General features: G+C 51.2%; 12 protein-coding genes and 3 long non-coding RNA genes across 24 annotated transcripts; 11 read left to right on the top strand and 4 right to left on the bottom strand.

The window, feature by feature from the left end:
* The first annotated feature begins 4,211 nt into the window (after positions 1–4,211).
* Positions 4,212–8,905, top strand: HOXA13 (homeobox A13). The gene is made up of 2 exons (XM_072762726.1): positions 4,212–5,165; positions 5,900–8,905. The coding sequence occupies exons 1-2, from the start codon at positions 4,241–4,243 to the stop codon at positions 6,142–6,144; spliced, it is 1,170 nt and encodes a 389-aa protein (XP_072618827.1). The 5' UTR covers positions 4,212–4,240; the 3' UTR covers positions 6,145–8,905.
* A 10,509-nt stretch (positions 8,906–19,414) lies between these two features.
* Positions 19,415–23,138, top strand: HOXA11 (homeobox A11). Its single transcript, XM_025993331.2, has 2 exons — positions 19,415–20,213; positions 21,699–23,138. Exons 1-2 carry the CDS (start codon positions 19,457–19,459, stop codon positions 21,929–21,931), a joined length of 990 nt encoding a protein of 329 aa, XP_025849116.2. The 5' UTR covers positions 19,415–19,456; the 3' UTR covers positions 21,932–23,138.
* A 7,120-nt stretch (positions 23,139–30,258) lies between these two features.
* On the top strand, positions 30,259–34,324 carry HOXA10 (homeobox A10). Its single transcript, XM_025993334.2, has 2 exons — positions 30,259–31,481; positions 32,680–34,324. The coding sequence occupies exons 1-2, from the start codon at positions 30,515–30,517 to the stop codon at positions 32,952–32,954; spliced, it is 1,242 nt and encodes a 413-aa protein (XP_025849119.2). The 5' UTR covers positions 30,259–30,514; the 3' UTR covers positions 32,955–34,324.
* LOC140599741 (uncharacterized) lies at positions 33,248–36,458 on the bottom strand. The gene is made up of 5 exons (XR_012002729.1): positions 35,904–36,458; positions 35,181–35,621; positions 34,454–34,587; positions 33,776–34,089; positions 33,248–33,669 (listed from the first exon to the last, which is right to left on the bottom strand). It is a non-coding gene; the product is annotated as an uncharacterized lncRNA (long non-coding RNA).
* A 2,724-nt stretch (positions 36,459–39,182) lies between these two features.
* Positions 39,183–42,606, top strand: HOXA9 (homeobox A9). The gene is made up of 2 exons (XM_025993335.2): positions 39,183–40,115; positions 41,202–42,606. Exons 1-2 carry the CDS (start codon positions 39,536–39,538, stop codon positions 41,438–41,440), a joined length of 819 nt encoding a protein of 272 aa, XP_025849120.1. The 5' UTR covers positions 39,183–39,535; the 3' UTR covers positions 41,441–42,606.
* Positions 42,607–45,265: 2,659 nt separating this feature from the next.
* Positions 45,266–51,520, top strand: HOXA7 (homeobox A7). Its single transcript, XM_025993336.2, has 3 exons — positions 45,266–45,438; positions 48,390–48,977; positions 49,977–51,520. Exons 2-3 carry the CDS (start codon positions 48,599–48,601, stop codon positions 50,309–50,311), a joined length of 714 nt encoding a protein of 237 aa, XP_025849121.2. The 5' UTR covers positions 45,266–45,438; positions 48,390–48,598; the 3' UTR covers positions 50,312–51,520.
* On the bottom strand, positions 50,360–54,269 carry LOC140599742 (uncharacterized). The gene is made up of 2 exons (XR_012002730.1): positions 53,660–54,269; positions 50,360–53,002 (listed from the first exon to the last, which is right to left on the bottom strand). It is a non-coding gene; the product is annotated as an uncharacterized lncRNA (long non-coding RNA).
* HOXA6 (homeobox A6) lies at positions 52,618–60,851 on the top strand. 4 transcript variants are annotated; one of them, XM_072764612.1, is made up of 5 exons: positions 52,618–53,008; positions 53,360–53,430; positions 58,016–58,130; positions 59,556–59,807; positions 60,718–60,851. In XM_072764612.1, exons 1-5 carry the CDS (start codon positions 52,618–52,620, stop codon positions 60,741–60,743), a joined length of 855 nt encoding a protein of 284 aa, XP_072620713.1. In that variant the 3' UTR covers positions 60,744–60,851. The 4 variants fall into 4 exon arrangements, with proteins under 4 accessions (XP_072620713.1, XP_072620712.1, XP_072620714.1 ...); XM_072764611.1 differs by lacking the exon at positions 53,360–53,430 and having other exon boundaries at positions 52,655–53,008; positions 57,869–58,130; XM_072764613.1 differs by lacking the exons at positions 52,618–53,008; positions 53,360–53,430 and having other exon boundaries at positions 55,047–58,130.
* A 675-nt stretch (positions 60,852–61,526) lies between these two features.
* HOXA5 (homeobox A5) lies at positions 61,527–64,448 on the top strand. Its single transcript, XM_025993338.2, has 2 exons — positions 61,527–62,421; positions 63,411–64,448. Exons 1-2 carry the CDS (start codon positions 61,527–61,529, stop codon positions 63,659–63,661), a joined length of 1,146 nt encoding a protein of 381 aa, XP_025849123.2. The 3' UTR covers positions 63,662–64,448.
* An 850-nt stretch (positions 64,449–65,298) lies between these two features.
* On the top strand, positions 65,299–98,515 carry HOXA3 (homeobox A3). 6 transcript variants are annotated; one of them, XM_072764603.1, is made up of 5 exons: positions 65,299–65,432; positions 78,739–78,918; positions 83,198–83,280; positions 94,724–95,372; positions 96,771–98,515. In XM_072764603.1, the coding sequence occupies exons 4-5, from the start codon at positions 94,844–94,846 to the stop codon at positions 97,568–97,570; spliced, it is 1,329 nt and encodes a 442-aa protein (XP_072620704.1). In that variant the 5' UTR covers positions 65,299–65,432; positions 78,739–78,918; positions 83,198–83,280; positions 94,724–94,843; the 3' UTR covers positions 97,571–98,515. The 6 variants fall into 6 exon arrangements, with proteins under 6 accessions (XP_072620704.1, XP_072620706.1, XP_072620705.1 ...); XM_072764605.1 differs by lacking the exon at positions 78,739–78,918 and having other exon boundaries at positions 65,334–65,432; XM_072764604.1 differs by lacking the exons at positions 65,299–65,432; positions 78,739–78,918 and adding an exon at positions 82,584–82,970.
* On the top strand, positions 74,842–77,237 carry HOXA4 (homeobox A4). The gene is made up of 2 exons (XM_072764610.1): positions 74,842–75,623; positions 76,180–77,237. The coding sequence occupies exons 1-2, from the start codon at positions 74,999–75,001 to the stop codon at positions 76,524–76,526; spliced, it is 972 nt and encodes a 323-aa protein (XP_072620711.1). The 5' UTR covers positions 74,842–74,998; the 3' UTR covers positions 76,527–77,237.
* LOC140599740 (uncharacterized) lies at positions 82,957–91,652 on the bottom strand. The gene is made up of 2 exons (XR_012002728.1): positions 91,462–91,652; positions 82,957–83,929 (listed from the first exon to the last, which is right to left on the bottom strand). It is a non-coding gene; the product is annotated as an uncharacterized lncRNA (long non-coding RNA).
* Positions 98,516–101,044: 2,529 nt separating the features above from the next.
* Positions 101,045–106,227, top strand: HOXA2 (homeobox A2). The gene is made up of 2 exons (XM_025993340.2): positions 101,045–103,515; positions 104,163–106,227. The coding sequence occupies exons 1-2, from the start codon at positions 103,017–103,019 to the stop codon at positions 104,900–104,902; spliced, it is 1,239 nt and encodes a 412-aa protein (XP_025849125.2). The 5' UTR covers positions 101,045–103,016; the 3' UTR covers positions 104,903–106,227.
* Positions 105,731–108,612, bottom strand: LOC140599575 (uncharacterized). The gene is made up of 3 exons (XM_072762723.1): positions 108,426–108,612; positions 106,632–107,653; positions 105,731–105,865 (listed from the first exon to the last, which is right to left on the bottom strand). The coding sequence occupies exons 1-2, from the start codon at positions 108,610–108,612 to the stop codon at positions 106,695–106,697; spliced, it is 1,146 nt and encodes a 381-aa protein (XP_072618824.1). The 3' UTR covers positions 105,731–105,865; positions 106,632–106,694.
* On the top strand, positions 107,065–112,342 carry HOXA1 (homeobox A1). 2 transcript variants are annotated; one of them, XM_025993341.2, is made up of 4 exons: positions 107,065–107,162; positions 107,507–107,608; positions 109,624–110,325; positions 110,808–112,342. In XM_025993341.2, the coding sequence occupies exons 3-4, from the start codon at positions 109,680–109,682 to the stop codon at positions 111,161–111,163; spliced, it is 1,002 nt and encodes a 333-aa protein (XP_025849126.1). In that variant the 5' UTR covers positions 107,065–107,162; positions 107,507–107,608; positions 109,624–109,679; the 3' UTR covers positions 111,164–112,342. The 2 variants fall into 2 exon arrangements, with proteins under 2 accessions (XP_025849126.1, XP_072620709.1); XM_072764608.1 differs by having other exon boundaries at positions 109,620–110,325.
* Positions 112,343–135,946: the final 23,604 nt, after the last annotated feature.

Below are 135,946 nucleotides of genomic sequence, written 5' to 3'. Positions count from 1 at the left end.
CTGCTTAGGGTGATTTTGCTTTTTCCTCTTTCTCTTTCTCTCTTAGCTAGCCTCAGCTCCTCAGCCACTTTCCCCCCTTTGGATCTTTCTTCCTTTGCCATTATCTCTGTGCCCCCCACCCCTCCTGCGGTGGGAGAGAGAGGGTTAAGATGTTCTGCAAATGCAGCTCGTAAAGCTGCTGGGATACATTAGAAACACATGAATATCCTGAAATACAAAGTGTCTTTAAAACCCAGGGAGGAATGTTTATCCTAATGCTGGATGGATGCAGAGAAACAGTGCCAGGGAGTAGTGCTGACAGCCTCCTTCAAGGTAAAGTGAGAGCAGGTAAATTTCATTTGCTAGTGAAAATCAAACTCGATTAAAGCCTGGTTTCTTTTTGTCCTTTTCTCTTCCAATCCTGAAAGCCCAGGGCCCCATGACCCAGGCTGGAAGCAAATACCCACCCACCCACCCCCAAAACCCACACAAATCAGCCAACCTCTCTTTCTTCAGCAGGAGGTTCCAGGGCAGCCAAAGCCCTGCAGGGCACCCTGGCCTGTACTAGGAGGTAAGAAGCCATGCCTGCCAAGGATCTGGCAAGAGAAAGGGTCTGGCAGCTTCTGGAACAAAGGCCAAGCCACTAAGCTGCCGCCTCTGATTTTGCCCATGCTGCCCACTCAGGGCTCCTACAAGGAAACCAGGAAGCCCCCAGACAGACAGCCCTCTATCCCTGCCGCCCTCTTGCTCAAGAGCCACCGCTGCCCGCTGATCCCAGTGGGTACCTTGACTTCCCCAGCCTAGCCCACAAAGGGTGTCAGGATAAAACTGCCATGTCCAGGATTCAGGTGGATGGCACCTCCCTGCAATCCTATAGGAATCCCTGAGTATGACAGACAAAAAAACAGAGAGATGGCTCAGAGGGTCAAACTCAACTAGCTGGGTGGCAAATGAGTCTCGATCTTGCCTTTAGAAAAAGAGGAAGAACACTGGGAGAGTCTGTGCTTGCTTCCTAGGGCACACGCCAGTTCTTGAGCCCTCCAACCTTTCTTTTCCCACAGAAAACCAGTTTGGTTTAGCCTGAAAGGCTAAGAGGCTAAGAAATAGTATTAAGAACCACTAATGAATCTCTTATGTCCCTGGGCAAAGGACAAGAAGGGGGAGAGATTTTCTTGCTCAGAGTAGAAATTCTAGAAACTGAGACCCAAAATTATTCACAGAGCCCATTCAAATTCTAGAAACTATCCCCGCTGAATAAATATTGGCTACAACTCAATATCTAACAAGACCTGCAGATTTAAAACCAATGAAGGCACACCAAGACGCCAATGACTTGCCTGGTAAAAAAAAAAAAAAAAAAAGTCCTTTCAAATATATATTGAGATCCAAGACCAAAAAAAAAAAAAAAAAAAGGAACAAGTAAGCTGCCTCCCTCTAAGTATCCATTTCTTGACAGTGTTTATAAGTTGATAGAAAGATATGGGGAACTAAGAAAATATCCAAATTGCTTGATCACTAGAGATCCACCACAAAGCTCAATAAATAATTCAGGAGCCGCCAAGTTTCCAGAGCAAAACCTAATGCGAGATGCAACCCAAAGTCTTCCCCCAGCGCCTCCCTCCCAGACAAACCTGCTTGTGGCTTCTCTGCAGACAAGATGAAATCTTGTCTCACCATTTTTGGTGAGGAGGGACCCAGTCGACTTTGGCAGTCCGTGGAGCTGGGGCCCTTCCTCTGCATGCAGGGCTCCGTCTCCGGTGAAGTGGGGGAGAGGGAGGGAGGAATGTGGAGCTGGCCTTGGCCGCTGTGTGCACCAGCAGCTGCGCCATGGCCAGAGGTGAGCTGGCACAGGCGCCGGCTGGTGGGGGCTCCCCGAGCTGTGTTTTCGTTTTTCTGGGTCTGGCTGGAAAACAGAAGAGGCTCCAAGCCCGGGCCAAGAGAGCAGGGTGGAGGCAGAGAAGAAGAGTCTGTAAACACCGCCCCAAAATCTCCACGAAGGCAGGGGGGGGGGGAATGCTGGGTAACCAAACAGAGCAAGAAAGAGTAATTCCAAAGGAAAAAGGAGTCAAAAGTGAGAGAAGGGAGATGGGCAGTGGGCCTTGCGGCAGCTGCCTGACTCTCCTCTCCAGGCTTGCATGGCAGTTCTCACACTGGCTAGACTGCAACTTTCAACTTGACCTTGGCCTCTAGCGGTGTCTGACCCGTATGTAAAATAGCCCTCAAGTCCTCAGGAACTGGGGCCTCGAACCCTACCCTGTCTCTTTGTCACCGTGAGTTTTACAATGCCACTTGGAGGAAGGAAGGGGGGTGATGGGGCCGGAAAGTAACACAAAAATCAAGTCCCTACAGAGGCTGGGGCAAATGTCTGCAAATGGCCATTCAGGGAGGAGGTAACCTGGAGGCAGATCAATATTTACCCCCAGCGACTAAAAAGGCAGGAGGGAAAGGGCACACTTGGGTATGTGTATGTTGGGAGGGGAGTGTCATAGACGGTTTTATTGGGCAACACTTACTTTGGTCCCAACAAACCCAGGGATCAATGCAGATAAAAGCCGGAGCCCAGCCTCATTGGTCTGGACCCTGCAGGAAAACCAGGAGCCTTAGAGAGCAGACCAGAGCAGGGAATAGGCGCTGGGGATATTTGCAACGCCCTGAGCTTCTGGCTGACTCTGCAAGCTAGGGACAGTAGGGCAGGTCCAAGCTTGGATGCTCATCAATCCACCTGGGATGAAAGGGAGTCCAGCGCTCTCCCCAAACTTGATGTTCCTACAGAACATACCCACTTTCACTTTGAAATGTATGTTTCCCCTTCTGGGCATCTGACCAGCCCACAGCCTCCACGATAGATGGGAAATGGAACTATGTAACCCCAAAGCAGCGGGACCCCCAGAATCTCTCACCGAAACATAGTGGCTGCTTGGCTCTTCCAGCACCAACACACCCCACCCTGTTCTCAGGAAAGGGTCTGCATTTCCCAGATACAGAGGAAAGGCTTCTCCAGCTGGTTCTTGGACAGAGGAGGACTGGGCACCCTCTGCAGGTTGGAGACATGCTCTTCCCATTCCTACTTGGAGGGGAAGGCATGAAGTGGTCCCACAGAGCCCCTTTCTCATGTCCCAAGATGGAGTGAAATGAGGAGTGCCCGGGGAACTTGAAGAATGAGCTCCTGGCCGAGATCTATGACGCCTCATTAGGCCCCAGAAAGGGGGCTCAAGTCCCAACCAGCACCCGGCAGTTCCTTTTAAACTCCCAGGACAGGCGGACAGGGCTGGAGATGTAGGAGCACCGGGGAACAGTGCACACGGACTGCCCCAGTCTCTGGAGGAGGAAGAGCTGTTTTGGGGGCAGAGTGTGCAACAGTCTCTATACCCGAGTGTGAGTAGGTGATCAGAGTACGCTTGAATGTGTGTGTTTGTGTGTCAGTGTGGGTGTGGGGGGGTCGTTCTGACCCTGTGGGCCTAAGTGCCAGTGTATGAAACTGCCCGCCAACGCCGCAGACCGGAACGCCGTGAGAGCCCCTAAATACGCTCCAGGCTTTCCCGCGGAACGTCCTGGGACCCTAGAGCCAGGCGCATCCGCAAGTGCCCCGCCACGGTCCCCCTGGGAAGAGCCAAATCGTGACGCTGTCGACTCCACAGGCGCTAGTGTCCACGCTAGGGTCTCACTGCAGAAAGGCTCGCGGATACCTGGAAAGAAAACAGCCTCGGAGGCCCCAGGAAAAGGCTCGGCCTGGACTACGCCCTGTTTTCGCTGCTACCCGGTCCCCGCCCGCCCGCAGTTACCTGACCTACTCCCACTGCTTCAGGTCCCAACGCCACCGCGCGCCTCCGTCCCCTCCCCGCCTAACTCCGCTCTGGGCCCCGCCGGGATGGAGCAAGGGAAGGGGAGCCGCGGGGAGGCCGCCCTTTCCCCCTGCCCACCCGCCGGGTCCTCCTCCCCGCCCCCCCCGCCCGGGTCCCCCGCCTCTCCCCGGGGTGAATGGAGAGCGGCGGCGCGGCGGGCGCTGGCGCGGGCTCTGGGGACGGCGCGGGCGGCGGCGGGGACCGCGGGTGCACGGCGCGGAGCCCGGGCTGGAGCCGCCCGCTTTGCATACGCCGTGGGCGGAGCGGGGGGGGCGGGCCAATGGGCGGCCGCCTGGCGCGACCCCGCGGGGCGCGATCCGCCCCCCTCGCTCGGGCCCCGGCCCCGCGCCGCGCGCTCTTCACTTCTTGGGGGCTTTTTAAAACAGCGCCACTGGGGTCTTCTCCATGCGGCTCGGGCTATGACAGCCTCCGTGCTCCTCCACCCCCGCTGGATCGAGCCCACCGTCATGTTTCTCTACGACAACGGCGGTGGCCTGGTGGCCGACGAGCTCAACAAGAACATGGAAGGGGCGGCGGCGGCGGCGGCGGCGGCGGCAGCGGCGGCGGCGGCCGGGGCCGGGGGCGGGGGCTTCCCCCACCCGGCGGCCGCGGCCGCGGGGGGCAACTTCTCGGTGGCGGCGGCGGCCGCGGCGGCGGCGGCGGCCGCGGCCAACCAGTGCCGCAACCTGATGGCGCATCCGGCGCCCCTGGCGCCCGGCGCCGCGGCCGCCTACAACAGCGCGCCCGGGGAGGCGCCCCCGTCGGCCGCCGCCGCCGCCGCCGCCGCCGCCGCCGCCGCTGCAGCGGCCGCCGCCGCGTCGTCCTCGGGAGGGCCCGGCCCGGCGGGCCCGGCGGGCGCCGAGGCCGCCAAGCAGTGCAGCCCCTGCTCGGCCGCGGCGCAGAGCTCGTCGGGGCCCGCGGCGCTGCCCTACGGCTATTTCGGCAGCGGCTACTACCCGTGCGCCCGCATGGGCCCGCACCCCAACGCCATCAAGTCGTGCGCGCAGCCCGCCTCGGCCGCCGCGGCCGCCGCCGCCTTCGCGGACAAGTACATGGACACCGCCGGCCCCGCGGCCGAGGAGTTCAGCTCCCGCGCCAAGGAGTTCGCCTTCTACCACCAGGGCTACGCGCCCGGGCCCTACCACCACCATCAGCCCGTGCCTGGCTACCTGGATATGCCGGTGGTGCCCGGCCTCGGGGGCCCCGGCGAGTCGCGCCACGAGCCCCTGGGTCTTCCCATGGAAAGCTACCAGCCCTGGGCGCTGCCCAACGGCTGGAACGGCCAAATGTACTGCCCCAAAGAGCAGGCGCAGCCTCCCCACCTCTGGAAGTCCACTCTGCCCGGTAAATGGCGCCCCCTTCGCAACCCCGGCCCCCCGGCCCCCCGGCTCTGCTCCAGCTTCTCTGCCGCTCGCTCCCGGGTCACCCTCCCGCCCCCTCTGCCCTCTCCCTGGCCTGTGCTGGGAGGGCTGCGGCCCCGGGCGCCGACCCCGGCTGGCTGGCGCGGCCCCGCACTGCCCCCGAGGTGGGCCGGCTCCTGTGGCTCTCCCTGGGTGAGGGATGGCGGGGAAGACGCTTGGGGGGACCCTGGCTGGCTCCCTTCTCCCTCTGCGCCCCGCCCTCCCCAGCCCTTGACATCGACTTCAGGATGGAAAATTGACCTGGAAGCGGTTTCCCAAATTGCCCGCATTCGTTCTCTCAAAAACTGGCTTCAGTGTAGAAGCATCAAGTGTTGGGGCTCGGGTGTACAGAGAGGAGTCTGGCATAAAAGTGCTGTCCCCTGAGTCTGGCGCTAAGGCGTGGGCCGCTGGGCCAGGCGGTCCAGAGAACCCAGTGTGCTGTGCGGACAGGCTGGCCCGGTTGGGGTGGTCATTGGAGCCCCAGGCGATTCCATTTCAGGGCAGGACTACCCACCCTCCCCACCGGCCCTCCAGGCTCCAGCGGAAGGCTGCACTGTGCAATGCATGGCAAAGGGCAGTTGAGCGCTGCAAGGCGGGTGGCTCAGCTCGAGCTGTCGCCCGTGTCCTGGCCTGGGTGTCCTGGTCCTTGTGTAACTTGCCTTCTTCCCTATCTTCCAGACGTGGTCTCTCATCCCTCAGACGCCAGCTCCTACAGGCGAGGGAGGAAGAAGCGCGTCCCTTACACCAAGGTGCAATTAAAAGAACTCGAACGGGAATATGCTACAAACAAATTCATTACCAAGGACAAACGGAGGCGGATATCAGCCACGACGAATCTCTCTGAGCGGCAGGTTACAATCTGGTTCCAGAACAGGAGGGTCAAAGAGAAAAAAGTCATCAACAAACTGAAGACCACTAGTTAATGGATTAAAAGTGGAACACGAGGGCAACTTGAAGAAATGTTTCAGAACTCGCTGCTTTGCCCAGATAATGAACACAATGCTTAATAATAATAATTGAAGAATGGGAAAGAGAAAGAGAAAGACACTGGCATTTTGCTTTCCTAAGGGGGACCTCTTTCTCCTTGGTGGAATCTACAACTCTTTTAAAACTTTATTCTAAGAAAAGGTAAAGACTTCCAGTTCTCCCGCCAACCCCACCAGACCGTTAAATGACAAACTCTAGAGTCAAACGTCAACCCCCAAATACGCAATTTCAGATAAGTTACGCATTTACTGAAATCTTGTAAGTATTTATGTGACCATACTATTTCAGGATACTGTGTTATGTGGTAATAATCCAAAAGTTGGGTTACAAAAGCAAGAGGCTGTTGTAAACATCTGTTTGTCCTTGGGTCGCCATTGCCATCCCCTTTGCATGTTAAGTGACTGCTCAGGTAAATCTTAGTGAAATTCATACCATTGTTGTATATTCTGCAAAACGCCCTATGTATAGGTTTAGAGGGGGGAGAGAGAAGAAGGTACTGAAATAATGATCTTGGGCTATTTACAGTGAAGGAAGAAAGGGAGAGAAAGCTTTTCCGAGGATCATTGGTCTTGGTAGTAAATACAACCAGCTGAGCCTTTAAGGCTACAAGGGAACCCCAGGTTGGGAATGTCCTTCTGACAATAATTTTAAATTGCTTATAACGAGCATATTTTGTGGCATTTGGATTATATTTCCTGCTCAATATCATTTACTTTCCGAAGAATTTAATGACTTTAAAAAAAATAGTTAAAGCATCAGCTGTTTCATAGAATTCACTTTATCAGATCTCCTGAGAGGTCCACCCCGACATGGTGAACTTTGGTTTGAAAAGAATTCATGTTTCATTTAAATTGGTATTACCAAATATTTACCAAGCATTTTGCTGAAGAGTAATTTTGCTTTCTGATTTCTTAGAAGACTCAGAACAGAAATCCATTCCCCGAAACATTTAGATGTTTACATTCTATATTTTGATCTATTAAAGGATTAGTATTTTTTCCTTGTTTATTGTGTTATAAGATTACATTAGGAAGTTTAGGGATTCATCTTTACAGCACATTTTAATCAAGCAATTATTTCAACCAGCACATTCATTTTGTTCACATTCACTATAAAATGCTATCTTGTAAATAAAGACATTCAGCACACTGTGAAAATGTATTTGTGCACCTGCTTTTCAAACATTTCTACTAAAAATAATAATTAAAAAGAACCTTAGATCTGTAGATAGTGATATAGAAGTATTAATTATGATAATAAAATAGTCACTGCCATTGAAATCTGAAGGAAATACTCTTTATTTTCCTATGCTAAGTGTGCACTGTACAGAAAGAAAAGGAGCAGGTTTGTCCTATACAGACTGAGGATCATTCTTTTCTGTTATTCAACCTTTTTTTCACTACAATTTTTTTAAAGCGAAAGGAGAAATCCCTCATAACTAAAATGCTAAAAAATTTAGATAAGTGCTTCAAGAGAGTTAAAGTGTTAGGCATCCTGAAAAGGAGAAAGAAGAAAGGAGGAAGAGATAGTATAAATTCCCAGGCTCACTGCGGAAAATGAAAACCAGTTGTTTAGTATCAGTGATGCCCAGGCTGTTGTATTTTAAAATCTGCTCTTGGGTCTGCATGTGTCTGAAAAGGCAGGTTTTGATATTTGTTGAAATGACAGGACTAGGAAAGGCCTTAAACCTTGACCTTGACGAAAAAAGACAATTTGTGACCTTGACTTTTGACAGCTCATGAATTGGCCTCGGCTGGATTAGTAGATCAAGGGCGCCACCTCGCGTTGACAAGCTTCCTTGTAATTCTTCAGCTTCAAGGGAATCCAAAGGTCTTACCTCCTTGACTCCTTGTTTTAGAGATTTAGTACTCATTTCTTTGGCTCCAGATGGAACAAATTTGAATATATGTAAGTTATACATGTGCCTGTATATATGTGAATATATATTATATATGTGTATACATGTATACATTTGCATATCGGTGCTCGTGTGTGCTTGTATATATATTTGTAGAATCTGTACAGATAATAGTGTCACTAATTACTGATGACCCAGGATGTTGTAATTTAAGGTGATTTCTAGAGTTGAGGTACAAAATGTACTTTACATGATGAAGTTTTGCTCCTTTTCTTTAGTGGCCAAGTTTGATTTGTCTTCACAGTGCTTGCTCTGCCTCAGATTTCTGCAGATCTGCTTTAAAGCTGTACACTTTTGTTACAGTCTAAAAGGTGTTCTTAAATAACCACTTTCCTGGCCCTCACCCTCCAAGGTGGTCTACCATCCTAATTAGAGCTATAGGAGAGTCTATACGGCAAATAAAAAGTTTCAGATGCCTTGCTAACTCTAGAGTTCTAGAGTTACATTTCAGAAATTCGAAGAAACTCACCTCTTAAGAGGTCAGTATGGAGAGCTTAAAGATCTCATATCTACAAAATGACCATAATATGGATGCAGAAGGAGAGTTATTCTGGATAACTCAGAGCCGAGTGCTGCTCTTGGGTGGTGTGCAATCTTATACCGGAGCTTGTGAAGCTGCCATTTGATTTGTGGAAGAAATAGATACATTTAATATTAACAATCACCATCAAAACTATAATAAATATTATATCTACTACTTATTGACCCCCCAGCAACACATCAGGTGCTGTGTTTAGAGTCATAAATAATACATGTGTACGCTTTATATTTAATATACACTTAAGGTAATGTGTTTTTGTCAAACCCATGCTATACACACACATATATATAGTATATATATATATACTATATATATGTTGGTGGAACCAGGAGCCTTAGGATGCAGAACTTTGAAATGAGGTTAATTTTATCTTTATGGTAGAGAAAAGTAATCGTGAACCAAAAAACCATATTCATCATTTTGTGGGGAAAAAAATATTGGTTAGAAACCTGGCTGACGGAAACCTCCCCAACCCGAAGACTTAGAGCTTCTTTATAGATGGTGAATTATAGAGTCTCTAAAGCTATCTCAGGAACAGCATGGCCTTGAAAACATACCCATGGAATGGTCTTGTGAAGTGCAATCCAGTTTCGCTGTCCTGAAAGTGGATTTTCACTCCACTTGTGGAAACAAATGAAAATGATGCTTCAGATCAAGCTCCCTACATCGTGTGCCACAGCACTCCCTTTCTAAATGAGCTGCCATCAAGCCAAAGTAACAACTTTCTCCCTAAATGTTTAAAGTGGTGGAAAATCCCCTCAAAGCTGGATCATACTGTGTGTTTACGGAACAGCTCCAAAGGGGACTCTTCTGTTGACGGGGGATATTTTTCTTTAGATGTAAGAAATATTCTGAGCCTCAGGCCTAGGAAGGAGGCCAACAGCAGCTCTGCAGCCGGGATACCGCCCCTTCCACAACCCATCGCAGGAACTCTGGGTAAAGTAGTAGTTTTCTTTTTTTTCCTCTTTGGTTTTTGAAGCTAATGACAGAAGATATTGCAAGGGTTTTTTTACCCCCTCTGCTCTAAAATGGCTGTTGATGATGTCGATCTTATCTAACTCCCCCCCCCTTTTAAAAATTCCCATGGATCTACCAGATAACCTGAAGCAAGCAATGGATTATGATGGCTCCCTAATGCCCAAATAGCAATTAATCTAAACCTGTAGATAAAAAGACATCCAAGAGGATTCCGGCCACCATATAGGAATAACACTGGACACCAGGACAGTGTTGCTGAATAGCTGATTCAGATTTTTTTTTCCTAAAAGGGAAACTTTTTCTGAACAAGAAACTATAAATACGGAAACAGCTAGACATCATTTTCCTTTATTAAATTTGCAAAGATTTTTAATCCTGTAATGGCCTACCATTTAAAAAATTGTAAATGTGGGACTTTAAAAAAAATACACACACCACTTTTTCCATATGCTCTTAATTCTGTCAAATTTATTAAGGTATTTGAAGTGGATGATTGTAAAATGTCACTTTGCATTTAACTACTATTTATGCCTGATGCAGAACTGAAGCCATCCGTTTACATTGTTAAAAAAAAAAAAAACAGAAGCCATAATTTTTAAAGAAAGGGGGGAAATTATTCTTTTTTTAAAAAAAAAAACTCAACCTAATTGAAGTGTTTTCTTAAAAAAATCACGAGGCAGGGAAATTCAGCTGAGAGTGACACATATGCGTGCGGGTCGCTAATGACACAGATTTCACCGTATAATATGTGTGCAGATTACACCCCGCTGCGTGTGTTTGGAGGGTTCGGTGAAGATGCGGCGTCTCGCTTCCCCTCTACGAACTCCGGAGTTTCGGAGCGGAGACCAAGGCCGTCCGGGACTGCTAAGCCCCAGACCTGGTGCGTTCAGAGGCGCCCCTCCGGATTCGCGGACCTCTACGGGGGAGACGCGGGGGGCTTCCTGATTTATGCGCATTCCTTTAAAGTTGATCGAATGCGTGTCAGCAGCCCAAGACCTGGAGAATCAGAGAAATGTGCAGCAAGTAGCTCACATCCCATTTTTCATAAGCAATGATGTAGCGTTATCCAAGCGGTCTGGGGGAGATTTATGCCTCGATTTTAGGACCCGCACACAATCATTAAGTTTTCATCTGCTAGGCCGCCGGGTAAATAACAGCCGGCCTCGTTCTTTAGGAAAACACCCGCTTTCCGATCGGCCGCTGCAACCACCCTCGCACGTCTGCCTCGCGCCGCCCAACGCCTGAGAGGTGTTTGCTATTTTTAATCCGGTTTTAAAGGGAAGAAGAAAAGACGCTGGCACGGGGGGAAAAAAAGAAAGAAAAAATCCCTCCATGAAAGCAGCTAAGGCCTTGTCACAGCTGATTTCACTTGTGCCCGGCTCCGTCGCGCCGCTGGGGGCTGGATCCACCCCGCAGAAAGATGCTCGGGCCGCGGTGGGCGGCGGCGCGGGCGCGGGCGCGGGCGCGGGGCGCGGGGCGCGGGGGCGGCCGAGCCCGGGGCGCGCGGCTGCGGGAGGGGCGCAGCCTGAGGTCGCGCCCCCGGGCAGAGGCGAGGCTCGGAAGTCCTCCCTGCTTCCAAACGAACCGTCTGCACAAAATGGAGGCTCGAGCCCTAGCAGAGCCGGCCTGGCTCGCGAGGCCTGTGTGCGCGAGGAGGAGCGGCGCAGGAGGCCTGGCCGGGTCGAGGCCCGCGCCGGGCGGACCCGGGAGGGCCCAGCGGCCCCCCGCGCCGGGCAGTCGCCCCGCAGCTGCAGGCTGACGTCACGGTCGCCCCAGGGCGGCCCGAGCCGGCCTCCCCAGGCGTTATTTGATGAGGACAGGCCGATTCAAACGAACGTGCTGTGCGGGTGCCCGCTTGTCCGCCCCGCCCCGCCCTCCCCGAGAGGATAATCGGGTATTTAATCTCTCCCGGTCTTAATTCTTGGCAGCGTGGAAGGTGGTTTGCACGGGAAATAAAACTTGACAGGAGCATTTTCTCTAAAAGGGGTTCTGCGACGGGCTGAAAAGAAACCGTGTTTTTCTCCACCAAATACTTCCGCTTTCTGAGCCCCCCGGGCGGAGGGGTGGGGTGACATCCGAGGGAGCGAGAGCGAGCTGGGCACGCAGGACCGCGCCGTGGACCGCGCTGCGGACGCTCCGGGCAGCGCCGGTCTCCGCCCGGGCCTGGGGCTGGGCCTGGGCCTGGGCCTGGGCCTGGGCCTGGGCCTGGGCCTGGGCCGGGAAGCGGCCTCGGGCCTCGCCGCGTCCAGCGCCTCTGCCGCTCGGCTCGGCCGTAGCCCCGGCGCCGTCCGCAGCCGGGAGCCAGGACCCCGCTCGCCCGGGAAGCTGGCACCGGCAGGGGCCGGGTGGGCACCCACAGGAGCACCCTGGCATTGGCCAAGGGCGCGTGGGGTCAAGCGAGAGAAGAGGGCGCTGGGGAGGGCCCTGCACCGCTTGGCTTTGGCTCTGAGCCTTTTAGCCAAGGGGAGCTGGGGACCAGAGCTGGCCAAAGAGGTGGTGAGAGCGCTGCTGGGGGCTTTGTTTCGGCTGCGGGGCTGCAGATCCTGCACAAAACGGAGGGGGCACGGGGTGAGCGGCGCAGCATGCGTGGGTTGTCCGGGCTGCTATTGGGTGGGAGAAGCCGCAGACAGCGGAATCCCCTCCCGGCCGCTCAGAGAGCGCCCTCCCCTCGCGCCGCAAAGGTCAAGTCCTCGGCACCAGGGCCGCTCCACGGTCAGGGCCGCGCGGACGCGGGAAGGCGCCGCAGGACCCACACTTGGCCGCCTGCAAACGGGTTCCGATTGCCCGGGCTCTCGGACCGGAGGCAGGGGCTCCTGCCTGGCTTCCTACGCCGTCGCTCCCAGCCCTACTGAAAAGGAGTTCCCGCAGCCAGGGTTGGCCCCGGCTAAGTCCCCGTCGAATCCTAGAAGAGCGGGTCCAGGAGACTTCGGAGCCCGCGGAGGCCTAGCCCGGGCGAGAGGCAGCGCCCGCAAGCTCAGGAGAGACGGTGTGGCTGGATCGGAGTTCTGGGCTCCGGCAGAAGCAAGGGACCGGCAGGGCCAGAATAGGATAGGGGAGCAAGGATCCTGCTGGGAACCTCTCTTAAGGTACTTGGGTTCACATCTGCTCCTTCAAGTGCACGCTGATGCTTTGTGCACTTGGATGCTCTTCTTCTCCTGCCTAAAATCTAGGCCAAGAAATGAGGTGCACTCTGCCAAAGGTAAAAGTCCCTGACTCCCGGGTGGGGGGCCGGTGGAGGGGGGGGGAACAAACCCACTCACTGTGCCCTGGATGGGTGGGAGCCCCTGCCGTCTGCCCTAAGCCTGCCTGCAGCAGGTCACATATCAGGCCCAGTGGTAAACAAATAGCTTAAGCGGGGTCTGCCCTGAACGCCTTGCTCCAGGTGATTCAAAAAGGCCCTGCAAAGGAGTTCATCTTTTTTTTTTTTTTTTGCACGGAAGACAGAAAAGCTGAGCTTTATCCCTAGAACTGCATGGGTGGAGCAGGGCTTGAGGAGACACTAACTGGAGGAATTCTCCATGGATAGGTACCATCACAGAACTGCCTGGAAGGGCATGTAGGGGAGACTCCTAGGGCAGGGTTGCACTGGGCATGGGCTCTCTTTTTTCAAGTCTGAAATGTGAGCTATGGATTGCCACTGAGTAGAAATGGAGGAGCCTGGGGAACTGCCCTAGGAGGCAGCTGGAGCTTGGGGCATGGAGGCTTCCCGTGAGCCACAGCTGAGGGCTAGGGCTGGCCTTCTGGTTGGGCCGCCCTCTTTTGTCCTCTTTATTGCAGATACCCTTGGCTGCAGAAACCCGTCTGGGCCGAAGTTTCTGGGAGAATGGAAAGCAGACGCTGTGAACCAGGGCTTTGTCCTTCAAAGTTTCCCCTACTCCATTTGCTCCCATGTGATGGGGGGGAGGATTTTTTTTTTTTTTAATGAACCCACCGCAACATAAAAATAAAAATAGTTTTTCTCAAAGGAAGTAACTCTCTCCCATCAGTTTGGGACCCACTAAACTAAATATAACTAGATCGCTAGGGTGTCTGAGACTCTCAGTTACGCCCTATGCCCCACTCTTCTGTGGCCAAGGGAAGGATGCGGACTTCTTCAGATGTTTAGGGACCTTGGAAGATTGAATCTGTGAGTCAGATGAGAACCAACCATAAGATCAAGTTCAAGGCATTACCTGTTCCTGTGCTTTAGGGGAGGGTAGAGGAGCTTGTGGACAGGAGAGTGCCTGGCCAAGCCAAGGGGATAAGTTAGCCGCTGCCTCCACCTTGTAGTGAAGAGAGGGTGTCCTGATATTTCATTGAGCCTCAGTCCTGCCTCTGGACAGCGCCTGGAAATGTGATAGATTGGCCATGATCTGCTGATAGGCTTTCTTGAAAACAAATACTGGGAGGTGCTTTGGGCTCTCCCAGACAACCCATTACCCAGAATCACCATGGAAGACAGATGCACCTCCAGACACCTCCCACGTGGAAGGAGACAGCCCCTAAATAAAAGCCTGACCTGCAACTCCAGGGAAGAGTCCGTGGCTGTTTCTACCCTGGGCCACCAGTTGCCCTTTGCACCTGTGTGCATATGGTCACTGGGGTTGAAGTAGTCTTCTGTGGAGCTTTCCAGAAATAGGTGTGACATTTAGGGACAGAGGTAGCTAGGGGCTCAATCCAACAAGAAAAGGCAAAAAAAGTTGGTGCCCTAAGCCATCCCTAGATAAATGACTGTAGATCTTCGTGAGTGAGTTTTGGTTTGTCCGGTGGGCCTAACCCCTCCCAGGCTGGCTGCCATCCAGGAACCAGGTCCAAGAAGAGAAGGAGGGAGTATTGGTGAGAGAGAGAAAGAGAGAGAGAGAAAGGACACGGTGGAGCCTTGGAAAGAGTGTTCAGAAGAATGAGGTAAGAGCATCTAGTTCAGGTCCCTGGTGGAGGCCTAAACCTGGTGTGTGTTGGGGGGGTCAGTAGCCTAACAGCCCTCTTTCTCTGCGCTTGAGTGTTGGTGCCCTTCCAGTGGCACCTCAGGTCTTGCTCAGCGTAGGAGAGGCATCAGAAAAGGCAGAAGGCTGCAGAAGGGGAGACTCCACTGGCAAAAAAAAGGATGATGGGGAAACAGGCGAGCAGGAGCTGCAGGGAGACAGGCTCAGCTAAGGAGGGAATGTGGTGAGAGGGCAGCCTGGTATTGGCACTCACAGTATTGACAACATGCCGAGGAGTCAAGAAGCTGCAAGTGCTGGCATTGGGGATTCTAAGATTTGGAGCTCAATAAGCCAGTCCCAGTGCCTGGGCAAGCACCAAGAACTTAAAGAGGGCAGCCCAGCAGCAGTACCAGTGGGGTTGGGAACCCCAGAGTCTGGAGTTGCTCCCTGCCCACTGCTCTGTTCTCCCTCAGAGTGAGCAGGTGTTAAGCTGCCTATCAAGTGACAGTCCTTTCAGCTCATGCCCCTCAAATGATTGCGCTAGAAACGCCCCCAGGATGACAACCCCAGGTGAAAGAGCCTCGAATTGCCCTGGTCCACACTGCACCAAGGCTACCCTGCCTGGGCACTGCCAGCAGGCACCCTTCTGCTACAAAAAGAAGTGGAGGCGGCAGTGCTGGGCAGAGGCACCTGGACACAATTTATTCCAGTATCTTGCCCAGGAAGGTGGGTGGAGAGCAGGACGCAGGAGTCATCCCCACCAGAGCGCACTCAGCCCGAGCAAGGAGGATCCGGGAGGTGCTGCCGAACCCCTCATCCACCCCCCCACCCCCAATTTAGGGCCAAATCAAATGGAGCCTTGCAAAGGCTTGGTCTGCTTTGCTGAGCAAATCGCCTCGTTAGCCGTTTCCGCTTGACAAGGCAGGCGCGGGCGCCAGCCTTCTCCTCTCCGGGTGGCCATCTCCAAACGCTGCTTGGGGAGCGACAGGGCCCGGCCCTGCGAGGGCTGCTTAGACCTTGAAGTTTGGAAAAACAACAAGAAGAGATTGAAAAGGCTCCCTCCCTTCTCCGCAGACACACACGCACCGTCAGGCCGCCGCCACTTCCTGCCTTTGTTTTTCTTCCTCCAAAACATTTTTGGCCTTTTGCATTAGCTGCCGTGGGGCTCTAGGTGGAGGATAAAGGGAAATACATGCTGAAGACTGTTTTCTGGAGATGGCCCCCTCGCTGCGGAGCTCCTGAGAAAGAACAGTTCATGGGCAACCAGTCGCCAGGGCCAATGTCAGAGCCTTGCCGCTTGATCTCTTCAAGAAATGAGACCCGGACTTGGCTTTGCAGGGTGGCCTTAGCACCGGTCAGGTCTTCCCCTGAGCCGGGTGAGCTCAGTTCGGCGGTTGGGCCTCCTGCAAAGCGGAGGAGTCCGTTGGGCTTAGAGCAAAGTCAAAACCGAGGCGCTGCAGCTCTGCCTCTCCACCTTCCCAGATTTGGTCTGATCCTTAGATCTGAGACCATCCCCAACTACCCACCCCCCCACCCTCCACCCCCCGCTGCCACCGCCACCGCCACCGCCACCCAGAACATTCACTCTGCCAGTACATTCCAAGCAAGAGGGGCAGGAGCGGGCAAAGCTGGGAACGGTACTTAGCCTTGGGGACCTGAGCACCCCCTCCTGTCTCTGCTGGGGAAGTAAAAGCATTCACCACACCAGGCGTTTTCTGTTCTCCTGGCATCAAAAGCCTTTCCCTTCATCCATCTTCACTACAGCACCCCCACACACACCCTCTTCCAGCCTGCATGTCCCTCTTGGCACCCCGCACTGGTACAGCCTTCTGAACTGCCCTGCCGACTGCTTTGGGGGAGCCTTCCTCCACCCCAGCCTCTCCTCGGAAATTTGCCTTTGTCTCCTGCAGACACCCATGGGATCCAGACCTGCTGGCACCCTCCCGGCTTGGCTCTCAAGGACATGGGAGGCATCGATCATGCAGAACAGCATATATCCCATACTGACCTTTCAGCGGGGACCCCCTCTCCCTGGCACCTAGGGGAAAAGCCATCTAATTAGGAGAGGGGCTGTGTGCCGCTGGGGGAGGCGGCCTGGCGTCCCCCGCTGGTGGGCCACCGCAGCCGGTCTGCTCAGGCACAAGCTGAAGTTGACTGCCAAAACTGCTATAAAACCCCAGGTCTGTCTAGAACTGTTTTCGGTTCTTCTAGACGCCCCCGGGTTCAATTATAGTCTTAAAAGCCCTAATACAAGTGCAAGAATTTGTTTGCCTTCACCCAGGGGCGGGGCAAGCCCCGAAATGGTGGCGCCTTTGTTATGGCAAAGTCACTGAAACCCCTCAAGCATTCCTTTTGTTTGAGGGTCGGGGTGGCGGGGACTGGGTGGGCTGCTGGAAGATAGTTTGGGAGAGCCAAAATCAAGCTGGGGGACAGCTCAGATACTACTGTTCACAAACCTCTCTCCTCCTCCCTTTTATATTCTGTCTCCAAGAAAGATATGCTGTGGAGAAAAAAAATATTTTGCCTGGTTTGTCACTGCTGGAAATCGAAGTTTTTTCGCTGCAGGGCAATCCCGTAACTGTGATTCCCAGCTTTAGGAGGTCTCAGGCTGCCCTTCCCCAAATAACCTTCCTTCCCACCAGACCTTCTTACTCACACCGCTGCTGCCCTCTGCAGAAGCCACAGTGGACAAATATGTCAAGCTGAAGATGCACAAATAATTTCAAGTTCAACTCTCAGGGATTCAAGGGGTATGAAAGTTCTTGCAGCAAATCCTGAATAAAGAGTTCATTAAACCAATGTGTCCGAGCAGTTTGATTTGTGATAAGCAATGCTTGTAAAGGAAGGGGGTAGGAGCCACATAAACATTACTGCTAATAAATTAGTTTACTCCACTGCAGAGTAATTACTTGATATTATTGATATTTACAACGGGTATTCAAATGCAATGGTGGGCCATCATTTGCAGAAAATACATAATGAGAATAGTTCTTTTCCAGTGCAATACATGATTAGATTTGTTATTGAGTCAGTTACAGTCAGCTCAGCAATAAATAAATAAATCGATGTTGACACTTAAATACCAAAGATCTTAGAGTTTATACTCTAAATCTCCCCACAATATATAAATACCTTCGGCTATTTCCTGGATGGGGAAAGGGAAAAGGTTATCCTTTTTCATTTTTCGACTTTCCTTCAGCGACATCCAGCTTCTTCCAAGAAGATAGGTGCGGGAGGCCTCTGGGCCCCTCCCTACCCCCCCCCCCCAGTCCTGCCTGGCTGCTCTGTACCCTCTTCTTTCACTTCTCCCAAACGTTGATCATTCAATACTGCAGGATGGCAAGCGTTTTTCACCCACCTCATTTTTTTTCTTTCCTTTTCCCAAGAAAGCTAGACTCCTAGTAGCAGCTATGGCCCCTGTCTCTATCTTTGGCTCAAACCTAGCCTTTTCAAGGCGTTCTTGTCACCCACCGAGCGGGGAGTTTGGGAAGCACGGCTCTTTTCTTTAGCCTGGTGTCCCTTCCGTGGGATGAGTAGTAGAAAAGGCGCTGAGCCTACTGAGTTTCTCCCTGCACATCCCTGGCTCTCAACGCTTTGCAAGGAAGAAGAGGAGCCGTGTTGCCCCTTAGCCACAGCTCTCCGGCCCTAGCCACCTCCTCCTCACTGCCTCCCCTCTCCTGCAGCTCTGCAGCTCGGCTGGCAGCCTGGTGGGCCCGGGAAAGGTGCAGCATACCCAGGAAAAGGCTCCTCGGATGTCAGCGCCTCTAAGCAGCCCAAGGCTCGCCTCAACTGCATGGTTTCCCGAGTCCTCAGCTCCAGAAGACCCGGCGGGCGGGCGGACTCGTGCACAGCGGCGCAGCCCCCACGCCTCTGGCTGCGCGGCGGAGTGACTCCGAACCCCGGCAGGCAGCGAGGAGGAAGGGGTTTCTTCAAGGGCACGGGGGTGGAGTGAGGAGGCCGGCAGGGAGGATGAAGTGGAGGTGGATCCCGGGTAAGACGAAGCCCCTTCCGGGACCTGCAGATGCCTGACAAACCGCGGGGGAAGCCGCCGTGGTTGTTGGCGGTTTAGGGACGGAAGGCACTAAAGCGCTTCGGAAGTGACCATGAATGCGAGCGTGTAATCAAGTCACCGTGCAAATCAGGCAAGCCACGAGGCAGGCACATCCACGGCTGTGAACCCTGGCCCCGAAGGGGGTCCTGCCGGCCGGAGTCGGAGACAGAGGTGGTTCCCAGAGCAAGCTTGTTGGGGGGGGGGGGGGGGGGAGCGGGTAGAGAAGGAGGTGCGAGCGCGAGCCTCCAGGAGAACAGATTCCAGGACCGCGCACCGGCCACGCAGCGACGAGCTCCCACCCGGCCACCCTCAGCCCGGGGCATCCCTCACCCGGGGAGTGATGGGTGGCAGGAGTTGAGCTCTCTCACCGCCCTCGGCGCACTTGAGGGCCAGGACCGTGCAGCTGAGCACAGGCGAGCGGCATGGGGCGCACCCCAGCCTCGCCGCGCGCCGGGAGGCCCCCCAGCCAACATGAGTTACACCGGCGATTACGTGCTTTCGGTGAGAACACCGAGTGACGATCTGTTGCTTCCCCTGAGGTGGCTACAAAGAAAGGAAGCCGGGGAGGGAAGGAGGGAGGGAAGGAGGGAGGGGGGGAGGGAGGGAAGGAGGGAGGGGGGGGGGGAAGGAAAGGGGAAGGGAATAAAAAAATAAAAAAAAAAAAAAGGCCGGGACCAGCTCGCAGCTTGTCAATTTCAACATCAGGTCACATGACCAGCACCTCCCTGCTAAGGATGGGGATAGATTTCCACGTCAGCTTACGTCTCCAAATTTCTACTTCACGGATCCGCTTCAAAGAGGCAGCTGCAGTGGAGAATCATGTTAAGCTCGGCTACTGCGGAGAGCCCAAGGTAGCCCAATGATGGATTTTGATGAGCGTGGTCCCTGCTCTTCTAACATGTATTTGCCAAGTTGTACTTACTACGTCTCGGGTCCAGATTTCTCCAGCCTCCCTTCTTTTCTGCCCCAGACCCCGTCTTCGCGCCCAATGACATACTCCTACTCTTCCAACCTGCCCCAGGTCCAACCCGTACGCGAAGTGACCTTCAGGGAGTACGCCATTGAGCCCGCCACTAAATGGCACCCCCGCGGCAATCTGGCTCACTGCTACTCCGCGGAGGAGCTGGTGCACAGAGACTGCCTGCAGGCGCCCAGCGCGGCCGGCGTGCCTGGCGACGTGCTGGCCAAGAGCTCGGCCAACGTCTACCACCACCCCACCCCCGCCGTCTCGTCCAATTTCTATAGCACCGTGGGCAGGAACGGCGTCCTGCCGCAGGCTTTCGACCAGTTTTTCGAGACGGCCTACGGCACCCCGGAAAACCTCGCCTCCTCCGACTACCCCGGGGACAAGAGCGCGGACAAGGGGCCCCCGGCGGCCGCAGCGACCTCCGCGGCGGCGGCGGCGGCGGCGGCGGCGGCGGCGGCGGCGGCAGCGGCCACGGGCACGGGCACGGGCACGCCGGCAACTTCAAGTTCGGACGGCGGCGGCGGCGGCGGCGGCTGCCGGGAGGCGGCGGCGGCGGCGGCGGAGGAGAAGGAGCGGCGGCGGCGCCCCGAGAGCAGCAGCAGCCCCGAGTCGTCTTCCGGCCACACTGAGGACAAGGCCGGCGGCTCCAGTACGTATAAAGGCAGCGCGCCCTGCGCTTTATGAAAGGGGAGTTGGAAATGTAGCGCAGCACCGCTGTTAAATTTTTATATGCTGTTTTATAAGCATATAAGGTTTATGAAGGGCCTTTAGGTTTCCCCCAACAAAACTTTGTTATAAAAGGCGGGATCACGTGGCGAGTGCTGAAATTGGCCGTGAAATACCCACCGGCCAAGGCATGCCTGCAAAAAAAAAAAAAAAAAAAAAAAAAAAAAACCCAAAAAAAACCAAAAAAAAAAAAAAAAAAAAAAAACCACACACACAACTCCCTTTTACCCTTTTTCCCCCCCCTTCTCAGCCCCAAGCCCAGCAGCTCGACCCCGCTCGGGGCCAGCTCGGGCTGGGGAGCCGGAGGTGGGCGCCTGTAAATTCCCCCTGCAAGGGCTCCGGGAGCCTTTGATAGCGAGGTAATCCGGAGATTTTTATAAAAGCCATGTGTTGCGCCGGGACTCCAGTCCCGGCCGGGATTCAAAGGCATCGCTGTTTAACGATGGCGCTAGGAGCGTGTTTAACAGATAAAATAGCCCGCTTAGCTAGAGCAATATATTAAAAGAAACAAATTAAGCCAAAGTTGGCCTTTTTATCCAAAGGAAGCCCTGTTCCTCGGGCGCGGGGGCAATTACGTGCCGCCTCTGTCCGACTACAAGTTACTCACAATTGTTATTCAATCTGTCAAAAGCGGGTGCTTTTTTTTTCTCTCTCTCTCTCCCTCCTGTGAGGTTTTATTGAAAAGGGGAGCAAGTCGAGCCTGCGGGCCGCTTTAGGAAGCCCCCCTTCCCTCCACGCCGTCTAAAACAGCACCCCTGCCCTGCTGGGGACCAGGATGGCCCCGTGGCCCTGGTGGGGCTCAGGCAAGGTCCGTGGCTGGGGGCTTCCGCTGCCACCTCCTCACCTCGGGGAAGCCGGGAGGCTGGTCCAGGAGGCAGGAGCTGGTGGCCAGGACTCAGGCTGACAAAGGCCGGGCAGCTGCCTCAGATGCTCACGAGGCCCGAGTCCCGGCAGCAGCTTGGGCAGGACTGGGGTTGGGGTCGACTTTACTGCCTCAGGAACCCCCCGCCCAGGTGCTGGAAGGTGAAATGTCCGCACACCACTGTTTGTTTAGTCTGGAGGGGCCCGCAGGCAGCGGTCGACCCCCTCTCTGCGGCTTTGAAAGCCGCTTCTGCGGCATAAACTCTCCTGTTGCTGTAAGGAGCCCTCTTTTCTGCTCTGGGGGCAGCGTGAGCAGCTTCCCTGGGGGCCTATCTGGGGAGCTGGCTTTTATCTGGGGCTGAGTCTCCGCCTGCAGCTTGTCCCCAGCTGGCAGTAGGAGCCTGAAGGCAGGGGACTGAGGAGACCTTGATGGGGCTTGGACAGGGCCTCCAGTCCCATGGGCCAGCCCTTTACCTCCACTCGGGGCTCTGGGATGGATTGCAGCCCCCACACCTGGCTCATTCCCTGCATCTTTCTCCCTCCACAGGTGGCCAACGCACCAGAAAAAAGCGTTGCCCCTACACCAAGTACCAGATCCGGGAGCTGGAGCGGGAGTTCTTCTTCAGTGTGTACATCAACAAAGAGAAGCGCCTGCAGCTGTCTCGCATGCTCAACCTCACCGACCGTCAAGTCAAAATCTGGTTTCAGAACAGGAGAATGAAGGAAAAAAAAATTAACAGAGACCGTTTACAGTACTACTCAGCCAACCCGCTCCTCTAAGGCTCCAGCCAGCTGGAATTGGGTGGGGGGCTTCATACACGTGAGATTATATGCAGATTTTGCCCTTGACAAGGTCAAGGCACGTGGTGACTTTTGAAGAAAAGAGGTGTGCAAAGGAGGGGAGGCTACACGGAGACAGCCTCTGAGAAGGCGGCCCGGGATTCTCTTGGGCATCTGTGGTTAAGATTCCTAACAAAAATTGGATTTGGAGAGTTGTGCATCAACTAGAATGAATGGTTTGGGACCCCTGGTGGTTCATTCTTGGAGACTGTGGAGCTTTGGGCTGGGTGTGGTCTCCATCAAGACTGGGCCCCCTGCCAAGCGCCCTGGAGATCGACCTGGGCCCAGGACCCTCCACGTGGAGCCTGCTCATCCCCAGGACCCCTGCATCAAGAAGCTATTCAATCTTTAAACCCAGTTCAGCTTGGGGACAGGAGCAGGAGGAAAGAGCGAGGATTCCTAGATGTCTGGAGTGGGGCTGCTTTCCAAAGCCAATGTGAAAGACGGCTGGACTAAGAAGTGGCTGTGAGGTGGGAGAGGGCTGCTGATCCTTGAGGGGAAAAAAAAATCTAGTCCAGGTGGCATTAGCGGCTCTCCACCCCTCTTAGCCACTCACCGCACTATCCGAGGCCTGAGCTTCTAGCAGTTGCCTCCTGCAGCCCACCTAGTTTTTCCTACCGATGAGGGTCTTCTTCCTGGACTGCCACTCAGGCCTAAAGCCTGGTCACAGAGCAGACCTTCCCCGAGGTGGAAGACATCCCGAGCTGGCCCCAAGATCTCTGCAGGAAATGCCTGTGGAGTACGGCAGCCTGGCAAAGTCTCCACCACACTTAACCGAAGCTTGGATTTGCTCAGCGGAGCAGTGGGCCTGGCCAGCGGTCACTAGCTATGAGGGGCTTGAGTCCCCAAAACACCACTCTGGCGCCGCACTCTGCCCTTCGTGCCCCAGAACTGAGCTTGGAAGCTTCCGGCAACCTTCCAAGAGCTCAAGAGCGTTTGGAATTATTTTAAAAAATAAATATTATATTATATTATATATATTTCCCTGCAGGAACCAAAGCGAATTTTAAAAGATGCAACGTAGAGGGGGGAAAAGATGATGAAGAGAATATTTAAAGGCTCTATCTGTTTACAGTGTTCCATGGTTAAACTCACTCACTGCTAAAATATTTGAATGTACGCTTCATACAGGGATGGTGTTCAAAAGACTTGTAAATAAAAGAACCATAACCTATTTTGTTTGAATACTTTTTAAAATTTTGCCATTAGTTGGTTTCCTTGGGGTGTTGGAAGGGTGGGAAGGGTGTTAGGAATGATCTTTTTAATTTCTTGCAATGTTTCGAAAGCTTTAGGGGGATGCTCTGAAGTAGTTTGGCCCTCCAGGGTCTGGGGACCTCAGCTGAGAAAGCCAGGCACCTTCCCATCGCATCTCCTCTGCCTCCCTGTTTTAAGAAGTGTCTGGTGGCTCTGTTTGTAGCGGGAGTGTTGGCCTGTCCTCCGTTCTCACCCACCACATATGTCGCAGCATGTATACAGGCGACAGGCACAAGGAAAATAAAGACTGGAAACTTGAGTATTGGGTTCTGGTGTGACATTCCTCTTCCTGTTTGCCTTTTACTGCCAAATGTCTGCCCCCACCACCACCCCCCCCCAAGGGGCAAGTTACCAGGCCCCTGAGGGGGTGGGGAGGTAACTTGGGATTTAACTCCACTAGAAGCCAAGCTTGGGAAGCCACGGTGACTAGCCAGGTCCTTTGGAGGGGAAGTGGGGGGTCCCATGAATGGGGTATCTCAGGACCTGGAATTGGGGGTTTCATCCTTTCAGACTGGAGAGAGGCCTGGGAGAAAGCCCTAGGGCTTGCGGTAGTCATTGAGTTTGATCCCAGGCTGGGCTTGCTCTCCTCAGGATTAGGAGGCCTGAAGAGGAACCACTCTAGGGTGCCCTAGGAATCCCCTTAGAAAGACAGAGACCCGTCTGGGTACAAAGAACAGACTCCCAGGAGCCTCTAGGGACACTTTGTCCCAAGCTCCCAGCTGAGGCTGTCTTTTCCCTTTGGGGAAAGAAAGATGCTGGTTTACTCTTTGTTTCCTGCCTTTGAACTTCTGCCTTAAATTTGGACATCACCCATAACCTTGAGGGGCAGGGCGGAGAGGCCAGAGCCTTTTGTTGCCCACCCCCCACCTCTACCCCCACCCTCTCCCTAGCCACCCAGGCAGGGCCAGAGCTGCAGAGAAGATTGAATTTGGAGAGAGGCCCCAGACCCCAGACCCTGCTTTGTTTATTTGTTTGTGTGTTTGTCTAACTGGCGAGACTGGGGAAATCTAGCTCAAAGGGGGAATGGGACAGACCCCCTAGATGAATGTCTAGGTTGATGAACAGACACACAGAGGTGAACAACGACTCTCCTGGGGAGCAGGGAGTGGTGGGCAGGGAAGCCCAGGGTTTAAGGAAAGACTTCCTTTGGGACGGTTAAAGATTAACCAAAGTCTTGCAAGTTGCTAGAGAGAGTCTAGCCAGGAGGACTGTTCGCCGGCGGGCGGCGAGCGGGCGCGGGTTTGATTTCTGAGCCCTATAAAAGCCCATCCTCCGATGGCTGTGACAATGTGGTCGTAAACCCGTCCGGGGCTGGCCAATTTGCATATTTGGAATGCGCCGCTATAAACCCGGCTGGGGTTTTGCAGCAATTTCTTAGATGTAAAAATGAGATCTCTTTAGCAGCGGGCTGGGCACATTCTTTCCCTCTGTCTATGCCTAGAGCCTGCTTCCCTCTCCCGGCTTCGGGCTGAAGTTCGGGCCGGGCCTAGTCGCTCAGCCGCCACGAGATGGCGCACGTTCGATCAATGTCAAAGCCGCCGGGGAGCCGGGAACCCCAGCGCGATTCTTGGCCTTTGTTCGCTTCTGATCCTAAGAGCAGCACGTTACATTATTTCACTTGTCCCGCTCCCCTTAGTATCAAAATAAGGGGGGGCCTCACCTTCGAGAAGTAATTGGTGTTGTAATTTTAAGCAACGCGCCTTCTCTAGGCCTCGCAGGCGTCGCGCCCCGGAGAAGCCTGCTGTCCCTTGGCAGCGATTTCGGAAATGTGTCAAGGTAAGAGGCCACAGGTTTAGCAATTCCAATCCGACTGAGGCGGGAGTGGGGAGGTGGCCGATGTCAGAGCAGGACTGGGAAAAGTGGCTGTGTCTGTCCCCTCCGGGTGACGCTATAGGCGCTCAAGCCACCCCCCTTCCTTCCATCGCTCCCTAAGGTTGGAAAGCAGGGGGAGGCCTAAGTGGAAAAGTTGATGATGTTAGCTCCTTGCGCCAGCAATTCATCCAAGGTGATCTTTCAATTTTGTAGAAATTTTCAGGATGGGATGAGCCAGGGATGGGGGGGGGGGCATCCAAGCGAAAGGGTTCTGGCTGTACTGGAATGGGGGTTGTGTTGGCAACAAAAAGAGAGGGGGGGGTGAGAGAGAGAGAGAGAAACAGAGTGAGAGAGATGGCGGGACTGGGGAAAACAAAGTTTCTACTCTAAACAATGAGGTGGTCAGCAACCGTGGCCGCTGGGGCCTGCTTATTCCCTGGGGCAGATATCCGGGAGGTCTCTGGTTTCCTACTAGGTGGGGTCTCTAGGTCTCTGCCCAGCAGCCTGGGGAAAACCTTTGTTCTGAAAGAGGCCAATTCAAAAAAGTCGCAAATGATTTTTGAGGCTTCCAGAGAAGCCTGCATTTGCTTATTTGGAATGTACTGCTAGAAACCTGGCTGGGGTTTTGCAGTGATTTCTTAGATGTAAATACGAGGTCTTTTGAATATTTTGCAAATATGCAAAAACTATATTGGTGTCAACCTATACATTTTCAAAAGCTGGCATTGAGGATAAACTCTGACCACAATCTCACCGACAGGATTGTCACAAAACAAGTTTTAAGTATTCATTTCACTTTACATTTCAGAGGCTAGATTCAATTTTCCTCTTTTCTTATATTTAAGTTTTTATTCTGATATGTTTTTATTAGTTTCTTGAAATCGCTAATTTCACAAATATATAGTGCATGAGTGAGTGGGGGGCATCTCAGAGAAAATAGGTGCTGCATGTGTGCATAAATCTTGCCTATCAAAAGTCACTAGTCTTTGTTGAGCATGGGCTCCCAAATTCTGCCAAAATACGGCAACCACAGGAACCACACCAAGTGGGCACCCACACTGTGCTCTCTGCAGCCCAAGCTGTCCCTAAAATCCCAGAACCACCTCTGCTTTCAAGGCCAGAGGCCTTTTATTATGGACAAAATTAAGGATATTGTAATTTAGGGAGTGTGTGAAAAGGCCCCAACACTCCCCCATCAGGAGAGAAGGGCCAGTTTAGTGGTTGGATTTAGAGAAAAATTTAAAGTGGGTTGTTTAGGGATAGATTGCACCTGATTAATTCAAAACAGACACATCACATTTCCCTGGAAATGATGACATTTTTAAAGATGAACAAGAAAAGAATATCATGGATTACAAAAAAGAAAAACGTCTAACCATACAGTAAATGAGAGAATCAGAGAAGTCCAGAATTTTTGGTAACGTGGATGTGTGAAAGTAGCTTTTATTTTTCCTCTCTGGGGCTGCAGCCCAACTCCACAACCGGCCAGATAATTCTGAGCCTGGAAAGCACTGAGAAAGACTTTTAGATACAAATTGTTTCTTGGCTATCTCAATCTCAGTACCTAGTATTTTGAAAAAAAGAGGTGGGGGTTTGGGGTAGTAACAGTTTGTTATTTCTCATCCTTTGCGAGGGCCTACTCAGAAGGAGGCTTCCACTCTCCGGTGAAATGCATCGTGATCCTAGCCAAAGAGCTTACTCCGCTGGCCTGGCCTTTCCTTCGGCTCCAGAGCCACGGGGAGGAGGAGTGTTATTACCCAGGTAGAAATGGACGGTGTTTACTCCTAAATAAAACATGGGCCTTGGGGGCTGCCACAGAACCGCTACACAGGCCTGGTTGAAGGAAGCAGACACCGAGACTTTTAGGTCAAAGGCACCCTGAGGGTGAGAGAGAAATTCAGCAGCTGGGAGGGAGACCGAAAGGAAGAGAGGGAAAGAGGGCAAATGGGCTAAAGGAAAGTATCCTTGGGGCCGACCCCGTGCTGCAACTGGATCGCTGTTCTTAATCTCTCGGGATGGGGAACCTCGGCAAAGCGCTGGCGATCGATAAACGGAATATTCTATTGAGGAAGTTAACACCTCGGCGTTACAGTTTGGGGAGTGCGGAGCGTTGGGGGCGGTCGCGGATGCTGGGAGCTCCGAGACCAGTTGAAAGGGCAGCAGCATCTAACTTGAGCTTGCGCTGCGTAGATACCTTCTCCACCGAACCGGCGGCAGCAGGCCAGTCCGCGTCCCGGGCGCGTAGGCAGGCTGTCCGGTGCTTGCTGCTCGGCAAGCCCCGCTGGGGGTGGGGCGGCGGTCCACGGCCAGAGAGGAACTCTCACACGGGCTTACACACTCATCATCGTCATTTAAAAAAAAAAAAAAAAAGCAAGAAACAGCATAAACTCAACATCCCATTTGGTTTATTACAAGGGGAGAAAAGAGGCTGGAAAAAAAACATTCCACTTTCCCATAGGTCAGTGAAGACCCAAGTGCCAATGCCATGGTCTGCGAGGCTGCAGCGGGCCTTCCACCTCCCCTAAGTCCTTTAAGTTCTTAAAACAGATGCAGTACCAAACTGCCTTACAATGTAACCTTGGTTGGCACCTGCCTGCTCCTGGATCCCATCCAGCCTAGGAGCCCATTTGGTCACTCTACAGGGCCCTGACCAGACGGAGCCTGAGCTGCTTACTGCCGGGCACCCGGCTTGTCTTACCAGTCAAACTGGCAGGGCTGCTGAATTCCGGAGAGTCCTGGAACATTCTGGAGGGCCCAAGGAGAAGGATGTGAAGAGTCTGGGGACTCTTTGAAAATGATGGGTCAAATTGTGGGGATGCCAGATGTCTATTTTTCACAGGATAAGAATCAGAGTTTGGCCTTAGCTTTTCCAAAGGGTCCTTAACTTTCAAAAAGAAAGATGGGTTTCGATCATTGACTTTCACTTTATTTTCTTAGCTTCTACCATCCTAAGCATTCTCTCCTATGGCCACTGGCCCTTCCCTTCCCAACCTACAGCCTTGGGAAGTTGCTTTCTGCCTTTAGTGTGGAGAGGAACCAGACCCTGGCCCAACCAGCCAGCCAGGACCCATTCTTCTCAAGGAACCCCTCTCTCCTTCTTGGGACCTACTTCATCACTCTCTGTAGAGCTTTCTTGATTGGCATGGACAGTGCTATGGGGGTAAACCCCCTTCTCAGGCAGTCCTCAGCTTTGTGGCATTTCCCAGTAGCACTGCTAAGTGCAACAGTCCCAATACCTTCCATCTTCCTGGAGAGCTGGATATGGACCAAGCCCATCCGGAGATGGATCCTAGGTGTCCCTGTTCTGAAGCTTTTCCCTATTCAACTTTCTTGGCCTCTGGGCTTCACCAGGTTAGAATTTGCCTTGGTCTTGTTCGTGGGAAGGAGGTGGGGAGTGAAGGACAGTCCCTGATCTCTCCACACAGACTTGATTCGGCTCCGGCTGCTAGTGCAGCCTCAAGATCTTGTTGGATTGGAGAGAACTGGTTCTCAGACTCTCTCCCCTCTCTCCCCTTTCTTTTCTCTCCCTCTCTCCTTCTGTCTGTCTGTCTCTCTCTCTCTGCCTTTCTCTATCCCCCTCCTCTCTACCCCAGAGGCGGGTCCGCGGAGCCAGTCACCGTGAGGCACAGGCCGGTTGGGTGGAAGTGGCTGGAGCGCAGTGCAAGCAGTGGTGCGGCCGCCGGGCTGCGCGCCGAGCAGCCACAGCAGGCAGAGACCGCAACTGCTAGCATCTCAGAAGCCACCGTCAGGGTTCTTCCGCCAGCTCTCCCCGTGTACTCTCTGAGTCTTCTCAGGCTCGGCTTCCTTCTCGGACTAGGTTCACAATGGCAGGAACAAGGCCAAGTGCCTGGCAAAGCACCCGGGATGCAAAGGTCTTTCCCCGTTGTAGGCAGAGGCCTGAGCGGACTGCTTCCTGGGATCCCGGCGTTCAGCGGCCCGTCAAGGCCTCTGTAGGGGCTGGAGCTGGTGCGGCGGGCAGGCCTGGGGCATCCTGGAGAGCTGTGAGCCGAAGGCCTGGGGTAAGTCAGCGACCTCCTGGGCTCCACTGGATCCGGGCCGGAAAAGGTCGCATTTCCTGAGATACGTCTGAGGCCCACACGGGGGCTAGCGCCGTGGGCCAGCGGTTTCCAGTTGACTAAGAGCACATCCCTATGGCCAGGGAAGAAGGAGGCCCTGGTGTCTGCTGAGCAAAGGGCCTGGCCTCCGAACGCTGCTATAACTGGGCCACGAGCCCAGCCCGGCCTTGCCGGGAACGGATTTCCTCACCGCGGGCCTCGTTAAAATGCGCACACCGCGGGAGAGAGGGCTGCCCCAGCCGCGGGTTTGGAGGGGAGGGGGGAGAGGGGAGGGGACGGAGAGGCAGGAGTGTGGTGACACTGGTTCTTGTCATAACCTCCAAGAGCGTGCGAATGCCAAGGCTAAAGGGAGAGCTTGAGATAGAGATGTCCATCTGCCGCCCCCTCCTCCGAGTGTCCCCCTCCAGGTCTTCACCTCCAGCCCAACTGAAGACCCTGAAGAGCAATGTTTCTTTCACTTCTCTGAAACGGGGTATAAGCTTGAAAGCTACCCGGATGATGGGGCTGTGGGGTGCCTGGATCTGGCTCTGACCTCCGAATAGGGGTAGGAGTCTTTCAGCCAAGGTTACCAGTTGCTTTCACCACCTCCACCCCCACCCCCATCACCCCCCCAGCTCGGTTCAGCTCACCAGGGTCCACCGACAGGAGCTGCAGAGAAAGTAAGCCAGGTGAGCACACCAGAAGCAAAGATCCTAACGGGATCAACGACTGGCAGAGGAGAGTGTAGAGGGGCTGAGAAGCCAGGGCATTACATTTTGTGGGGAAATTCTGTGCGGGGTGCAAGGAAAAAGTGGCAATAGCCAGCTTCCAATGCGCGCTGGACCTCGGACACTCTAAGGGTCTTGGTGGCCTTAGGGCCAGGTCCTCCACTTTTGGGAGACAGCTCCAGGTCCCGAGCTGAATGGGAAGAGCCTGAGGCCCCGACAGGCCCCCTTAATGGTTAGAGTGCCTGGAGGGCTAGTGGCTGATTCCGAAACGAGAATGGGGAGCACCCAAGGCGGGCCAGGGTGCGCACCATAAACACCCCACTTGTTAACTGCGCGGGGGCCCAAGGGCCCTTCAAAGAGACCCCGCAGGAGAGCTCGCGTCCGAGCGTGGGCGGGGCTAGCCCAGGGGCCAGGCCCCCCACTAGCACGTTGGGGCAGCCCCCACAGCTCCTGGCCTTTGGGCTGAGGTATTGGGTGTGCGTCTCCCGGCCCATCAATACAGATTACATATTTATATCAATCGTGGGCTCAGAGGGCGCCCTCGGAGAGCGGCCCCGCGCCTACGAAACCAAACTGGGAGTGGTCGCGCGGAAACTCTGGCTCAGGATTGGCTGCGGGCACCCGCCGCGGTGCGGGGGGATTGCTAATCGTATTCAGCATGTTTTGCACAAGAAATGTCAGCCAGAAAGGGCTATCTGCTCCCTTCGCCAAATTATCCCACAACAATGTCATGCTCGGAGAGCCCCGCCGCGAACTCTTTTTTGGTCGACTCGCTCATCAGCTCGGGCAGAGGCGAGGCCGGCGGCGGTGGCAGCGGCGCGGGGGGCGGTGGCGGCGGCGGCTACTACGCCCACGGCGGGGTCTACCTGCCGCCGGCCGCCGACCTGCCCTACGGGCTGCAGAGCTGCGGGCTCTTCCCGGCTCTGGGAGGCAAGCGCAATGAGGCGGCGTCGCCGGGCGGCGGCGGCGGCGGCAGCGGGGGCCTGGGTCCCGGGGCGCACGGCTACGCGCCCGCGCCTATAGACCTGTGGCTGGACGCGCCCCGGTCGTGCCGGATGGAGCCGCCCGAGGGGCCGCCGCCGCCGCCGCCGCCCCAGCAGCAGCCACCGCCCCCGCCGCAACCACCCCAACCCCCGCCGCAGGCCACCTCGTGCTCTTTCGCGCAGAACATCAAAGAGGAGAGCTCCTACTGTCTCTACGACTCGGCGGACAAATGCCCCAAAGGCTCCACCGCCGCGGCCGAGCTGGCCCCCTTCCCGCGGGGCCCGCCGCCCGACGGCTGCGCCCTGAGCACCTCCAGCGGGGTGCCAGTGCCCGGCTACTTCCGCCTCTCCCAGGCCTATGGCACGGCCAAGGGTTACGGCAGCGGTGGCGGCGCGCAGCAGCTCGGGGCCGGCCCGTTCCCCGCTCAGCCCCCCGGGCGCGGCTTCGACCCGCCACCCGCACTCGCCTCCGGCTCAGCGGATGCAGCCCGGAAAGAGCGAGCCCTCGATTCACCGCCGCCCCCCACGCTGACTTGCGGTGGCGGCGGCGGGGGCTCCCAGGGCGACGAGGAGGCGCACGCGTCGTCCTCGGCCGCAGAGGAGCTCTCCCCAGCCCCTTCCGAGAGCAGCAAAGCCTCGCCCGAGAAGGACTCCCTGGGTAAGCAGGGCGCGCTGAAGGGCCGCAGGCAGGCGGGCAGACAGGCAGACCCAGAGAAGGGAAGGAGCGGAGAGCCAGGAGTCCGCGCGGCAGCCGGCGGGCCTTGGCCCAAGCTGCAGGCAGGCTGACCTTGTGAACTTGCTTTTTAATATTTGGGCGTGGGGACGCAGTAAAAATTCATGTCCTGCTTAGCGCCGCACACCGAGACGTCCTCCGCGCTGGCCTCAGCTCACCCCAGTTGGGGTCGAGGGCACGGACGAGCAGCCCCCCTCTTGTGCATGCCCTTCTCCGTGGCCCCGAGCACCCCAAACCGTGGTCTGGGCCCAGCCTCGAGGCGCGGCCCACGCGGGGGGAGGGGGAGGGAGGAAAGTGGCTCGCCCGCAGATAGCGCGGATGTTTGTAAGGCATCCAAAATAAGCAGCCGCCAGCACCAATAAATAAGCCCATTAACCGGCGAAGTTCGAGTTTACGATCCCCCATGCTTTTTTCAAAGTTGCTGGAGGGGCGGGAATCCTCCTTGCGGGGAGAAGAAAAGGCAAATCCGGCCCCGGACGCCGGGCCCCTGAGCTGAGAGGCAGAGAGGGGCCATTTCGCTTCCCCTGGAACTCGGAGTCGCCCAGACTGCATGTCTCTGGCTCCTGGAAAGACGTGAGGGACGGCCCTTGACCCCGAATCCGTTTTTCGTGCCTTCCCCGTGTCCCAACTACGTCCTAGCTCCTCTCCTCATTAGGCCTTAGGCAATCAGGGTACAGGAATGGGACCCAAGCCCCGCTCCTCACCTCCCTTCCAAGTAAGCACCCATGCCCCCAGACTGGGGGCTGCAGGAAATGCTTGTCTGCCTTGGGGCGAGAAGCAAAGAAAGGTGTTAAGTTCAAGATATACAGCCTGCCCTCCCAGGCCGTTCTTTCCGTAGGCTAGCTCCAGACAGCTTTGTGCTAAAGCAGGTGTTTGGAAAAAAGTGGAGGAAAATGTAAACTGGGCGAGTTGGTGTAGATTGGAGGCCCTCTCCATCTTTGCACAAGCCCTTTGAAGGAATTGCTCTTTCTGAGCAAGCTAAAGGAGGGTGGTGGTTGTGCAAAACTCTCTCTGTGTGACTTAGGGCATCCCTCTTATGGCAGAGAAGTCCCAGGTTCACCCCTACGCACAGCCTAGGGTGGCCCCTATTTAACCTTCCCTTCCTTATTCTCTTAAATGCTAGGCAATTCCAAAGGCGAAAACGCAGCCAACTGGCTCACTGCAAAGAGCGGCAGGAAGAAGCGCTGCCCTTACACCAAGCACCAGACGCTGGAGCTGGAGAAGGAGTTTCTGTTCAACATGTACCTTACTCGAGAGCGGCGCCTAGAGATCAGCCGCAGCGTCCACCTCACGGACAGACAAGTTAAAATCTGGTTTCAGAACCGCAGGATGAAACTGAAGAAAATGAACCGAGAAAATCGGATCCGGGAGCTCACAGCCAATTTTAATTTTTCCTGATGAAGCTCCAGGCAATGCCATTTTTGTTTTTGTTTTTTTGTTTTCGCTGCCAGAGAGCCGGTCTCCTCCCTCTGTCTTCGGCCTCTGCCGGGAACTCGCACCTGTGCTGGAGCCCCATCCCTCCCTCCCACACTCGCCATCTCGCTGGCCGTTACATCTGTGCAGGGCTGGTTTGTTCTGACTTTTTGTTTCTTTGTCTGTTTGCTTGGTGCTGGTTTACTTGTGTTCTGGGGGAAAAAGCCATATCGTGCTAAATTTCTATAGAGATAAATATTATCCTAAAGTGTTGAGTGGTGACTGGGCTGCTTTGCTATCTTGGGGTTCCTCTGCTGGAAATGGCTCCTGTCCTCCCGGTGGAGCTGGTTTCCTGCGGGGGCGGGCAAACCTAGCCCGGAAGGCCGAGGTCCCATTGTAGGCGCTGAGGTGTCTGGCCTGAGGTCAATGGTGCAAGGAGCCGCCACCGGACTCGCCTGCCTGGAGTGCTGGGCTGTGTTTAATCAGGGGACACAGGCCCCTGGCTTTCTTCTTTCTTTCTTTCCTTCTTTCTTTCTTCCTTCCTTCCTTCCTTCCTTCCTTCCTTCCTTCCTTCCTTCCTTCGCAAAGAGAAGGGCTTACAGGCATGGACATGCAGGCTGGCAAAAGGGCTTGGCTTTGGCTGATTAGAAAATTGAGAGTCAGAAAGATTAATCTTTCCTTTCTCTGTTAGATATCCCAGCTTTAAAAGAAAAAAAGAAAAAAAAAAAAAGAACGATCAGGAGAAGGAAACTTCTCTTCCAGTTTGTGTAAGGTCTTGCATTGTGGGACTAAATTATTTCACTTACCTCTGAATTTCCATACCCTTCTGGCTGTAGATAAATAATCTAATGTAGATTTGTTTATGCGTGTGGATTTAGTGGGGGCTTTTTGTTATTAAATAATTGTTACCACTGGTAACACGACAAGCACACCACAATTCTCCCTATCTTGTGGAGAGTTTTCTTTCTCATTTTCTTTTTTTCTTCTTCCTCTTTTATTTTTCCCTTTCCGAAATTCACAGAATCCGAGGAGGGCTGGGGCAAGCGGAATAGACTAGAGAAGGGAGACATTGTTTGGGTTTCCTTTATACTGTGAAGTTACATGCATAAAAGGGTCAAACCTGTAGGTGCAGAAAAAGAAAAATTATAAATACAAATCTGTATAAATGTCTATTATTATGAAAAATTGCCAATCTTGTTTTATGCAAATGCATTCTATCGTTATTATAAATGTTAGTTCTAGCTCTATTTACTTCTAATCTTAAATCAGAATAAATTAATATTGTAATGCTGCTGTGCGTGGAAAAAAAAGACGATGTTTATGTTCTTATAGAAGAATAAAAGCTGTGGAATGAAGCTTTTTAATTTTACCTCTTTTTTTGACTTCTTATCTTCACCTTCCACTTTATCCCGTCCACCACTTTTACAACAGGAGGACTAGCCCGCGCCCCCTGCAATTACTTTAGGCATCTATTTAAATATTACCTAGACGGTCGTAATTTGTCTGGGCCCTATAGCCCTGGTGCCGTAAGGTTTGTCGGCTTTTGTTCAGTTTTATGACTTGCTAGTATATCTGGATTGTGGCTGTCTTGGACCAGTGGTTTCAGTTGAGAGAGGAGCTGCATAGACAGAGGAAGCCAAACAGGATTTCTTTCGGGAGCCCCAGGGAGGCTCGCAGACGCCGGTTGTTTTGTGGGTCCCCTGGTCTTAGATGACCCCCAGCCTAGAAATCAGGGGAGCAGGCTGGGCCCAGGGCGCGTCACTAGCGTCCGCGGCAGCAGTTAGGTGGACTGCTGCCGGCTGCACGCCCCCTCCCCCAGCACGGCCTCCCCCACCTGGTCGCCCTCCGCGGGGCCACGCGTTTCCTGCTCGCGGGAGGTGGGGGGGGCGCGACGGCAGGGGGAGGGGGCGCGGGAGCGCGCGCCCCGGCTGGCTGGCTGGCTGGGAGGGAGAGAGGGGGAGAGCGAGCCGCGCGGGGAGCGAGCGCCGGAGGCCGCGACCAGACCGGGAGCCGGGCTCGGTGCCGTCCCAGGCGCTTTCGAGTCGCCCGGGGCTGCGGCCGCCTGGCGCCGGCTCGCCGAGGAGCAAGATTTGGGGAACCAGCACGCACACTGCTCGCTCTCCTTTCTTCTCGCTTTCCCCCTCTCCTTCCATTTTCCTCTCTCTCCTTTACCTTCCTTCCCTCCCCGCCCCCCTCCCAGATTTACCGTACCGGGGCCGGTGGCTTCTCCCTCCGCGACGCCTTAGCGGCAGCGCGGGACACACAGTGGCAGCGCGGGCGCAGGTTGGCAAGGGGCCGGGCCGGGCCGGGCGCGATCGCAGGGTTCTCCCTTGGCGGCGGCGGCGGTGGCGGTGGCGGCGGCGGCGGCGGGCGAGGCAGCCCCGCGCGGGCAGCACCAGAACTGGTCGGTGATTTAGGTAGTTTCCTGTTGTTGGGATCCACCTTTCTCTCGACAGCACGACACTGCCTTCATTACTTCAGTTGAAATCGTCTCCAGGTACCTGTGCGCGCGGGGGCCGGGCCGGGCGGGGCATCCGGGCCCTGGTCGTGCCAGGCCTGCGGTGGCAACCTCGGCTTTTCCCGCGTAGGAGCCTCGTCCCTGCCTGCTTCTCAGCGTTTTGCCAGGCTGTTGGCCGCATTCCCCATCCCCACCTGGCCCAGAGCAGGTACGGTCAGGTTAGCTGCTCCTAGGCGGACGCCAGGGGCGTGGTAGGGATTCTGGGCCCCGCGCCATTCAAGGTCAGGGGCGCCCGCTTCCATCCTGGGCCTCCCCCCCCCCCCCCCCCATCCAGGTCATTCTCCTGCAAGGCTGGGATCCAACCAGCTCCAATCCAGGGCAGGAGATCAGGAAAGATCCCTTTGAGAGAGACTCAGGCCAAACTAGGAAGGAGGGACAGGGCAGAAAGGGGCTGGGATCCTGGCCTTGTCACTTACCCTTCTCTGTGTAAGCTGCCCTCTGCTCCCAGGAGTCGCCTTTGACTCGTTTCTTCCGTCTTTTATTTCCTTCTTTCTTCCTCTTTTTTCTTTTTCTTTATCCTTTCCTTTACTTCTTCCTTCCTTCTTTCTTTCCCTTCATTTGCCTTTCATGTTCAGTCTCTGTGCACCCAGTTTTCTATCTCCACTTCCTGTCTGCCCATATCTTCCTTCTGGAGGGACCCAGACCAGGCTTGGGGAGAGCCTGGGGCGGTGGTCTTATTTTTTTCTGCGTGCTCAAGTTGGGGTTGTAATCATCTGCCAAGGAAGGGCTCGCGTGGGACAGCTGTCGAGGGCTGTGGATCTGGGCCTGGTGTGTCGCTGCACAGACAAGGCCTCGGTTACGATCACGACCGGATGGCGGCGGCCTTGCGTTCTTACTCGGCGGGTCGGCAACCACAGCCTAAGAGATCCGGATGAGGGGGGCATTCGCGGCGTTTTTGTGTGCCCACACCGAGGGCAAGGAGGCCTTCGCCAGCCTCACTGGGCACCTGAGGCTGGGACCTGGGCTGAGGCCACGCCAGGCTCCGTGGAGCCTGACTATGCGGGGAACTCCGCCTGGAAGCTTCCTCCGCTCTCCCAGGCCTGCCTGCGGGTCCCAGCCCTGGCTTTAACTGCGGTAGGGGAGCCCCGCTAGGGCAAAAATTGGTTGCTTGTTTGCCAGTAGCTTCTCCCAGGTTCAGACTCTGTTAGAAATGGCATCCTTGGTGCGGAACGGGTGCTGGAGAAAGGGACCCTTCCAGCTCCAGTCGGCTTCACATAATAGGGGAAAGGTGTCCTAAATGCTACAACCATTGGATTGCAAACTTGAGTCCTTGTTCCAAGTTGTAGTCCACCGTTGGAAGGCAGTCGAACCATTCTTGGTCTGGAACAGAAAATAACTTTCATCCCTCCCTGCTCCCCAAACGCACACTCATGGGGCCTTGAGACTCATGCCCACTGAGCTGTGTGTGCTTCCCTTCCCAGCTCTGGCTGCCGGCCCTGGAACTGTTTCCATTGCTCTGCCTGCGGTCCTCTTATCTGAAAGGCCAGCACACCGCTTTCCCCTCAACTCCTCTGTGCCATTTTCCGGACCAGAGTATTGGATTTGTTTAGAGGCCAAGGTTTTAGAACTCTCAGGCGAAAAGAGGCGGTTTGTAATTACATCCATTTATTATTTTTTTATATACACACACTCAGTCCCTTTCATTTCCAAAATAAAAGCTGACTCCAAAGCCTGAATATTTTCTCCCCAAGTCTCTGGACTGACGAAGAGGTAATATTAGTTTTTTTGGTGAGATTTCTTCCCTTTTAGGCTCCAGTAAGGACTGCTTAACACTCAGCGCCTGCTAATTACTTGGTAACTGCCCTATTCTGGGGACTAAGGCTCTTTAAACAGCCTTTCTATATATTTTTAAAAATACTACTAATAATTCGAGTCTTCTCTGGGCACAAAAAGTCAAAAAGCAATGAGGCGAGTCCAGCCTGCTTGCAGACAATTGCAATTAGGAGCGAGGTTTCCTCCAGGGTTAATGTTCCTTAATGAAAATCTCAGAGGCACCCGCGAACTGCCCAATATTTGGGATACACCGGGATGCGGTGGGGGTGGGGATCAGGCGGAGGAATTTACAGGGAAAGGAAAATATTAGGGGGGAGGAGGCTGAGGCGACCAGGACCAGCCACGTCGGAGTTCACTGTGTCGGCCACTTCCCTCTTCCGGCGAGAGCGGATAAAGGGGCACCCGGTTGGTCTCCGCCGGGCTCCGCAGCCTCGGTCTAGGGGAGAGCCTGGCGTTCGAGGGTCCCTGTCCCGGGTAGGGATGTATCAGGCTTTGGGGGAGGATTACTGGAACTGCTGGGGAGCATGAAGGCAGAAAAGGAGATGGAAGCGCCCTCGTCGCCCGCCCTCGCCGCTAGGGAAGTGGGCTAATGAGAAACACACTCTTGCAGGCACAGTGTTCACACGTGAATTTAATTACCCCGTTTTTTGGAGTCGAGGCTTTCCGTTCGGATTTGGGGTGGGGTTTTTTTTTTCTTCCAACTACCAGAGGCCTTTTAATTTAACCCTGCAAGACTCTGAGGGGTGAGAAATGCCCTCCTCAATGTGGCCAAGCTAAGGAATGGGATTAAAGTCAATGCCCCGTGCCCCTCCCCGCTTTAATATCTAGCCCTGGACTTGAGCCGCGGTCGCCCAGCTTCGGGCTGTCCGGCCTGGTGAAAACCGAGGCGGGGCCCGGGGCAGTGGCCAGAAAGGAAGGAAGGAAGGAGCCCTGAAGAACCCATCCTGGGCGGCGAGGCCACGCTCCCGTGCGGGCCTCGCAGTTCCCGGAGCCCCGCGGTCTGTGCGGCTGGGCTGGCTTCTCGCAAGCCGATCTCGGCCTCCACGGAGGCTGCCTCGTGCGGTTTTTTTTCCCCCCCGCAAGCTCGGGTTGGGGGAACGCGACAAACTTGCCGAGCTCAGCGTGAGGGCCTTTGGGGTCGGGGCACAGTTTTGGGTCTCCCGCTGCGTTCGCCTGGGTCTCCTCCTGATTCCCAGCAGAGGACTCGTCGGGCGCGAGGGCGCGCGGGGGCGCGCGGGGGCGCGGGGCCGGGACCGAACCCGCGGCACAACCAGGCCCTCCAACCCTTGGCTTCTGGGACAAGCTGGCCGCTCCTCGGTGGAGCGCTCGCTGGAGGCGCAGCGGGCCAAGCTAGGAGCTAGCTGCCCGGGTGTCCTGGGATCCCATGGGGGCAGGTTTCAGGGCCCCACTATAGGCAGTGCCCTCTCCAGGGCCTGTCGCTGCCCAGCGCACTCGGGCAGGGGTTGGTGGTGACTCAGTTTGGGACGGATACTGCGTTGAATTTGACTTTTCGCGGCCCGTCCGGGGTAAACTCGCATCTCCCGGGACTGCAGGGATTATTTACAGGGAGCTCGCCGACCAAGCACAACACTCTAATTTAACCTTTCCAAGTCCTCGTAAATTTTTACAGCTGGGAGCCACGGCGAAGCAAACGAATCTGTTGGTCGTTCCCAACTTTTCCACCAGCCTGCGTGGCTTCTGAAACAATAACTCCTTATGAAATATCATAAATATAGATTTAAATACAGTAGAGCGAGAATGCGATTTGGCTGCTTTTTTTATGGCTTCAATTATTGTCTAATTTTATGTGAGGGGCTCCACTGGCCGCACTCGCACGCGGGACCCGCGCCTTGCTGATGGCGTGATTAATTGTGATATAAAATAGTCCGCTTAAGAAGTGTGTGTCTGGTGGTGGCGGTGGGAGGGGAGGGAGCATGGAGGCAAGGCCAGATTTGATCTTTTAATCTTCGTTGGCCACAATTAAAACAAACCCGATCGTGGAGCGCCGCGATCCCTTTGCATAAAAACATATGGCTTTTGCTATAAAAATTATGACTGCAAAACACCAGGCCATTAATAGCGTGCGGAGTGATTTACGCGTTATTGTTCTGCCGGGCGGGCACGTGACGCGCGCGGCCAATGGGGGCGCGGGCGCCGGCAACTTATTAGGTGACTGTACTTCCCCCCCCCCCTGGTGCCACCAAGTTGTTACATGAAATCTGCAGTTTCATAATTTCCGCGGGTCGGGCCGACCGGCCAGGCGCGGGGCACAGCGATGGCCACCACCGGGGCCCTGGGCAACTACTACGTGGACTCGTTCCTGCTGGGCGCCGACGCTGCGGACGAGCTGGGCGCGGGCCGCTACGCGCCGGGGGCCCTGGGTCAGCCTCCCCGGCAGGCCGCCGCGCTGGCGGAACACCCCGACTTCAGCCCGTGCAGCTTCCAGTCCAAGGCGGCGGTGTTCGGCGCCTCGTGGAACCCGGTGCACGCGGCGGGCGCCAACGCGGTGCCCGCTGCCGTGTACCACCACCATCACCACCACCCCTACGTGCACCCCCAGGCGCCCGTGGCGGCGGCGGCGCCGGACGGCAGGTACATGCGCTCCTGGCTGGAGCCCACGCCCGGCGCGCTCTCCTTCGCGGGCTTGCCCTCCAGCCGGCCTTACGGCATTAAACCTGAACCACTGTCCGCCAGAAGGGGTGACTGTCCCACGCTTGACACTCACACTTTGTCCCTGACTGACTATGCTTGTGGTTCTCCTCCAGTTGATAGAGAAAAACAGCCCAGCGAAGGCGCCTTCTCCGAAAACAATGCTGAGAATGAGAGCGGCGGAGACAAGCCCCCCATCGACCCCAGTAAGTGTCTCCTCCCTTCAGACCGGCCGCCGCCTCCACGCCGGCCACCAGGATCTGCCAGCCCTTCGGCTTTCTCTTGACCCTGCCTTCGCCTGCGCCGCCGGGAGCCTCTTGAGCAGGGGCCGGGAACCAGAAGTTGCTGTTTAGGATGCCTCGGATGGGGCCCCAATTCCAGAGAGCAGTGACAAGCCGGCTACCGGGTTGAGGGGGGAGGGGAGGCGGCTGCTGCGGGGGCAGAGAGAGAGAGAGAGAGGGCGGGGCGGGCGCTGCCGGCCAAGCCAAGACCAGCCGCCCCTCTCCCTGGCTGCCCGGTACCGAGACAGCAATACTTTGGGCCGTTCTTCGAAAGCAGCTCGGCAGAGAATCTTTTGTGCGGCTGGATTGTCCTGGAGCGGCGGCAGCCACCGCAGCCTAGACCCCGGAGAAGACGGCCGATTCCCTCCACGTCTTGCCTTCAGCCAGTGGCGGCGTAAATCCTGCCCAGGATGAGGCTGTAGGCGACCGGGCCACCGTGGTCCCCTTGCCAGATTATTCAAATACACTGGAGAAGTGATCCGCGCCCTTGGGGCGCCTTGGGGCGCTCGGTGAGGGCTGCCGCGGCCTTTCAGGGAGGTCAAAGAAGGATTGGGGAGAGAAGGAAAGGAGGGGAAGGGAGGCTACACACAGAGACCGTGTGTATGCGTGTGAGATAGTGAGAGGGAGAAGAGAGTATGAGTGTTGCGGAACACAGGGCAGCGCGCTGTCCCTGTGCCTGGCCAGAAGAGGATCTATTTCCAAATTTCACTCCTTGCACAGTGTGCAGAGGGTGCAAAGAAGGAGAGGAAACGGACCACAGGACAGAGGAGGAGAAAGGAGGGTCTCGTGAGGGAGGGGGAGGCCGAGGTTTTACTGCGTGCAATTGTAAGTGACCGGTCCTCTGTCTGTCGGCCACAGTTCCATTGTGTACTGTTCCGCTGCCCTTCCCTAACCAATTCCGCAGCATCCTGCGCTTTGGCCGAAGACCCCAGGAGGCTCCCTGGCCCCCAGTGGAGGGGGGAGGTGGGTGCTTCTCCTCGTTCTGAACCCCCTTGTCTGTCTCCCTCGCAGGCAACCCTGCTGCCAATTGGCTCCATGCACGCTCCACGAGAAAGAAGCGCTGCCCCTACACCAAACACCAGACGCTGGAACTGGAGAAAGAGTTTCTGTTCAACATGTACCTTACCAGGGACCGCAGGTACGAGGTGGCCCGACTGCTCAACCTCACCGAGAGGCAGGTGAAGATCTGGTTTCAGAACCGCAGGATGAAAATGAAGAAAATCAACAAGGACCGGGCAAAAGACGAGTGATTCGAACGGAGTTCATTTAGAAAAGAGAGAGCGAGCGAGCTAGAGAGAACGAGAAAGAACTGCCTGATCCCTTCTCCCCCCCCCCCCCATTCCACCCCAGGCCTCCACCACCCCGCACAAAGCGGCTCTAAACTCCTGGCCTCCTCTCCCCCTGGCAAACCCTGCTCTGGCCGGCTCCTCCGCCTGCCGCTTTGATGGAGGAGGTATTGTAAGCTTTCCATTTTCTATAAGATGAAAAAAGGTGGGGGGACATTAGCGCTGATGGCTGTGTGTGCTGGCTTGTATATATTTTTTAAACAATCTACCTGTTCCTGACTTCAAACAAACAAACAAAAAAACTACCTTTTTATAATGCACAACTGTTGGCTGGCGGGCTGTATAGTTTTTAGTCTGTGTAGTTAATTTAATTTACTCTTTGTGTGGCAGAGCGATCTGCCCAGATACTTGAACACTGTGTTTTATTGTGGTAATTATGTTTTGTGACTCAAACTTCTGTGCTGGGTGATGCACCCGTTGTGATTGTGAAAGCTTAGAATTCAATTTCAACTCAGGTTGTTGATGAGGGAGAAAAACAGTTGCATAGAGTATAGCTCTGTAGTGGAATATGTCTTCTGTATGACTAGGCTGTTCACCTTTGACTGTAAACTAGCTGTAAGGATTTCTCAGTGAAATAAAATTTTAAAAGAAAGAAAGTGTTCTCCAGAATGCATAGATTCATGGTTTTTCTCTTCTTTCGAAATGTGGGCATTTTAGTCTCTACATGCTCTATAGACCTGTCTTGTCCATTGTATATATAATCCACATATTAAAGAAAAAGTAATCAGACAAGCTTGAATATTGTTTTTGCACCGGATGAACATTGAGGAAATTCGGAGCTATACATATGTGCAGAAGGTTACTACCTATGGTTTACATTTAATTTTAATTGGGGGGGGGGATGAATGCTTATTGTAATGGAGTTAATTTTATTGATAATAAATTATACACTATGAAACCGCCATTGGGCTACTGTAGATTTGTATCCTTGATGAATCCGGGGTTTCCATCGGGCTGAACATACACTGTATATTTTGCAATATTTACCTCAAGGCCTACTGACCAAATTGTTGTGTTGAGATGATATTTAACTTTTTGCCAAATAAAATATATTGATTCTTTTCTATTTATTTCGGGTCAGCTCTTTGCACCTTTTCCTCTGGGATTAGGGGAGCGTGGGTAGAGTCTCTGAATGGGGGCCGGGCTGGGCTGGGTTGGAGGAGGACAGAATCTGAATTTTACCTCCTGCGGACTTTTGCAGCGGGGACCTGCGGCAGCCAGCTGCGCTCCCACTCCCGCCGGCTGCCTGGGCCCGCAGCAAGGAGCAACGAAGGAAGGCTAGGAAACGAGGGGCAGCGAGGCCTAGCTCCCTCCCGGGGTTGACCTGTCCCGTTTGCGGGGAGGCCCAGAGGCCTCTGAGGAGCTGGGCTGAGATCTCGGGTATCCTTGGCCAAGAGTAGTAAAAGGCCACCCTTTCATCTTGGCGCCCCCAGAAATTTCCACAAGCCGGGTCCACTGAGTCTCCTCCGGGGCCTTCCTCTGGCTTGGGGTGGAATGGGGGGCGAGTGGAAGGGCTGGGCCGAGTGCTGAAGGGCCTGCCTCCTGAGGGGTCTCCACGGAGGGAAACAGGAACCCGACTGCCCCGACTCGGCCGCCAGGACAGATGTTTGGGGGCTCCCAGGGGGCCGAAGGCTTGCACCCCGCACTTCAGGGCCTTCAGTCAGGCTGGCCAACCTGGGGGGCTCTGGGTTCTGTACCACACTCCCCTCCGGAGCACAAGTCCTGGCAGAGGCAGGGCCTAGGCAGCCGGGGAGCCTGAAACGCCATAAAAGCAAATGAGGGCTGTTGCCGTTTATGGGGTGTAAAGGGCTGCGGGGGGAATGGCTACAACTTCGGAGGCCCCAGCGCCTTATAGATGTGGCCAGAGGGTTCACCTCATCTCCCACCCCCCTTTTCTTTTCTCGCTCTCCTCACCCTCCCCCCACCACCCCGAGACTTCTGGAAAGTTGTCTGAGTTCCGACGCTTTAAGGGGGAACCAGGACGCCCAAGGGATGGGTCTTCCCCTTACACCCCCACCCCCACCCCGCCGCCAGGTTGGGACGCCCTCTGTTGTTGCAGACAGAAGGAACTTCAAAGAATGGGCAGTAAGGGTGTGCCATAAAGGCCGGGTCTGCGAACTGTCTGGAATTCGGCCCTTAATGAGTTTACAACTGTCCAGCCCCAATTAAGATTTTCCACCAAAGCCCTTTCATTTGTTTGCTCTGTCTGCACCGATAAAGCGGCTGCGGAAACAGCTCTTTTATGGGCACCGCGCTCTCGGCAGCGTAGATTCCGGGCTCCACGCACACACACACCCCCCTCCGCCCCAGGGACCCGGCCCTCGCCCACCTTTGGGAGTGGGGCGCCCCGGCCCGCCTCGGCGGCCGACGAAGTTCAGGCCGGGCTGCCGGGGCTGCAGTGCAGAGATGCGGCCAGCAGATGGCAGTGTGGCTCCACGCAAGAGGCGCCCGCGCCGCCATCTCCCGCCGCCGCAACCCTGGGAAGTTCCTAAGATGTCGACTTGACGCCAGCCTTCCTCGAATGGGAGCCCCAGATTTGAATGCCCTGCGCTCGTATATTTTCTGTGCTGCTCAGGCCGGGCCGCAAACCTCGTTGGGAAACAGGCAAGCGGTGAGGCTCTCCAGACCCGCACCGCTCCGGGCCCCCTTTCCTCTCCCCGATTCCGGAGGCCTAAGCGCTGCGTGGCTGCAGCTGTGCGGCGGCTGCGGGGCTGCAGCCCCGGGCGCGGGGGCGGCTCTGAGGTCACCGTCCCCAGTCCGGGACGGGCCTTGGGCCAGCGCGACGCTCGGAGAACTCGACTGACCGGCGGACACACCGCAGGACTGAGGCCTCCAGCCCCGGGACTCGGTGACCTCCCGGAGGGTGTGCAGAGGGCGCCTACCTTGGCCAAGGGTTCTGCGGCGGCGGCGGGGGAGGCTCCCTCACGCTGCGCCCGGGTACCCGGCTCCGGGGAGCCAGCACCCTGGAGAGCCAGGACCCCAGGGCCCCAGGACCCGGCCGCCTCGAATAAGTGACAGTAAAATCAGGCGGCTGAAAATCGGGGGGTGGGGGGGGAGAGGCGTTCCTGCTGACTTTCTAGCGTGCGTTTGGCGGCTGAATTGCCCGAGACGGAGAATCCCTGGGAGCACAGCGGGGGCTGCTTTGATTGTTCTAAAAATAAATGCGATGCTTAAAATAATGATCATGAACATCCTCGCTCCGGGCTAGGAGTTCACTTCGTGGAAGCTGCCGGTGCTTCTCTCGCCACCCAATTTCCTTGGCAGTGGAGCGGCTCCGGAGGCGAGGAGGAGGGAGAGGACCCCAAGCTAGGCCCAGCCTATCCTGGACCGTGGGCGGGGAACACGCCCCGGAACCTTGCAGGAGGCGCCGCGAGCGCGGGTGCGAGGATCAGCCCGTGGTGCTCAATAGTTTCAGAGGGAAAACGCAAAGCAAACAGAGGAACCCCTCGAAGCACCCCGGAGCCCTGTGAACACGCCACGCGGTGTGTTTATTTGGGTTGTAATAGTCTCTGCCAAGCCCACAAAATGTTTACAACCTGCGTCTCCGCGCTGTACACGCTGTAAAACTGGGGACTGGATTTTGGCTGACATCTCCTGAGGGTTTCTCTCTCTCTCTCTCTCTCTTCTTCCTTCCCTCCCTCCCTCTTCTTCCCTCTCCTCCCTTCTCCGTTTATAGACACACGTTGGTATTGCAGCACACGTCCTCATTATATTTCCTTATATAACACACACTATTTGACAGCATCTGATTGTAAGAAGGGTTTTATATAGCTTCCCCGAGAGCCGACCGTGGCCATGTATCCAAGCTGCAGATAGAAAGCTCAATTTATGTAACTACAAATAAATGGTGAAGGAGCAGATCGGTGGCGACCGCTTCTCTCCACCAATGACGGAGGCTTCAGGTAGGTGCCGGCGGGTTGGGATCCCAGAGGCCTCACGGACTGCCACGCGCGGGGCCTCCCTTGCCCTTGGCCGGCTGGTTGGCTGGGAGGCGGCTCTCCTGGCCAGGCAGCCTGGGAAGCGCTTCCCTGGTTAGCTGCCAGCCTTCGCTCCTTTGCACTCGTCGTCGGGCATGGATTTGTCCCCGCGCCGGCACCGGGGACTGCTCAGTGGTGGAGGAACCGAGCGCAGCCCGCGCGAGGGGCAGGGGCGCGAGTGGAAACGTTAAGAGAAGCAAATCGCCAGCCGCCAGACTCCAGGCAGGCTCCCTGCGCTCCCCCCACCCAGAGCTGGGCTTGCATTCTTAGCTGGGCTGCAATATTGAGCAGTTTGGTAACAAGAAGCAAGGGAAACACACTCCGTGTGATAGGTAGGAACCCAGCTCTCCAGGAGAGCGGTGAGAAAAAAAAAAAAGTCTTTATGTAAAGACAGCTCGGCTGATGAGAAACCCGCCTGCACGTGCCTGCTCCATCCAGGCTGATCGTCAACGAGTATTTCTGTGAATATGATCACATATAACCCAGTGCATTTGTGTCTTTTCAGACAAATAAGTAGGAAAGCAATGGATCGAGAACACGAGATTAAGGAGGCCTTACTGAAAGCCTGACTCTGTCTGGCCTTTTCGTTTTAAAACCCTGCCACAGGAGGCAGGAGGAAAGAGAGAAGCCCAGAAACGAAAGAAAGGATTCGGCACCCGCGGGGCTCGGCCCAGTTGGCTGACTTGGGCCCGGAGAGGCTGAGGCCCTGACGGCAGTATCTGGATTTTCCTTGGCCCAAGCGGAGGGGCAGTGCGTCCTGCCAGGACCGTTTGGACCTGCGCCGGAAAAACCCAGGCAGGGATGAGCCTGTGGCGTGGGCTCCGAGCCCTCTTGGCTGGGATTGCGTTCCTTCTCCTGCTCCCCGAAATGTATCCCCACCGGGTCTGGGTCGTTTCACTTCAGGGCAAGGTTTTGCTTTAAACGCCATCGCTGTCGGCTGCTCCAGCCGGCCCGAGTCTAGACAGACGGCGGCGGCGGCGGGGCCGGGTCTTTCTCTTTGCATCTTGCTCTGTGTCACCCGGGGAACAATTTATTGGTCTAAAGCTGTCTAATTCCGTCTCTTTGATCTCCTAGCTTCCTTGCTTGCTTCGTCTTCCTTAAACTTTTTTAGGTTTTTATTTCCTGCCAGAAAATGATGCTATTTAGAATATTTAGTTTTTCTTCTCTTCCCATGTTACAGCCTCCATTCCCCAACTGAGACAGGCTATCATCCCGGTCCTCCATAAAGGGCATCCCCGGATATTGCCTCCCCACCAGCCCCAGTGCCCCCAGGGGAAACCAGCAGGCGCCCACCTGCCCGGACAGCCCCCACCTCTCCACCCACGCCCCTGGGCAGTCCACTAGGCAGGAACTAGGGCTCCGTTGCATCCGGGTCTGAACCCTCTTGCTGCCTTTTGTGCTCCTGGGACCCCCTGAGAGGGTGCAGTGAACAGGGGCGGCCTGGACTCTCTGAAAGTGATGGGAAGTGCTTTGTACACAAGGAACCAAACTCTATAATTTAGAGGAGAATTTCCGGAGCAATTCCATTGTGAGGTCGGGTTTATGGTGTGCAATCGAGCTGAGCAGTAAAAGGCATACTGACCTGGCGGCTGGGCTTCCAGCGCGGCCTGAGCAGTTTATGAGGCGTTTAGGGGAAGGGTTCGCCCCACCACACTCCACGGAGCGGTGGGCGGCAGGGGCTTCGGCTGGTCCAACCCTGCAAGGTTGGAGGCTTGGAAAGGTAAGCTCCATGCGTTGGGGGCCTGGATGGGGAGGAGGGAGACTATTATGTGTTCCCCTCTCTGTGAGTCAGTCTTGGAAATGTGAAGCCTCCAGAGCTGGGTGGTCTTTTGAGAAGTGTCCCCCTATTTTGTTTTGGGGGGTCTCTAAAAGAAATAGAGGTCCATAATGGGCTGAGGTACCCAGGCACCTGGGCCCCTCTTTCTCCTCTCCAAACTGGCTCTAAAGTGTGTATTGCTTGCTCCCAGGCACTCAAGACCAAGAGGAGCTGGCAGAGGCCCATGATTGGCCCTGAAGAAGCTTTCCAGACAAGTCCCAGCTCTAAGGGTACCTGGAAAGGTGTGGGGCCTGAGGTTCCTCCAGCCTTAGGGAAGGAGATTTGGTTCCCTTGGAGCCAGGGGGAACCAGAGGTTGCTGGGAGGACAAAAGAGGAACTAGCCAGTTCTTAGGCTGCCAGAGGCCAGCCAGGTGCCCAGCCGCGAATGCACGGAGCCTGCCAGGACAGCGGTGTCCAGGAGGAGGGAGGAGAACCCCACGTTAATAAATCTGTTGGCAAATGAGGCTCATTAATAGATAAATATTTCACTGCTTCCTTTAAGGCGGATAAACAGTGTGCCGCCGATTAAGGAAAGGAAGCTGGGAGACGTTGACTTTATTCGAACCACATGGTTCCAGTTTGTGGTGGCGTTCTCGCTGCAGCTGGAAGCGACGCTGCGCCGGCCCCATCTGGATCGCAGTCTAAATGGGCCTATTGCCCGGTGGACCTGGACGGGGGTGGGGGCCGTGGGGAGGGTGGGGGCTGGAGGGTGGAGGAAGATGAGGGCGAAGAACCGATTTGCCCAGAGCTGAGATTTGCCCACGGGCTGCCGTGGGGCGGGCGGGTGCGCAGAGGGTAGAGACCCTCGCTAGGCTGGGTCAGGAGACAGGACAGGGGGCGGGAGGGCCCGCAGGCTCGGTCCAGAGTTCGGTAACCGGCAAGAGGAGGCTGTCCCCGGCCGAGCCCGCGCAGCCTCCGCCGCCGGCCAGGCGTCCAGGTGGCGCTGGGCCGAGCGCTCGCGCGGAGCCTCGGGGCCCCTTCCCCGCGGGACGCGCCGGACCCGCGCGGCGCGGGCAGATTCGTGGGCCACATATTTGAGCCTCTTCCCCTTCCATTCTAGGCTGCCGCGGGCCCCGCGGAGCAAGACCACCTGTGAGGGCTGCCGAGATTGGCGGAGGCGGTCATGTGGGCGGTCACGTGCTGCGGCGAGCTCCGTCCAAAAGAAAATGGGGTTTGGTGTAAATCTGGGGGTGTAATGTTATCATATATCACGCTACCTCGTAAAACCGACACTGAAAGCTGCCGGACAACAAATCACAGGTCAAAATTATGAGTTCTTCGTATTATGTGAATGCGCTTTTTAGCAAATATACGGCGGGGGCTTCTCTGTTCCAAAATGCCGAGCCGACTTCTTGCTCCTTTGCGCCCAACTCGCAGAGAAGCGGCTACGGGGCGGGCGCCGGCGCCTTCGCCTCCACCGTACCGGGCTTGTACAATGTCAACAGCCCCCTGTATCAGAGCCCCTTCGCGTCGGGCTACGGCCTGGGCGCCGACGCCTACGGCAACCTGCCCTGCGCCTCCTACGACCAAAACATCCCCGGGCTCTGCAGTGACCTCGCCAAAGGCGCTTGCGACAAGGCGGACGAAGGCGCGCTGCACGGCCCGGCCGAGGCCAATTTCCGCATCTACCCCTGGATGCGGTCTTCAGGTAGGCGAAGCGGCCGGGCGGGCGGGCGGCGGGCGGCGGGCGGGGCGGCGGCGCGGGGCGCGGGGCGCGGGGCTGCGGAGCGCGGGGCGCGGAGCGAGGCGGCTGCGAGCCGGCGGCCCCGTGACTCCAGGCGGCGCAGCCTTTCTGGTTTTAATTAGAGTCAAGGCGCCATAGCGTGGAGAGCCCGTAGCATTGTATGTAAATGAGGCTCATAAAACTTTTTATGACCCAATTAATGGGTTCGATCCTCGTAAATTTATTTAACTCCATTTGCCTTGGAATTTTAACATTTTGTTCGCTATTCTCTTTCTCTCTCCCTTTCTTCTCTCCCTCCCTCCCTCCTCCTTTTCCTTTCGGCCAGGCTTTCCTTTTTCAAAAGCAGGAAGAGCCAAACCCTCCTTCAGGCCAGGGCCCCTCTGACGCCCCTGTGCCAGGGGCCATTTAAAGGAGGGGTGGGGAACGGAGAGAGCGGGGACAGGGGGGGTCGGAGCGCCCCAGGAAGGTCCGGGGATGGGGGCGCGGTCTTCCAGGGAGGAAAGGCGCCCCTGGAGTGCGGACTGCCCGAGGGTCACCCACTTGCCTAGCAAGGGGCGGAGGGGGGGGAGCGGCCCAGCTCGCCTTTGAATGGCAAAAGCGCAGCGTCTCCCACTTGCCCACACTCTATATTTACAATTTCCCTTTGTCAGGGGGAAGCAGGACATTGTGGAAGCCTAGCCGGCTGGAAAGGGCGGTTGTAAAGTTGGGATTCTGCGCCTTTCCTCCTCACAGAGCTGCCTGCGCGTCTGGCACCGCAGTTGGGGTCTTGCGCTGACGCTCCCGCTCCTCCCCCAGCTCCGTTCGGGGGCGCGGGCGGAGGGGGGACGCGCGCCCGGGTCAGCGCTGGGAGAAAGGTGCAGGCTCCGGGACGGCGGCCTGGCTAATGCACTGTCCTGTCTGTGTCTCTGTTGGTTTATCTGTCCATGTGTCCATGCGTCCGTGTGTCCGCATGTCTGCTCCCAGGGCCCGACAGGAAGCGGGGCCGCCAGACCTACACGCGCTACCAGACGCTGGAGCTGGAGAAGGAGTTCCACTTCAACCGCTACCTGACGCGGCGCCGCCGCATCGAGATCGCCCACGCGCTCTGCCTCACCGAGCGCCAGATCAAGATCTGGTTCCAGAACCGCCGCATGAAGTGGAAGAAAGAGCATAAGGATGAGGGTCCGGCCGCCGCCGCCCCCGAGGGCGCCGTGCCCACCGCCGCCGCCGTCGCCGCCGCCGCCACCGCCGCCGCCACCGACAAGGCCGACGAGGAGGACGAAGATGAAGAAGACGAGGACGAAGAGGAGGAGGAATGAGGGGCCAAGTCGGGGCCCTGGCTGCACCAGACAGTCGGGAACAGCGTCTTTAGAGACTCACTGATTTTATTTACAAAAGTGGAAAAAATAAAAAGAAAACGTAAAAACAAAAACAAAAACAAAAACAAAACAGTCCCCAACCTGCACCCATCTGCCCCATTACCCATTCCGGCTCCCATCTTTTCTGGACCGAGCAGCCGCCTAGCCTGGGTCCCCTTGGGGATCTCTCTGCCCCCAAGTATCCCCAGCAGACACCCTCCCTAACCCCAGTCGGACCAGCTCTGTGCTGGCACGGCTAAAATACTACCTAGCACAGGCCTCAGCGAGAGGCACCCCAAACTACCTATGGGCCCAGCCCCAGTAGGCCTCCACTCCCAGGAAGCCCAGACCTGTCCCCACACTGGCAAACACCCAGCACCTCCCCCATACCGACAAGGACCTGATCTTCTCAGTACTACCTACTAGTCCCAAACTACCTATTTTGTGCTCACTGGCTCGCCTGCTACCTAGTGCCGGCCCCTTCCCCGGCCAGGCCCCTCCTGCTTCTGCCTGGCAGCCTTGAGGGGTCCCTGAGGCTGCATGGAGAAGGCACTGGGGTCCGGGGACCAGGGTATTGGCTTCTATTTAAATTGAAAAATAATATATTTATTCCAAAGCATTCTAAGTGCTGCAACCTAGAATCCCTCCTTCTCTGGCCTGGGCATCCCAAGTTCAGGCCCACTACCCCCACTTCTGGAGGGGAGCATTCCCAAGCTAGCTGCAGATCTCTGGGTTAGCTTCTGCTTAGTAGGACTGCAGAGTTGCTCCCAGCCTCCCCGCACCTCCCCTGGCCCCCATATCCTACTGTCCAGCCATGTTGAATATATACACCCTGACTTTTCCTACAATAGCAAATATTGTATATTTGAACAAAATTTTTTTTGTCATTTATATAGTCTTGGAGCTCATTTGTAAGGCAATGTCTTGACTTGGGAAGGATGTGTTAATGGGGTGACTTTGTAGCATGGTGTGTTGTCTTGAGCTAACTTTATAGCTGATGGGGAGAGCCATTGCCCTTCCCAATGCCCTTCATCTCTTGTGTTGTCCTGCGTCCCCCTTGTCCCTGTAGGCTCTAGCTTGGGGTTCCAGGAATGGGAAGGCACGCTTCCTGTCTTGCCCAGCTACCCGTGTTTTATGTAACAAAAATAAAGATGCTTGGTGACAAAGAAATGTGGACTGCTTTATACAGGGGGGCCTGGGAAAGAAAGGTAAGCATGACTGGAGAGCAAAGCCTGGCTATGTCTGTATGTCCAAAGGGGCTTTGGAGAAGCAAAAGTGGAAGGACAAATGGGGTCCAAGTGTTGAGTGTCTATGTATTGGTGTATATGTGTGTCAAGTCTCTTTCGGCGTGGATTTGTATAGGTGTGTGTGTACCTCTTTTGTATGTGTATTTTATGTATGTGTGTATTGCTACATGAGTCAATAATTTTATGTGATTCTGTGTCCATAACTGAGTGCATGTGTTTCTGTGTGTAAATAGTTGCGTGTATTTCCGTGTCAATAATTGAGTGTGTGCTTTTCTGTGTCATAGTTGTATATGAATTTTTCCAGAGATTTTCATCTTCGTTTTGTGTGTGTGTGTGTGCGCACAAACATCTTCCAGATCTCTTGAAAAGGGAACCTTCAATGGATATGTTATAGTCTATGAACCTCCCTAAAAAAAACCCTCCACAAATTCCATGAGCGAATACAAAATCCACCTTTTCCTCTAAGGCTGCGGGGGTGGGCTGGGTTAGGGGTATTACCCTGCCAATGATCCCGAATTTTCCATGAGTCCTGAACAGGGCCCCAAGCTAGGAGGTGGGATTCAGGGCCTCTGACGCAGCCCCCCGCCCACCCTGCATTCAGGCAAAGCCAGGGCCGGGCACTGCGCTGCAGCTGAGGGGTGTGGGAAGGGGCAGGGACCGCAGCCCCGGGCTGCTGCCGAGCCTGGGCTGCTGCCGAGCCTTGGCGGGGGCGCCCGGGTGGGCGCGGGGAAGGTGGAGGGTCTGGGTAGGGGCGAGGGCCGATGGGGACAGCGCAGGATAGCCTGAGCTGGGCAGGCAGGCGGAGACCTCGACTGCAGCCTCCTGCCGGGGTTGGGCCCGCTTCTTACTGCTCTTTTAATAAAACCCGGCCCAACTGGGTTTGTAAAACCTGCGGCCCCAGTCGGGGCGGCCTCCGTGGTAAGATGGCGCCGGTGTAAGAGCTGCCTCCTCTTAGTGATGGGGAAAGGGTCATAAATCCGTTGTTGTTTATGAAAATTTACAACTTTGCAATACAACTTTATGAGTTGTTCGGCCCTTCCATTGGCCGCTGTCGGTCATGTGGATGGGAACCGTGAACATGAACTTTTTTATAATTTCCCTTGCGAGAATAGAGCCGCATTCTTTTGCTCCGCTCGGTCCTGCCTGCTTCGGAGCTCTGCCTCCCAGCCGGCTCGGCTGCGCTTTGTCCGGCGATGGCGAGTCAGACGAGGCCCTGGCCCGGCCCGGCCCGGCCGCTCCCGCTGGAGGTGGGGCGCGTCCAGGTCCCGGCGCCTCGGCGGCCGCTCTGCAACTCGCAACCTGGCTAATTTCCTGCGTCCTCTGGCACCAGGAAGGAGGACAAGTCGTCTCCCCGGCTGCCCAAGCGACAGCTGTCAGAGGGGCAGGAGCTTCTGGGAGCCGCCATCTGAAGGTGAGACATGTGGGGAGACAGGAGCAAAGGTGGTGAGATGGCAGCCGGCGCCGGCGGCGGCGGGGGGAGAGGGCACCCGGGGCGGCTTGGAAGAGGGGCACGCTCACCCTCGCGCACACCCAGCGCTCACACTTGCCCCCCATCACGCGCGCTCGCGCACACACACACACACACACACGAGCGCGCGCACACGCGCACACACACTCCCTGCACACAGGCGCACACGCGCGCACACTCCCTTTCTCTCGCCTCCCCCCGGCTCGCCAGGGCCGTAATGCCAGCCTTCCTTCCGTGGCACAGCGCCCTGGCACGGGGCAGGAGCACTGAGGGCTTCTCTCTCCTCTTCCCCAGCGACCTTGCGGAGCCCCCAAAGGAAGTGGCCCTGCATTCTGCGTTCCCTAACCAGACTCTCGGGTTTGAAGGTGGTTTTTTTTTTTTTTTTTTTTTCATTCATGACCCAATTGGCTCGATTGAAATCCCCAACCACCGGAGACCATTCTGGACCTGGGGAGGTGGGAAGAGGTGAGGGGGGGCAGAGGGAATTAATTGACATGCGTTTTATTAGTATCAACATAGGACCTTCTATTCGGAGGGACTAGGTTTGTGGAGAGGAAGGTAGAATGAGGGGGGGGAAACACAACAGAAACTTACTAAGTCAGCCAGGTTCCTCTGCTGGTTGCCTGCTTCCCTCCTCTCGGTGTTCCGATGACAGAGGTGCCTGAAGCGCGGGGAGAGGGACTGGGTGCGTGGGTGGAACTCTGCGTTGGAGGAGAGGATGGGGTTAATTGGCTGGGTGTCGCTTGGCGGGAAGTTTCGGTGCTGAGAAATGTAGTGGTGTTCTCGAGAGTGGCAGGGGCCGCAGCGAAGGTTGAAGGGGGGACGCAAACCGAGTCTGGGCGATAGGGGGACCCCCCACCCCCACACCTCGGCGCAGCCGGCTGGCGACCGCACGCCCCACTTTCCGCGAGCGCGGAGGGGACCGTGGAGCCGCCGGGGGAGGAGAGGCACGGAGGGTGCCGTGGGCGTTGGCTTTATGGGGCGCGGCGGCACCGGCGGTGGCGTGGCCCGGGTGCGTCTCGGCCAGATTTGCCCCAGACGCTTCCTGGGACTGCGACCAGAAAGGATCCTGAGGTTCTGGGCTCGAGTTCTTTTTGTTTGTTTTGTGGCCTCGGTTGATGTTGTTTTCCCACCCTAAGACAACGCCTTGGTATGCATTAGAACGTCGAGAAGCGGCCGCCGCCGTTTGGGACGGCCACCGGCGCCCTGGGTGCGCTCGGGGCGGATAAAGCGGCGCGTTTGCGTCGCAGGGCCGCGGGCTGCCTGACTGCGGCTGCCGCGGGCAGATTATTTATTGCGGCCGCGCCGGGCGCTCGCTGCTGCCACGCTGTGGCCGTCGCCGGGACCGACGCCAGCCGCAGCCCCGCGTCTTGCAGCCTGGCGCGACTGCTGCGCGGGCCCCTCAGAGATTCCCAAGCAGGCCGAGGAGAGGGGGGCAAGGGAGGACCCGATGGGCGGCCTCCAGGGCCTGTCGGGAACCTCCCCCGCCTTGGCCACCCCTGACCAGAGCTGGACGCCCGGCTCTGCTCGGGTCCTCCTCCCACCCCAGCGCCATGGAGACTGGTTGCACAGGCGGCCTGGCACGTCATGGCTGCTTCTGTCCAAACTGCGCGTCCCAAGGCGCCCCCCGGGCGCACGCTGGTGCGGGGAAGACGCCCGCTTTGGGATTTTGAGATCGGAGAGAACACGCCTGGTCCCGAGGCCTGCAGGCCTGGCTGGCCCTGAGGACTGACTATGGCAAGAAAGGCGGGCTTTGGCGTCAGGCGAGGGCCTGTGACAGGCGGAGGCCGCACCTGTGTGCTATGGGCTCTGGCCTGGGCTACAGATCCAGGCGGCCTGGGTGGCCCTCAAGGTCCCCCCCAACACACCGGCGGGCCGCTCTCCAGGCTGGCGGAGGTCGAGTGGGCAGCCCAGGGAAAGGGCGGACTGTGGGGCCCTGCACACCATCCAGTCCCCTTTGAAGAGCAGCTGAAAGGTAAGTGGACTTTCTCCGTGGCTTTGACCTAGAAGAGAGAGTCCTGGTAGCCGGTCTCACTATCCCAGGAGAGGCTCCCTCCAGCGTCTGGGGCTCCGATTCTTGCCTGAGCGGTGTGTGTGTCTCTCGCTCTGTTTCTCTCTCTCTCTCTCTCTCTCTCTCCATATATATAGGCACCTAATGCTGGTTGGAGAAATAAATTGGGCCGTTGCCAACATAATATGTACCAGCCTTGGCTAACACGTAGAGATTTAATTTATTTTTTCTATCTCAGTGCCTACAGAAGCTGGAAATACAGTATTTTTTGGCTCTTAGCTGAGAAATCAAATTCTGTCATTGTCTGGGGTAATTATTAGATCAAGAATCCAAGTCAAACCATGACAAATAGTAACAATAGTAGCATATGTGGTAAACTGCCATCAGTCCCAATACTGTGTGAGACCTGGAGATATGAAACAGAAATTATAAATGTAAACATTTATCAACATCTCTCAACAGTTATTTTCGTCTTATATAATAATATTTTGTTTGAAATCACTGTCATCTGATGGTCTTGTTTAAGAAACAATAACTCAAACATGATTTTCTTTGGATCTAGCTTTAAAAATATAGTTTCCTTTAGAATTGTAACCTTGAGCTTTCATTTGCGCCTATCGTGTCTATTCCCTGAAGGAATTCAAAGGAAATGTTATGTTCTATCTTCTCCTGCGGGGCCCTTCTTTATATAAACAAAGGGGAAACTTTCCCAGCTTGGATTGGTTTGGGACACAGGCAGAAGGTGTCTGGGTGCAGCCCCCATTGGGTGGGCAGCAGCCACTTTCAGGGGTGCCCACGAGGTTCTGTGGGGGCCACCCGTAGTCCCGTCCTTTCCCAGTTTTCTCCTTTTGAGGGAAGTGAGGGCAGGGGAAAAAATTCAAAAAGCAAGGAAGAGATTAAGGAAGTCGTTGGCAGATCCCTAGGAGGCATTGGCATCCCACCCCCCAAGTCCTGAACCCCATCGGCCTGCATTCACCAGAATCTTACAGATCTTACAAGTATTCTCTGGAAATACAACCAAATTGTATAAATAGTCTTTCTTCAGCCTCCACAGAATTGAGGATTTTAAAGCTAATTCAAGGGTTTTACTAGCCCAACAAATACAGTTGTAAAAATGCCACTGGAAAGATATCACATTTTACAAAATGAGATTGATCCATGTGCTGTAAAAGTCAACTATCTGGAAGGCACACCTCTCAAGCAAGGGAAAGTAAACCAGGACATGCTTTTCACGTCCTGTCTGGGGAAGGCCAGGCCTGGGACCACGGTAAAAAGCAATGCAGAGGATTCCTGGAGCGGTTGAGGCAGCTCTTCCTGGTATAGGAGCAACTGCAGGCAGCAGACCCCCAACAGCCCCAGGAAAGGCAAGGAAGGGGAACACCCCAGAAAAGGGCGGGCTGTGGGACGCCCCGCAAACCAAGCACACCAATGATCTCACAGCCTTGGAACATCCCAGCTTCCTTCTATGCCTGGCTGGGCAGAGACCTTGGGTGGCTGTGCCTCCAGAATGAGGACAGAGATTCCACATCTGGATCTGTCTCAGCTCTGAGCTATCAGGGTGTCGGGTTGGCGAGTCCCAAGTGCTGGGCGAGGGGAGCAGGTCCCACAGCCGGCTTCCGAGCTCAGTCTCAAGACCACTCCTCTGTAGGTCCCTTTCTTGTTGAAAACAGTGGTTTCTGGCCTCTCAGTTCCTGGGTGCAGAGGTAGGATGGGGGATGCCAAGCTTGTGGGGTGCTTTGAGGCCACCCAGTCGCTGGCCATTGGAGGGGAGCCCGTCAGGACTCAAAGGAGGCGTGTTGTATGTGGGAGGATGGGGCCGGTGGGGGAAGAGGTTTGGCCGCATCCTGGTCAGCTGGAGGTGAGCCTTCCGCACCCGGCGGCGGCGGTGGCGGCAGCGAGGCCCAGGCCCTCGGTGGGTGTGGGGAAGGAGAGGAGAAAGGGATGCACCGATTGCTAAGGTGCAGGAGTGAGGAGCAGGGCGTGAAGGCCTGGTTTCTCACACCCCCTTCTCGAGCTCTGGAACCCGCACCCACGGGTAGGGGAGCGCAGAGGGAGGGGCAAACTCAGGGCCCTGCCGGGAGGGCAGGCCGATGGGGAGCAAAGCCGGCGTTGTCACCGCCCCTCCGGGCGCGGGGCTGTCAGGTTTCCTGTTTGGAAAGAAAAACCAGCAAAATCCGACCAGGCAAGAAGGGGAGGCGGAAGGAGCGGGCCTGGCGGGGCCTCTGCGGCGGCCCGGACTCTGGTGTCCCCAGCCCGGCCCGATCCGCGCGCCCCTACCCGGGCCGTGCCCGCCGCCGGCGTTCGGGAAGAGAGCCGGGCCGGCTGGCTGTGCGCGCCCATCAATCTGCCGGGCCGGCGGCGGGCGGCGGGCGGCGGGCGGCGGGCGGCGGGCTGGGGGCTGTTTGTAACTTTGCTGCCTCGGTCGCCGCGGTCCCCGGGGAGCGGGCTCCAGCGCTCGCTCCCATTGGCCGCCGCCGCGTCAGCTGGTGCGATTTGCTGCTGTCGCTTTTGGCGTTCGGCCATCCAGAAACAAACCAGTTCGATGACTACTAATAGTTATAGCCAGATGTACTAATACACAACAAATCACAGTCCTGCAGAGGGGCGCGCAAATGAGTTCCTATTTTGTGAATCCCACTTTCCCCGGGAGCCTGCCCAGCGGCCAGGACTCCTTCTTGGGCCAGCTGCCCCTCTACCCGGCCGGCTATGACGCGCTGAGGCCCTTCCCGGCCTCGTACGGGGCGTCGAGCCTCCCGGACAAGACGTACACCTCACCTTGTTTCTACCAACAGTCCAACTCGGTCCTGGCCTGCAACCGGGCGTCCTACGAGTACGGGGCCTCGTGTTTCTATTCTGATAAGGACCTCAGTGGCGCCTCGCCCTCGGGCAGTGGCAAGCAGAGGGGCCCCGGGGACTACCTGCACTTTTCTCCCGAGCAGCAGTACAAACCCGACAGCAGCAGCGTGCCGGGCAAAGCCCTCCATGACGAAGGCACCGACCGGAAGTACACGAGCCCCGTTTACCCCTGGATGCAGCGGATGAACTCCTGCGCGGGTAAGGCATTTCCCTGCAGCCCCCCCAGGAGAGTGGAGGGAGACGGGGAAAGGAGGAAGGAAGGAGGAGACAGAGAAAGTGGAAGGAGGAAATAGAAAGAGAGGAGGAAAAGACTGAACAAAGTCTCTTTGGCTTTTTTAAGAGATTAAAAACAAAACAAAACAAAACAAAAACAAAAACAAACAACCCCAACCCATTCCCAGTGAGGCAATCAAGCTGTGGGCGCGTGAAGGCTCGGCACTAGTATCCTTGTAAGGTGACACCTTAGGGAATCGAGAGGGGTCACTGCCACTCTATGTGAGACTCGGTGACAGGGGCAACCTGAACAGAGAGCTAGGCTGGGTGGGAGGGAGTGCCTGCCCACACTTCACCCTGGTAATAACACCCTGCTCAGATCCCCAAGCAGAGATGGCCTTCTGCACCCACCATTGATAACTCCCTTTCACTCCCCAACCCCTCTCCTTTCTGCCTTTCAGAAATCCATATAGATTAAAGGCTCTCACTAGGGTCTCCCTAAAGCCTTGGAGGGCCACATCCCCAGCCTCGGGATTTTTTCACTTTCCCCTCCCTCCCCTCCTCCCCCTTCCACTCAACTGCTCACTCTTAGCCAACTTGTGCCTCCTTTTGAGGCCCTGCCTGAGTCTCACACACCCAGCTTAGGGGGGGAGCCCCCCACCCATGGGCTCCTTTGGCACCAGAACAGATAGCCCATCACAGTCCTACATTTCCAGAAACCCCAGATGGCCCATCGCTCCATCCCTTTGCCTCTGGTTTCCGAAAACTCCACAGAGAATCCTTGGAGCAGGGCAGAGCCTAGTGCAGATTTTTAGACTGATAGTGTTTTGCTTTAAGATCCACTTTTTTTTTTTTTTTCCAAGAGAGTGCTGTATTTCTCAGAAGGGCCATACAGTTTGGGGGAGTTTGCAAAGATTTGAGAGGGCTAACCATTTTTCATCTTCCAAAAAACCCCCATGTTGAGTCCTGACATGTGTGGCCACAGTAACACCTTCACAGAGACCCGTGTGTGAATTCCTAGGGTCCAACCTACTCCCAGGGTTCCGCACCCATCCCTTCCAGACACACACAGACTACACTCCCACAAAAGCACAACTCAGGTACCCTGAATTAAGCAGCTCATTCTCTTATTTTGCTTGTAATGGTTTTCTGACTGAGCAGATTTTTCAAAAAACAATAACTTCTCACTCCAAATTGTTTTAGGTGGAAAACATCTCGCTTGGTAGGAAATAATCTTCTCCCATCCGGCCGGCTTTTGGCCTTAGACATAGCGAAAGAGGCTGGAGCGGAGGCGAGTGGGTTTCCAGTTTAGAGGCCAGGGGCGCGGGGCGCGGGGCGCGGGGCGCGGGTCTGACTGGTTCGGCTGCCGGGATCCTGGCTCACCGGGCGCCCGGCCATTTCTGCCCGCAGGTGCTGTGTATGGGAGTCACGGGCGCCGAGGCCGCCAGACCTACACGCGCTACCAGACGCTGGAGCTGGAGAAGGAGTTCCACTTCAACCGCTACCTGACGCGGCGCCGCCGCATCGAGATCGCCAACGCGCTCTGCCTCACCGAGCGCCAGATCAAGATCTGGTTCCAGAACCGCCGCATGAAGTGGAAAAAGGAAAATAAACTCATCAATTCCACACAGCCCAGCGGGGAGGACGCGGAGGCAAAGGCTGGCGAGTAGACGCCTGGGCAGGGACCAGGCCAGCGCCGCAACCTCCCTCGGCTTTGCCCCCTTGCCTTCGCCTGCTCCCCAACTTTTCTCCCCCGCCTGCTCCTCCGGGGAGGGGGGGCTTCCGCAGCTTCAGGGGAGTTGGGAGCTTTGCAAACGCCTGAGCATTTATTTCTTACCAAAAAAAAAAAAAAAAAAATACTACACACAGCCAATCCCAGCGGTGGAGCAGGGCGCACTGCACACACAGTCCCGCTCTCCAAGGCTGCCCTAGCCGGCTCCGGATCCCGGGGCGCGCCCCGAATTCGTCCCTGGCTCTTGTGCTATATTGCGCCTTTGCGTGCTCCTGAGCTCGGGGCCGCGGGATTGCTGGAGAGGAAAGAACCCGGGGCCGAGCCTCTTTCGGTGGGTGTCTGGGCGTTTCCGCCTCGGTCCCTCGCCACCAAGTCCCGGAGGGTACCACCAAATCGACTCAGGCCACTGGAAAGAGGGTGCCTAAAGGCGGGGGCCCCAGCACTGCAGTGGCATTCCAGGCCGCTCCTAGACAGGAAGAAGCGTAAGGAACAAAGGGGGCCCTGAGACAGCCTAGTCTCTCGGCCCCGCGCGCGCAACCGTCCGTGGAAGAGAAGCAGCCTGAGCCGAGCCGCCCCAACCTGGGCGCGGGTGGAACTTTACAGCCCCCGGAGAGCCTGGGCTCCCGAAGGCTCCAGCTCCGGATCCCGGACCCCGCCTCCGATGGTGCCTGCGCTGCTACCAGGGTAGCTTTCAGGACCAAAGGAAGGGGCTCGGGGCCATGGGGCAAGAGTCCTGGTTTCCAAATGTGCCAGGGGTGCCTGCGACGCTCAGCCTCCAGCGGGAAGTCCCCACCCCCCCATGCCTTTCGGCTATATTCGTGATCTACTTTCATCTTTCAGGACCCAGGAAAATACGAAGCTACTAGGCACTGGCAAGAAATGCTTCCATTACCACCCTCATTTTACTCCTGGAGGTCAAAGCAAGACGCTCATACCTCGGCCCAAGGATCCCCAGCCTCCAAGCAGCTTCTGTGGCTGCGGGGAGGCTGGGCCCACTCGCTGGGTTCACAGAGAACCCTCCGACTTGGGGCCCGGCTGCCTCCAGGAAAGGGACCTGGTGGTGAAGATTCTCCGGATTGGATACTTAAAGCAAATCAAATAGCGAACTAATGACACGAAAACCATATTTACACGAAAGAAAAATCGACTCCGGTTATAAAAGTGTATGGAATTTGACCTCGCCTCGGAGAAACACTACACAAAAGCTATCTTTAATAGACGCCTGTCATTTAAGAGCGGCAGGGACACTGTCCCTCATGCACTCACAGAAAAACAGAGCCGTAATTGTAGCTGCTGCTGCGGGCAGGATTTATTTCTCCAATTGGCTAAATGGCCTCCCCCCTTCCCCGAAGGTGATATCTGTATTTTCAAATTTCAGAGCTGCCGGCACGACGGGCAGAACCGACCCCAACCTCGACACAAAAATAAGAGGGGCTGCACAGCGGGGAAATAAAGTTGTTGTAAATAAAATCCAAGTCACCATCTCCCCCCAATCCTCTGCATCCTCGCCGGGCGCGCGATCGGCAGCTGACGGCCTCACAATTGGTACATCCTAATGGAACTGCGAGGGAAATGCAATAATTTTGCCATAATGGGCTGTAACCTCAATTCGACCCCGGCCCTTGCAGCCCTGGGTCGGAAGCGGAGCGATGCGCCCTGCCTCCAGCGGGTGGCGCTCGAGTCCGACTGAACGGCGGCGGCGGGTGGCGGGCACGCGCCTGCGGCGCGCGCGCCACCCCTCTCGCCTCCACCCAACTCCCCCATTAGTGCACGAGTTTACCTCTAGAGGTCATCAGGCAGGATTTACGACTGGACAACAAAAGCACGTGATTCGAAGTCGTACCCCATATTTGGGTGCCTACGTAGGAGGGAACCAAGTACATGTCCCAGTCATTTCCATAATTCATCATAAATTGTGCAAGGGTGCTATAGACGCACAAACGACCGCGAGCCACAAATCAAGCACACATATCAAAAAACAAATGAGCTCTTATTTTGTAAACTCATTTTGCGGTCGCTATCCAAATGGCCCGGACTACCAGTTGCATAATTATGGAGATCATAGTTCCGTGAGCGAGCAATTCAGGGACTCGGCGAGCATGCACTCCGGCAGGTACGGCTACGGCTACAATGGCATGGATCTCAGCGTCGGCCGCTCAGGCTCCGGCCACTTTGGCTCCGGGGAGCGCGCCCGCAGCTACGCGGCCGGCGCCAGCGCGGCGCCCGCCGAGCCCAGGTACAGCCAGCCGGCCACGTCCACGCACTCGCCTCCGCCCGACCCGCTGCCCTGCTCCGCCGTGGCCCCCTCGCCCGGCAGCGACAGCCACCACGGCGGGAAAAACTCCCTGGGCAACTCCAGCGGCGCCTCGGCCAACGCCGGCAGCACCCACATCAGCAGCAGAGAGGGGGTTGGCACGGCGTCCGGAGCCGAGGAGGACGCCCCCGCCAGCAGCGAGCAGGCGAGCGCGCAGAGCGAGCCGAGCCCGGCGCCGCCCGCCCAACCCCAGATCTACCCCTGGATGCGCAAGCTGCACATAAGTCATGGTAAAGCCAGCCTTTTTCTAAATCCACGCGGCCGCGGGGGCGCGGCTCTCGGTCCCCCTCTCTTCTTTACCGCCCTCTCTTCCCGTCTGTCTCCTGGTCTCGCCTCTCCCAGCCCTGTGGAGTCTCTCCCCGCCGCTCCCTTCCCCTGCCTTCCTCCTTTCACCTTCTCTTCTCTGCAGCGCCCAAAGCTCGCAGATGGGGAGGCATGGGGGTGGGGGAGAAGGGCCGCTGGCCAGGCAAGTTTAGATGTTGAAACGGGGGGGGGTGGGGAGGAAAAATCCCATATCGAACCCCAGCGCCTCGGAACGCGCTCCCGGGTCAGGCCAGCCGAGCAGGGCGCAGAGAGGTAGAGGATGGCAGTAGGGGCCGTGAATTGGGCTTGTCAGGGCGGATAATTTATGAGGAGGGCTACGCTGGGGAAACAGCGTTACTAATTAGAGTCCCCGAAAAGGGGCTTGGTGGGGGGGGGGGGAATAATCGAGGCGAGAGCCGGCGGGATTCTGAAGTTTGGGAGCAGAAGGGACAGCAGAAAGGGGAAGAAAAAGAAAGCAGGCGCCCCAAGCGTGCAGGCTGGAACAGAAGGCGGCTCGCGGGGCTGGAACTTTAGGGGAGGGTGACCTGGAGGCCACTTGGGCGCTCAGGAAAGGGCCTTGCTTCCGTGGGTTTCTGAGAGGTGGGCTGCCTGGGAGGGCTGTGCCCCGCCTCGGGACGCCAGGGGCAGGGCCAGAGGGCAGGAGAGGGGTGAAGGGAAGCCGGGCGATCCTCCGGGACGCGGCTCCAGCCTCAGATGGGCCGATTGTTCCCAGAGTCCAAACTGTATTGTGTTCTCTCTAGAAAGGAAGAGGGAAGGAAATTCGGGAGGGGTGGGCCGGCGAGCAGGGAGGACTTGTTGAGCGTTTCTCCCCCGCTCCCTGCTCAGGACCCCAGCTCGACTTGGGCACCCGGGGGCTGCGGAGTTGGTGGCTAAATCGCTGACTTTTCTGTTGCAGACAACATAGGCGGCCCGGAAGGCAAGAGAGCCCGGACGGCCTACACGCGCTACCAGACTCTGGAGCTGGAGAAGGAGTTCCACTTCAACCGCTACCTGACCCGCCGAAGAAGGATTGAAATAGCACATGCTCTTTGCCTCTCCGAGAGACAAATTAAAATCTGGTTCCAAAACCGGAGAATGAAATGGAAAAAGGATAATAAGCTGAAAAGCATGAGCATGGCGGCGGCGGGAGGGGCCTTCCGCCCCTGAGTATTTGAGCGTTTAAAGTACTGAGCAGTATTAGCGGATCCCGCGTAGTGTCAGTACTAAGGTGACTTTCTGAAACTCCCTTGTGTTCCTTCTGTGAAGAAGCCCTGTTCTCGTTGCCCTAATTCATCTTTTAATCATGAGCCTGTTTATTGCCATTATAGCGCCTGTATAAGTAGATCTGCTTTCTGTTCATCTCTTTGTCCTGAATGGCTTTGTCTTGAAAAAAAAAAAAATAGATGTTTTAACTTATTTATATGAAGCAAGCTGTGTTACTTGAAGTAACTATAACAAAAAAGAGAAAAAAAACACACAAAAAAGTCCCCCTTCAACCTCGTTTAGTGCCAATGTTGTGTGTTGCACTCCAGTTGTTTAACTGTGCATGTGAGTGGAAGTATTCCTGTCTCAATAGCTCCAAGCTGTTAAAGATATTTTTATTCAAACTACCTATATTCCTTGTGTAATTAATGCTGTTGTAGAGGTGACTTGATGAGACACAACTTAACTTGTTTGACGTGTAGTGACTAGTGACTCTGTGACGAAAACTGTGACTCCGAGCGGTGTGTCCCTGCGTGCCTTTGTAGGACCCTTTGCACGAACTCTGGAAGTGGCTCTCCTAAGCGCAGCTTCAGTGATGTATGTTTTTGTGAACAAAGTTACAAATATTGTCCGAGTCTGGCTGTTTAAGCAAACTGTGATCAGCTTTTTTTTTTTTTTTTTTTTTGTATTTGTTTTTAAGGAAAAAAAATACTGACTGGAAACAAAAAAATAAACTTTCTATTGTAAGTTCTCTTGGTCTGGTTTGTGCCAAAATAGCAAGCGGCTCTTTCTGCTCTTCTGTCTGTCCAGTGCTGGGAGGCAGTGAGTCTGAGGCTACCTGAGCAGCCTGCCTGTGCTAGGAGACCTCAGACTAACTAACATCCTGACCCGCCACCTCCCTAACTCTGACCCATCAGAGTGCAGGGCAGAAGGTGGAAAAGCTGTATGTAGGTGGTTCCAAAGCCTGAGTCCAACCTGCCCATCTCTGAGGAAACCAAGTGAACTTACTGGGTACCAAAAAAAAGAAAAAAAAAGGAAAAGAGAGAAAGAAGGAGCAAAAGCACTGGGCTTTGTTAGCAGCCCTCAGGGCCCACACAGATGCTGCCTCTTTGCTAAGGTCATCCTAGGCCTTCACTTGCTGAAGAGGCTGCTGCGCCCCGTCGTGGCTTCGAAACCCTCTGCCCCTTAACCCACCCAGGCACCCCTTCCCATTCCTTACCCTGAGCCCAGTTGGCTTCTTTTGCTACAATTAATTTGCTACAAATGGAAGGTACTTACCCCATCCTAGCTCGATTGGGAAACTCCTCAGAGCAGCTAAAGCGCAACTAGAGATTTGCACATTTACCGACTGCTTACACTGATGCCGTCTTTCCTTTTAAAAGTTATAAAACAGTAAACTTTATAAGCCCCAGTTCCGGCTATATGACATTTGGGTGCCAAATGAATAGGGTTTTGTCTATGAATTAGATCGTAAAATCATCCATAGCACAGACAGATCGGCTCACTGGCTATAAAACGTCACGTGGGGCCATTAAAGTAAGTTTTATGGTTTTGGGGAGTTGACATCCAACATTATATACCACATAACATATAATCTCACTGACGCTGGACTCCATTTGACTCTTTTGCAGGCTACGTGTGCCGCCTGGTCATTCAAATTGTCAATTTTAGGTCAAGAAGTGTCCAAACCACAAGTTCTCAAAACTCTCTGAAAAATGGCTCCCTCCGAGTTAAGGTAAGCTCGCCTCCTAAGCGCTTTCAAGTTTATTTGTACTCTGAAAACTTTCTTCCTCCATCTCTCTCTCTCTTCTCTCTCTCTCTCTCTCTCTGGTTCAATGACTCTGAGGTTGCCTCTGAATTCAAAAGGGCAGAGCCAACTTTTCCTCTGCCCACAGTAGCAGCGCCAGGAGCCAGCTCTGCAGAGGCACCCGGTGAAAGCGCCGGTGGCCGCCGCGTCCCCAGGCCTAACTTTAATTGCTGCACCACCGCGAATGTTAATGACTTCCGCTGCTCTCGCCGGCGCGCAAAAGATGATTTTTGTGTGCGAATGGGCCCTGTGCGTGCAGACTCGGCCAGGCCGCCGCCCCCCATTCCGGGGCTGGCGGGGCTGGCTCGTCGGGGGTCGCCGAGCCCTAGGGTGGGGGCTGGGAGACAGTGGGGCGCCGGGCCGCGGGCGCCGAGGGCCGCGCTGCGCCGAGAGTGCTTGGAGTTGGAAAGAAAGGCCCGGGCAGGGCCGAGGCCGACTCCGGCGGGATTCCTTGTGGGGCTGTGGCAATATGTCTTCGCGGGCCGGGGTCATCTGGCAGCCCTGAATTGAGGCGGCTGCCTTCGGGGCCGAGTTTCAGGCTGGCTCGGGAGAGAGCCGGAGGGTGACAGAGGCCCGGCGAGGCGCCGGCCGCACCTCCAGGCTGGGCGCCTGGGTTGCCAGGCCGAGCCCAGGGCTCTGGGGACTGCGGCTCCCCCACCTGGGGCGAGGAGTGGGGGGTGGGGGGGCGGAGGGCTCACCACCCCCTCCCCTGCACCCGGGACCAGGCCCTGAACCTTGTTTCCCTGCACGGTCTTTTTATTTCGGTGGGACTGTTCTCACCCGCCTGTGAGTCTGAAGCAATAAACTTTATGGCCGGATTTAACTTTAGTCTTTGAATCCCCAGGCTAAATGAAAGGAGTTAAAGCGCTTTCTTTTCTTCCGCCTTCCCTTTCTTCTCCCTCTCTTCTTTCCTTTTCCTCTCCTCCTTTGTAGAATTAGGACGTGCACACACGCACAGGACACTCAAAAGGCCATTTAGGGATTTCCCCCTAGGTAACACTAAAGATTAGATAAATTTACTCCCCCTCAACACACAGAAAGATTCTGCCTTCCAAACTGTGCCCTAAAGTTTGGGGGGGAAGTGGAGGTGTCTTCAATGCCCAACTTAAAAGTCCCCAGAGCCATTAGGTTGTTTTTCCTGACACGTCATAAAGGATAGTTTAGGGAAGAAATTGGTCGTTTGTCAGTAGGAGATTTCCGCCTTTCTTTTGTTAGCTGCTCATTCTGTTTGATCCCAGGAAATTTACATAATCTATGATTTCCAAAACAATTCCCAATATTGCACCAACAGTGAAGTAAGGTGAAATAAATTTTTCCTGGGTACAATTCTAACTTGGCCTCAGCCACCACCCTCTTTGTCCCCAAATCCTCATACAAGATCTTCAGAGGCAAAGTGACTGGGGATGCTGTGGCCTCTCCAAGGGTCTTTATCTGGATGGGTACCCACAAGGGACCTAGCAGATTTCCCCTACTCCCTCTGAAGAATTAAGCCAAATTCTCCAACTCAGAAATGAACCAAAAAAAAAAAAAAAAAAAAAGATCCTCTGTCTCCAGATGCTTTTCTCCTTAGGAGTTGGATAGTTTTCCTGCAAGTGCTAATTGGTAAAGATATTTTTACTAAGTGCTTAAAATGGAAAAAAAAGTATAGTTTTGGAATTTCAACAAACTTTATTGTGCAGAGGCCACTTATACCCAACAGAAGTCCAACAGTTGTCCCCAAAGTCAGAGGTTCAAAAAACAGACCTGGGAAGTTTTATGAAAAATCAAAACCCTCCCACAAGTCCTACTTCTCTGAAGTAGTGGCGAGGCAAATCTCTGAAGTCATCTTGTGTGACCTATTAAAGTACTAATATTTCAGCACTCAGGAAGAAGTGTTGGCATCTTACTGGGAACCAGAATATAAACTCTATTTGGGTTCTCTTTTGTCATTTTGTGTGTCTGTGAGAATTCTAGAGTCTTTGTTTTGCTGCTCTGACTTTTGAGTTCTTTACTGGAAAATATTGGGTTAAGGTTTTATTTTAGTTACTCATTTGGTGATCTTGCTTGAGTGATTTCTTGGTGACTAAAATTAGTAGCAGAAAAAAAAAAAGAGTGATAGGGCTTCTGGCAGGTTCATTTGAGTAACTTGCCCGGAGGAAGTGTCCACACCACCTCCGTGGCCACATCCCACCCGGGGTGTGGGAATGGGCAGAAAGGCTGTTGGACCCATATCCAGCATTACCCAATACAGAGAATCTTTCCCATGTATTTAAAAAAATACAGGCTATAAATATTGTCAGCTTGCTTATTTCTGTCTCTTGTAATCTTCATAAAACTTCAGAGTTCTTAGGAGAGCAGGTTCACTCACAAGGAGTTAAATGACTTTTTAAAAAATACAGCATCCAGTCAGACCTGTGTGAGCATGATTGGAGAATTTCTTTTCTTCCTATTTTCATAGGAAGCATAGTAAAAAGGATGGCTGGTTATCTGCTCATTTTGTAGAGAAGTTATTTCTTCTTGTGCATTCTTTGGTGTTGTTTTTGCAGAGGAACTTACTTAGAGGGGAAAAAAAAAATCTCTGTCATTAAGGGCTTTATGAAGACATCCAGCCTCAGCCGGTGGCAGAAGTGTCTGTGCTCCTCATCTTGTAAAAGGAGAAGGTGTCCAGTATGTGCAGGGCCTCGTTTGTTTCTACAAGCTGAAGAGACAATATTTCCTGAACTATAAATATAATAGGAAGCTTCTGGTCACACTTACTTAGGGGTTTGTTAGGGTTTCCATGGTCTAATTTCACAACATTATGCCGAGATTCCTTTTCTCCAGCTCATTCCCCTGCTTCATTGTTGGCGGCTCTGGGAGAGCAAGACAGAATTTTCTACCAGAAACAGAGTCATGTTCATTTGTTGAGATGTGAAGAGTATTATATCCAAACAATTAGTGAGGGGAGAGCAAATTACATCCTGAAAGATGGGCTGTTAAAGAGGAAGACAATCCCTTTAGCTTAAAAGATGCCCTTCGAAGCGTCTTCCCCTGCCTTAGCTTGGGAGTCTGTCTGAGGTTTGCCCACCATGGAGAGTGCAGAATGTTGTGGGCTCCATCCCTTTTTGGCTTCTAAGGCAAAATTTCTTTCTAGTCAATGACAAAACTGTAACGGGGCTTCCATACAAGGTTGAGGGGGTCGGTCTAGGGTCCTACCCACCTAGGAGAGGGGAACCACAGTCCTGGCCATTCTAAACCCCAGAACTGGATCTGCCTAGGTCTGTTTTGTTTGGTGTTTTTCACAAAGAAAGCTGTCCTTCTTCCACTAGGTCCCCTCCCCACAAACCGGTATTTTCAATAATAATATTTGTTATGAAGGTTATTGGGTAATTATTGCGATTTTGTGAAGCAGCCCTTGCTGGAGGTGAAGTCTGTCATCGCCTAACAAATGACGCCCGTGCAGTTCACTGCCGGGTTAAGTAAATGCAGAGAAGATAAATCTGCACACCCTAGGAATCGCCAGCAGAGCACGCTTTAGTACAAGTTCACAGTCAACTGCTTGCCTGGGCCAGCTCTCCCAACAATTAGGACTGCGTCTTTATTTTTAAATAAAGGGGGAAAAATGTCTCCAACCCCCGCTGCCTGCTTTCTCCCTGTCTTCTTTTTTTCCTTCACTTTTTTTTGAGGTTCCACTGTCCTTATCCAAATTTTCCCTGTTAAATGCGATGAGTGATTTTAAAAAATAATCTCACTCTTCTTTAAGTGCTGACAAAAAGAGGTAGGAAGGAGGCTGATTTGACAGGAAATAGAGTCACAAACACCCAAAACTATCCAATCCACCCTCTTAATCCAAAAGGCAGTGCCAGAAGCAGGGTGTCCCTGAGATTCCTTGGGGGCCCCTTCCCCCTGAAAGAAGAGGCATAGCTTTGTGTATCTTTGTGGTTAGTGCGTTGCAACTGCAGGTCAGAAAGTTGAGGGTCAAAAGTTTATGTTGTGCAGCACTCTTAGTCATCTGCCCAGACGGAGTTTGATGTCAATGTTAGAGCTGCGATCTTGACTATCAGCACAAAAGATAAAATGGCTCGGAGTGACGCGTGTATCATGGTATGGACTCCAGGTGAACCCTGGTGGTTGAATGACCTCAATTACGGAGGAAAGGAGAGAAAATTCCTCTTTTCAAGAGTAATACATGCTGTATTTCATCTTGAATTATCGCTCCCATTCGGAGGGAATAGCAGCAGGTAAATAGGCACAGATTACTAAAACACCAACACCTTAGATGTTGGAGAACCAGGAGTCTGTGGGTTTGTCACAAAATTAAAAAGCTCAAAACTCATCGGTAGACATTTAAGAAACAATATATAGTTTTCGAGGTTTCATCATATCTTCAGCGGCAAGAGAACCGGGCAGGACGCTTCCTTTATTTGAAAATTGTTCTTTAGATTGGACGGTTTCTTTTTCTTTCTCATACATGTAATGATCCCCCAAAGTGTGTGAGAACAAGGGGCAAGCACAGGCGCTTCTCCCAAAATGTGTTCTTTGCCATTTTCAAAAGCAGAATGGTCTTTCTGAAACCTCCACCCACTAAATGCAAAGAGTTCTCAGAGCTGGGAAGGGAGGGAAGGAAGTGGGAATGCTCCAGAAGGGGCAGGATTCTTCCAGCAGCGAGAAAACTCTTATTGGTACCATGAAAATTTTCCTGTTGTTGGAAATTTTTGCTTCTGTTTGTTGGTAACCCTAACTCCAACGTAAGACAAATGCTACAGTCTGGAAGTAGCGGATAACTAAGCTGAAAAAAGCATGCCATTTGAACAGGAAAATGGGAATCCACAAAAGCCAAACCACTTCGCTAAGACCACCATGAGGGATTCTATTCTCCAGAAAAGACGCTTTAAAAATACATTTGGAATAAAGCTAAGGGGAAAGAAGGAAGGGTGGGAGAGTAGAAAAGAAAGGGAATAGTGTGTTAAGGAAGCCAACTGGAACCATGCCTCATGTGTGAGTTGCAACTGGAGAACTAAACAGTATTTTATTTTTCATGCTCCTATATCAGCTGTACAAGTTGGTGCCATTAGAATCTGTTTTCTGGGGGAGGGGGGACATGTTGTCCTTTCCTATGTATTGATCTTTGAGTAATCAGAGTAGGAAAACAGAAGAGAAAGGTGAAATTTTGTTCTGTGTTTTTAACTTTAGAAATGAGTTAATTCAGCCACTCAGAATGTGGACTCTTGCAGGGATATTTAAGATCATCCCAATACATTCTGGTTGATTGGATTTGTTGGTGCCAGGTACGTTTAGTGGTAAAGTAAATATTTCCTAAGCACTGCCTTCATGGAAGTAATCAGATTGCTTCCACTGTGCAATGTGTAAAGTTTTTACTCTGGCCAAGAGCTTGAAGCCAAATGGGGGTGTGCCAGATGAAAATAGAAGGAAACAACCGTGGTGATTGCTGTTATAGCAGTGAACACTTTACCACATCTGGGCTAGCGAAATGAAGAAAACTGAAACCCCCTCTATTACTCACCAAGACAATTATGTGTCTTTTCAAGAAAACCTTGTTACTGAATTATTGGTTAAAAGCGTGCCACTCCTTAGAAACATGTCAACTTCAATAAACATAGACACCCCTTAGCCAGTTTTTAAAGTTAAAAAAAAAAAAAAAGTACCTGCAGAAGTTACTGCATTGAGGATACCTACTTTTTTTATTTGGAGGATTTTTATCTTTAGGTCCCTCACACAATCCACACATGAAATTCATGTTAAATCCGGATACAAACATCAATCCTTATGTGTGGGTTGTGTTCACTATTATACACTACAACAAGAAAACTGCCCCTAAACAATTAATTGGTGGCATGGTTGATAAAGTACTGCTTCTCTAAAATCATATGCCTAGCGTAGGTGTCCGGGAAGCCCTCAAATGCCACCATCAGGCATTTTGAAATTCAGCTATTCCCGTGTGCGCTCCAGAGACTTGCCTCAGACAGAGAACAGTCTGGAGAACTCTCGCTCTAAAGAACAAAGGACAAATACAGTCAATACATTCCATAACGTTTACATTTCCTTTGCTTTTCCCCCTTGGTTTTCCCTGAGAAGGAATGACCTGGGCAAAGCACCCTGCTCTCTAAAAGACACTGTATAGACCTTTTAGAAGCGCAAAGTCCAAGGCCGAGGTGAACTTCAGGTCAGCGCGTCTAACAAATATGAAAATGTCGGCTAGTGAAGAGCGCGCCTTGTGATTTAACAAAGACTGTCAATGTGTAAGATTAATAAGAAACAAAATGCACACGGTGTCACTGTTCGGTCACTTTGAAACTTGGGACAGGGTTGCATTCAAGAGGGAAGGCTGTTCCAAATATATTCAAAATGATTCAAATCAGATTCAAACTAGGCTGCAAACACTGCCTCCCTCTTGCCCTCCCTCTCCCTTAGACTCTCTTCGCTCTCCTTTTCCATCTGGGATTCGAGGACATGATGAAAAGTTATTTCACTTAATGGGATTTTAAGAAAGCTTTTGTTGGGAATATATGTTATCTCTGCACGTGGAAATGAGCAAATGCGCTCACCAGTTTCCCAAGAAAAGGATAACGCTTTCACCCTGCTAGGGACTGGAGCCAGTTGGTGTGCGAAGATTAGCACGCTCTCTCTCTGCTCGCTCTCTCTCTGCTCGGTTTCAGGGCATCCCATCTTTTCTCGGGCGAGATGCTGCTGGTAAACATCGGTTTATTTATTAATTGAGTTTGTCTCTTCCTGGCTTTACTTTCGTGTGTTGGATCTTAGGTAAAGGCAAGAGGCTTTGGGGGGTTTTTAAACGTTTTTCAAAAGATGATTTGATTCAATGGAATGATGCTATGGCTTGCAAAGAGAGATTGTGGAAGGATCAGAAAAGGTACTGAGATTGTTTATTACAGCCATAAATCTTGCAGTAAAATGTCAAAATGTCGGTGTGTGAGATAACACTTGGTGGTCCTGGCTCCGTTTGTGTTTATGATAGGAACCACAAAGACAAGTTACAGGCCTTGGGGAATTCTGTATAAGCCCATCTTCCTAAAGTAATAGAGCCACATGAAACACAGCCACAGTTAACTCGTTTAGGTTAACCATATACAAAACAGTGCCTGTGCCTCGTTAATACTTTACAATAGAAACTCCGTAGAAGGTTCTGAGGCTAAACAACATGAATTTTGTGTTTTAGTGTCTGTAAATAATATTAAACAGATGTAGGTAAGACCCTAGTACTCAAGGGCTGATGACATGAGGGTGAAATTTCCTTGTCATGTTTTTTTTCTCCCCTTGAAGCTTAGAAAGCCACGTTTTGTAAATTGCATTATGTATGTATATATTGTTCATATAAAATAGTATATATGTATATATTATTTTTTTCTCGCTGTCGAGAAATACTGGTTTAGGTAACTGTATCACAGGCTCGGTTTCCCCCCACCACCGCCCCCGCCCCAACCCAATTCCAGAGAGGATGTCTAAAGATTATACTCTGCGTTGATTTCTGTCTGTGGCTCAGATTTCATTTAGAAAAATTTCAGGGTGCCCATGTCGATGGACAGCACTCTTCAGAGACACACATACAATGTGGAAAACCTCTTTGTACCACTTCAGGGTGATTCCAGTTGGAAAGCTAACATGATCCCTTTTTTAACCTCTTTTCCTAAATTAGTTTAAAGATTAGTCCCATATAATAGGTTTTATGTGGCTAAGCATTAAATGACTATCCATCAAATGGATATATTCCAGCATTTAGTAACTCATATGAGTAGCCGATGTAAATGAAGATAGAATTGACATTCCTTTTGAAGTGTCTCCAGGCTTAGGCTATAAGTTTCCTTGTCTGCAATCCAGACTCGGTTGTGAGAAAGCTGTTTATACTGCTCTTTGAAAAATCAACTAAGGTGCACCAGCTGAAAAATCCTTGCTTTGCATGCCAATATGAAAGTCTTTTTAGCCTGGTGACTATGCTAGTTTGCACTGCTTTAATCCAGGCTGCAAAGTAGAGGATCCAGGTGTGCCTGTTACTCGGGGAAAAGGAAAGGGAAAGTACACACTACAAGCAAGGCATCAGTATTTACTTCAAAGATCAACATTAGGTGGAATTAATATGTAATTTATTTGTTAATAATGGCGTAATTAGTTTACCCATCAAATTTCAATTACCAAATGGCAGGCAACAGTCCTCTCTCCCCCCTTTCCAGAGCTACTGATATCGTTAATATGCTAATTTTTCAGCTATTCAGAAATTACAGACTATCCAGTAAATATAACGTTAGCCTCAAATACAAACGGAGAAAGCAGCATCCAAAAAAGACAAAATACAGAATTCCTAGCGGGGGTGGGGGGGGGGGCGAAGACCCGTCAGCGATCAGGCTGGGCACAGTGCCTATTCCGTCCGTAGCTTGTTTTTGTTTGAGGATTGTTCTGAAATGGGAAGTTGCTGGTTCCAAAGCTCGATCTTGTGGAGGCGTCGCTGCTACCTATTCCCACCCTTGGGCTACCTTCTCTCTCACAGTTGCACCTAGTAAATGCAAGCACGTTGAGCTCTCACATCGACGCCTCCATCAGATGAGATGCTATTAGAAAGGTTCTGATTTTTCTTAGGGAAAAAACCCAAGTAGATTCTATCGCGAAAAGAAAGAAAAAATAAAAATAAAAGCACCCATCCGGTGATACAGGAACGGCCCTGCTCTACACGCTCGGGCCGGTTTCAGCTTTCCCCCCACCCACCCTCTGCGGCTCCCGCCGGGCTGCTCCAAGCAGGGGATGCCTGGCGGACTCGGCGAGCACGCTGCGGGGGAAGGGGAGCAGCTGGTGAAAAAAATGGGCCTTATTCGTTTTATTCCGGGGCCACGATTGAAAAAAACAAAAAACAAAAAACAAAAAAATCAGGGTACCTCCAAGGTCTCGACGCCATTCCCTCCCCCCGCCGGTCTCGAACCCTGGAGGACGCCAGGCCTGGCTAGCCTGGGCCCGAGGTCAGCGCTGGGCCGCGGTCAACCGGCTGCCCCGAGGCCTACGCCAGGAGTACGGCACGGAAAGGGCCCGGCCCGGGCGTCCGAGAGGACCAGAAGCCCAGGCGGGCCCCGAATTCCCAGCAGGACTCAAACTTGGGGGGTTGGGGGGACCAAGAGCTCCAGCTCCCTCCCTCCGCCGGAGGCCGGACAGCGGCATTCATCACCCGCCCGCGCGCTTCCTGATCCGGGTCCGCGCGCGCGCCGTGCCCATTGGCGGGGGCTGGTCACGTGGTGGGTCCCGGGCGGGGGCGCGCGCGGGGCCGAGACGAGAGCGCGCACGCGCGCGCGCGGGCGGGCGGGGGAGGGGGGAGGAGCGGCGCGAACTTTGGTGGCGTTGGCGGCGGCGGCGGCGGCGGCGAGAGGGGGAGGGGGAGGGGTGGGCGCTTGACAGCGGGGGAGGGGAAGGGAGAAGAGGAAAGGGGGGGATGGGAAGCGAGGCAGGAGGGGGAGGGGCCTCGGCGAGCCCAGAAAAACGACAACGCGAGAAAAATTAGTATTTTTGCACTTCACAAATTAATGACCATGAGCTCGTTTTTGATAAACTCCAACTACATCGAGCCCAAGTTCCCTCCCTTTGAGGAGTACGCGCAGCACAGCGGCCCGGGCGGCGGAGACGGCGGCCCAGGCGGGGGCCCCAGCTACCAGCAGCCCCCAGCGCCCGCGGCCCAGCACCTGCCGGCGCAGCAGCCCCAGCTCCCCCACGCGGGCAGCAGCCGCGAGCCCCCCGCCTCCTACTACGCGCCGCGGGCTGCCCGCGAGCCCTCCTACCCCGCGGCCGCGCTCTACCCCGCGCCCGGGGCCGCCGACGCCGCCTACCCCTATGGCTACCGCGGTGGCGCCAGCCCGGGGCGGCAGCCGCAGCCCGAGCAGCCCCCGGCGCGAGCCAAGGGTCCCGCGCACGGCCTGCACGCGAGCCACGGCCTGCCGCCGCCGCCCCCGCAGCACCGCGCGGCGCCCCCCGCGCCCCCCGCGCCCCCCGCGCCCCCGCGGCGCTGCGAGGCGGCTCCCGCCACCCCGGGCGCCCCGGCAGGGGGCAGCGCCCCCGCGTGCCCGCTGCTCCTGGCCGACAAGAGCCCGCCGGGCCTGAAGGGCAAAGAGCCTGTGGTGTACCCCTGGATGAAGAAGATCCATGTCAGCGCCGGTACGTGGCGCCGCGCCGCTGGGGAGGCGCGGGAGGGTGGGCTGGGGCCGGGCAGGGTTCGGGGGTCGGGGCGAGGGTCAGCCCAAGAGGCTGAGGGGCAGGGGGCCTCTGGAGGGGAGCCCCCATCTGGCCCGAGCTACAGCGGGATGTGGGTGTGTGCGCGCCAGCCAGCCGCCTGATCCTAACGTGAGAACCCTTTTGTACCCGGGGTCCCTTTATCGAGAGATTTACGAGACGCCAAACTGTTAGGGCAGTAATTATAGCCCCCATAAATTTAATTGCCCTGGCAGAGGCTTCAGGCCATGTGTCTTTGAAGCTTTTCTTCAGCCCCAATGCCCAGCACCATTCTTTATGGCTCTCGGGTGTTTCCCGTTGTCAATAGCCTGTGAAACATTTTCTTTGCCGTTTTATGTATCTTGCGTGAACTTGGTGTCAGGTTATTATATAATGATGATGTCCAATTGCTCTTCCCCACCCCACCTTCTCTCTCCTCCTCCTTCCCCTCTCTTCCACTCCCTCCTCCTTGGCCTTCTCCTTCGGGGTTGTGGGCGTTCAGTCAACCCCAGTTATAACGGAGGGGAGCCCAAGCGCTCTCGAACCGCATACACCCGACAGCAGGTCTTGGAGCTGGAGAAGGAGTTCCACTTTAACCGCTACCTGACCCGGCGGCGCCGCATCGAGATCGCCCACACGCTCTGCTTGTCCGAGCGCCAGGTCAAGATCTGGTTTCAGAACCGGAGGATGAAGTGGAAGAAAGATCACAAATTGCCCAACACTAAGATGCGATCCTCCAACTCGGCCTCGGCCTCAGCAGGCCCGCCAGGGAAAGCACAGACTCAGAGCCCGCACCTGCATCCCCACCCCCACCAGGGTGCCTCCACACCCATTCCCTCCTCCATATAATCTTCTAGAGATCTAGACCAGTTTCATTCCCCCACCTGCTTACCCCCCTTCCGCCCTTTCCCCCATACTCCTACCTGTCTGGACCATAACAGACCCCAAAACAAAACCCAACTCGGTGAAAGGGATTATAAAAAAAAGAAGACATTATCCCGGTAAGAGTGTGTGCTGGTTGCCACCCAGGAGAGGATAATAGCCAGGATGCTGGGTGATAGAACAACCTGCTTGCCTGAATAAGGCTGCCAGGTTTGGGTACCTGAGACTGACCTCTTGGCAAGGAATACTTTAGAGATGGCTAATGTCAGCTGGACAGCCCATGGTGACTGGGGACATACACATGTATATTTGTTGCAAGCAGAAGAAAACAGACCCCTTTCCCACCTTCCCTACCTCCCCCTTCCACATTAAGGCAGCTCATACAAGCTTGTATTGAACTGAATAAATGAGTAGACATTGTGGACCTCACCAGATTATTTAATTCTCAAAATGTATAGACCTTGATGATAGATGTGACACATGTTAGTTTCCTTTCCTTGCATTTATTTAAAATATTGTTGTAGAGTTATTGTTGTCTTATTCTGAGGCACAATCTCTGGGGAGAGGGGAGTGCATTTAGACCTATGTGCAACTGTACAAATTGTGGTGTGGCTATATAAAAAGCCATGTGCTAAGAATAAACTCTGTTTTAAAAAACCATTAAAGTTCTAAGACACATTTGTGTGTTTCCTACTTTTAATTAAAAAAAAAAAAAAAAAAAAACAAACCCACAACCCAAAAGTTCTCTGGATTGAGATGTCTGACCTTGCATGTAAAATTTTGTAGATGGCTGGAGTTATGTTCACTTGGATTTTGACTGCTCACATCATTTGTGTGAGTGTGTTCAACTTGAGCTGAACTCTTGTCAAGTTTGACCCACTGTGGGAAAAGTTCCAAAGAGCAGGAAGGCTCTTGAGCTCTGAGAGGGCTCCTCTTCTTCCCAAACTTGGCCAGGCTTTCAGGCTTCAAGTCTCTGTAAGGCATAGAAACGTGTCCTTCCCTGCAATGAAAGGTGAAACCGCGCAATGCTGAGGGCCCAGGGGTTTCTGCAGCTGTTCTACACGCTGAACTCTGAGCACACTTGGAAAGAAGTGGTCCCTTTGGTATTTATTGCACCTTCACACTTAATCTGCCTGTTTCCCTGGAGATAAAAAATAGTTTGTGCAGAGTTGAGATTGCTTTTGGTTTCTTGGTTATTTTTAAGGTTTTCTTCACTACCTACAGCTTGGGGATTTTTGTTTTTCTTTCTTTCTCTCTCTCTCTCTCTCTCTCTCTCTCTCTCTCTCTCTCAGAAGCAGGAGCTTTCAAAATAAACAGTAAAATTTCCCAGTAAATCCTCCAAGGTTTCTCTGAGGAAAGAAAAAGCATAATGACACTCTCAAAATGTATCCTAAGCAAGGTAGACCTGGGAGTATTCAGTGATGGAAAAAAGCCAATCTCTGAGCTAGGGTCACTTTTCTCCAATGCTCCTGGATCTTTCTATCCAACCTAAAGATCTAGAGTCAAAGGTTGAAAATCAAAACCCACATTGCAATCTCTGTAACTCTTGTATGTATTTCCTGGTATCAGTAAAGAGGATTTAGACTTGGGTGTCACTTGGACGGTGGATTCTGCAACAAGATGCAGAAAACCAACACACAGCAGCCCCAGAATATAACTGTCACCTGGCCGTGAATGTGTGCAGCGTTTAATTCGTGTTATAATTTTAGTAGAGATGGGAGGGGGCGCTCACCTACCTTTGCTATACCAGAGGAATTTTAAACACATTTTCCCATCAGTGGCAAACCCTTAGCCAGTGGTCAGTGCTGTTCCTTTTGTCGCTGTCGCCTTGTGTGTGATACAGGCAAGGCTGAGCAGTTCCCTACCTATGAACAAACCATATCTGAGAGGAGAGTGGTGGACACCAGTCTCAGAGGGGCCTCCACTTCTCCCCAAGAAAATTCAGGGGCAAACAAATACACGCCTTCCCAAGTCAGGCCAAAACTGGCATAAAGTGCATTTTATACGGTATGAACGGGTGCCAGGGATTTCTGGAGGCACTGCAACTGCTGCTGAAACTTATTAACCCTCCCCCTACAACACGCACTTGTAAAACGAAATTAAATCACGCTGAAAATAGCAATTTTCCCAGGAATCATTAATCACCTCATACAATAAATACTTCTTTGTAATTCAACAGCAATTCTGAAAGGCATTCTCTGGGAAAAGTCTGTGGAGAAGCGAGGGATCTTCTTGCAAATAATATGGTCTCGGGCAAAGACGCAGCATCTTGGCTGTCTGCTCAAAAAATGCCTAGACTCTTGGTGGAAATTGAGTGTCGAGCTGCAAAACCTCAAATGGCAGATTATCATCATTTAAGGTAAATTCTTATATTTCTCCTTTGTAGTGAAGCAGGGGTATAGGGGCATTCGTTAGCTTCATCCCAGAGGCAGTTGTATGGGGATGAAACGGATAACTTTATTTCACATACTCTTATAATCTATCCAGGAAAGGAAGAGAATGGATGGAAAAATTGTTTTTGTAATATACCAGAACAAAATGGCATTTTGGTCCAAACTGTCTTGATTATTAAGGTATTGTTAAGTTTTTGCAAAGCTGAAATTATCCAAAATGACCCAAACAATTGTCATTTCTTTTTAATGTTTTGCCTGTTTTCGATTTGGACTTTAAGGGAGCTTGTTATAACAGCTTAGAAAATCCCACTTTGGGCTTTAAAATCATGCATTGTCTTCCCTTTGCTAGGGCAACCATAAGAGTTCACCCAGAGGACAAATTTTCTATCTCATTAATTGTTTTTTTTTTTAAAGCGAACCCTAGTGGCCCCTCAAACCCTTGACCTTTAAAGACAGTATTTTGTGTAAGCTCTATAATTCTCCTACCAAAATGACCCTTACGCATGCTCTCCTTTTCTCTTTTTCCCTCTTTCCCTCGAATACATACTCCTTTGCTTTAGTCACAGAGCCAAGCTGTGCATGACTCTGGAGATAAAAGTTTTGTCAACATCTGAAATCAACCTAAATCGGATAGGAGACACTTTAATGGTCACAGTTTGAATTAAGTACTTAACACTCTCCCCCCTGAAGAAAAATGGCACTTTGCAGGCTCTCTTTCCTAGTTTTGCTGAAATCTACGATATACCCGGTGTTTTATTACAGCGGGAATTCAACTGTGACAGGCATAGTAGAGTACTTAATACCCAGGATGGAGCTCATGGGAAGATTACCTAGATATATGGGGAGTAGGCCCTCTGCACAGCATCTCTGATTCTATACCCAGCTATCCCTGGGTGCTCATGTTCCCCCCTACCTCTCAGCTTCCTCTCCAAGGGGTGGGGACCACCATTTCTACTGTCTCCCTGCTCTCCTAAGCTTCCAAACTGTGCTGCTCTTCTCACCACTTTTTCCCTCCAGCAGTTTCGACAGAGAAACTGATCAAGGACTCTTAAGAATGAAGGGAAAGAAAGACCCCAAAGAACCAATGTGGCAAACAGAAACCTGGAGTTTCCCATCTGGATTGGTGGGTTCTGGGCAGGCTGTGGTGCTGTTCTTTGCATTCCCTTGGTCTGCATCCCTAGCCTGTGTCCTGTATTGAAGAACATAGGCTCAGCCTTCCCAAGGGCTGTTCCTGTTGCCCTTTCTCTATATTGTACACCATGGGCCCAAGAATAACTCTGCTTCCTCTCTCAAAAGGCTATGAGCTGGGAAACACAGGAGGAGGAAAGGATGTGGGTCCTAACTTCTTGACAGCATCAGGGAGGCTGCTGGGGCTGTTATGAAACCTTCCAGTCTGAAACTTCTGTCTTGGAATTCTGGTGTCTCTTCTTCTCAAGGCCCCAAACTCATGGAGTAACTACCCCCAACCCCTCAGGTCAGTTCCCTTCTCTCTGGACCTGATTTCTGGGGTTAAAAAGATCCCTGTTTGAAAGAATGTCAGAGGTGAAAGAGATTTGGAAGCCATTTTGGTTCAGTCTTCTCAGTGTACCCATGAGGAAACTGAGGCAGCTGAATGTCCCCCCCAGGTTCATATTAATGAATGTGTAGGTTGGATAGAGCCTTTGGTCTCACCTTGGAGAGGGGTGAGTGCACAGCTATCTTTCCTCCGCGGAAGCCTATTCAGCTTGGAATGGATGTGTGCATCTGGGCTTACACTTGACATGGATGGCCACAGGTACTGAGCCAGGGGAGAAGGCTGGGTTCTTGCCCAATGTGCCATCAAAGCAGCCCCAGGAGATCATGTAACCAAAGCGCCTTAGCCAAGGCTCTGGGACAAGTGGACTCTCCTCTGGGCTCAGGAGGGAACAGATGCCAGGGTGTCTGGGAGAGTAGTGGGCACCCCACTGTCCACAATGCTCATAGCTCCAGAATGACTAATTCTACTATGCTGGCCCTGGGATTTTCATGACAGTCGTTTGCCTCAGAGTCCAGCAAGGAGCAAGGGTGTCTGCTTTCAGAGGCCTGAGAACTAAAAGAGCAAAGGAGGACGAAGAAGGTGGTTGCAGCAGATAAAGGTGTAGCGCCAGTTCGAGGGAGATATTGAAATTGTAATCTTTTGAGGTCACGTGACTCATTAAATAATTAATGCGGATCGTCAGGAATGGATCGGAGTCGTCAGGGCCTCACTAGGAATGAATCTCTCAGAAGTGAGACCCCAACTTCCTATTTGATTTTTAAAAACACGCACCCTCAGATTTATCTCCAAAGGCATTTAATTCCTTCAGGAGGGCTGAAGAGAGCCCTTCGGCGGGGAGGACCAGAGCTGGCGGGCCCACGCTGGGTCTTGGGGCTTTTTCTTCAGGGTTCCTGCAAGTCCGGGGAGCCCGCCGTGTCCGGGGAAACGTGAGTTTGGGGCTGGGTTTTCTGCGGTCACATCCTAGCTTTAGTGATGAAGTGGGACGGATGCGCAGACAGTTGGTAATGTTCTGATTCACACTGGGGAAGGCTGCGGAGATACCACAGGACCGGCGCGCGGCTTTGTTCAATTTTCCCGGTGTTCATAAATCACCCGCGCCGGGCGAGCGAGGGAGCAAGCGAGCCCAAAAACGCCGAGAGAAAGGCCACGCGGCGGCGGTGGCGGCGGAGGCGGTGGCCATTGCAGAGGGAGAGACCTGGGCAACATCTCTTTGTGACTCATTAGTCTGAACGATTTATGGGGAACAGCAGCCATGAATATTTGGCTTGGGGATAAGGAAATAGCAACAACAATAATAACCATAATAATTACAATACTCCTAAGCGTCGTTGGAGGGAAGGGGTGGTGGATGGTGGCAAAGCAGATCTTTCTGGAGCAAAGTTGAATGGCAACAAGAAGGGCAGCTAAGCCCCACCTTGCTCAGACTCGCTCCAGGAGCCCCAAGGCCAGGGTCAATCCCTTTGGGGATACAGAGGAGAGTTTGAAACAGAGAAAGGGGCCCAGCATGGATTCTGAGTCCCAAGTGCCTGATGGAAGGTGGGGGCTGCAGGTCGAGGTGGTGGCAGAGGGCAACTAGTTGCTGGTTTGTGGCCTCTTGCTCAATGTGTTAGGGAGTCCTGAAGACTGAGGGTCAGGGGGCTTGATGGTTATTTGGTAGCCTCTCAGGCTCTCAGCAGGATTGCATGGGCTGGAGACTGGCATCGAGGGCTGGTTTTGGGCAGGCTGGCATGTGCGAGGCTACCCCAGCCTGGGTGGAGGGGAGGATAGGGTTGTGGAAGCAACGTGAGTCCCAGCTAGTGGAGAACTTTTCCCAGCCTGGGTTCAGGACGGAGGATGAATCTTTTCCTCCCTTCACCAGCATCTACTCTCCATCCTGAGAAAGTTGACCATTTATTTGCTAATTAGAGAGCAAGAGAGGGTTGCAAATATCCCGAGGGATGAGTTGGCAGCAGAAATAGGGCACTCAGCGGCTTGTCACTGGTGCCTAAGGCCAGGCTGGATAGGACCCCCAGACCGGGTATTGTGAGATGTCTATGTCCTTCCCAGTTCCCCCCTACTTCCAACAGCCATAGCTGGCCTGCTCTGAGGGACTGGGCGCTGCGGTAGCCCCGCCAGCCCACTGGGACTGAGAAGTGACGCACCCAGGGTTTGAATGAACCAGAAGACAAAACCTCTCAAGACTGCCCCCCAGCCCAAGAACTGAGCCAGGGTCTAATTTCGCGCCAAACAGAAATGAACACTATTAGTGAGGTTTCAAGAGAGTCCGTGATTGAATGCTCTCAGACAGGGCTTCCCTTTGTTAGCAGAAGAAAATAAAGCGTGCATTCACATTCCCCAAGTTGAGGTGCGTGCGGAGCTCTCGGAGCAGAGCGGGCACCAACGGCAAAGCTTCTTCCACCTTCCTACCTTCCTCTGCCCGTCTGTTTTCTTCCCCCACCCCCTTTCCTCATCCCACCCCCTGTAAAAAGAAAGAAAGTGGAGAATGTGGTTGCGGAGATGGGAGTATGTATTTATTTTACAAAAATAAATCACCATCTTCGAGCCATCCTTAGACTGGACCCTTTCGAGCAACGAGTGCGCCTCATGGACGAGTGCCCTGGCGACTCCTCCGTGTCCGCGTCACCCGGGGGGCCACCCTGGCGCCCGCGCCGGCCACACTTCCAACTCCGGTTCTCCAACTCGCTTCCTTCGCAGCCACCATTTACCCTTTGCTGTTTATTTGTCCGCAGAGCGCCAGGACACCGGAAAAGGCGACTCCCTGAGTGCCAGGAGTTGGAGACAATCACTGGATCAGTCTTAAACATCTTTGGAGGTAAGCGCTGTGCTAACTCTTCACTCCGCTGGGCTTCGCTAGGGCCTTTGGAAGGAGTTTACTCTTCCAGGGAGCTGCAGCCCTCTGAAAGAGGTTCTGGTCAATATTTAACTTCGGAGGCATTTTGGAGCTGGGTTCCCTTCAGCTGCACTCCTTGCGGATGCGGGGCTTCGGGAAGACAAAGAATCTTCCCCGAAAGCTGAATGCCGGCCGGCGTTGTGCAGGAGGGGCGGTTGCTGAGACCAAAGATGAGTGTGCGTGGGGGTGGGGGGTGTCAACCGGGTGTGTTTCTTTCTTCGGGAAGCTCCAAACAAACCGCTGCACCGAGCAGCAGGGCAAAAGCAAGTAGAGGCCATGGGCGCGGCGGCCGCCGCGTGGGCCGCTCTCCCTGTCGACTCTTTGCGGCGCGTGCGGAGACTCTGAGCTCAGGAATGGTCGTCAGTCACAGATCTGCGTTGAGGAAACTTGTCTCGCCCCCAGTAGTTTCTCCCATCCTTCGGCCGCCTTTCCCTGGCAAGAGGGAAGTTACTGCCTTTCAAATGTGTAGACCCTCGCAGGCGGCGGGTCTTCTCCATTGCTTTAGCCAGGCTGATCTTCTGATCTTCAACAGGGAAAGCACCGGTGTTCCAGGTCTCTGCGTTTTCTTTTCCTATTGGAAACAAGAGAAAACTCTTTAAAATTCTTTTCAAGTTCTGGCTTAATTTGTTCTCTTAGTTTGGGAATGCAGGGAGGTAATTACTGTGGTTTATTACCTTGTAAAAGATCCATAAATTTCGTGCCTATTTGGGGGAGGGGCTGCTGGAATAGCTTTCAGAAGCTTGGTATGAAGGAATGGGTTTGCTTTGTTCTTTCAGGAGTTATTTATTTTAAAAAGTTTTCTGGGTTTTTGTTTTCTATTCCCTAGGCCTTTGTCTTCCTTAAAATTTGCTCCCCAAATAAATATCATGTTGTTAATTAATTGCAGCATGCTATTCAGCAATACTCTAAGGCTTATATGGTATTCTGGATACAATTATTATTTTATCAGATGGAAAGTAAATAGGGTAATAGTAAAGCTGGGTTAGCTTCTCAGCTACTGTATGTCCATTTATATCAGGTATAGGTGGAGTATTTCAGGAATTTGCAACTCAGTATGTACATATGATTTGCATCTCTGTACACAAGAGAACCATTGGATGTATACATAGTTGCAGGAGTTTTAGACCATGTGTATAAAATGATATACACATCCATTTGTATCCAGAGAACTTGGAGCCCATTTGTATTGCAGTTGCACCCACAGGAAATACCTCATGTTAAATAATGATCTATAACCTCCACCAAAAAAAAGGAGAGGAGGCTAAGTGAGCCTTACCTGATGTTAAGTAGAAAAACCACTACAGTTAACTGAAGGGAGTAAAATGTTAAGTGTATTTTTGACAGAGAAATCAGATTGCAGTGTTTGAATACAGATATATCTAATCTGCCAACAGCCTTGCAAATATTGACTAAAGCTCACCTGCTCCTTCCAAAACAACTTTCCACCTATTTTGGCTCTGCTGAAATGGATCCAGGGCATGTGTCCCCAGCACTGGCCAGGTTGGGGTCTGAAGGAATAAATGGAAGGGGACTGGCAGCTAGGTTTTCCAGCCTGGGCCTACATACTTAAGCATCTCTATTCTTGTTCTCTGGAACTGAACTTTAAAAGGCCCAGAGCCTTATCCAAGGAGAGCGGATTTCAGAGTGGTGAGGGAGGACTCTCAGCTGCTGGTTCCCTGGTGGCCTGCCCAGACCAGGGTCTCTCTTAAGGAAGCCGTTTTCACCTCAAAAGCTAAATTTCCTTTGACTTCCTCAGATTTTTCCCTTCACATCCCACCAAATCACTCCATTCCAACCCAAGTCGTTAATGTTAATTGTTAAACAGCAGTTGGAGCATTAACTGGGCTGTTAATAGTGGCATGGAGGCTCCTGGCTAGAGCTGAGATGCCGGCTGCCGTTGGGCCTTGCTGGCGTTAAGGCATTTCTCTGAAGCAGTACCGAATACTTCTCCCATTGATTTATGGCTTTGGAGTTTTTATTTGCTCCAGACTGTTCTGAGAGTTCTGAAGGGGGCCTCATCTAATTTTTGAGTTGACGTTTCTGCAGAAACTTTGGTTGAGGGAGAGGGTAGTTTGCTAGCAATTTGACAATACTTCCAGGTCCTTTCTAGGCTATCAGGAGAGTTCAGTGTGGAATATTTGGCACTCAGGGTGGGGGGTGCATATGGGGAGCAGAGGACAATATATTAGTAATCTGAATCCTTGGGGACCTGGAGAATGCTTTTTGGGAACCAGCCTTTGGTCCCATCGGCGGCGGCCGCCCTCCCCATACTCAAGGATTAAAACTCCCTAAGAGAAGCAGGTTTTCACTTTGGGTTGTCACTTTCCAGCCTGTGGCTTAGGTCAGAGTTGGGACAGTTCACAGAGAGGTTCTCTCCCAGCTCTACCACAGACAGAACTTTGTTGGAATCTTGCCACCAGCACAGGCCAGGGCTCACTTCCAAGGGATTAGGTCTCCTCCTCTTTTATTGCCCTTCTGATGTGGACACCCCCATGACCAGGCCCCCTTACTGAGGGCCTTACATTCTCACCAGGCCCCTGCAGGGGAGGAGGGGAGGAGCAGAATCATGCACAGCCTCCTGCAGCTGCTATAAGTGAGTCTCACACTTAGAGAGGCCTAGCCAGCTCAAGATCCACTCTCAGAAGGAAAAGAATAAGGCATGAGGATTTCACCACTTCTGAGCACTCCCAAAGTCTGGAAACTAAGACCTGAAAAGAGGAACTCTTTTGGCAACTCGTGAGAGGGTGAAGTGTTAAAATCAGTGGACAATGTCACCAAGCAGAAGTCAGTAGTAGAATGGGGTTGGGGTTGGGGGTGGCTTATTTGTTTCAGCCAGGTTTGTCCAGAACAGAGTTGGTCCAGTTCATTTTCTGCTGGCAGGCAGACTTTTCTTAGGAGAGGGTGAACAAACCCATGTGCAAAGAGAGTCCCAGATTATTTCGTAGGTTAATTCAAGGGATGCCAGTAAAAGCTGGTTATATTTATATTAAATATATATATATATATATATATATATATATATATAGAGAGAGAGAGAGAGAGAGAGAGAGAGAGAGAGAGAGTGTGTGTTAGTTTTTTCTTGCAGAGTCAATTGATCATTCCCCCTTACATTTTCCATTGTTAGAAGCCTATAATTTCATGTATCACTCCTGCTATGCACTGAGGAAATGAATAAGTGTAGGTTTAGCCAGGGCACTGAGTCCCTCCATATTTTGCAAAACACTGACCCATCACTCTAGAGCTAAGTACCTCTTTTCTAGAGGATTCCCATTGAACAAAATCAACTGGACTTGGAGGAGGTGCTTTAGCCTTTGTCAGGTAATTTGGGGCCTTTTGGGTTTCTCCAGTGGCCCTGGTGTATGGCGTGGGTGTTAGCAAACTCCATACAATGGTAGGCCATGAGGGAGTCCACCAACTAATAAGCCAGTTATTGCTGGGTTTTCTTCTGGAAAAAGTCCTGGTCTTTGCCTTTTGATGTATTGGCTAGTGGGCCAGAGGAAACTAGAGTGCTTGGGTGTGCAGGCTTCAGCTTGTCTGTGAGTGGAAGACTGCAGAAAGTTACATGGACCCTAAGCATGGGGACAGCATTACAGTTCCCTTCTGTTTGGATAATTTGTAAAGAAATATAAGTGGAGATAAGTGGCCTAGTATGGCACATGTTGAGGGGGGCTGCCCCCATTGTTCTACTGCCCCAGACCTAACTCTTCCCCGCTGCTGGCCAAGGTTCCCCAGTTCCCCTCCCCCAAAGCTGAATGTTCTGCTTGGAAACCTAGTCCCTTCAGTGATTCCCTATTTCAAATAAAAGGATTTAAGTTGACGTATGACCACGTGAGCACATAATACAGCGCATTATTGTGGCATTTGGAGCGGAGACCCGGGCGGGCTTCGCCTGTGATTACGTTTTCTAGATTCTCTACAGAGCGAGAGCTTTTTTCCCCCACCCCCACGCACCCACCTCCTCCTTCTCCTTCCCCTTCTCCGGAGAGCGCTCTCCTAGCGGGTTGCAGTTTTCAGCGCTCATGGAGCGGTTCTGGGCGAGCTAGCCGATGGGACTCGAGGCCACACCAGGAGGATGGAATTTATTTTAAGGTATTTCCGCTGATTGTTCATATCTAGAGTGAGTTATGGCTGTGAGAGACAAAGGTCAGGCGAGGAGACCCTGGTTCACCGACAGGACCCTCAGCCCCTCTCTTCCTTTGTTTCTCTCGTAGAACCGAAACCATTTGAAAGATCCCCAGTAGCGCCTCAGACTGAGTTTAATTCCCTGGAAAGTGTTGGTGGGTATAAAGGAAAGGGCACTTGGGGGCTGCTAGGTAAGCCCAGCGGCCTCCAGTGCTCTGGCGGCTTTGTCCACTGCAGCGGGCTGGAGTCCCAGGAGCTGAGCCCCAGGCGGAGGGAGGGTCCCGAAGCGCCGGCTCAGGCCGAGGTGGCCCGCGCTGCGCTCGCTCGGCAAGACTGCCCGGAGGGGGTGGAGGCTGGGTGGGTGGGAAGGGGAGATCGCTCCGGGGTGGTGGCGTTCGCCGGCGGCTGCGGTTAGAGAGGTAGGGCTGACCTGGGCAGCCGGAGCAGCTGGGGGAGAGAAATCAATGAGTGTGCAGATGCGCTGCCATTTTATTGATGATGCTTCGGGCCACTTTGTTCAGTGCTGGGTTGTGGGACACGCTTTCCCACATGCAGGACCAAAGGTGCCAGACCCAGAGGACGCGCCATTGTTTCCCTAGCACCCTCTCTACCCGGGCAGGGGTGAAGAAGGACAGCTCAGACCTAGGAGACGCTTAGGGTGGGGGTAAGCCTGCCTGACGCCCAGAAGCTCAGTTATTCTAAATTTTGGGAGACAGAGAAGGAGGGAGCCAGACCTCGGTTTGAGCTTCACATTGTGCACGACCTGGACACTCTATTGTAATGCACCCAGCCGGCTTGCAGAGTTTTAAGGACTGGCTAGTCCGCCCTGGGCTAGAGAGAATTCCAGAGGCAGAGTCTGCAAGAAGCAGAGGCAGACATGTCTCTCGGGCTTCCGACCCCAGAAACAGTGCTGCAGCCAGGATAGAGGCAGATGAGAGTTAAACTGTGCTTCCAAATTACCGGGAAAGCTTGCAGTAATTGCGCTTTGGGGACCCAGCACTCCTGGGAAGGATGAAAACTCCCTGAAAAGGTGAAGGAAACTTCGCTTTCCTCTGCTCTTAGAGATCTTGGAGTGCAGGAAAAGGGTGTCTACAAGGAGTCGGGAATCAGATTTGCCCATGACTTAAAAAAAAAAAAAATCTTATTTCGTTCTGTACTTGAAAAAAAAAAAAATCAAATCAAGCTTCCCCTACTTGAGCGGGATTTACATCCCCAGAACGGAAGGGCTGCTTCTACCCTCCCCCGCTGCCGGCCTCCACGCTAACCGTGCTTAACTGAGGCCGTTTCAAGTGCTCTAAAACACCCCTTGGAAATAAAATGTAAGCTTTAATTGCTGTTCAATTACTTGTCAGCATTTCATATGATTTATGACCCAGTTCTGGCGCATTTTTGACCCAGTTAAAGACTCATAAATAATATAGTTTCGCTAGAAAGAATGAGAGAGGGAATAGAGGTTTGTTAAAAGCATCTTTTTATTGTCACTTCAGTGCCAGCAAGCGGAATAAATATCTAGGGATGGACTCTCAAACTGGTTCTGTATAAAAGTATGCACGGTGAGAAGAAACCAATAGTCCAGTTTATAGAGCACCAGTTGGTTTTTCCTTCATGGAAAGAGCTAATGCTATATATATATATATATATATATATATATATATATATATATATATAAGCTAGTCCCCTTTTACCCTGAAAATGCCAAAAACTCACCCTCACAGACAAGTGCATTTCCTCATTAATTTTCCTCCCCATTCCTGGATTTCCATTCTTCTTTTTTATCTCCCCTTTCTCCCTGGCTGCACAGAGAGCCTCGGATCGACCCCAGGCCCTCCCCGGCATGTTCTCAAGGAGGCCCCTGTAAAGGGTAGAGAGGCACAAACGCACCTTCGCTATTCCAGATATTTTTGTAGTGCTGAGAAAATGTTTTCTTCTAAGTCCCCAATGGGTAAGACATATGGGAGCACAGGGGCTGGAGGCGGTGGTTTGGGGGAACCAAAGGGTCCTCTCCACAAAGAAAACCTCAGTGGTTTTGGCCGAGCAGGGTGAATGGCTGCAGGATCTGCCTAGAAGGGGCACCGCAGCAGCAGTGGTGGGTAATTCCCGGTAGTGGAAATTGACAGGCAGTATTTTACTCTTAAAAAACAATAACAAATTTAAAACCTTCAGCAGTCATAAATTATTATTTTTAATCACCTCGCCTGCCATGTTCCAAAAGCCATTCCTGTGGATTTCAGAAGGGAGGCCCAAACCCCGGAGGTCTACATGCCAGGGTGTCAGGACTCTAGACTTGAGGTCAGAGCTCCATTTCTGCCTGCTGTAGCCCGCCACCCAGAAGCCACCTAGTCTTGGGACCAGCAAAGACCCAGTCCCGAGCTCCCACCCCAAGCTTTCCCTCAACTCCCAAGGCTCCAGTCCTAGCATTTTGCCCGGCACAGTCTGGAGCTGGTGAAAAGGTATGCGCCCCAGATGCCCCAGCCCTCACCTCGGCGCCCTCGGCCCTCTTGGCCCAGGAGGTCCCCTCCCCTGGCAGGTTCTCACGGAAAGCTGGCCTTCCTTGCAGCTGGCTTAGCTGAGAAGGCGGTAAGAGTCGTGTCAGCAGTTTGGAGGAGAAAGTGCGGGTTGATTATTGACCCACGCCTTCTTTCTTCAAATGCCACATCCGACCCGGCCAGTTTGAAGAGAAAATGCAGCCGAGCGGATTTTTGCGGCGGCTCTCACCTCCTACGCTGCCCGGCTCCCTCTTTCAAGTTGCGCTGCCGCAATATGCCATAAGGAGCAAGTGTTTGCTGTTTTGTGCTCTGTTTACAGCTTTGGGGCGCCGAGTCATAAATCTTGCCCAGCCATAAATGACAAAAACCATTGGTATGCATGAGGCCACCCTGGCCAGGAGTGCTTTTTGATTTCTCCCTTTTCCCTTGGCTTTGTTTTTGCTCTAAGGTGACACTTTGGCTCCCTGACAGTTTAAACATACTACTTATATTTTTAACACCTTCCTTTGAGAAGGACTGGCCGTTGACACCTTGGAATTGCACGAAAGCTCCATTTCTCTTTTTGCCACACACATACCCTTGCAGAGTTCGCTTCTGAATCTGGAAGAGTGAGGCAGGCATTAGAAGGGAGGGAGACCATCCTCCTTAAAGTTGTGGCAATATTACCGGCCGCACTCTGGCCTTTCCTATGCTTAGCGTCTCTGTATATCACTAATTGGGGGGGGGGGGGGAACCTCATAGACTTGGTGGGTGTTGGGGCCAGAGTTTTATCTCTTTCCCTGTGAGTGAGCTGCCTATCTGTACTGGGAAATGGGCACAGAAAAGCTAGAGACCCAGGTTTCTAAGGCACTCTCATGTGTACCTGAGCCCAGAGCATCCCATTTCACTTCCTAGACTTAAGTGCATTTCCCCCAGGCTACCTCCCTCCGGGCTGCAGGATTTTAAGGGTTTCTGCCTAAAAATGTAACCAAAGATAGCCCAGCTGGCTCTTGGGGAGGTCTCTTGAGAAAGGAGGCCCTACCCCTGTCCCCCAAAGATTGGTTTTGAGGTTCTCAGATTGGGGGTGGCCGATGTAGTAAAGTGCCCAAAGTCTGGGGAACTCTGCTTCTGGTTCTCTTTCCCCTTGCACCCCAACTGGAAGTGTCCAGGGCAGAGGGTTATGTGGTTTCTCAAATGGATTCCTAAGAAATAGAGCCCGGCAAGAGAGCCCCTTTGTGAGAGCCGTTTGTCCTCATTAGCATAATTTTCCTGGACTTTAGTGACGCCTAGAAGCGAGGAGAGGGAGGGCGTTGGGGGTTGGGGGGAGGCTGCCCTCCTCCCGCCGCCGCCGAGTTCCCCCTCTCGCTCCTGTCCCTCCCCTCGCCTCAGCCCCATCCCCCACGCCGCCCCGCGCTTCCCCAGCCGCCTCGGCCTCCCCTCCCGCCCGCCCCCAGCACCCCCCACCGCACCCCCCGACCAGACGCTGCTCCGCGTGTAATATTCATAAGAAACATACCCAAGTCGGTGCCACTAGCCCAGGCAGAGAGCCCTGCGCCGCGCTGGCGCTTATCTCCGGGCCGCGGCTGCTGCCCTCGGGAAGGGCAGGGGGCGGGGGTGTGGGGGAGGGGTGGGTGGGTGGGGTGGGTGGGAGGGGGGGTCCAAGCCGCCCCAGTCCGCCCTGGGCGAGCCGCGCCGGAGCAGCGAGGCGGCCACGCTCTGCGCCGCGGCGTCCGGGCCTTGGGGTCTCCCTCCCGCCCGCGGTCTCGGCTGATGCTGAGGGTCGGTGCCCAGCCCGCGCCTAGGGGACCGGCCGGGCCGCCGAGCCGGGCCGGGGGCCGGAGCCCGAGCCCGAGCCCGAGCCCGAGCCCGAGCCCGAGCCTGCGCCCGCGGCGCTCGTCAGAAGTTAAGGTAAGCAGGGCCACAACCCGCGGCTCTCAGCGCTGAATGGCGGAGTTTACGTCTCGGTGATTTATGGCCGCAGACTTAAATCTCGGTTCAAGAAGAGTTCACAAGCCGGAGCTTCCTTCCCGGCAGTGACTGATACCCTTACACTTCGAGTTCAGGCGGCTTTCTCATCCCCGCCCCCACCTCGTCCCTCGCCCCTAGCCCAGCCCCAACTTTTCTGGGTTGGGGTGGGAGGGAGGGAGGGGTGGGCAAGGGGACGCGGGGGCTCTCACCCGATATTCCCACTTAAACTCGGGGTGAGGGCAGGCTGAGGAAGGGGCGGGAGTGGAAACGGGGAGCGGTGTCTGAAGGAAGGAGGTTGAATTTGGGCAGATCTTCCAGAAAGACAATAGGGCTTGCTTTCTGCACTCAGTTTAGCCTCCTCAACTCTCTTTCAGCTCTTGCACCTGGGGGTTATTGTCCAGAAACAGATCTTTTTGGAGGAATCTCCTCCCATCCCCAGCCCTTGCCGGGGGTGGGGTGGGGGTGGGGGTGCAAAGCAAGTTTCCAGGCTGGCGGATCTCCAACTTCTTTACTAGGTTGCAAACTTTGGGGGCTGGGGTGGGGCGGGAGGGGGGAAATGTGTGGGCCCCACGGTGGTTGTCTGCTAACCTCAAACAATAGGAAGGACCTTGGTGGGATCACCGAGGAGAATTCATATTTTGAGTTTATGGGGGCTGTTGTATGTTCTTTGGTTTTTCACGGCATTTTTGTTATTTACAAGACAATGCACAACTTGATGAAAAGACTTAAGTAAGCAGCCGGCCAATATAGCTTGTGATAACGGATTAGCAAGTCACTTGAAATGCTGCACGTTCAAAATCACCTTAATTTTGTTTTATCTAATATCTTGCTGTTCAAGTGTCTGGAGTAATTTTCTTAACCTGACATTTTATTTTGCACAAGCCTACTATCTTAAAATTTTATAATGGCAGACATGAACACTGCCAAATGTAATAGGAGCTGTTTTCAGTGAAAGAACAGGAAACTGAGATATTCACAACTGCTATTCAGTTTTAAGTTTTATTTATTTTCGATCATGGTATCTGTTGGTTCCTATCTATCTCCAACATAGAAACAATACTCCAGAGCTCAAGATTACACACAGTAACTTCGGATACGGGAAGCTGTGATTTTTTAATTGAGGTTCTGGAAAATTAATTGTGCTTGTTTTCCAGATGTTGGTCAGATTGTTGCTTTAATAATGAAATCCAAAGGAACCCGTTATTAAAAACAAAATTATAATCATGCGCTGGTGGATGGTGTTTTCTGGTTAACAAAGTGTCGGCTAGTCCTAGAGAACTTGAATGACTCCAGGACTCAAATATACATATACATAGTTGGGGCATGAACTAAACCATTTTCTTCATGAATTTGTCATTGCATTTTTTTTTTCTTAGAGAAACTATCATTCTGTGTGTATGTGTGTGTGTGTGTGTGTATGAACTCACATGGAACTTTTCTCAGCTGAGAACCAGAGATTGACCATGAAAAGGTTGAAAACAAAATAAAACATAGATTTCACTTCTGCAAACTGCTTTCTAAATAATAAATTTTTAAAAAGAGTTGAGAAGGCTTTTTAGTTGCTTTTAAGATTTCCAGGGTTGACCTTTACTTGGTGTCTCTGAAGCAGGTAAATAGGCCAAGTAACAAACATCAACAACAACAGCACACAAAGATCAGGGAACTCTGGCAGGATTTTATGGCTTGTGCTTCCATCCCTCGTCCGGAGCCAAATGACCCCCATACATCAAATTACATAGCAGTTTCTAAGACAGAACCTATTATCGTTAAGTTGGAAGGAGAGTTCAAGCCGTGGTCATGGAGATGAACGCTGGTTTTTCAGGTTCCTGGTGGGTTGTTTTTTTCTCTAATCCATCATGTTTTAACAGGTAGAATTTGATAGTTGCCCTGAATAACAGCACCTCAGAAAGTCCAAGGCAGGAGGGTCTGGGAACCTTCTGCAACAGGGGAAAAGAGGTGGGAGTGGCTTGCTGGGTCCTGCCTGAGAAATAGGGAGAGGAAAGGAGTAAAGAACTGTCCAGGATTTGAGTTTGACTTGCTAGAGCGAGTGTTGTTGTTGGTCCCTTCCCACACAGGATGTTCCATCCAAAGTTTTCTCTCTCCCCTTCTTGGCCACAAGGGGCTCATTTGGAGGAGGTAGGTCATATCCCTGCACAGGGATAGATTAACTGCCTAACAAGCTCAGCTTCTGAAACCCAGCGGGGTAGAGTAGAGCAATTGCCTGAAAATTTTTTATGCATACCTCTGTTGGGTGCTGGAAGATCCAGGCAGGGGCTGGATGGGAAGTCACCTCACGTCAGGGCTCTTTTGCCAAGTATCAGTCGTAAGCAAGGATTGGAGAACAGATTGTCAGCCTAACCTCCCCTGTGCCCCCTTGCCCCTTCCTCCAAGATCCTGAGAGGGAAGGAGTCGCGGGGCTCACTGGACAAGGCTAAAAAGAGCGGTGATGAAGGGACACCCCCAAGTTTCTCCTTCCCTGGAAAAGAAGAATCCCAGCCCAGTTTCTTTCTAGCTCGTCAGCCTTTCTTCTTCTGGACTCCAGGTCTGGAGACCCGACTTCCAGCCCTCGCTGACTCTCCTCCTCTCTCCCCGGAAAACCCCCCAACTCCAGACGCAAGTTAAGCAAATATTTGTAGCTGCCAGTAAATTCCAGCGGCTTTTTATAGCGCGGCTCTCTGCGCCCGGGGCCAAGTCGTGCTGCTAAATATTGCTGACCACTTTTTCTTTTATGGCTTTCATGTCACTTAGCTATTGAGAGTAAGATGGATTTGCGCGGAGCCCTCACCGCGCTGCGATTCTCGCCCCCCCAGGTCTGCGCGGGGCGGCGATTGGCGGCGGAGCGTCACGTGACCGCGGGGGCGTGCCAATGTGCGCCCTCACGGGTGTCAAGCCCCTGTCAGTGTGTGCGATCAAGATCGTGAAGCAACGCGATGCAAAAAGCGACCTACTACGACAGCTCCGCGATCTACGGTGGCTACCCCTACCAGGCAGCCAACGGGTTCGCTTATAATGCCAGTCAGCAGCCGTACCCGGCGTCCGCGGCCCTGGGCGCCGACGGCGAGTACCACCGGCCCGCCTGCTCGCTCCAGTCGCCCGCCAGCGCCGGGGGCCATCCCAAGGCTCACGAGTTGAGCGAGGCGTGTCTGCGCACCCTGAGTGGCCCGCCCAGCCAGCCCCCAGGCCTGGGCGAGCCACCCTTGGCCCCGCCACCGCCCCAGGCCGCGCCCCCTGCTCCACAGCAGCCTCAACCCCCACCGCCGCAGCCCCCAGCACCTGCTCCGGCCGCGCCCCCTCCCCCCTCTTCGGTCTCCCCACCTCAGAATGCCAGCAGCAACCCCACCCCCGCCAGCGCAGCCAAGAGCCCCCTCCTCAACTCACCTACCGTGGCCAAACAAATCTTCCCCTGGATGAAAGAGTCTCGGCAAAACACAAAGCAGAAAACCAGCGGCTCCAGCTCAGGTAAAGCGGTGCCTTCTGAGGAGGGTCCCCTGGCCTGGCCACGCCACTTCCAGCTGCGGCCAGGACAGTCTGGGAGCCCTGGAACATTTTCAAGAATTAACTGCTCCTTCTCCCTCAAACTAGGGGGTTGGGGGGGCGACAGGACTCTGCGTGCCCAGGAACCCCCAGAGAGAGACCTGATGGGAGCCTCTCTTGACTGCTTCAAGAGCAAGTGGGGCCTAGGGAGTCTGGAATCCCTTCTTGCTCCACTCTTGGAGTTAGGACCTTTGGACACAACAAACCTGAGCTCCACTCTCTCTCTCTCTAGCACAACTCCTCATTTCTAATGAAACAGTGACATCCGCTCCACACTGAAATGTGGAAGAATAAAAGCAGGCCTAGTCAACCATCCAAGTGAGAATCAACACTTTGCTTATAAACAGAGCCTATTTTTAATTTTTTGCTCCAGTAGATGGAGTGGCTGCCCTTCCTCTGGGAAGGCCCTACTCAGACTTAGTACAATGAAGGCAGCCAGGGATCTCCTGGGGGAGGGGATTTGGCCTTGTCATGCTAATAGGAACCACATGGGCCTCCTGGAACTAAACTGGAGGACAGGCCTTGGGTCTGGGGCTTCCCAGCATCTTGGTCACTGTTGCCCCTGCTTTCTCCAGTTGCCAGTACTCTGCCCTGAACCTGAGCATCTGGAACCCTCCAGAGTCAAGATTTGGGGGTGGGGTGGGGATAGGAGGGCACAGGATTGGTGTACAAAAATGGGAGGCTGCTTGATGACATGAAGAATCCTAATAAATAGGCATCAGGGGCCTGGGTCACCCCACTAGAAATTGATATTTTCAGTGGGATCTCTTCCTTTGGGCACAGAAAGCCTTCCAGATTGGGGCTTCCACTCCAAAGCATCTCCACTGGGTAGACAAAATGAGTGGTCAGTTGAGGCAAATGTCCAGTCCTTCAGTCAGACAGTGAGAGGGGAAAGGTTTATTGAGTGTGTATTAGGTGCTCCACATTCCAGGTGCTGGGAAGGGAGTGATGGGAGACCTGCCCACAGGGAGCTTGTAGTTCTTGATAGGCCTGAAGGGATCAGCAAATGATTCAGAAAGTGATGAGCTCCAAGAGGGAAATACAGACCAGAGAAGCAAACTGGGGGTTCTGCTTTTCTGTCCTTACCTCTCCACACTTAGGGAAGCTTCTGACTTGCAACTTGACTGAAGGAGGGACTAGCTACCCAGCTACTGGCACTGTTTCCCCACCAGGACACAAGGCAGCACCTAGTTCCCCCTCCCCCTTTTTGGGCCCTGACAGATGGAGGGATCTTGGGGCCTGGAGCAAGGAGGGGCCTGGCTGGGTCAGGGGCTAGGCGGGGCCTGGGGCCGCCCCTGACGGCACTCTTCTCTGTCCTCACAGGGGAGAGCTGCGCTGGCGACAAGAGCCCGCCTGGGCAGGCGTCGTCCAAACGGGCGCGCACCGCCTACACGAGCGCGCAGCTGGTGGAGCTGGAGAAAGAATTCCACTTCAACCGCTACCTGTGCCGGCCACGCCGGGTGGAGATGGCCAACCTGCTGAACCTCACCGAGCGCCAGATCAAGATCTGGTTCCAGAATCGCCGCATGAAGTACAAGAAGGATCAGAAGGGCAAGGGCATGCTGACGTCATCAGGGGGCCAGTCCCCAAGTCGCAGCCCAGTGCCCCCTGGCGCGGGTGGCTATCTGAACTCTATGCATTCGCTGGTCAACAGCGTCCCATATGAGCCCCAGTCGCCCCCGCCTTTCTCCAAGCCTCCCCAGGGCGCCTATGGGCTGCCCCCCGCCTCCTACCCCGCCCCCCTGCCTAGCTGCGCTCCCCCACCGCCCCCACAGAAGCGCTACACCGCGGCGGGGGCGGGGGGTACACCCGACTACGACCCACACGCGCATGGCCTGCAGGGCAACGGCAGCTATGGGACCCCACACTTACAGGGAAGCCCCGTCTTCGTGGGGGGCAGCTATGTGGAGCCCATGAGCAACTCTGGGCCTGCCCTCTTTGGCCTAACTCACCTCCCCCACGCCGCCCAGGCCGCCATGGACTACGGGGGTGCTGGGCCGCTGGGCAGCGGCCACCATCACGGGCCCGGGCCAGGGGAGCCGCACCCCACCTACACGGACCTTACCGCCCACCATCCTTCTCAGGGAAGAATTCAGGAAGCCCCCAAGCTCACCCACCTGTGATGGTGGGCTCGGGGCTGCGCGCCAGGAGAGTCCCCCTGCCCCCACCTTTCTTCTACGTTTACTTTTTTTTTTTTTTTTTTGGTTTTGTTTTAAGGTTCCTCCGGTCCTCCCTTCTCTCTCCTCCGCCCCCACTACCTTCCCCCCACCCCGTTTTGTTTTCTTTGGTAACGCGTTTTTATAGTTTATGTGACGTAGCAATCTTGGTTGCTGGAATGGCTGTCAGTATCAGTAGCGATGTTTATCTCCTCCCACCCCTCGCTCGGCCGCTGGCCCTGCATCCTTTACCTTCTTTACTCTTTGATCAGAAACAGGGTATATGAACAAATTTTCTAGCCGAGTTCTTCAATGTGAATTTGTTCGTACATTATGGCTCCCGAGGGGAAGCAATTACTTTTTTTTTTCTTAATTTTTAGGTTTTTTTTTTTAATTGCACTTCTTGTAAAGAGCGAGAAAAAATCAAAGGCGCTTTGAAACAGGGGCTCCCTGTGCAAGGATGACTAAGTGTACGTCTTTCCGTGTGTGTATGCTGGTGAACAGTCAGATTTATTTATATTTTTTTTGCAAGCATTGAATAATCTAAGTTTTAAATATTATTTATCCCCATCCGTTCGTATTTATATTAAAGAAATTCTGTACCCTGATTGTTCAGAAGGTTTCTTGGGCCTTTTGTTCAATAGTGTATTGGCGTACATAGAAAAAATTTTTTATTTGAAAGGGAAATATAATTCCTTTATAAAAACGATAATGATGCAATAATACCAGAGAGGATCCAGCTTTTGAAAACAGTGATTTAGGTTTGTAACATCCGGCGAAACTGAAAAAAAAAAAAATCTGTAAACGTGAAAAAAATGCTAGATTTGTTTTGAGAGTTCTACATTCCTTGCTGCTCACATTCTGAGAAAGTAAACAAAAAAAATAAATAAATAAAGTTTTTATTCTGAATAATATCCGTGTTGAGAAGGGGTTCTTTGGCCGAAGAAGGGGGTCTGCGTGAAATCCAGGCAGAGGCGAAGTGGCTGAGCAGGCCGCGGCAAGCCTTCAGCCCGGAGTGGGGCCTGGCCAGGCGGCGCGCCTGGGAGCACGGCGAATTCCTGGGAAGGCTGCAGGAGCTCCTGGAGGCGGGCGGCTCTGGACGCGCCGAGCGCCAGCCCGCTGGGCTGCCTGGTTCCCAGCTGCCGCCGAGGGGCCTGCGCGGGCGCAGGGGCTGCGGAGCGCCGAGTGCGGGGGAAACAAAAGGCAGCCGGCCCGAAGCCCGGCGGGGCCGCACAGGTGCCCGAGAGGCCCCGCCGGGGAGTAACGCTGGGCCGTCTTCTCCAAGATCTTCCTCCAGGTCAAAGCGGACCAGCCAGTGCCCCAACCCTGGGCATCACCAGCCTCGCGGAGGATGCCGAACATTTTCTGGAGCAACCGGCCTTTCTGTGGATGCTTTTTCCGTCCCTCATCGCTCCAGGAGGAAAGAATCAGTCCTAAAATCGCCCCTGGGAGCTAGGCGGCCCAAAGGAGACAGAACCTCGCCCAGGTCTCCAGCAAAAGAAAGGCTGACCTCCCAGGAGCCTCCCCAGCCCTGCCCTGGACTGCTGGACTCCCAGCGTCGGCTTCCTCCCGGAATTTAGGATTTGGCATCCTCTGGATTTATTTCCTCTCCTTCATCCCTCCTGGCTCTCCTTTTATGGCCCCAGGGGGAGGAGGAGAGAGAAAGGAGATTGGTATCTTTCTAATAAAAACGCAATTTTATAAGTACTTCTTTCATCTGATGCTGCAAGAGCTAAACATTACATTTCTACTCCTGGATTTAGGATAGGGCTGCCTACTGACTGGCTGGCAGGGGCAAAAGCAGGCACAGGAAAGGGAAATATTTTTACCTTCAGAGTAAAGAATTGCTTGGAGAAGGAACCAAATTCAGAAAGTGAAAACCTCAGAACTGTATCCCCATCAACATCTCCTTTCTAAATTGGAAATGAGGAACCACCTGCGTCTCAGGATCAGAAGCATCTGATGTGAGAAATAAATCCTCCTTCTCCCTGGATTGTATCTTTCAGAGACGGAGGTGAAAAATGTCGCCATTTTGTTTGCAATCCAAAATATCCATCATCATGGCCTCTATCTTTCCCCTGAGAAGCTCCCTCAGGTGATCTTTAGAAAAAGGCACTGGAGCCATTTTGGGGGTATCTCTTGGGTCCACAGGAGCTGCTTTTAGGAAACCTTCTCACATTTTAAGAAAAAGAAAAAGGCTCAGAAGATGCAAAGCCAGGCAGCTGTAGAGATCTGGGTGTTTCTCTCACAGCCAGAGATGCTTCTCCCACATCTGTTCTTGGGCTCCTGATACACATTTAAAAAAAAAAAAAAGAGTTTGAGTAGATTTGCTCCCCACCCCACCCCAATCTCCCTGCCGAAATATGGCGCACCTCAGAAATCCAGAGGCTGGAAAACCAGCCTTTGTGAGGACTGGAGCTTCCAGTCTTTTGCTTGTTCAGATCTGAACTGAGCAGGCTAAGCAACCACAGAATCTTCTTATGAGTAAAAATTTTACAGAACTGTATAAAATTACCTGGTAATATAAGGAACAGTGGAGAGAGCACACGAGAGAGAGCAAGAGATCGAGAGAGGGAGAGAGCCAGCGAGCGAGTGCTATCCATTCACAGAGGAAAATCTTGCATAGATACCACTATTTGAACCCATTTCTAAAATCTGCTGTTTATTTGAGAGGGGACTGGTTTGGAGGCATCCTCCTTCCCTCAGGGCACAGATTTTTAAATGAGATTCCAGTATCATTTCCCATATCTTGGCAGTCAAAACATTCATTTTGGGTTTCAAAGAAAAAAAATATTGATCTCACCTCCAGCTTCAAAGATATTAAAAATAAGTCCTTATTAAAATATTCCTGAGTTAAAGTAACAGATTTGGGGAAGATTTCAATGTTGAATGGGCAAAGAAAAGGGTTTGCTTCCAGATGGTATTTGAATTAAGGCCGCTGAGGCGAGCAGAAAGCTCTCACCCACGCAGCCCCTGACAAAGCCTCAGCGATATGGGGGCAGCGCTGCTCCCTCTCCATAGCTCCCCCTCCCCTTAGCCCCTCAATATTATTTCTGGTAAAAGCAAATGCCAAAAGCCACTATCCCAGAATGTGCAAAGCACCTTTCCTAAAAGCAGCCTTATAACTCTTCCTGCTGCCAAAAAGATATCTTTAAAAAGACTAGTTTTCCTTGTTTACTTGCGTTTCCTGCTCTCCTCTTTGCTCGGCCACATTTGATCTTGGAAAGAGCTCGAAGCTGAAATGTGTTCTTAAGGGCCAGAAGCTGTCAAGGCTTTTGGTGAGCAAGATTGATCGCGCCCAGACTTCCTTCAGAGCTTTGTTTGGAATAAAAGCAAGAAAACTGAAAAACCTCACATTTTCCAAAATAGCATCTCTATCTGTAAGGCGATGCTCTGGGCTAGTCAATGATGGAGGCCGCTTTATATCTAATTTCCAACCCAAGCCCCCTTTGATGCTGGCCTCAGAAATGGAGTCCTAGCCTTGTGCTGCGGTCGGCCTTTCTTGTTTTCTACGTAGATTTTTCTCCCCCACCAACCTCTCTCTCCCTGGCCATCAGAATGATTTATTTTCCTGCCACGGATGCCTGCCGGCCTGGGGGAGTCTGATCACTTGGTCCATTTCAAAGGAAGCAAAAGCGAATCATCATCCTCAGGGTTTGAGGGAAAAGAGATACCTTCAGATTTCTCTCTCAGCCTCCTCCCCTCCTTCTGGCTTGGTGGATTTGTAAAAAGTTATTGTTTGATTCCTAAAGGTGTTATCTTTTGAACCCTCCAGCACAGTCCAAGATGCCCTCAGTCTCAAGTCTCCGAATTGGAAAAGAGAGCGAGTGAACAGAGAAAAGAGAACCTTTATAATTCCTCCTGAGGTTGCCCTCTCTCACCTGCGGTGCTGTTTCCCACAGCAGAACCTGAGTGCAAACATCGCTGGTGGCCAAGGAGCAGAAAGGTGCGGGAGACGATTTGGGCTGCCAGGGAACACACATTGCATCTGAACGCACAAGCCCCCAATCAGAGCGAAAAAGGACCAGGAGAAGGAGAGAAAAAGAAAAAGAAAGGAAGGAAGGAAGAAGAGGAACAAGCGCCTTCTCCCTCCCTGCTGCTAACTTCCAACAGACTTCCTGGAAATCAGAAATACTCACCGCACCCGAGCCCTACGGGTATGAAACCCAGAATGCCAGGAGCCGCAGGAGCCTGCTCCGGGTGGCATTGCTTTGGTTGGCCGCCGCCCTGGCTACAGGGATTTGGACACATGGACCTGGGGTTGTTGTCTTGCTTGGCACATGCATCTATCTTTCTCGAGCCACTCCTGAAAAGTTGATGGCACAGGAAGGTTGGGAAGCTTTGAGAGCCGCCTCCCGTCTTCCGCTTCCCTCTGGAGCCAGATGCCTAGCTGCCCTGGAAAAGCCGGCTAACAATGGGCCGGGGTCCGGGTCTGGGGGCGAGGACTCGGAGCTGGGCTTTGGGAGGGGGGCGAGGGCATGCGGGAGGGGTTTGGGGAAGGAGAGGTGGACAGAAGTGAGACGGAAGGGGAGAGGGGAGAAGAGGGAAAAAAAGAGGAAAAGAGGTAAAGACAGAGAGGAAGGAAAACAAGGATCACTTGTGAGATCCAGGAACTGGTTAGAAAAGGCGGAGGAGGAAAAGGGGAATAAAAGAGGGGAGACCCCAAAATGAATCCTCTCCTCTGTGTCTCCTCTCTTCCTCTCCTTCTCTCTCCTTCTCTCTCTCTCTCTTTCTCTCTCCCCCCCTCCCTCCCTCTCCCTCTCTCTTTCTTCTCCCCGTCTCATCTCCCCTCTCCCTCTGCTCCTTCCTCCTGCCTTAGCAGAACTTATGTGGCTGGGATGCGGGGCTCTCGGGTGTCAAAACTTTGAAGATTAATGGATTACTTTGTTAATGACTGCAGGCGTCAGACTGAGGTGCTTAAATGATTTGTGAGGTGCGAGGCGTCTTCCCGACAGTCCCAAACAATGCGCGGAGTGTGCGGGGGAGGCAGAGGGCAGCCGCCGGCGGGCCGGCAGCAGGGCTCACACTCGCACACACTCACACTCCACACACTCCCAGGCGCACACACCAGATCTGTGCAGATCAGGAGGCAGGCAGGCACCCTGGCCCCCACGCACTCCCGGGCATCCCCACCCACACCCACCTATATGTATTTTTGCCCTGAAAAAAGTGTAAATAAAGCCTCGCTGGCCCCCAATGAGGCGTTCCTTCCCGACTTTTTTGGATCAATCAAACAGACAGTGGCTTCTTTTGATTAAAGCCCAAATTGTCATTGGGCAGAAGCAATCATGTGACAGCCAATTCGGTCCAATTTCAACCTTGTCTCCATGAATTCAATAGTTTAATAGTAGCGCGGTCCCCATACGGCTGTAATCAGTGAATTAGAAAAAAAACACCCCAGCAGCGATCTTCTATGATAGATTTTTTTTTTTCCTCTGCTCTCGTCTTTTTCTTGGGCCTTGCCCCCCCAAAGCCCCTCCAGAAGAGGGAACTTTTTCTCCGAGGGGGCTCCAAGGAGAAGGCCATGAATTACGAATTTGAGCGAGAGATTGGTTTTATCAATAGCCAGCCGTCGCTCGCTGAGTGCCTGACATCTTTTCCCCCTGTCGCTGATACATTTCAAAGTTCATCAATCAAGACCTCGACGCTTTCACACTCGACACTGATTCCTCCTCCTTTTGAGCAGACCATTCCCAGCCTGAACCCGGGCAGTCACCCTCGCCACGGCGCTGGCGGCCGCCCCAAGCCGAGCCCCGCGGGCAGCCGCGGCAGTCCGGTGCCCGCCGGCGCCCTGCAGCCGCCCGAGTACCCCTGGATGAAGGAGAAGAAGGCGGCCAAGAAAACCGCGCTGCCGCCCGCCGCCGCCGCCGCCGCCGCCGCCGCCACCGGCCCTGCCTGCCTCGGCCACAAAGGTCAGTGCAAAGACTTGGCCCCAGGTCCCGGGACCCCTTCTCCCCGCCCGGGCCGCCCGGGGAGCCGCTCTGGGGGAGGGGAGCGTGGGCTGGGAGAGCAGGGGGAGAGAGGGAGAGATGCTTGGCTGCCTTCCCTTCCCCTGTGGGCTCAGGAGTGGGTTTGATGGAGAGAAAAGGGATCCTGCGCTGCACAATGAGACACACATATATTTTTAAGAAGAGGGGGGCGAAAACTTTCCCTAACTTGTGTAATGTGGGATGATTTATTTGAGTTGGAACTGACCTCCTCTTGTCTAGTTGTCCTAGAGTTTGGCTTTTTGACAGTAATGAAGAGTGATAGATCGCTCTTGCTCAGCTAAGCAGCTGATGCATTAATTATAAATTGTGGTGTGGCTAATATAAAGTTTGCTCCCGGATGGAGAGGTTGGGGGGAGCCACAGGCGGGAATTTGATGGAGGTGGAAGAGATGGGGTCTCCCCGGGCTGGGCTCCCAGGAAAGGCAGCACAATAGCTCTCCTGCATCCAGGGGCGGCCATTTTGTTGCAGTTGATCTTTTCTGCTATATTTATTCTCCAGTGGAATAACCCCGCTCGGACCCCTCCACCTCCAACCGTGCGTGTGTCTCTTGTTGGTTTCCTTTTCCGCAGAATCCCTGGAAATCGCCGATGGCAGCGGCGGGGGCTCCCGGCGCCTGAGAACTGCTTACACCAACACGCAGCTTTTGGAGCTGGAGAAAGAATTTCATTTCAACAAGTACCTTTGCAGACCCCGAAGGGTGGAAATTGCAGCGCTGCTGGATTTGACTGAGAGACAAGTGAAAGTGTGGTTTCAGAACCGCAGGATGAAGCACAAGAGGCAGACCCAGTGCAAGGAGAACCAGAACAGCGAAGGGAAATTTAAAAGCCTCGAAGACTCTGAGAAAGTGGAGGAGGACGAGGAAGAGAAGTCTCTCTTTGAGCAAGCCCTCAGCGTCTCCGGGGCCCTTCTGGAGAGAGAAGGTTACACTTTTCAGCAAAATGCCCTCTCTCAGCAGCAGGCTCCCAATGGACACAATGGCGACTCCCAAAGTTTCCCAGTTTCGCCTTTAACCAGCAATGAGAAAAATCTGAAACATTTTCAGCACCAGTCACCCACTGTTTCTAACTGCTTGTCAACAATGGGCCAGAACTGTGGCTCTGGTCTAAACAATGACAGTCCCGAGACCCTGGAGGTCCCCTCTTTGCAGGACTTTAACGTTTTTTCCACAGATTCCTGCCTGCAGCTTTCAGATGCAGTCTCGCCCAGTTTGCCAGGTTCCCTCGACAGTCCCGTAGATATTTCAGCTGACAGCTTTGACTTTTTTACAGACACACTCACCACAATCGACTTGCAGCATCTGAATTACTAAAAACATTAAAGCAAAACAAAGCATCACAAAACAAAACCCCCTTTGACCAGGTGGTTTGGCCTTCTTTTATTCTGAGAGAGTTGATTTTTATTTTATTTTCTCCTAGACCTACCCTGTCTCTCCTCTAAATGTGGAAGATTTTCTGTTTAGTGATTCTCCTGATCCAGTCTCAGAGCCATCTTTTACAGATTATTTTGGAGTTTTAGTTGTTCTAAATCTAATCCAACGACCCTCTATGTGATTTCCTGAAAGCAATATATGAGGCCTGCAAGAAAGTGATCATATAATTGTATCTTCACTTTCTTTTTATTTTTGTATTACATTAGGATGCATTGTCATGAGTATTTTTGGTAGAATAAATTCTCCTTTGCTATAAGTAGCTTCTTATTTTTTTCTCCCCCCTCTTTCTCAAGGCTCATAACGGTTTCTTTTTCTTCTTTTAGTCTAACTTGGTAAATAAAATTCTGGTCACAATCCATCTTCTTTTTCCATTTTAATATATTTATTAAGGGGGCATGTTCAAAGTCTTCAACAGACAACAACAAAAAAGAAAGCCAGAAAATGGTTAGGACTTCTGAGAAGTGTTTTTTTTTTTTTTCTTTCCTTTTTTTCTTTCTTTCTTTTTAAAGGGAATGGATTTGGTTTTTCAGTGTAGAGGTTCAAGCCATAGATTTAAATTGGTGATAGAAACAGAATTGGGCAGCCCCAGAGCTGAGCCAAGCCCAAGGTTTTGAAAGTGGCGAAATAAAGTGCCTACAGAAACCCCCAACTCCAGGAAGGAGGAACATGGAGTTTCTTTAACAAGCTACCAGTCTTCAGGTCAATAACTAAGTTATCAAAATTCATTTATTTATACACATTTGTTTCAAACATCTACATTCCAACCCCTCCCCCACAATCCCGGAAACATTTTCAGTGTGGTTGATTAGTCTCCCAGCTGTTGATGGGTCCAGGCAAACAGACCTAAAAGGTAGAGAAAAACAAAAACAAAACAAAACAATGGTTACTAGCTGGAAAATGCACTTCAGAAAGGGTTCTTTCCAATCCTCTGGTTCAGTCATTCTAGGATTCTTTTTTTTCAGGGTCAGAAAAATCAATATTTCATTCTTAAATCTGTTTACATGGCAAATAATGGATCATTAAAGCTGTGAAGTCAGGTTACCAAGTTGAGATTTTAAATGGAGAGTTTCTGCGCCCTAGGTTATAAATTAACCCAGTTTCTAGAAAGAAAGAGAAAAAGCACTTTAAATAAAATATCAATAAAATGTGATCTAGGGCACGTTACTGGGTTGTTCTGGTTCTTTCCCCCTTCTTACATCTCCCCATGCTGATCTTTCCCTTACTGAGCTCTGCCGCGATGGCCACTTACCGTGAGAAAACGCAGCGTGTAAGCAACATGTGTGGGGGGCGGGTTGATTTAGGAGCCCGGCTCTTAATAGCTAAGGCTCGGAAGTTACAAAGAAATCGCGATCTCTCTCCACGGGTTTGCACCCTACCTTCCTCCACCCTTTTGCCCCCTAAATCCTGGCAGCGGCCGAGGCGTGTGAGGACCCGGGCGGGTCTCCAGCTCCAGGCGCGGAACTGAGCAGGGCGGCCCGGCCGCAGCCCCGGCTGAGCCGCTGCTGTTTGCGATTCGTCCTACGCTCATAAATCAAACGCTTTCTATGAATGAGAATGTCATCAAAGAGATCAATTGCAGGAACACATGCACAAATAAAAATCCTCTTACGTATTTGCCGGGGATCCCCGTCCGAAAGCATTAAGTTAGAAGGCGTTTAGTCATAATTCATTTTTATTGCTCTTTTAAAACAACAGCTTGGCTGAGCCGCGGATGCCATGAACAGCTCCGGGCCTCGGCAGCGTTTTGTCTCCTCCTTGCTCCTTCCCTTGCTAAGAGCAGAGCCCTGGAAGAGGCGCTTTGAGCCCAGCAAGCCGCTCGCAGGTCCTCGTTTAAATAGCGATCGAGCTCTCCTCTCGCCCACTCTCCCGGGGCATTTAAAGGGACTTCAGCTCGAGTCGTGGGGCGCTGGCCTACACGCCCCGAGGCCCAGGGTCTTCTGCAAGGCGGAGTGAGCCCCAGGATTTCGTGGGGGTGGGGAAAGAACCGAGCTACGGAAGCCTTACGGGCCCGAGGCCAGAGGAGCCTGCCTTTGTAAGCCACACCGGAGAGCAGCGCTCCGGGCGGCCAGCCGGGGCGGAGCCGGCTGGGCTGCGAGAGTCCGGCGGGCCGGGAGCCGGGAGCCGGGAGCAGTGCGCGGAGGTGGGTCGGTCGCGGCCCCGAGCGCTCGCGGGCTCGTGTGCAAGCGCATGCATGTGGTCCCAAGAAAAACACCCCCCCCGTGCTGGCTCTGGAATGAGGCCCGGAGGGAGGAAGAGAAGTGGAAGGAGTGGAGCGCAGAGGCCGAGAACTAGCAGAGGAAGGGGAGCGATTGCGGCCCGGGGCGCTTTGTGGCGTGAGCCCTGCGGCCAAGGGGGTTGCGCAAACCCGGGCTGAAGAAGCCAACAAAGGAGTGAGGCCAGGGGAAAGCACGTCCTTTGGTTCGGAAGGCAGATCTTCCGCAATGCCAGCACGGACCCTCTCACGTTCCACCTCCTTCCCGACAGGAGCCCCTCCTCTCCCCAGCGCTGGAAGCCTGGAGCTCCCAAAGAAGCCGCCTCCAGAAGGGCCGCCTTTCCTTTTCCCTTCTCGAAGATGAACGTCCCCAGGTGCTGAAATTGGGGCAGGAGTGACCTTTCCCTTCCATGCTCTCTCTTAACCGGGGTTGGGGATAGGTCAAAGGTCACTGAAAAATACCATTTCAAAAGGAAATGTTGGGGGGGGGGGGAATATTTCTCTGCTACTGAGGGAATCCGTAGTCAGACGTCTGCAAGAGTTTCCCCTGGGGGAAGGGGCGACTTGGGAGGGGGGAAGCCTTCTATAAGTGGAGAACAGGATGGAGAACCCCGAAAGGTTGACTAACACATTTGAAATGTGCCTGCCTCGAGCAAAACTTTCTTCTTCTAACTGGGGAAGGAAAGCTAGAGGGGAGTGGGAATCCCATCCTCAGATTACTTTTATCTGTTCGATTCCGATGTGGTACACAGGGTCAGAGACAAATCTATGCTGCATTGGCTGCAAAGCTTCTTGGATGATCTCTGGATTTCTTCTACCTAAGAATGCATCAATCCTCGGTCTCAGTTTGGCATTTTCTCTCTACAAGCCAAGGGTTGACACGAAACCTAATAGTAAACAGCAATTAACGACCCCGTCAGCATCAGGGTAGGATGAGGGTGATGGAAAACAGGACCCCTGGCCTGGGATGACGCTCAGATTTGCACGTGTCTCTCTGGGGAAAGACTTGAAGGTTCACACAAGGAACTACGCAGGCAGTTACAAAGGGGAGGAGGTGTTGGGGAAGAAGAAAATATCCCGTCCACCATCAGCCATCTGTCCCCCGCCCCTCCCACCTGCCAGTCCCTACCCCCCACCTCAGACGTGCAGTAGAAAGGGGAGGGGGCGGTCAGTGGATAAAGGAGGCCCTACCACTCCCAACATCCCCCTGCAGAAAACGAGCACCATTGCGGGGGGAGCTCAGCGTATTTTGTTGGAGCTGCGGGCTCGCCCTTTGAGGCCCCAGCCGGAGCGCGCAGACTCCTGGGTCCGGGGGAGCCGGCAGATGGCCTGCAGCGCACCGCCCGGCCCCCACGCTGGCCACGTCCGCTAGCGTCATCTTTCTCCCCCGCCTCCAACCCTTCAAAATCCCGCGGCCGAGCAGCTCCGGATCCCGTAGGGCTCCCGGAGCAAAGCCGAGTGGGGAGGAGAAAGGGGCGGAGAGCGAGGAGAGAGGGAGGGCGAAGAGCCCGGCCACCCCCGGCCTTTTCCGGCCAGCTGAAATACTACCAATCACCCGCTCCCGGGCGTCGAATTACAGAAGCTTCTCATTGCCTTGCTAATAATCAGTTAGGGTGGAGGGAGTAGGGTTCGGAGACCCTCCTTGGAGAAGGGAGGGGTTTTTTTTGTTTTTTGTTTTTTTTCCCCCTTGCTCTTGTCCCCTCCACGCCCACCTGGGGTCCTCCAGGCCAATCCTCTGCCCACTTCCCTCTCCCTTCCGAGCTTGGAGAGCTGGTGGCCCAGCCTCGTCCTACGCCACTGTCCCCTGCGCTTCTCGCTGCCCCGGCACCGCAGCAGGGACTGTGGACTGAAAAGCGCCCGGGGAGCTGCCGTTCCTGCTCCGCGCACGGCGGGCTCGGGCCCCGAGCTGGTGGCAGGCCGGCGAGCTCTGGCCCGCTGCTTCCCGACCCCGGAGAGACGGAGCCCTCTTCCCTTCTCACCTCTCGCCAGTTCATCTTTCTGTGCTCGGTGGGGAGGGGGCGGAGACGGGGATGCCTCCCAGCCCCCACCTCCCGGAGGGGGGGAGAGCGCAGTCGGCGCGCGCAGAGGGTGGCGGCTGCTCCCCTTCGGCCCAGCGCTCCGAATCTGCCCCTGCAGCCGCCGCAGCTGCCGCCGCCGCCTGGGCTGCCTGGGGGGGCGACTGCGCGTCACCTAGACTGAGCAGCGCCGGGGATTTAAATGCCACTGAAACGGTGATCCATCACCGCGGGAGCCAGCAAACTTTCGCAGGAGGCTCCGCCATTGGCTGGCGGAGTCACGTGCCCCTCCCCCTGCGCCCTCCGCCCTCGCGCCCCCCCTCTTGCGCACTGTACATTCATATCATTTTTCTTCTCCGGCCCCATGGAGGAAGTGAGAAAGTTGGCACGGTCACCCAGGGCTTCGCAGGACCCGGTCCCTCAGTGACAGATGGACAATGCAAGAATGAGCTCCTTCCTGGAATACCCCATCCTCAGCGGTGGCGACTCAGGGACCTGCTCAGCGCGAGCCTACCCTTCCGACCATGGAATTACAACTTTCCAGTCGTGCGCGGTCAGTGCTAACAGCTGTGGCGGCGACGACCGCTTCCTAGTGGGCAGGGGGGTGCAGATCAGCCCGCCCCACCACCACCACCACCATCACCACCCCCAAGCGGCCACCTACCAGACTCCCGGGAACCTGGGGGTGTCCTACTCCCATTCGAGTTGTGGTCCAAGCTATGGCGCGCAGAACTTCGGCGCGCCTTACAGCCCTTACGCATTAAATCAGGAAGCAGAAGTAAGTGGTGGGTACCCCTCGTGCGCTCCCGCAGCTTACTCTGGAAATCTCTCATCTCCCATGGTCCAGCATCACCACCACCACCAGGGTTATGCCGGGGGCGCGGTGGGCTCGCCTCAGTACATTCACCACTCATATGGACAAGAGCACCAGAGCCTGGCCCTGGCCACGTATAATAACTCCTTGTCCCCTCTCCACGCCAGCCACCAAGAAGCCTGTCGCTCCCCTACATCAGAGACCTCTTCTCCAGCACAGACCTTTGACTGGATGAAAGTCAAAAGAAACCCTCCCAAAACAGGTCAGTCTTGCCATTCTTTGGATGTTCCTTGATGGTTCTGGAAGGAGCTAGTTTGCTTAGTTGCCAAGGAAAATTAATACTTAAGAAAAGTTCTTGCTTCTTCCCACCGGTGTTGTAGGGTGTGGAGAGATTGCCCAGGTGTATGGGGCAAAGGAGCATCTGGGAGTGTGGTGTTTCCCAAGAGGCTGAGTTTTAGAGGTTCTGGAGTAGGAAGTGGGTAGGGGTGTGTGTTTGTGTGGCGGTTGGGGGGTGGTTCTGTTAATATCTCCAGGCTCCATTAATCACCAGTCTGACTATGCAAATGGTTGACTTCAGATTAACACTTTACACCTCATCAGTCACCTTTCCCAGCCCAGAAAGGGGCCCAGAGAAATTCTTGATCTCCCCTTTACCTGAATGTTGCTCTGAAGCATATAGGGGATCTCATATGGACGGTAAAAATTTTTATCTTTCTCTCTCATCGCTCCCCACCATGTCCCCAGGGAAAGTTGGAGAGTACGGCTACGTGGGTCAACCGAATGCAGTGCGTACCAACTTCACCACCAAGCAGCTCACCGAGCTGGAAAAGGAGTTCCACTTCAATAAGTATCTGACCCGCGCCCGCAGGGTGGAGATCGCCGCATCCCTGCAGCTCAACGAGACCCAGGTGAAGATCTGGTTCCAGAACCGCCGGATGAAGCAGAAGAAACGAGAGAAAGAGGGCCTCTTGCCCATCTCCCCTGCCACCCCACCAGGAAGTGAGGAGAAGGCCGAGGAATCTTCAGAGAAGTCCAGCTCCTCGCCCTGCATTCCGTCTCCGGGGTCTTCTACCTCAGACACTCTGACTACCTCCCACTGAGGCCCACCCAGCCCCAGACTCCGAAACCCAGGCTACTCTGAGGGCTGGGGACTTCTTACCCAAAGCACATTCTTAGCTTATCTTCCTTTCCATTTACAGTCTCTCTCTTCCTTTCTGATCCTATCTGGGGAGCTCCTGGCCAGGACAGTGTGTTTCCAGAGAATTCTAGATTAGAGGCTTGATTGAGGTGTGTGTGTGTGTGCTAACTCCTTGATGCAGATTAGGTGCCATAATCAATTTTTTGACGGCTCCCAACACCCCTCCCTACTTTTGGAAGATTTCCACAGAATCTGTTCCTTTTAGATGTCCTTTAGAATATAGTCTCCTTTGCCAGCAGAAACATGTCAGAGGGAGGCCTATCTTTTACCTATCTGTATATTTACAGTTCTCCCCTACTTTGCCCTTAAAGTAGGATAGAGAGAAAGGAGAGTCCAGGAGCTCATGAAGAAGAGATGCACTATGAGCGTGTTTACACAATTAATTCATCCCTTAATTTAATTCAGTTTCATGTGTGTGTTTGCTGGTTGTAAATACTTTGTCCTGAGAGATTTATCTTTATACAGATTTTCTAGAAATGTTTAGATTAAGTGATTAAAACAGGGTGGGTAACTCAAAGCTGGTACAATTTTATATGTGATTATAGGTTAAAGAATAAAATTGCTTACTTAAACTCAGTCAGATGCCTCAGAGGGTAGCCTGCATTTGTTCTTTCGGTGAGTTAAGAAGACCTAAAAAACACAAGGTTCAAAAACCTTGCTTCCTGTGCTAAGTCTCTCCCCATCCCCACCCCATTTATTGTTTCTCTGGCCACACTCTATTTAAAATTTGTGCTGGGTTATTCAGAACCTAAAGGTATTATTCAAGCCAGCTTCTTCCTTCCACAGTTATCTTAGCTGGATATGATGTATTTTCAGCTCACTTGTTAATGTGATGGATGGCACAATGAATGTATATTTTGTGTGATTCGTGAATAGTCTTTTGCATGTCGCACAATGTTTTCATGTCCCTGAAGTACCACACTGAGTTATATCAGTTATTCTTTGTGAGTCTATGATATTCCCCCTTTCCTGTACAATCATGAACAGCTCTGTGATCCTGGAGTAATGTGATCCAGAGCAGAGTTTACGGGTCTTAAGATGTCTGTAATAAATATATTCAAGTTTCACATATGCTTAAGCATCCCTGTATTTGGCTTGGCTGCAATTTGTTGGTTCCAACAAGATTGGCTCATTTCACATGGTTGCTGGGGAAGGGTGGTGTGCACTTTCAGAGGTGGGCCTTTCCTTGAAAAAAAAAGTAAATGGCTTTCCATTATGTAGCTGAAACCCCTGTGAGTGTCATGGCACCTAGCGAATGCCTATTTAATAGGTTGACTTTCTTTAAAATAACAATAGTTCCTTTATTATAATCCAAGTTCATAATGGAAAAAAATGGATGGTGAAGAAATTTATAAGGCAGATCTATTTTTGAAAGAAACATGGATACTTCCTGGGTCAAGTGCTAACCTTTTCACCTCCAACTGAATGTTGACGTATGTATAAACAGAACGCCCTTCAAAAGCCCAAACTCTTCAGTCCGTCTTTCCTCACATCAGTGAACCAAGAGCTAAGGGATTCACATTTAATGAGCTCCAGTATAAAGCTGTTTGAGGGCAAGGCCTCCACTTTAACCCTCTTCTTTTTCTGCTTGTCAGGCAGTGTTCCAGTATATTCCATCCTCTAAATCGAGTATGGTCTGTTTTCAGGAAACCCTTGCCTCTCTCCTCCTGTCCCTCCTGTCAGTACCCTTCCCTTCCTGCCACTCTCTACAGGCCCTCCTGCCCAGCTCCTCTGGGTTACATATCTCATTCCCATCAGATTCAGCTTTGATTTCATAGCCACCTCGGCTGTAATGGCTCTGCTCTAATCCATAACCCAGTTCTAATCCCCTAACCCAGAAAAAAAGTTTTTATTTTCTTCTCTGGGCTCCACAGATGCTTCCAGGTGAACTTTTGAAAGCTGCCCTGAGGTCTTTCAATATTCAAGTTGTTTCCAACCGAGGCAAGTGTCTGCTCTCAAACAGAGGAAGCCAGCAAATCAAAGTGTTCAAAATGGCTCTCCTCCCAGATCTCTTACCACTTTTCCTTCGCCTTCGCACATTTTCAGAGGCTTTAATTGAGCTCCAAGGGTAGAGCAGAGATACAGCATCACAAATACAGGCATATGACCTCCTTCCTCTACAAAGGGTGTTTCACAAAGGATGGGCTGGCAGTGGGAGGAGAAATCCTACAAAAACTTGGAATTTGCAGGCCTCCTCGAGCACCCATGAGACTTCCTGTACTTCCCTGTCAAAGGGGGCAAGCCTGGACTTTGCAGGCGCAGTTGTGCGGCCATATCAAGGGCACCCGCTGCCCTCCCCTTGGCTCTTGGATCCTGGGCTCTGCGGTTGCCTCTAAAAGACTCAAGTGGATGGAGAACTTCAAAGTCGGCCAACTCTTTCTTTCATTTCCCACCCTGGCCTTATACAGTATCTTTTGTTTATTAGTGTAAGGCCACACAGCAAAACAGATGGCTGGTTTCCAAATTCTTTAATGTGTTAAAGTGTCATTTGCATGCCACTGCCGTAATTTCAATATCTAAAAGCAGGGCCCGACCCGCTGGAATCCTGGAGATTCCAGTCTTCAAGGTGCTGGTTTTAATGCAGCCGAGAAAGGGGAGAACAATAAATTATGGCTAAGCATCCAAAGCCTTCTCTAGGTCGTGGAATAAATCAGTTAACAAGCAATGCATTTAGGAAACATTAATATACCTTTCAACAGGAAAACATTTGTATCTTTTTAGTTGTCCCAATCGATTAAATCAGAGGCGCTTACCACATCCTATTTCTAGGTCTCTCTTTTTGTTTTGGTCTCTCAGGAGCATGGTTGGTTAGCTCCCTGAAAAATGACAGCAATGGTGTCTGAAACAACAAAAGATAGAAAACACAAAAGTAGCACTTTAGTGATATATATTAAAAAAGGCCAAGAGTCTCAGTAAGGGACTGGGGGTAATTGCAAGACAAAATTCCAGTTTTCAATCGCTTTCTCCTCACTTCCTTCACACTCGTTCAAAGTACTCCCGAAATTCAGGGTGTCCCCAACCTAGGCTGAGTTGAGATCTTGCTCTTGGCTTCACCTTTGAAAGTTTACTTTTGGAGGCTATTCAGATGCGGTGGTGTTTTCCTCTGGGGCAATCAGATTCAAACCGATCAATATTTACTCAGTCTGAAAGGGTTGTTGAAAAGGCTGCTAACAACAAACTGCTTAGCTGCTCACCCCTGTTTAATCTCAGGTTCACTGAAAGTTCAAGAAGAGATGAATGCAGTGATGGGTCACTTTAGAATGAGTCCCAGCGGTTTATCTGAGCTCTCAGCTAAAGGCAACAATTATAGTTCCATCCCTCTTTGGGAAAGGGGCAACTTTCCTATTATTCTTTTGCTAAACAGTGTTTACTAGAAACTTAAAACACTTTCCTCTCTCTTCCTGGCTTTTTTTTTTTTCCTTGTAGGTGGGGAGAGGATCTTCCAGCTGCCCTCTGCCTCTCTCCTCTTCTAGCTTTCTGCCAATCCACTAGGTTTCATTTGACTTAAAATAAATTACATTGAAGATTTTTAAAATGTTAAATTAGCCTGACAGAAGACATCAGATTTATTTTAGATGCCAGGAGCTATGAAATGAGGCTCTTTGGGCCGTTAGAGCTTATCTTCTTTGCGAGAGTACAGGGCAAGATTGAATTGAAATCCATTTGCGTTTGAGTAATATCGACAATCAGAGCCCCAATATCCATCTGAGATGACTTTTTAGACAGGAGGTGAGAAGAGGAAGGGGTAATCCACTTGTGCAAAAAGCAAGTACCTCAGGTAGAAAGTCAACTTTAAAATTTTATGCTCGCCTAGTGCAGGCTATTGAGACAAGAAAGGAAAGACCCAAGGAAGCCAGTTGGGAATGGTGGGAGAAGATGCTGGCCACTGAAGCTAATTGCTACAGCCCTTCAGAGGTCAAAGTTCATGTAATCACTGCATAAATGCATACTAAATAGGGATTTATTAAGCTTTTCTGATGGCTGAGCACGTCTGTGAAAAAAAAACGGTCACTGCTGTTTGTGCTTCTTCCCGAAGAATAATCATTCTATCAGTAGAAGCTCTAGGAGCCTGAGTCTTTAATTTACTGTCTTGAATGACAGGATACCCTTCTGTTTTAAAAATTTGAAATCAATGCACGGACATCTTTCTTTATTTTGGATGGGACTGTAAAATAACTCGTTCTTAGAAACGTTATGATTTTTTTTCAATACACACAAGAACACAAGCTAGCTCGTCCTTATCAGACAAACTACTCTAGATGGCTAACTTTGGTGACTTTCTACTGTAGATAAGCCTACTATTGCCTACATTTCTGAGAGCACACACAAGTTCTGCCTTAGGACTTCAAGTGCCTAGATGATCAAAACTGAAAAGGACCCATTTACCCAATCTCTCATTTTAGGAATCAGAAAGATAAGGCGCCCAGAGGTGGATTGATTTGACTTAGTATCATCACCCTTATTTCCTAAATAAAAACCAGAGTAGTTTAGAATCTGAGGCCAGTGCACTTCTTGATTCTAAATTCCTGATTTGATTTTGCACCTTCCCATTTATTCTATGTGATTTGTTTTAGGCTGGATATTGTTCACATTTTCCCCCTTCTGGTTTATTAGCCATCCACTAAGTCCTTGACTTGGAAGCCACCAAGATTACTTGAATCTTTGAAACAACCTTCCAGTTGAATGTATCTGCCATCTTGTTGGAAGAATAAAATATTGGGCTACTTGCTGTTGAAGGCAAACGTTCTTAAAATAGAAAAATAGAACAGGTAAAATTCAACACATTTTTGTTGTTGTTGTTGTTGTTTTTGAACCTAGACTGGGGAAGAATAAATGAAAGAGCAGTTGCCTGTGCCCAAGTTCAACCTCCATTAAATTGTCAGGAGGTATCAGCTAGGAAGGGCTTAGAGATGTAAGGAATGTTCCAGGGGTTGCCTTAATCCTGAATCTTTCTCCGTGTTTGTTTCTGTTTGGTTTATGACATAGCACAGCTTCCGGAACTGTTCTGGTCTGTGTTTCTTAATTTCCTTCACGATTCACTCATGTGCCAAATACATATACATTAGGATAAAATTTCCTTGCAACACAACTTTTCACATTTTCCTTCCTTGGTGGGGTCCTACCGATCTCAGCAGAACCTGCTGCCCAGAGGTTCACCTATGACTGCCAGTGGAATCCCCAGCGTTTTGGACGCTTATTTTTACTAACACCAGCCATCGAATATAGCTAAACTTCAATTGCAGGCCGGCAAAGCAAATATCAATCAAGCAATCCTGCTGGGAGAGCCTCGCCTGTGAACCTCCCTCCACCCAATCTCAAACCCCAATCCCGTCCTGCATGCAACATATTCTGGAAGGGCTGCTTTTGGGGTTTATTGGAAACCAATGAAAAGACCCGACGTTTCTTTTTCTCAACATTTCCAGGCACAACTAAAACACGCGTCTCCTTTTTAAAAAACAAAAAACAAAAACAAAAAAGCCCAATTACATCTTTTTTTTCCTATTAAAAAAAGGAGGTGGAAAAAACGTCCCAGTCATAACATTAATCTATAGAAAATCAGGCTGTTTTTGCGTTTTCATTTTAGGCTTGGGCGTGCAGGGGGAAAATACGCGACGGCTTGCAACCGAAAAGAAAGCCAAAAATTATGCACTTTTTTCTCTCTTTTTTCCCCCCCTTTTTAAACTGGGATACTTCTTAGCTGCACCGGACACTTTAGCGTGCTTCCTTGGAAAAGGGAGAATCGCCACGGAACCAGAGCGGGAATGCAGAAAGCCGCGATTTAAACGAGTAGGGAGCCCTCCCCTCCCCCCTCCCCACGCCGCAAATATCGGCAATTCGGCTCCGCGGAGCTTCCCACCCAGGACGCCGGGGAGCTGCCGCGGGCCCGGGGACGGCGGCTGCAGCGCCAGCGCGGGCTCCGCGGGCTCCGCGGGGAGAGGCCGCCGGGCCCTCGGCGCCCCGCAGCGGGCGAGGGGAGCCCCGCCACCCGGGTTCAGAGGCTTCCCTTCGGCCCGAGCGTCCCCGCCCTCGCCCTCCCAACTCCTCGGCAGACGCCGCCGCCTCCCTCCGGCCGCGCGGGCCCCACGCGGAGCGGCCGGAAGCAGCGTCCGGGCGCATCGCGGGTGCGCGGCCGGGCCGCGGCGGGTGGGGGCGGGGCGCCGCCCCGGGGGCTGGCTCGGGGCGCCGCGGGGCCTCGGTTTCCTCATTCTTGCCCCGCCGCGGTCGCCTCGCCTTGCTGCCAGGTGCTCCGGGACGTGGCTGGAGCCCAGAGGTGCGGCCCCCAACGCCTGGGGCGCCCGACTCCTCTGGGTGGTGGATGGGTGGAGTGGGGTGGGGGTGGGGGTGGGGGGCTCGGGCCTTCCTTCCCCCCCACCTCCGGATGAGCGACCCAGGAGACACCTAGCCCCCTAGTTCATCGCTTAAGATGTGAAAGGGGAGGGAGGTTTTACTCCCTGCTTGCTTCCTCCGCCCAGCTATTTCCAGAGTATGTTTAATAGAGTAACCATACTGGTTCTAGAAAGTTCCACTTAGAGGTTTTGAAGGGTCGAGGTCGGGGTTGTGGGGGTGAGAAGTTTCTAGACGTTGGATGTTCTAGAGAGACTACTGCTTCTCTGGTCAAGGGAGCTCCTTGCCTCTCCAATGTCCTCTCCTCGTTTCAGTTGCAGAGTCAAACGGCCGGCTGGAGCCTTGCCTCAAGTCTCACTTACTTTTACAAAGTTTCCTGTACTGCTTCCCACTCTTTGAGGGGAGCCCCCCCCCCCAACTCCCATCTTTTACACATGAAGCTTTGTTAAACAGCTCCTACCTGGGATGGTGAACTCAACTATCCATTTGTGTTAGTCTTTGCTCCCCAGATGGATCTCAAGCTTCTTGAGGGCAGCCAGGGCCCTTGACTTCTAAGGACCTGAAGAAAGACGGTGCCTTTATTTTTTATTTAGTTTTAAAGAGTTGATTAATAAATAAATATTCATGAGAGACACAGGGAGAGAGGCAGAGACACAGGCAGAGGGAGAAGCAGGCTCCTTACTGGGAGCCAGATGCAGAACTGGATCCCAGGACCCTGGGATCACAACCTAAGCAAAGGCAGATAGATGCTCAACCACTGAGCCGCCCAGACATTGTCTGAGACAGCCTGCCTATTTATTTATTTATTTATTTATTTATTTATTTATTTATTTATTTATTTATTGACAGTCCCTTTAGAAGGAATTCTGGACAGGAATTCAGGATATCTGTGTTCAGTCTTTTGTCATTCACAGTATGAGCTTGAGCAGAACTCAACCTTTCTATACTTTCAGATTCTTGAATTATAAAATAAGGTGATTGTTCTTGTTGGCTTTTAAGTAATTCTCTAAAATTTATATGGTTTTTCAGTATTTCTGAAAATCTGATATTTAGGATTACTCTGCACGAAACCCAATGTCAAATACTATACATACATTAACTCATTTAATCCTCAGCCCCCAAAAGGAGATATTTTTATTATTTTGATTTTATAACTAAGGGAACAGAAGGCTCCAAGATGTTTAAGTAACTTGTCCATTGAATCCAGAGCCCAGACTCTTATCCACTGAACTCTAGTACTTCTCTACAGGGCCAACCACTTAAATCCTATACAAATTGTTACCAGCCTATCTCTGTTTGACACAGGCACTATAGTGGGGTAATTGCTCATTGGTAAAGAATTAGAGAGCTGGAGAAACTGATTTTAATATCAGACATGTATGCAAACTGTAGCTACACATTCTTGGGAAAATAAGCAAATGACAGATACTTGAATGAAAACAAAGCCAAAGAGAGATCAAATTTAACAATAAAGTCAATGAAGTGACTAATTTAACAATATAAGACTTTTTTTCCATATCTGACAGTAATTGATTAAGAGAATAATTTGCAGGGAGAAGAAAGATACCCTTTATATTTACAATTTATGTCTGTGACATGCCTAACATGGACAAAGATGGAAATATTCAATATGAAATACAGGTGTTTTTTGTCTTTGAAAGCTAGCATCCATAGGATTGGAAACATTTGAATGTGCAATATTCCATCTCAGTTTTCATTTGGTCATTTTATTTATTTTTTTAAAAAAGTTTTATTTATTTATTCATGAGAGACACATGGAGAGAGAGAGGCAGAGACACAGGCAGAGGGAGAAGCAGGCTCCATGCAGGGAGCCCAATGTGGGACTTGATCCCAGGACTCCAGGATCATGCCCTGGGCGGAAGGCAGGCGCTAAACCACTGAGCCACCCAGGGACCCCTCATTTGGTCATTTTATATACTGCAAATCCAGTCACAATTCCCATTTGAAGGAAAAAAAGAATTTATCTTCACTCAAAAGCCCTAGTTTACAACTTAGCACCTCTTGGGGCCTTGGCTGGCTCAATCGGAGGAGCATATGACTCTTGATCTTAGGGTGGTGAGTTCAAGCCCCACGTTGGGTGTAGAGATTACTTAAATAAATAAAACTAAAACAAAAAACAAAACAAAAAACCAACCCAACAGCTTATCACTTCTTGATTGAGAATAGCCAGAGGAACCAGGTTCAACGAGAACTTGAAGGTACTCCTTTATTATAAGCCCCAAAGAGAGTCAGTTTTTAAAAGCCAATTTTTCCCAGTACTCAGTTTGCAGGAAGTCAGATGAAGAGTTGTATGTAGAAGAACAAACTTTATTTCTTCCTACTTTCCTAACTTTCTTTTTTTAAAATTAATTAATTAATTTATTTATGATAGTCACAGAGAGAGAGAGAGGCAGAGACACAGGCAGAGGGAGAAGCAGGCTCCATGCACCGGGAGCCTGATGTGGGACTCCATCCCGGGTCTCCAGGATCGCGCCCTGGGCCAAAGGCAGGCGCCAAACTGCTGCGCCACCCAGGGATCCCCCTTTCCTAACTTTCATAAGTGGATAGGGACTTGACATTATTACAAACATTATAATATTACTGATATTTTTTAGTTATGGAATCACAGATCATCTAATCTGTTCTTTCTATTTTACAGGTGAAGAAACTGAGGCCCAGAAAGGTGCTAGCAGCAGTAGTGGTAAGAGAAAATATTTGCTTATATCTTTAATATATACTTAAGTGGATATTAAAAATGGCAGGCAAAATTAATCTCAGGATAGATACATTAACAACATCAATAATTAATTATTATATTCAGTATAGTAATTACAGTAATTACACTAATAATTAAATACTGAAGATCTAAATGTTATTAAGAATAAGCAGATTTGAATAACTAGATATATGGCCAGAGGGTTTCTTCCTTCCTACTTACTTCCATGAATCCTACAGACAGGGTGGCTGCTCAGATTCCTCTTATCCCATGGGTAAAGAGAAACTGGATAATCCACTTTATTTCTTCCATTTCGGAAATTCTTTATATGGTTTGATAGATGAGACAGAGACAAAATCAGGAAGAAAATCAAGCTTCTTAATCGTGCTGCCCAAGCCACTCAGATAGCATGTTAGCTGCAGCTTGGTTCAGGTGCCCTGGAACTTGAGGGCATTCTGACAACACTGATGTATTTCCTATGGAGCATAAAAACTTAATCTGCAGTTCGTTATGTATATAAAACATAATACCTCTACTAGAGAGATCCAGACTTTGGCAAGTTGTGACAACTTATATTTATTTATTTATTTATTTATTTATTTATTTATTTATTTAATTTATTTTTTTAAAAGATTTTATTTATTTATTAGAGAGAGAGTACAAGCAGGAGAGGGGCAGAGGGAGAAGGAGATTCCCCGCTGAGCAGGGAGCCCAATGTGGGACTCGATACCAGGACCCTGGGACCATGACCCGAGCCAAAGGCAGATGCTCAACCAACTGAGCCACCCAGGTGCCCCTATATTTATTTATTTAAAGATTTTATTTATTTATCCATGAGAGACACAGAGAGAGAGGCAGAGACATAGGCAGAGGGAAAAGCAGGCTCCCCGTGGGGAGCCTGATGCGGGACCCCGGGATCATGCCCTGAGCCAAAGGGAGATGCGCAACCACCGAGCCACCCAGGCATCCCCATGACAACTTATTTTTTATATTAACATTTATTGAAAACTTTCTTTGTGTCAGATGTTGACCTAAGAGTCTTCTATACATTTTCTCAGTTGTTCTTCACTGTCGCCTTATGATGTGAGTTTTATTTTCCCCACTTACAGATGGGAGAAACTGAGGCTTAGGGAAGTTCTATAAGTTTCTCACCATTAGCTAATGAGTGGTTAGTAAAGTTAAATTTGTAACCTGCTACAGTTAGTCCTCACATGTTGGAGCCTCATATTTTAAGAATGAGAGATAAAATATACTTTCCATCTCAAGCTAAAAGAAATAAAAGAATGTGGGAATAATGTAATTAAGACTAACTTTAAATGTAACTTCAAGTTGAAAATGTCTGTATGTTAGGTGTTAGGGAATTTCCCACTGTGAGTCAGAAAAGGCCATTATCATTGCTTTCTTGGTAGCCCCATCTGTTTTAGTACAGCCATAGTGAAGGTGCTAGAGATGGCAGTACCAGGTCTAGAGCTTTGGCAGGGTCGGTGGCAGCATAGGGTTCAGGGCAGAGACAGTTGTCTCACCAGACTAGCTCCCTGGTAATATTCAGCTCTGGCTCTGGATGCTAAGCTTTCCATTTATCTAGCTTGATTTTCAGTCTTCCTAGCATTTTTCTGAGCTACCTGCATGTTCCTTTTCCAATTAAACTACCAGTAGTGGGGCAGCCTGGGTGGTTCAGTGGTTTAGCGCTGCCTTCAGCCCAGGGTCTGATCCTGGAGACCCGGGATCGAGTCCCACGTTGGGCTCCCTGCATGGAGCCTGCTTCTCCCTCTGCCTGTGTCTCTGCCCCCCCCCCACCTCTCTCTCTCTGTGTGCCTCTCATGAATAAATAAATAAAATCTAAAAAAAAAAAAAACTCACCAATAGTCACTTTCTGTTGCTTACAACTAAGAATCGTGATTCATGTACCATGTAATATACCAAATGATGGTGTTTTGAAATTTCTTTTATTAAAAGACTTTATTTTTAAGTAATCTCCACATCCAGTGTGGGGTTCGAACTTATAGCCCTGAGAGTCACATACTCTACCGACTGAGGTAGCCAGGTGCACCAAGGTGCTTTGAAATTTTTTAAGCCCAGTGGACTGTGGCTGGGAACTGTGGGAGGAAAGTTGGACTTGTAATGTGGAAAGTATCTATATAAATGGGATGGGCCAGATGGATGGCAGCTTCTTCAAATTCTATTTTCTCTTTTTTCCCCAACTTTGGGCTCTTTTTTTTTTTTTAAGTTTTATTTAAGTAACCTCTACACCCAACGAGGGGCTTGAATTCCAACCCCAAGATCAGAAGTTGCATACTCCTCTGACTAAGCCAGTCAGGCACCCCGGGCTCTTTTTTTTTTTTTTTTAAGCTTTTATTTATTTATGAGAGACACAGAGACAGACAGGCAGAGACACAGGCAGAGGGAGAAGCAGGCTCCATGCAGAAGTGGGACTCGATCCTGGGACTCCAGGATCATGCCCTGGGCTGAAGACTGTGCTAAACCACTGAGCACCCGGGCTGCCCACCCCTGGGCTCTTTTTAATGCACATTCATTTTGCTTTGTTAAACTTATACAAATATATTGGGGTGTCTGGGTGGCTCAGTTGGTTAAGTGCCCAACTCTTGATTTTGGCTCAGGTCATGATCTCAGGGTCATGAGATTGAGCCCCATGTCTGGCTCCAGACTCAGTGCTCCACAAGGGCATCCACAGGCAGATGCCTGAGATTCTCTTTCTGCCCCTCCCCCCCTTAAAAAAAAAAAGGATACCTAGGTGGCTCACTTGGCTAAGAGTCTGCCTTTGGCTCAGGTTGTGATCCAGAAGTCCTAGGATTGAGCCCCACGTTGAGTCTCTGCTCTTGGGAAGTCTGCTTCTCCCTCTGCCTCTTACCCCATTTGTATTCTCTCTCTCTCAAATAAATAAAATCTTTTAAAATAATAAATCTTTAAAAAAACTGAATATATTTAAAAAGCCAAAATGGCCCTATACCCAAGAAAATGCAAAATTATCTAATTGACTTGTAGAACACAGCTTACATTCTATTTTATTTTACAGCTTTCCTATCTTATCTTGAGTAGTTATTCTTCTGAAGCTGGCCCTTTATGTACAACAGTGGCTGACACTTGTTGATAACTCACATTGTGCTAGGAGCTATGCTAAGCACTTTACTTGGACTGGCTCATTTCTGTCCTCTGCACTATGAGGTGTAGGTAGGTATTATTATAACCTCTATTTTAAAGAAGAGGAAACTAAGGGGAGAGCCCACTCAGGTAAAAAATAGCAAAGCTCACTCTTAAACCTAACAGTCTGACTTCTGAACACTCATTCTTCCAAATATTGTATATACTTTTCTCCTGAAATGGTTTGACTGACCCAACTTTTCTTTTTCTGACTTTTCCTCTTTCTCATTCTCTCTCTCTCCCTAGTTTTTTCTTTCTTAATTGAGAATGACTTGAAAGCATCCAGTCCAGTCCCTAATTGAGCATCTGTAACTGTGTGAGGTGACTGGTTCCATAGCTATCAGCTGCAGGTGCCTTTGAGAAGCACCTATAGGCTTGCTCTTTTGGCCTCATGAATTCCTTCTAGCTTCACCTTTTCCTGACCTCCACTGTCCCTTTCCCCTCTACCCCTCACGTGGAATTCTTGTTCTCATCTCCTTATTCCAGTTTTTCTTGCTGCTTTATATTTCAATCCTGTCTCATGACTTTGCTTCTTTGTTAATTAAGGCATTTATTAAGGGATGATGTAAAATTTTACAGAGAGAAGATACCACTCATTTTCAAGGAGTTTATAAAACAATATGAAGCATATAATCTGTTACCTAATTTATGCTATATTATATTATGTATTAATATTTTATTAGAATTTAGTTAGGCATTTAAGCTTTTAGATTTTTTTAAAAGCTTTTTTATTTTATTATAGAAGTTCTGTTGAATGGGGGCCCTTGGTTGGCTCCATCGGAAGAGCGTGCGACTCTTGATCTTAGGGTCATGAATTTGAGCCCCACATTGGGTGTAGAGATTACTTTAAATAAATAAATAAAACTAAAAAAAAGTCCTATACTCTCTCTCTCTCATGATAAATAAATAATTTTTTTTAAAGTCCCATAGAACAATTGGAGGTGACATTCCTTTCTCTTCAAAATGTGTAACTTGAGATTCAGTCTTTAGTTCTGGTTGGGGGCAGTGATCAACATGTGATTTGGGTTGAATGCTAAGGTTTTATGATGACATTTGCTGGAGAAGACAAGGTGTCTGGTAAATGTTAACATAAACTACATGCCCCTAGTTTGACTGTGAAAGACAAGGGAATGGAAGAGAAGAGAGTAAGAATTATAGAAATGTGGGGGCTTTTCAAGTACTTGTGAGTCAGAAAGGCTGAAAAAGAGGAGGATAAGATAGATGGAAATGGCCCTGGGGAGATCGTGTGTTTAGAACAATGTGAATCTAATTTTGGGCAAATTCTGTAGATGGAGTTCAAAGATGCTACCAAGTTAGAGTTCTTATGGTTTCAAGGTGATCAGTCTTTCTAGATCCAGTGCTGGAATATATGAGAGGTGAAGAAGTTAAAAAACAAACAAAAACCCGACTCTGGTTTTGTTTTAAAAAGGAAAACAGGAACTACTGTCAAAGCAAAGATAACTTACCCCTAATTTTAATGTGTCTGTGCAATGATATATGTATATGCATAGGTCGCTTTAGGAAGAACCTTTCCTCCTGATGCCACACTGTTCACATTGTTCACCTGCCTTCTTAAATTCCCTCCAAAGAGCCATCCTTTTTATATCCCCAGGGAGTTTGTGACCTGGGATGAGTCCCCTGTCTCTATTTTTTCCTAAGACCTTGAAGCCTTAGCTAAATGCTGTTTCCTCGGAGAGGCCTTAACTTAGTACCCCGTTTGTTTCCTTTACACACTTCCCACAGTTTGCAAATGTAGTTTTATATTTTTTGTCTCTCCTTCTCAACCATAAGCAACCTATATCCTGAGAACTTTTCTATCTATTCAACACTTTTTGTCCACCCCCCAACTTCCACATAGAGTTCCTGTTAGTGACTGCTTAACAGACATTGAATGAATGTTTATATTAATGAGGGTCTGGCTAGACTGCTATAACAAAGAAATCTAAAAATACAGTGGTTTACGGGCACCTGGGTGGTTCAGTCACTTAAGCATTCAACTCTTGATTTCAGCTCAGGTCATGATCTCAGGGTAGTGAGACCCACCCTGGGGCTCCATGCTGGGCACTGAACCTGCTTAAGATTCTCTCTCTTGGGCAGCCCAGGTGGCTCAGCGGTTTAGCACCGCCTTCAGCCCAAGGCCTGATCCTGGGCACCCAGGATCGAGTCCCACATCAGGCTCCCTGCATGGAGCCTGCTTCTCCCTCTGCCTGTGTCTCTGCCCCCGCCCCCCATGTCTCTCATTAATAAATAAATAAAATCTTAAAAAAACAAAAGATTCTCTCTCTCCCTCTCCCCCACTTCTGCTCACTCTCTCTGTAAAACAAAACAAAACAAAACAAAACACCAATAATGGCTTAAATATGGCTGAAGTTTAACTCTCTTGCATGTAAAATTTCAGAGGAAGGTAAGAGCCCAGACGGTGGAGTGCCTTAGCACCATGAGGTCATTCACAATCTGAGTTTCTTCTACTGTGCTCCTCCAGTATTCCTTAGGTCTTGTCTGCATGGTCAAATCTTGGCCACCTCCACATTCCCATTCTGTCTGTTCCTAGGAAGAGGGATAGAATGAAAGTGGAAGGCAAGCAATTTCCTATAAAGTAAGTGACTTGCAAGCAGCACACCTCACTTTTATTCATGTTTTGTTGTGATAAACTTAGTCATAAGGACACACTTACCAGTAGAGAATACTAAGAAATGTGGTCTCTGGGTGGGTAGCCACGAGCTATCTAAAATAGAAGAAGGGAATGACTGGGTAGCTCAAGTGGTTGAGTGTCTGCCTTTGGCTCAAGGTGTGATCCTGGGGTCCAGGGATGGAGTCCGCATCAGGCTCCCTGCAGAGAGCCTGCTTCTCTCTCTTGTCTATGTCTCTGCCTCTCAAGAATAAATAAATAAATAAATAAACAAATAAATAAATAAATAAATAAAATCTTAAAAAAATAAAGTAGAAGAAGGAGATAATGAGAATTGGGGATTAACTAACCATTTGCCCTATTGTTGGGTAAATGCTTGTTGAAAGAATGAATATTCATTCTTATATTATCAGAGGTTGGAATAATATAGGAGCTTGAGGGCTATGTTTTAGGACTTCAGAAAACAAGGATGTGATAAAAAGAGTATTAGACACTAGGATAGCATAAATATGTTCAGCGATACAACCTGCTCACCTGCAAATTTGGGGCAAGGGAGAGTTAAGGATCAAGAAATTGAGCAAAGCAGGTGCAGGGCAGCTCTGGGTCTTGTGATTACACACCTGGTTTTGTTAGAATTTGGGTATAAAATCTCTCCCTTCAGCAGGCTTCCAGAAACAAGCCCTTAGCTAGCTCCCTGGTCAAGAGGAAGCTGTTTTGAGGCAAAGACATTACTTGACTACTGACCTTGTCTCTTTATCATCCTAAATTTGACACTAACAAAGGCTTTGAAAGCTTAAGGCCCAAACCAGTGCCAAACCAAATAATAACTATTTCAAAGGATGTGGATAAAATTTATTTTCCACTGATATATCCTGATACGAAAATAACATTTTAATGAGTGAAGGCTGAGTATGGAGTCCTATGACAATGCTTGTACCTGCCCTCCTCTCTGAAGGGCAAAGGGCATCTCGGAAGGCTTATCATCTACTGGCCTGACCACATCAGTGCTGAGGAGAGGAAGTGGCCCAGCTGCTGCCACAGCCGGAGCTGTCGTCATGTCTGTGGCTGCAGGAGACACTGGGCTCAGTGTTAGCCTCTTTTTCCTTAAATTTCCTCAGCACAAAAAAAAGCTAACCATTCCCCTTTGCCCTTTTGGCAAAAGATTAGGAAACCCGGTTTGGGGCTGTCTGGGTGGCTCAGCGGTTGAGTGTCTGCCTTTGGCTTAGAGGTTGATCCCCGAGTCCTGGGATCGAGTCCCGCATTGGGCTTCTTGCATGAAGCCTGCTTCTCCCTCTGCCTATGTCTTCACCTCTCTCTTCTCTGTGTCTCTCATGAATAAATAAATAAATTCTAAAAAAAAAAAAAAATTGTTTTGCCCCTCTCTGCCTTTTGCCTTGTCAAACTCCTTGAACTGAGTTCATGGGTCTGTCCTCTGTGAAACCTGCTTCACAGAGAGTGAATCCCTGCTCTGCTGTGCTCCCTTTGAATTTTCTACTTTTTAGAGCAGTTAGCACTTTTGGAGTTGAAATTCTTCTTTGTGCCTCTTTGTAAACTTCTCCAGGATAGACATCATATCTTATCAATTATTGATTCTCTCCGCCTTGTACAATACTTGGGACATGGTAGGCAGTTGCTAAATTTTTGTTGAATGCATGAGTGAGGGATGGAATAATTCTTTGGGTTCTTTCCGCAGCTTCTTAGCTATACTAATATGCTTGCAATTCCCAAGGTTTAGCACACCAAGTATGATTCCAAGTTCTTCCAAAATGTTGTGGGTTTTTATTTTAATTTCAATTTTACTTGCTTACTGATGTTAAATGGAAGTTCAAAATTCTTTAATAGAGAATTAACCTTTTGTTATGGAATGAGGTGTAAAATGGTTTAAATGTAAATGTTGTTTGAATTATCATACTGACTGAAGCTCAATGAAACTAAAGTGTAACCAAGCAGTCAATCAAAAAGTGTAAATAACTGATACTTAGTCTTTTTTGTTTTGACAGAGGGGTGGAGGTCAGAGAAAAGTTGGTGCTTCGGCCTTAGTGGGGGTGGAAAAGGATGGGAGGTCAAAGGGTCACCTAGGTAGAAACAGAGGCTAGAAAGGGAAACTAGGGGCCACTTATTTAGTTCTTCTTTAATGTCTCCATTTTAGGGATAAGTATGACACAGGGTGCTCATGTTTGCAATTTTGTGAGAATGGTGTTGGGAACTATATGGCACACACACACTGCTTTATAGGATTTGTTATGATTTGGGTGTTTATGCATGTGTGCACTTAAAAAAAAGTTGACTTTGTTGCAGAAGAGTTTTTCAGAAGAGTTAATTAAGGGTTATATAACCTAGATTGTACTCAAAAATACCTCTGCTGGTAGTAGAACAGTTTAGATACATTGCATGATTGACTAGGTGATATTGGGGATGGGCCTGGACAGGAATGGGTAGAAGTTATGCCAAGATTTGATTTTGAGTTGGAGTCCCTGGAACGGGGATTGCCATAATCTGTTTCATGTTATCAGAGGATCTCAGAAACCTCAGATTTTACAGATAGAGCTGCTTAATTAAATAGCTCCAGGCACTTTGTAAGCTTCCAGTTAGTTCTCTCAGTATGTTTGGAAGTGGAGAGCAAATATGTGCAAACAGAGGTCCAGTGCTACACAATTGGTTTAAAATTTGCTGCTTGTGCAATACCAAATGATCAGTTTGACTTTTTTTTTTTTTTTTTAAAGCTTCCATGAACTAGAATTGAGCTAGAGTGCTAGAGTATTAGTTTGAAAGTCAGATGTCCTAGGTTTGTTTCTGGCTCCACCCCGAATAGCTTTGTGACATGTCACAGATCTCATAGATCACTTCTCTCAGGGTAGAGGTGAGATTCTTTTTTTTTTTTTTTTTAAGATTTTTAAAAATTTATTTATTCATTCATGAGAGACACACACACATACAGATAGAGAGAGAGGCAGAGGGAGAAGCAGGCTCCATGCAGGGAGCCCGACATGGGACTCGATCCTTGGTCTCCAGGATCACACCTTGGGTTGAAGGCAGCACTAAACCGCTGAGCCACCCAGGCTGCCCTGGAGGTGAGATTCTATGAACCTCAGGGTTCATTTTAGACCTAAGGCATTCTGTGTTAATATTCCATTACAATAAGTAGGGCGTTTGACATAGCAAACTTATAGCAGAGTTTGGACTGGAACACATTTCTTATAACCTATTTAACCTCTACTTTTGTTTTGTTTTACTTTTTAAATTGAAAGATAGCATGCACATGGTAAATGCATAAAGTACACTAATCTTAAGGGTACAGATTGCTGAGTATTTATTTATTTATTGCTGAGTATTTTTAAAGTAGGTATTAAGTTGTAATTTAGTTATAACAAGATTCAACCTTTTTAAATGTATAGTTTGATGTGTTTTGATAACTGTATTCCATCATGTAACACCACCCAAATCAAGATGTAGATGATTTCCATCATCCCCCAAAGTTCTGTTGTGGCCTTTTGCAGTCAATCCCCTCCTACCCCAAGCTTCTTGGCAACCACTGATCTGTTTTCTATCCCTATAATTTTGCACTTCCAAAGTGTCATGTAAATGAAATCATACTGTATATAGACTTTTACGTCTGACTTTTTTCCCATAATCTTTTTAAGATTCATCACAAACCCATATAATTGCGATGTAGATCAAGATATAGTACTTTTCTGGGACCCAAAATGTTCTTGTACATCCTTTTCTAGTCAATAATCTTCTCCCACTCCTCTGATTTCTACCATTGTATTAGTCTTATCTATTTTGTGTCTCAGAAAAATAGAATCATACAGTAGGTACTATATGCCCCCCCCCTTTTTTTTTTAAATTTTTTTTTTTTTTTTATGATAGTCACACAGAGAGAGAGAGAGGCAGAGACACAGGCAGAGGGAGAAGCAGGCTCCATGCACTGGGAGCCCGATGTGGGATTCGATCCCGGGTCTCCAGGATCGCGCCCTGGGCCAAAGGCAGGCGCTAAACCGCTGCGCCACCCAGGGATCCCTATATGCCCCCCCCTTAATGTAATATCTGTAAGATTCCTTCATGTAATAGCTGGTAGTATGTTCTTTTAAAAAATCACTGTGTGGCATTCCACTATATGAATATATCACATTTCATTTATCCATTCTACTGATAGAATTTGGGTTGTTTCTAATATTTGGCTATATTGAATAAATCTATTATGAATATTCTTTTTAAAAAATATTTTATTTATTTTAGAGAGAGAGAGCTCAAACAGGGAGAGGGGTAAAGGGAGAAGGACAAGCAGACTCCCTGATGAGCAGGTAGCCTGATGCAGGGCTCAATCCCAGGACCCTGAGGTCACAACCTAAGCTGAAGTCAGATACTTAACCAACTGAGCTACCTACCCAGGTGCCTCTGTTATGAACATTTTTTGTTGATGTTCTTTGACAATATTTGTTTGAGAACATGCATTCGTATGTCTTGGTTATATTCCAGGAGTGGAATTGCTAGATCATAGGCAAGGCACATGCTGTCGAATGGTTTTTTTGAAGTGGTTGTACCAATTTATCCTGTCACCATTAGTATATGAGAGTTCCAGTTACTCCACAGCTTTGTCAATACTTGGTATTGCCAGTCATATTTTAGCCTTTCTGGACAGTTGTAGAGTTACCACTATTTTTCCCCATTTTTTTTATTGTGGTAAAATACACATAGATAAAATTTATTTTCATAACCATTTTCAGTGTACAGTTCAGTCATATTAATACATTCATAATGTTGCGCAGTCATCACCACCATCCATCTCTAGAATGTTTCATCTTGAAACATTCTAAAAACTGAAACTCTATACCCATTCAACAATAAATCCCTTTTCCCTTCTTTCTTCCAGCCCCTGGCAACCACCATTCTACTTTCTGTCTCTATGAAGTTGGCTATGCTAAGTACTTCGTATAAGTGGAATCATACATTATCTGTCTTTTTGTGGCTGGCTTATTTCACTTGGCATAATGTCCTTAGATTCATCCATGCTATAGCATGGTTGCAGAAATTCCTTCCTTTTTAAGGCTTAATAATATTCACTATATATTGTTTAAGGTTAATTAATATTTATATCCTGCTTATCCACTCATTCAATAGCAGACACTTGGGTTCCTTCCATGTTTTAGTTATTATGAATAGTGTTGGTATGAACATGGGTTTATAACTATCTTTTTGAGACCCTACTTTCACCTCTTTTGGATATATGCTCAGAAATGGATTTGCTGGATCCACTCTTATTACCATAATAGATCATTGTATTTTAAATTTTTTGAGGAACTACCATACTGTTTTCCATGAGGGCTGTACCATTTTATATTCCTACCAGTAGCACACAAAGGTTCCAATTTCTCCATATCCTGCCAACATTTGTTATTTTCTGTTTTTTTTTTTAATAATAGCTATCCTAATGGGTATAAAATGGTATCCCATAGTAGTTTTGATTTGCATTTCCCTGATGATTAGTAATATTGAGCATCTTTTCATGTGTTTATTGGCCATTTGTATATCTTCTTTGGAGAAATATCTATTCAAGTCCTTTGTCCATTTTTAAATTGGGATATTTGGGTTTTTTTTTGTTGAATGTTAGGAGTTCTCTGTTCTGGATATTAGTAAATACTACTTTTAAATAGAGTGAAATTGCACGTGCAACCCCAATAGTACAATTCAGAGGTGTGGAGTAATGAGTAATGAGTAAGACAACAAACAGGGTTAAGCAGTGGTAGAGACACCTTTTTTTTTTTTTTTAAAGATTTTATTTATTTATTCATGAGAGAGAGGGGGGCAGAGACATAGAGAAGAAGCAGGCTCCATGCAGGGACCCTGATGTTGGACTCGATCACGGGATCACGCCCTGGGCTGAAGGCAGGTGCTAAACCGCTGAGCCACCCAGGGATCCCAGAGACACCTTTTGTTAGCAAAAAGACTCAAGTTAAAAAAAATTTATTGTATCTGTATCACTAAGAAATAATGGTGATGGTGGTGGGGAACCTTTCCTTCCTGATTCAATCACCCCACCTCCCCTTTAATATTTATCTAATTCCAGTTTCCCCTGTAAGATAATATCTAGGGTGTTGGTTGGTGAGGACCCCGTACTTTGGCCTTATCAAAAGAAATAGATGAGTTTTTTCCTCTTCATTTGAGATGGCCTTTGGAAGTCACTATCAAACCTCTCCTGAAATCAGGGTGATAAATGTTCAAGAACAGCAGGGTAGTTGCAGAAAATCCATGAATGGTGTGTGGGTCTGTATGTGTGTCTGGAGCAAAAATATACTCATATCTTCAAAGATAGCAGTTTCCAGGAAACACAGTGAGGCCAAGAGGTTCGTTTAGGATTCCACTGTTATTCTTGATGTTGATAGCACCAGGCAGGTTTGAGTTGGTGGGCTATGGGTGGGCCTTGCAATGTGGTTGTTCATCTGATAACATGCCTGTGAAAGTACAGCTCAAACTGTCAGGGTTTTTTGTACTCTATACCTAATGTAGACTGTATAATGGAGTTTTATGTGTACCTAAGAATCAGTATGCATTTTAGAGTATTTCTGGCTGCTCTACAAATACATGAATCAGATTAAAGAATAGTCAGTCAGACTTGTATTAAATATATATTCCCATAATGGTAATTATCTTTTTTTCTTGGCTTGACATTATTATAGCAAGCTAAAATAATAGGAGATAAGTAGCTATTATAAATGAACCATTAAAAGCAACAGTGAGCCAAAGTTATCATTGATCTCTCCCTGTCTCTTACTTTATAAAAACTAATGTAGTGAATTGCCTTGGACTTACCTACTTTAGTAATAAATCTGTTGTGTCAGGGCAGGGACCTGATGTTTTCTTTTACTCGTAATTTATAGTCTATTGATTTAATCCTCTGAATATCTCACCCAATTTTATAGCATAAAACCATTTCTTAATTGAAAGACAAAGGAAGCTTGGATGAGACCACATGGCAGAATGTTTTTATTGAAGATTTCTACTTGATCAATAAATAGCCAAATAAATATGAACTTATTTTTCAGTGACAGTTTCAAGTTGAAAAGACAAAAAAAGAAAAAAAAAAAGAGACGCTTTGATTCATCATCTATGTGGGTAATCAATTTATAGATATATTTAGAAATTTAGATTTTTTTTTCCATGGGCAGGAGAGAGAGAGGCTTCTGGAAACATTTTAAGGAGAATACTAGCTTCTTTTTTTAGTGAGTTATAAACAAGAATGTAGAAAATGAACTCAAGTAGCAGACAGTTTAATGGGACTACATAAAACATTGATGTTGTACTGCTAAAGCTCTTTCCTCAACTTGTGGAAAAGAAAGCCAGCACTTTATGCTCCTCCAGCCAAAGACTGGAACCTTTCCACTTGGCTGTATATGCCAGGATGCCAGGTGCCACACCACCACTTGCCCGGCCACTTGAATAGAACTAACTGCCGACTTCCTCTTACTGCCAGTTTTAGATTTCTGGCAATGAGGATTAACATAGCCCTGCCCTAGCCCTGTCCATCTGCACAGATCTTGAGCTTAGTGTCCTGCTCCTGAGCTTTCTTCCCCACTTGTCTCTAGCAAAAGTGTAATGAATACCATCAAATATCACCGAGAAAAGGCTAAGAAATAGCAAATACAATAGAGATGAAACAGGATTCATTTGACAGAAGGCTTTTCTCTATTTTTGTCTACTTGCCTACTTATTTATTTGTTTGATTTTCTTCCGATGTCATAGATTTTACCCAGGTAAGCTAAGAAAAAAAAAAAAAAAAAAAAGACCATGCATCATTGTCCTGTCACAAGCATAACTCAGCTTGGAAGGAAGCAATTTGAGGATGGCTATCTTATTTCCATGCTTTATTTTTTCTTCACCTAATGCAGATAGCTATAGAGAATATGGAAGAGTACCTTAACACTCACCCTTTGAAGAGAAAGCAGTGATTTTTTATGGAGCTTGTAATTCATGCCATCAATTTCATCTGTGGTAGGTCCATGTCAAAATCAGAGTAATTAAATGGAATGGCAGTCCTGTTAAATGTGTTCATGCCATTGCATTGGCAATAAAGCATGTGCAAATTTACAATTAAGGCTTGTCTTTCTCCTTAGCCATAGAGAATTGTGACAAACATTAAGTTGCACAGGCATAGGAATCCAAATGGGTATTCCTCAAAATAAAAACACCAGGTGGATAGTCTCAGGATTATAGTATCTTCTTATGCAATTACTCTTTTTCACTGCATATTTTTTGACTGAATAATAATTACTTTTGCACTGAGAAAAGGCAGGATCAGCTAGTTTCACCTTGTTTTATTACAGTCTCCCTTTTTAAAATTTGTAAAGCAGCATAGAGCCATAACTGTTTATTCAGGTAAAAGTATATTTGTTCCAGTTCTTAGCTTTCAAAGAGTGACAGGCTGTTTCAAATACAGCATACTGAGCTTTTTAATACAGTCACTTTGGTGCTACGAAACACACCATTAAGATGCATATGGATGGTGTGGTTAATTTCCTAGCCTATCACTAGGAATCATCAATATAACAGAGATAAAGGAGTTCTGAAACCTAGCCCAAGCAGTGAATTGACAGCCATCTTTAACCACCATGACCTAAGAATGACCCTGAGCTCCGCTGGGTGCAGGAGTTAGATATGTTGCAGAGCACAGGAATCAGATATCTAACAGGCCTATAGGCCCCCACTGTGTGGCAACTGCAGAATCACTTGCAAGGTCTGATATACAGATATGTGACAGCAGTGATGCCAACTTTAGGCTCTTTCTCCGAAATAGAATTATGCATATTTAATGTTTACTACAGCTGCTCCTGCTTTGTAGACTTAAGATTCATAAAAGAATAATTACCAAGTTTTTATATTATTTAGAATATTCTAATTTGACCACAAATTTGTGTCTGCAAATATTGGTACTGTGTGTATACACGTTTTATGCATACACTCATCCAGAATTAATTTTATAGCAATGGAACAATATATTCTACAGTGCTTAAAATAACCCATGGCATTTTATGAAAAAATGTACGGTTTGTTTTGTTTTTGGTAGCTCTTTATCCCTAAGTCTTACATCTTAAATTTCTCACTTACATCTTTAGAACTTGGTCAGTAATGATAGGTTTGGGGAAACACATACTGAGCTGCAGAGTATGGATTTAGGCTCAAATGCCATGCTACCTTGTTACAGGAATGCTACTTGGAAAAGCTATGGTAATAAAGCAGAGTTTTTTTTTTTTAAAGACTTATTTATTTATTTATTCATGATAGACAGAGAGAGAGAGGCAGAGACACAGGCAGAGGGAGAAGCAGGCTCCATGCAGGGAGCCCGACGCAGGACTCGATCCCGGGACTCCAGGATCCAGGATCCAGCCCTGGGCCAAAGGCAGGCGCCAAACCGCTGAGCCATCCAGGGATCCCTCTAAAGCAGAGTTGTTAATGAGGGGATAGACATTTGGAGGAGCTAAGGAATAGGAATGCAGATTACCTCATTAGTTTTCAGTGACTGCAGTGGAGTTTCTCTTTCATAACACTTTTACTAGGAACTAGGATTATCATGAATGAAAAGTACATACACTCACCTTAAAAAAAAGATGTAAATTAAATTATTTGTGTTAGTAGCATATGCATAATGACTAAAATGTTTACCTATCCTTCAGGGAAAATGCAGCTGGGATGATATCTATACAATTTCTTCCAACTGTAAAATGTATTTTAAAAATTATTCACAAATAATAAATAATCATAATAATCTGCTGTTCCACTGAACTTTCTCTGATTTTCAGTTTTTCAAAGACCACTGTAGCTTTGGAATTTCCCAGTCACTT

The sequence above is a fragment of the Vulpes vulpes genome, chromosome 7 (assembly GCF_048418805.1).
Source record: "Vulpes vulpes isolate BD-2025 chromosome 7, VulVul3, whole genome shotgun sequence".
Lineage (NCBI taxonomy): Eukaryota > Metazoa > Chordata > Mammalia > Carnivora > Canidae > Vulpes > Vulpes vulpes.
Note: the sequence above shows the minus strand (reverse complement) of the source record. Positions and strands in the feature narration are given on the sequence as shown.

Bases quoted from the DNA above. Each gene is read 5' to 3' on its own strand.
- HOXA13 (XM_072762726.1), top strand. From the start codon at position 4,241: ATGACAGCCTCCGTGCTCCTCCACCCCCGCTGGATCGAGCCCACCGTC. The intron at 5,166-5,899 runs GTAAATGGCGCC...CCTATCTTCCAG, and splicing joins CTGGAAGTCCACTCTGCCCG to ACGTGGTCTCTCATCCCTCA.
- HOXA11 (XM_025993331.2), top strand. From the start codon at position 19,457: ATGATGGATTTTGATGAGCGTGGTCCCTGCTCTTCTAACATGTATTTG. The intron at 20,214-21,698 runs GTACGTATAAAG...CTCCCTCCACAG, and splicing joins GGACAAGGCCGGCGGCTCCA to GTGGCCAACGCACCAGAAAA.
- HOXA10 (XM_025993334.2), top strand. From the start codon at position 30,515: ATGTCAGCCAGAAAGGGCTATCTGCTCCCTTCGCCAAATTATCCCACA. The intron at 31,482-32,679 runs GTAAGCAGGGCG...CTTAAATGCTAG, and splicing joins GCCCGAGAAGGACTCCCTGG to GCAATTCCAAAGGCGAAAAC.
- HOXA9 (XM_025993335.2), top strand. From the start codon at position 39,536: ATGGCCACCACCGGGGCCCTGGGCAACTACTACGTGGACTCGTTCCTG. The intron at 40,116-41,201 runs GTAAGTGTCTCC...TCTCCCTCGCAG, and splicing joins CAAGCCCCCCATCGACCCCA to GCAACCCTGCTGCCAATTGG.
- HOXA7 (XM_025993336.2), top strand. From the start codon at position 48,599: ATGAGTTCTTCGTATTATGTGAATGCGCTTTTTAGCAAATATACGGCG. The intron at 48,978-49,976 runs GTAGGCGAAGCG...GTCTGCTCCCAG, and splicing joins CCCCTGGATGCGGTCTTCAG to GGCCCGACAGGAAGCGGGGC.
- HOXA6 (XM_072764611.1), top strand. From the start codon at position 52,655: ATGTGGATGGGAACCGTGAACATGAACTTTTTTATAATTTCCCTTGCG. The intron at 53,009-57,868 runs GTGAGACATGTG...TTCTACCAACAG, and splicing joins CTGGGAGCCGCCATCTGAAG to TCCAACTCGGTCCTGGCCTG. The intron at 58,131-59,555 runs GTAAGGCATTTC...TTCTGCCCGCAG, and splicing joins GCGGATGAACTCCTGCGCGG to GTGCTGTGTATGGGAGTCAC.
- HOXA5 (XM_025993338.2), top strand. From the start codon at position 61,527: ATGCGCCCTGCCTCCAGCGGGTGGCGCTCGAGTCCGACTGAACGGCGG. The intron at 62,422-63,410 runs GTAAAGCCAGCC...TTTCTGTTGCAG, and splicing joins CAAGCTGCACATAAGTCATG to ACAACATAGGCGGCCCGGAA.
- HOXA4 (XM_072764610.1), top strand. From the start codon at position 74,999: ATGACCATGAGCTCGTTTTTGATAAACTCCAACTACATCGAGCCCAAG. The intron at 75,624-76,179 runs GTACGTGGCGCC...GTGGGCGTTCAG, and splicing joins GAAGATCCATGTCAGCGCCG to TCAACCCCAGTTATAACGGA.
- HOXA3 (XM_072764603.1), top strand. From the start codon at position 94,844: ATGCAAAAAGCGACCTACTACGACAGCTCCGCGATCTACGGTGGCTAC. The intron at 95,373-96,770 runs GTAAAGCGGTGC...CTGTCCTCACAG, and splicing joins AACCAGCGGCTCCAGCTCAG to GGGAGAGCTGCGCTGGCGAC.
- HOXA2 (XM_025993340.2), top strand. From the start codon at position 103,017: ATGATAGATTTTTTTTTTTCCTCTGCTCTCGTCTTTTTCTTGGGCCTT. The intron at 103,516-104,162 runs GTCAGTGCAAAG...CCTTTTCCGCAG, and splicing joins TGCCTGCCTCGGCCACAAAG to AATCCCTGGAAATCGCCGAT.
- LOC140599575 (XM_072762723.1), bottom strand. From the start codon at position 108,612: ATGACGCTAGCGGACGTGGCCAGCGTGGGGGCCGGGCGGTGCGCTGCA. The intron at 107,654-108,425 runs GTAGGGCCTCCT...ACCCCGGTTAAG, and splicing joins GCAGGGGGATGTTGGGAGTG to AGAGAGCATGGAAGGGAAAG.
- HOXA1 (XM_025993341.2), top strand. From the start codon at position 109,680: ATGGACAATGCAAGAATGAGCTCCTTCCTGGAATACCCCATCCTCAGC. The intron at 110,326-110,807 runs GTCAGTCTTGCC...CCATGTCCCCAG, and splicing joins AAGAAACCCTCCCAAAACAG to GGAAAGTTGGAGAGTACGGC.